This window comes from Chaetodon trifascialis, chromosome 3 (assembly GCF_039877785.1).
Source record: "Chaetodon trifascialis isolate fChaTrf1 chromosome 3, fChaTrf1.hap1, whole genome shotgun sequence".
Classification (NCBI taxonomy): domain Eukaryota; kingdom Metazoa; phylum Chordata; class Actinopteri; order Chaetodontiformes; family Chaetodontidae; genus Chaetodon; species Chaetodon trifascialis.
The window spans coordinates 10,091,436-10,213,331 of NC_092058.1; the positions used below are offsets into that span (position 1 = coordinate 10,091,436).

At 40.8% G+C, this 121,896-nt stretch overlaps 2 protein-coding genes across 2 annotated transcripts; both read left to right on the top strand.

Annotated features, from left to right (window-relative positions):
• The first annotated feature begins 6,366 nt into the window (after nucleotides 1-6,366).
• Nucleotides 6,367-89,917, top strand: LOC139329520 (A-type voltage-gated potassium channel KCND3-like). The gene is made up of 7 exons (XM_070959891.1): nucleotides 6,367-6,774; nucleotides 7,780-8,951; nucleotides 69,809-69,971; nucleotides 78,205-78,306; nucleotides 84,514-84,606; nucleotides 85,296-85,540; nucleotides 87,321-89,917. The coding sequence occupies exons 2-7, from the start codon at nucleotides 7,849-7,851 to the stop codon at nucleotides 87,556-87,558; spliced, it is 1,944 nt and encodes a 647-aa protein (XP_070815992.1). The 5' UTR covers nucleotides 6,367-6,774; nucleotides 7,780-7,848; the 3' UTR covers nucleotides 87,559-89,917.
• A 5,900-nt stretch (nucleotides 89,918-95,817) lies between these two features.
• inka2 (inka box actin regulator 2) lies at nucleotides 95,818-110,309 on the top strand. The gene is made up of 2 exons (XM_070959600.1): nucleotides 95,818-96,218; nucleotides 107,050-110,309. The coding sequence occupies exons 1-2, from the start codon at nucleotides 96,147-96,149 to the stop codon at nucleotides 108,307-108,309; spliced, it is 1,332 nt and encodes a 443-aa protein (XP_070815701.1). The 5' UTR covers nucleotides 95,818-96,146; the 3' UTR covers nucleotides 108,310-110,309.
• The last annotated feature ends 11,587 nt before the right edge of the window (nucleotides 110,310-121,896 follow it).

The window sequence follows — 121,896 nt, forward strand, 5'->3', positions numbered from 1 at the left end:
ATGAAGCCCGGGCTTGGATCTTTTTGTAAGTGAGTCACAAGATGACTGCTCAAACACAATCAATGCTACTGGCTTTCATCTGAACTCATTTATCCACACCCACACTCTCTTTGGGTCTATGCTCTGTCTCAGACTGATGGTCTGGCTTGCTTTTCTCTCCTTAAGATACACTTGTTATTTTTCATGCTCAAAATGATGCAGACACGACCGTCTTTCTATTAGCTCTTCCTTTTGTTATTTTCTTGTAGCCTCTCAGGGCCACTGCTTCTCCAGCTGTTCATGCTCTGTAATTGTTCAGGGGACACCTGTGGCCCATGTCCACCTCATTACCTTTACTTCCGTTTCATGACCACCACGTTTGTTTCTTTCTCTATATTATTTATTTCCCTATCTTTTTATGTAGGTAATTGTTATTAAAGTGGCATGCGTGACATTCTATGATTTAGCCAACAAGTAGCATCTGCCTTCATTCTCTGATGAAACTCCACTGAATCTTGAATTTCAGTGTGTTTTACTGATGAATGGGTAGTGCCTGTAAAATTATTCTTCAGATCAGATAAAGACGGACATCAAACCCTCTATTTACAACATTTCCCATGATAAATATTCAGCAGACTGGGCCTTAGCAGAAAGATTACAGGATACCAAACCATTTGCAATCATCATGGGTCACATGGTGAGTGCTGTTTTTATGTGTAAGTTATGCTGTGTGAGATGATGCAGAGTAATGAGACTATAGCATGTTTTGGGTTTTCATCTTGGCATAAAAAGGCATTTTAAATGATGTGAGGGTTAATTTAGTGGGAAAAAAAGTAGTGGTTCGCTGTCACATTAAAATCTGCCTCACTATACATTTAGGAAAGAATATCCAAGGCTTTAAAAGGGCGTTCCACTGATTCCTACAGCTACATCATTGTCGGAGTCACAATGGAGCGTTCAAAATTGAAATGATCAAAGAGATATTGCCTTTTTCATTCCATGCATTCTTCAAAACATGGCACGCATTTGACCCATTTCAGAGGCCACAGTGTTATCTTTATGAATTTGAGTAGAAAAACAAGTGAACGAATGATTGGGGAAAAACATTTACATCGTTTGTCTAAGGGAGATGGATATGATGTTCAATGTTTTAATTATTGAGAGTCATTTATAAATGATTGAAGAAGCCAAACAACATTCAGTACCTGTAAAAACTGCATTTACTGATTTTTCCCCCTTTTTATTTATTTATTTACTGGCTACATGGAGGCAGTTCAACAAGCTCGAAAAACAACAGTAACACGTTTAAACTTATATATGACAAACATGTTAGCTAACAGTTGCATATTTACACATCCCACAAACAGTGTGTGTGTGTGTGTGTGTGTGTGTGTGTGTGTGTGTGTGTGTGTGTGTGTGTGTGTGTGTGTGTGTGCGTGTCTGTCTGTCTGTCTGTCTGAGTCCAACATTCACTCTCCTTTTAATCCTATTTTGGTCTCTACCAGCTCCTTCTGAGGGACTAACCCATCTGTCTTTTTAGCTGCTAAAAACTCAGCATGTTCACTCGCTTGCTCGTTCACGAACCTTAGCTGTCGGCTGTTTAAGTGCTGAGGCAACACGTTCTCATCCCCGGTTGTCAAATACCGACACCGTATTTGACACCCAGTTTCTTTTGATTCAAACATGGCAGCCTGCTGTGCAGTAACACTGTCTTTCTTTCTTTTTAAACTAAAGTTGAAAGTTGTGAGTGCAATTATTCTCAATTCAAGGTACTCTCTGATTCATTTCATATTTCTACACATAAACCATCACTATATGCTTTTAAGTCTTTTCCCTGTGGACTGAATGCCACAACTGAAATGCAGGGGAAAAAGGCCTTGTGTATATGCTATGAAAACCTTGAAGGATGGACAGGAGGCTGAAAACAGAAGTAACCCTGAATATCAGCTTCTGACATAAAGATGATCAAACATCTACTGTAAATGAAAGATTTTATTGTAGAGAACTAATCTAATGTAAATTTCTCAATCCAAATGAGAAACCGCTCAAATAAATGGCAGTAGAAGAAGCCTGTATCAGGCTCTGTACTCTCATGGAGTTGGGGAGCTATAATTCATAAAATTTGGCTTTCATCCAGTCAGCAGCAGCGGCCCCAGGTGCAGCACACCCAGATGAAAAATACCTTAAACTCTCAGCTGTTGCTTTAGCGCTGGTCAACAGAAATCAGATGATGAATTATTTCAGAAATGATACAATGTTCTAACATTTAAATGTATGATAAACAATGATTGATTATACCTACATTTCTAAATACCAGATTTGTATTATTTCCTTGCCTTTTATCTATGGAAATTGGAGCTGAATAAGTCTCAACAACTACATTTTCTGAAAAGCTATTCACACATGACTTTTGTTGTAAATGAGCACCAACTAATGTCTTACTTTCCTCAAACTTCAAGAAATATAGTTTGAGATAAAGTTGGCAAATTTCTGTGAAAAACCCCTGATGGATTAGCAAGGCTTTAAGAAAATATGCTGCGATAAACAAAGCTGCATTACACTGACAGACAATGCGTTTGAAAAATGGTTGACGTAATTATTTGGTTGCAGTGATATTTACATATCCGTTTCCATTTCTGGAAAGCGTTTTATTCTCTCTTTACTTTTTTTTTTTTTTTTTTTTTTTTTTTTGCAATAATGCTCTTAAAATACCCCTCTTTTTTGAATATTTGAAAGCCTCGACTGTCATCATCTCATGCAAAGTGCTGTGGAAAAATTGCCCATAAGTGTTCTTCACTACTGTAAGTTCAAGTTCAGCAGCCACCCCAGAGGTTTGAATATGTCACAAAAGAGTAAGAATGGGGAAGATCATCCACAAATCACAAATGAAACAATGCTGCTGACAATGATAGCAGTGCCGAAAATTAAGATTTTATTGATCTTATTTTTGTTTCAGCTGTATGCGGTGTTATTTCTTTCAAATGTGTGTACGCAGAAAACACAGTGACGTACCTGAAGACATCAGTATAGTGTAAATTTGTGCCCTCTGATTTCTTTGATGGTATAGTGTCTGAGTGGGTCTATATGTGTGTTCAGTGCTCACTGAAAAAAAGAAGTGGTGACACCACAGAGAAAATACAGTTTTAAAGGAAATAAAGATGAAAAACATACCTAAAAATATTTTCATTCTGAGGCTCCACAGCGCTATAAGACCACAGATGAAACAAAGCGAGCCTCTTTGTGTGAGAATCCCTGCAACTTAAAAAATACTCAATTCATGAATATTTCACAGGATGTGCCAGAACTTCATCTGAACATCTGAATGTACTGGAGTCCATCAATAGCCTATCTGTCTTAACACCCAGGCCACACAGACTCACTCCCTTTCTTTCTCTCACTTTGCCTCCCTCCCTCTCTCCTCTAACGGCCACACACAAGGCCATCCATTCAAAGGCCCCCCCCCCCCCCCCCCCCCCCCATCCAGCCACAGCCATCCCCTGAGGTGCCTATATGTACAGACCATGCTGCCAGGATTGAAGTGTAAGTTGGGAGGGAGAGCCAGTGGGGATCGTTGCTTCTTCATCTCTGATGACGAAGCTCTGCAGGGCTTCCTCTGACACCCACTCTCTGCTTTGCTCAGAGTTTGATGATGAAGGCTTGTTTGAGAAAAATGATGGCGGGGGGAATTTTTAGTACTGCTGCAATACTTAACACTTGTATAAGAGCCTTTGTGGCTAGTTGTTCATGTAAAAGAAAGTCGTGAAATCATCTCTTACTAATTGCAACACTGCAGAATAGCTGGTGTGGATTTTGTTTTCAGATTAGCTGTTTGTTGAAGTAATTAATTAATTTGCTAGAAAATGGCTTAGGGTTAAAACTGATAAAAATCACTGAAATCCTTTGTAGTTTTTAATTTGTGGCTTCCAAAATGAGTGGTGTCATGCAAATTTCAAAAATATAGCCACTTATTATTCAACATTGATAAAATGTTAATTCAATATGTACAGCCCAAGGATGGATCACCACCCAGGCAGAGCAGGAGACTGCCCACAGGCCCTAAAAGCTCCACTGTATGTTAACAAGTTTGTACAGGTTAATTTTTTTTCCGGCTTTTGGGTTAGTTTTTCCTAATCCGACTTCAGAGTCTCAGGATCAAGGTTGTGGTGTGCTTTCCAGATTGTAAAAACCCTTGAGGCAAATTTGTGATATTCGGCTTTGAGTAAAATTGACTTGACTTCTAATTTAACTGAGGTTTTGTTGGGGAGTATGCACCTGAATGTGGGTCTTGCTTTGTTTGAAATAAGACAATAACTATTTCTGTTTTATTCCTGTTGCTTTTTCCTAAATCAGCGTGTTAAATCAAGTCACCACACATCAATCCTGGAGCCAAATAGTGCTATAATGACTGAGTGTGAGGCTATTTTTTTCCCTGGATATTACATTTGAAAAAGTGAGGGTTGTATTATATAATTGAGGACAACACATTTACTTTGTCACAACAGCAGACGTTGTTTTTGAATGGAACGAGTATCGGCCCCCGCATTGCAGAGCAAGCCTGTTATATTAAGCGAGTGTTGCTTTGGACTGTGTCCCACCTTCATCCACTGTAAAACAGCTGAACAGGTTGACAGCTTCAAGTACCATGGACTCATTATATATAATAAATCAGTTCTTGACCAATATGCTGCTACTATCCATAAATGATCTCCTGTTACTCTACAAAAGCATAATCCCGTTGTTCCAATCCCCCTGTTTTTTCACCATGCTGACCATAATTAGCTTCCCTACACCCAACCTCTCAGACCTCAATAACAGAGCCCTCACATGCACATCACACACCATAGTAAATGACCCTGATCACCCACTCAATCCACACTTCACATAACCTTTGTGTGGCAACAGATACAGGGCTTTAAAATGGAGGAGGGTCAGCTTTGGCAGAAGTTTTGTCCCTTCAATCATTGTAGCCTTACATAAAATCCCTCACAGAATTCAACATATGTGGGGATGTGCATGTAGTAAGAGGCATCAATACATGACCATGTAGTATATTCACTGTATTTATTCCGTGTATTTGTGTGTTTTTCTTGTGAAAATGTCCGAATTGTGAAAACAAATTTCTTTCCTGGGACAGTGAAGGTTATCCATCAAGTCCTCTCAACCTTGAAAGAGTCATTTTTCAAAGTGCAAAGGGAGACTGTCTTTTAGTCAGAGTCGTCTTATATTCTGACCAATACAGTATTCTAGCGTTGAAAAATCTAAAAAACAACAACAAAAAACAACTACATGTTGCACACACACAGACCGTATAAAAGAAGTGGATGTAGCGTTTAGATCTGAAAAGAGAAGCCTGGGCAGAAGTGCCTTAAATGTGCATTCTATCTTTTGGCCAGCGCTGGTTGCAAAAAGTGGTCTGATTGTATAGAAGTCTATGAGAAAACCTTATTTCTTGCTTGATTTGTTATCTCAGTTTCCGAATAAGTTTAGGGTCTCAATCACTAGTTTCAAGCCTACTTCAGTACAGTTCATTTTGTAAAATTATGGTCCCATTTAGAGTAAAATAGCTGACAGTGCAGGATGTGCTATGAGGTGTAGCAACCTTGTGATTGACATGTCCCTACCACAGCAACCTGCCAATCAGGATACAGCAATGTGTATCCATGGCACTGTGTACTTTGAAATATCCCTGATCTTGTTTTTGGGTGAACTTTGACCCTTTCACAGTGTGTTTTCAGTTCATGGAAATTGATAATAACATTTTGGTCCACACAAAAGTCTAAATTAGCACCCTAATCAATATCACAGTTAATGTGATTTGGCTGACCAAGCTAGCTGGCTAGTGCTAGCATGTGCTGATGAATGAGCTTGTCCAAATATGGTTCCTCATGGCTCAAAAAAAAAACAAAAAAAAAAACAAAACACGACAATGGCCCAAGTACCAAACTCAAGGCTTGAAAGTGGTCATCCAGAATGAATGGGTGATGTCTTGGTGCTCCTTCACTTCTTTTCAACAGTAGGTGGGGGGGTATTAGGGGCCCAGCAGCTCATTTTGCCCTTGGCCCCTCAAGAAGTTGAATCCGGTCATGTTATACCTTCCTGGAAAATGGGAATAGTGTTGCAAGAGGGATTAATTACACTCAAAATTAGTGTATGAGTTAGGAGAGTTATTCTGCAGCCTTTTAGTACTTAACTCACTATAATATGAGTTCACTATACTGTATTAACAGTTTACAGTCTATTACAGCGGTATTTTCTGATTTAGTAGGCAATACAGCTCCACAGTATTGAATGTAGCCGAAGTGACAGGGTGGGTCTGTCACATATGATGGTAAAGTGAGGCAGAGGGAAGGAGGGCTGATGACACAGGGCTGGCACAGTGAGAGAGACGCACATTGTACTTTGCGCTGGAGAAAAGGAGGCGCGCTGCTCCTCTCCATCACATTTCACTTTCCCAACACTGACGGAGGAAAACGAAACAAAGCCAGGATGTAAAATCCAGTCAGGGGACGTCCACAAATCCCGCAGCAGACCAGTTTCTTCTTAGTCTCTGAGTGGTTCCACAGACTGGTGAATTCTGCTCCATCAGTCGCGGTGTGTGCGCTCTGCTCGGTGCAGGAGTCTGTCGACCGACCGACCGCCGGGGAGGAGAGGTGCCGCTCGCTGCTTCATCCCGCTGGATGGATCCGTGCTCCTCTTCGCTCACTTGTATCTGAGGACTCGGTCTTTGCACAAAGTCTCACTCTGTTTGGAAGAGTTGGGATTTTGCTCCCCTCCCTCCCCCCTCCACTTTTATCGGTGAGTGTGTTTTTGCTTGCTGCCTGATCCATTTCACAGCATTTTTATCTGAGAATGTGTTGAGATGCGTTTCTAAATTAGCATATGTTCAGTGAGCAAATGTATTTCGCGTTCAGCAGCTGCGTGCATGGAAAAAGTCTTCATAGTGTCCAAAACTAATGTTAAGCCACTTTTGGATATATATATGTATGTGTAAACATATGCAATTTAACCTATTTCTAATATATATATATATATATATAAAAATAACTGACCAGGGGACATAGGTTATTTCTTAAACGATTTCAGGTCAGTAATGTTTTTAATTGAAATGAAACCATGGAGAAATTGTGTTATTACATTTCCATGGAGATGAATGTGGAGCAGTTGCCCCCTTGTTCTGATTCAACAGGTTAGTTTGAGTCCTGACAGCCTGCGCTTCTCCCTGTTGGTCACTTAATGATGCTGCTCAGGACAGATGGTTTGCAGTTCTAGTTGTGTCTTGACTAATGCTGCTGATGCTGCTAGTTTAACCAATTAGCCGCACTGTCTGCTGTACATCTAGCTGAACTCGTTTTGTTCCTAAATGCAGACCAACAGATTGCTATTGGTCAAGTGTATGCAAACTGTTGCTGGCTTTATATATTGGTAGACATAATGGGGCATAAATTTCATGTAAACTTTACATTGAGGTAGTTATTTGTTAAAACCTGAAGAGAACTGAGATTACACTTCATCTTAACCTGTGCGCTGGTTGGCTGGCACTTGTGCTTCAGCTGTTGCCATTTATCAGCTTTTTCCTCCAAACTGAATGACATTTTAGGCAGATTCTGCTGGACTTTGACTGAAAACAGGGGTGACTGGAAATCTAATAGAGATGAAAACTCAGAGGGAACTCAAAATGTCACAGTATTTGCGCTGCTTTGTTTTGTGCCATGATGGCAAAAACTGATGTTTTGGTTGATCACCTAGTGTGCTGTTGTTTTCAGCTTTGTTTCTTTGTTTTTGTTGCCATTTATCCCTCAGATGTCAGTTGAATTTGAGGAAAGTCAACTCTGAAGGTGAGGAGGACTACTTCAAAGACTCTGCTTCACAATGGCGACAGGCGTAGCAGCGTGGCTCCCTTTTGCCCGGGCAGCAGCCATTGGCTGGATGCCTGTTGCTAACTGCCCCATGCCTGTTGCACCAAGAGACAACAGTAAGAGACAGGACGAGCTGATCGTCCTCAATGTCAGCGGCCGTCGTTTTCAGACCTGGAGAACAACTCTGGACCGCTACCCTGACACCCTGCTGGGCAGCTCTGAAAAAGACTTCTTTTACAATGAGGAAAGCAAGGAGTACTTCTTTGACCGGGACCCTGATGCCTTTAGGAGCATCCTCAACTTCTACCGGACAGGGAAGCTCCACTACCCCCGCCACGAGTGCATCTCAGCCTACGATGAGGAGTTGACCTTCTTTGGCATCATCCCTGAGATCATCGGTGACTGCTGCTATGAAGAGTACAAGGACAGAAAGAGGGAGAATATAGAACGGCTGCAGGATGATCAGGAGGAGAACAAGGACCAGAAGCTGCCCAACATGAACTTCAGGGAGACCATGTGGCGGGCCTTTGAAAACCCCCACACCTCCACCATGGCCCTGGTCTTCTACTATGTCACAGGTTTCTTCATCGCCATCTCAGTCATCACTAATGTGGTGGAGACAGTGCCCTGTGGTTCCACCGCCAACCAGAAAGACATGCCATGTGGTGAACGCTACACGGTGGCGTTCTTCTGCATGGACACCGCCTGCGTCATGATATTCACAGTGGAGTACCTGATGCGCCTGTTTGCCGCGCCTAGCCGTTACCGTTTCATGCGCTCAGTGATGAGCATCATTGATGTGGTGGCCATCTTGCCGTACTACATTGGCCTGGTGATGACCAACAACGAGGACGTGAGCGGCGCCTTCGTGACGCTGCGCGTGTTTCGAGTGTTTCGTATCTTCAAGTTCTCCCGTCACTCGCAGGGCCTGCGGATCTTGGGTTATACACTCAAGAGCTGTGCTTCAGAGCTGGGCTTCCTCCTCTTCTCACTAACCATGGCCATCATCATCTTCGCCACAGTCATGTTCTACGCAGAGAAGGGATCCAGCTCCAGCAAGTTCACCAGCATCCCGGCTTCCTTCTGGTACACTATTGTCACCATGACGACACTGGGGTGAGTATTAGACATGTGCACACCTATGTAGACATACATACAGGTAAATACATGAATGCACATCGTTAGCATCCTGTAAGTTGTTCACTGCTTTACAGCATTCGTTCGAGAAAGAAAGCAATCATTTATTATGTTAATGGATGCACTAGATGTTTTTTGTGTTCTTTTTAAATAAATTGAATAATTTATGAAAAGTGCTTTGAATTTCAAATGAGCATTAAACAGCCTGCCCCCATATTTCAGTATGCTACAGCTTATTTGAGGCTGCCAGCGTGAATAAGGGTGGGCAGTGTAACATTTGTCTACCAGCACAAACACTCGAGGCATTTTGTTTGCCTCACTTAGATCTCACCAAATAAGGAGGCAGTGAAAACATACACCTGAGTATTGAAACGATGCCCAGATGCTACACAACTTTGTGTGTGCTAAGCACTTGATTGATGTTTTTGCTTTAGAAATAAACATTTCTCTTTTCACTTTTGGCCTCTTTAGAAAATGATGTATAACCTGCAGCCTGACCTGAGATGTACAAGAGGGCTTAACCTTTTTTGATTAAAAGGATACTGATGTTGGAAACTGGCGTGATTAATTGCCCAGTTCATAGCCATTCAATAAACTAACAATATTTGGAATTTGTTACACGACTCCTTGCTACTTTGGATGAACAGTGGCTCAGTTAGATTTTGTTGCAGAGAGAAAAAAAACATTTTCTGTATCGTATTCCTGCACGTCTTTTCCTCTAACTGGGGCCACACGAGAAGCGCCATATTTATGGCCCGAGCGTTCAGTATAAAAATGCCTTGTGAGGAATTAATTTAACTGCATTATAAAGTCAGATCTCTCTGCTGTGTGCCTGGAGGCGAGGTGTCCCATGAGAGATCCTCTGTCACCTTTATTATGATTCCACTCCGCTGTTAATCTTTCACACGAGCTGAGATTCAGTGCCATGAATGGCAGGGTGAACTTGAAAGTGCCCACAAAGTTTGGCGGAGTGCAGTGCTCTATCATGAAGGCACGGTGAAAGAATAGTTATGAGTTCCTAAAAATGTCTTTTTTTCTGGCTTTCTTTGTAGATAATGCTCTATATGCAAAATTGACTTTTAGAATGTAATTAAATTCGGTGGTTTCATTAATTCAGATGAGTAACAGACAGCAGGAGGATAAATGACTGTCAATATGATCAGGCAGGAGAAGCATTAAAGGATAGATTGACATTGTTTAAGTCTGTCTTAAAACCCACATGCTCGTTAAGTACGTACATTACGAAGCATAATTGGTGTGATGTCATTATTTCAATAGAAGTAAAGTGATACTCACAGTTCTCACTTTGAAAAAAGTTCAGTTGAAGCTATTATGAGGCTTCAGAGAAATGTAACGTTTGGAAAGCAGTAGGTTTTTTCTCGTGACTTAAATGCTTAATCGATTATCAAAATAGTCAGTGATTACACTTCTAATCAACTAAGCTTTGGAAGGTATCCACTTGAGTTGTCTAACTCCATTACTTACACTGTAATTGTCCTCACAGCCGCTATGGGTTGGAGGGACAATTGTACCAACCAATAACACCAGGTATGCACAGTCATATTGGTTTGTTTTAAGGGTGTGATATTAAGATTTTTAATGAAATCAAGGCCTTTTTTGATACTTTTCATGGTCATATTTTTTTTGTGCAATAACTATTCAATTCAGTACAATTCATTTACATTCATTACCTCTCTATATATTACTTTACACTGTCAGTGGAAATCATATGAATTCTAACTTTGAAACAGACCCGAAAATGTGAACCTTCACATGAACCATTTTCTATTAATGAGGATCTAGGCACCTTGCCAAAAAACTGTTCAATAAAGTGTAATTTAGGACATTTTTTTTCCCAGATACACCTCTCCAAATAGGACCACAGACTGAGCGCTTTAAAGCCTGCTCACATTGTGTCTAAAGTGCTCTGTTTTCTGCAGTGTTCATTACTGAGAGTGATCCGCTCAGAGACTGAGAATACTGGACAGGAGAACGTGTAGGCTGTCATGCTGCACCTCATATGACCCATAGCAAGATACCTAATGATGTGACCTTGTGGCTTTTTTTCAAACTAAGTATGTTCAGTTTCCCTGTTGAGGAGTGACATGTTTGGCTGGCAGACCTGAAACTTTCTGTCCTTTAAGGTGATATTACAGTTGTTATTTCAGCTGTGGAAAACATTTATGCTTCGGGTTATGGTCAATGTGTCAAAGTTCTGTCTTTTCACAAACATAGAAATAGAAACCAAATTAAGTCAGGCATGGATCTCCAGACATTAGTCTCTATACTGAAAAGGCTGCCTGACCTTACGTGCTCTATAGTGTTTATGTGCGTATGTGTGTGTTTGTGTGTTGTGTGTATATATTGTGTAAGTATTATAAGAGGGTCTTTTGTGCTGGACATGAAAAAGGATAGAAATGCCAAGGTGAAAGCATTATGTAAATTCGAATCCTGAACAATGAGTTTGAGTGTGGAGCCATTATGTCGGACACACAATCGGCAGCAGCACTGAGAGTCTATCTACAGCTCCGACAATAGAGATCCTATTCCCTAACCAAGGACAGTCATTTGCAGTCAGGAAAACTATCACCTGATGCATGTTCAAGGCTCACGTAATCATTTTGTGAGTGTTCAAATGCAGCATGTTTTATCTACCCAGCCATACAGTTGTATGTACTTCATAGAAATGGTAAGATATTGTCTGGCATATTTCTGTGCCAGATCAAATATCTAAAATCCAAAAGCAAATCTAAGAGAATACGAACTGCGTATGCTTGAACTTTCTGTGCTCTTCTCAGATAAAAATCTGTTCATTTTCTGCTTTTCCAAACCGGATCCAACCTCATTTCTTTGAGTCCCAGAGTACAAATGTAGATAAGTAAAAGCAGAGCTTGATTTCTTACTCCATAAATTCAGAATTTTGTAGATTTCAAACAACACAAAAAAGTATATTTTTAACAGCATTTAAAATAAGGTATCATTTTTATTTTGTGATCTAGGCTTTGTTTCTGTACTCTCAAATATAAATCTGAATGATGATCCACGCAGTATTCAGCTGTTTGCAGCACCATGCACTGTAACCTCCTTTAATCAAAACATAGCCCCCCCACAACCCGCAAACTTAGACTAAATATGTAAAAAAAGGAAAAACAAACGCAAACAGGTGCAGTACAGTCTTTGTTCTGTAGAACTGCAACCCGCACAAACAAAACAAAAGCAAGCAGGTGAAAATAAAATATGTTCAGATACTGGTGCTAGTACATGCCCCCCGACCTCCTCCAGATTCGTTAATGTGCAGTAAGAGAGGCTAATCTGTGCATAATTACAACCGCAAGTGAACAGCCAGCCCTTTCACGAGGCTCAGCGTTCCCTCCTGCCTGACGCCTGTCGATCGGTTCACCTGCTGAACGCACATATGCTGAGGTGATGAGGTCACCAATAACCCATCTGTCAATGCACATAACAGGCAGCGGGGGAAAATCTTAGAACTACAGGACATTAAGTGAATGAATCGATAGCAACATTCTTTGTCTACAGTTAATATGGTCACAGGAAATGCAGCGTATTTGTCACCTCAGCCACTTATAAGAAATGCATTTACATGCACATGACATGCTCATTTTGGGCGTTTCTGACGGTGCATCGGGCTTCTGAAGCAGGTAGTAGTGGAACAAGACGGAGCAGCCACAGTGAGCTGGTGAGGCAGAGAGCTGTTGAGGCTCCAGCTCCTCATCAAGGTAGTTTGACAATCTGTCCCCATTGAAATGGTTTGTAGTCCATAATTTATGTTCAAATGGAGCCTCTGGCAGAAACACACAGACGTTAACAAACAAACACGGACGTTAACTCTAGGCAACGGTTTTTGAAGCCTCTAAATGGAGAATCAGTCAATAGGATACGAAACATATAAACACACTTGACATTCTGCAACAGTAGCTTTATTTACATGCACAAAATATGCTGGTTTTCACCCCTTTTCCAATAAATACAATACAAAGAACAAAATACAACAAAATTTTTGATGAAAGTGGAATTCCACTCATTTTGCCTTTACATCCAGCTGCACATGCTCAGCTTCCCTCTTTCATTTGTTCAGCCACCTTCTTGGAAAGGTCAGGGTCGGGATATTTGCACATATTCAAAAACCTGTTGATATCCTTTCATAATGTTTAAAAGCAGTAAGTCTCTGTCCAACCAGAAATGTGGATTTTTCTTTTTGTGCATGCATCTGTACCTCAGCCTTGCAAACTGTTGGCTGGGCCACACACACACAGCTGACCATAAACAGCCAAGAGACCACGAGTCACAAACTGCAGCAAAAACCGCAACTAAGACGTATATTCTGAATGCACTGCGTACATGTCCATGTCTCCTGAAGCCAGAATAATATCGGCATATCCCTTATGTCTTGAAGGAAAGTGCTGTTTGAATGATTTGTGTAACAATTGAAATAAGTGTGCACGTAAATGTAGTCAGGGTGAAATGTTTTGATGTTGACAGCTGACCATCAACATTTTGATCAGATGAATATATATATATTCCCAAGGAGCACATACACACATTCATATTCTGGTTCATTCACACCCACACACACACACACACACACACACACACACACACACACAGTTATTGCCTCTGATCTTGTCTCGCCTTTATGACCTGCCTCACTGTGTCCTCTCCATGTCTGCATGAGCCCAGACAGGGCAGCGCAGCAGTTCTGGGTAATGGGCTGAAGCTGAGGGAGATGAGGGGGAAAAGGGAGTGACTGGCTGTACAATCAGCCGCTTTCACTGTCCAGGAACAGGGGTGTTAAATCAACCTCAGGTGGCTGGTAAAAGGATCTGGATTGAATCTCAGCGACGTTCGCTCCCTGCGGCTGCTGCTAGAGTCGGCCGGATCCACAGTCATTGGTATCAGTGGGGCAGGATCCAAAAGATTGATGAGGCAGGAGAAAGCCCTCTCTCTCCTCCTCTCTTTTTCTCCCTAACTTATCTTTCTCTCTCCCCCTTCCTCCCCTCATCCCCCACAAGTCTCCCAGGGGAACAGCTATTTTGAGAACACAGGCTCTGTGTGTGAAAGGGAGTTATCTGTTTCAACTATAATCTGATACACAATACAGGCACAGTGGATGAGAGCGGCCGTTTTTACCTGCATGACAGGTGCAATGGAAGCAAAGGTTTGCTGGCACGCCACCGGCTCTCCCAAGTCCCCCACGCCTCCAAAAACATTATTAACCCAATAATGAGAGAAATATTAATGAGGTGTGCATTGAAATCTGACTCTGGTGTTATAATTAGAGTGATTCTCCCAGTTGTGGAGTCCTGGTCCTGGACGGAGGCTTGTTCTGTAGCAGAAAGTGAGAGAAAATGTTGTTATGCATGTAGGTCATGTTCCCATCTCTGCCTTAATCAGTGGCTATATATAATCTGCTTCTTTCTTCAGAGAGACTTTTAGCTCGCTCCCCTCTGTGTCCTCTGCTCAACATCTCTATTAGACAATGTGGACTGGGCCTAGGGGCCAAAGGCAGGAAGAGAGAGGTCAGACGAGTCAGGCTTTGGGTCCACGGGATCTCGATGGTGCAGGGTTGGTCGAAACAGAAGGAAGTGACCGAGAAAGGCCAAACAAAACTTTATGTGTTGCCTTTATGTTTTGTTGCAGAGGCAGAGTCCACATTCATAAGCCGCGCTGTCATGCATATGCACATGATGCAACTAATGATTATGGTGATGAATTTTTCAGTGGATGTATGAAACTCAAGTGATATTTTTCATAATCTCTGTAAACAAATATCTGCGTATGAATACAGAATCTGTAGGCAAGGGACAAGATTTTGTTATTGGAGGCATTCTTGTTGCCTGATTGTAGTCCAAGTAGCATTGACCAATCACGTTTGAGCAAGCTTTGGTTGCATGCAGGTAAACGGTCCGTGTGGAGAGCAACAGAGGTGGAATGCATTGGATGAAATGCTGTCTCAAAACCAGCTATTGTCTGACAATGATTTAGCAATTAATTTTGTTTTAATTTATCTGCATTTATGTGCAGACATAATTTATAAAGGTTAGCCAAAATGTCAAGTTTGAAAGTTAAAACCCAAAAGCATTAAGTATGAAACAAGCGCAAGCAGCAAAACTTCACAATCTGGAACCAGCGAATGTTTGGCATTTGGCTTGAAGGATAAATCAATCATCAGAATTATTGTGCTTTTCTGTCAGTGGGCAAACCATATCTGCACAACACCTTTTCTTAAATGCATTCAAATGTCCACACAGACTTCTTTTTTCATCTTGTGTACCAGCATTGCTCTTGTTTTGTTTGATCTTTTGGAAAATGGCATCTTACAACGTCTGATAAGCCGTGGTTGCCTGCTTTGTCTTGAAGTTTGTGCTCCTCATGCATATTTTAAAAGATGTAAATAAGGTTAATTGTCTTAACTTGACCGATGATCTCCATGGCACCGTGAAACCACAGTAAACAAGTCTAGAGCAGTGAGTTGGTGACAATAGAGGAAGCATTAATCTCAGGCCTGGTTGTGATGAAAGGTATTCTTAACTGCGTTCTTAGCTTGGCACTCGGCTCTATGTAAAGGGATTAATTAACACTGGGTAGAACAAAGCCTCTCATGTTGGGAGTTAATCAATAGTCTGAATATTTCAGTTTTTACAGCGTTGATGTAATATCTAAAGTATCCTCTGTCATGTTTGATCTCATTGTGTAAGATTGGAGTGTGGTTTCTTATCTTTTGATTTGCTTGATTTGCAATTAATTCTGTGTTTTCCAAGTACTCAAGAGCTGGAGGTATTATGTTTACAGCAACAGTGGGATAATTATAACAGAAGTGAGGAGTTTGGATGGCCAATTAATTCTGGAATGACATACATTGTTTTGTTAATAATTCAGGATCTTTGCGCCGTGCTGCAGCAGAACAGAACTGGGATGTGGGGCTGCATAGTTTGTAAGTGGGAATGTTCTTTCACACAAATCGTGAGAGGTTACTTATTGTGGTGCTTTTCTATGGCAGCCTGCTTTCAGATACAATTAATGGACTATTTTGCCGCTTTGCAGAACCCCTGGGGTCAAAACGAGTGCAGCTAGTAGGAAATTAGAAATATTCCTGCCTTTATCGGGCCAAGATGCTCTTGGAGCCAATTTCCCAACACAAGGCTCCTTAATAGAAACCTTTCTAATGATAGCTGTGGAATTTAATTTAGCTCCAACATGGGTTCATTTAACACCTAAACTCATTTAAAAAGAATTAAACTTGCAAAGGATAGTGGTGTCTAGGAAGCTAAATGACCTCTGTTCTTTCTCGCCATTTCTCTTTCTCTTACTGGAGTGGTAAAGTGATCAAAGCTTTATCCCCCACACACCCACCCACACACACACACACACCCACACACACACACACACACACACACACACACACACACACACACACACACACACACACTCTCTACCCTTAACATGTTGAATGTGCATGTGTGCATGTTATCATAGCCTTACCTCTAGTTTGATTGCAGTAAAAGAGAGAAAGCAGCTGATGAAACTCTTGTTTCACATAGACGGTAACCTTTGTCAGTTCTGCCATCACTCTCGTTTTCTGGGTCAAGCAGCAGCACAAAAATCGCCAGTGAAGTCAAAAAGTCACAAACCAGTGGCACAAAAGAACTCACAACTAGTGTTGTTTTTGGCGACCTGTTTTAATTTCAGTCCTGGTATAGTCTTTGTGTCAAGCTGTCATTTTAGTTTTTATTAGTTTTAGTCACGTTCATATACTCATTTTAGTCTAGTCAAGTTTCAGTCGACAAAAAGTCTGAGCATTTTAGTCTTATTTTAGTCAGAATTAACCGTGACTATTTTCATCTAGTTTTAGTCGACTAAAAACTGATGACATTTTAGTCTGGTTTTGGTCAATGAAAATTGGATTTTAGTCCATCCATCCATTTCCTATACCCGAGTATCCCTTTTGGGGTTGCGGGGGGCTGGAGCCTATCCCAGCTGTCAACGGGCGAGAGGCGGGGTACACCCTGGACCGGTCGCCAGTTGATCATAGGGCAACATATACACACATACAGAAAGACAAACATTCATGCTCACACTCACACCTAAGGCCAATCTTAGAGTCACCAATTAACCTAATGAGCTGTGGGAGGCCGCAGTGTCCAGAGAGAACCCACGCAAGCTCGGGAAGAACATGCAAACTTCCCACAGAAAGACCCTGCCCGACCGGGGGATTGAACTGGCGACCTTCTTGCTGTGAGGCACGCGCACTACCTGCGGCACCACCGTGCTGCCCTGTATTTTAGTCTCTTTTTAGAAATGCAATTCTATTTAACCCAGTCAATATAGTATAAGTACCTAGTAGTATATAATGAAAGTCTGTCCAAATGTCGTTTCTCCTTTTTCTCCCAAAGACAAACCTCGGCTGGCCGGCCATCGGTCCCGTTCTCTGTGTCAGTTGTCTGTCTTTAATGCTAAGCTACTGCAGCTGCATCTTCTAAATAATGAGTTAATGTTGCACAATGCAACCTGATGACTTCCCCTTTGTGTTTCAGCTCCTCCTGCTGTCCAGGTGTGTCCTCTCCCCTCGCCCACCTGTTCCTGGACACACAAACTTTGTTTAGTTTGGGTCAGTTCAGACTCAGAGTAGCCTCTCGATTCTGGTTTTCAACAACCTCTGTAAAGGGCCTGGTTTTCACGAGAGAACCTCACCTAGACGTGTTTTGAAAAACTTAGTGTGGTATAGTTATAACTGTAGTTAGGTCTCCCTTTTTGAGATTTCCTGCTTAACCTGAGATTCTTTTGTTATCATGCAATGCAGTCCTTGGCCTTTGATGTACCTTGTCAAAGAGGAAGTGATGCCACCACGTTGAGAATAGAAAAAAAATGAATACAAAAAATGTCTACACAAGATACGAAAAGCCAGAACAAATATTTCGTAGTGCAGCTTTAAAACTACTGTAACATTTTGTATGAATAATCCAAATGAAATATGTAATTAAATTAATGCTTTGGCCACTTAAACAGCGCACTTATGGATTTTCACTCTCTAACTCTTAATGTTTCACATCATCAGAGTCATAATTTAATTATTTATTACATTGTTACCAAATTAGTTTTTAATTCCTTTAGTTAACTCTTTTATGTTCACATTGATCTGAAAACAAGATATTCTGGCATCGCTGAACAATCCTTTATCCATCTTCAGAGCATCCAGCTTGAAAAGGCTGAACTGTTTACTCTCGTTTCCTGCTGTCACTGGACTCCAATTTTTATTCTTTCATCTTTTTTCTTTCATGTCTTTTTCTCTTTCTGTCCCTAATTGTTTAGGACTCTCCTTTTGCCAGTAAGGTATTATGATTGTTTTTCATACTTAACTTGCAATAACGCAGCACTGAACACAGAGTGTACAGTAAACACTGGCAGCTTTAAACAGTCCAGCATGTGCAAATGTCATAAGCCTGTTAAAGTATATTTCCTTTTTTACGCAAACAAATTATTGCTGCATTGTAGTTATGTCATGAAGGAGACCAGTGGGAAGAAGAGTGGCAGCCTCTCCATGTTTTGCAGCTGACTCGGGTTTTGTTTCATGTCGGCATCTGTTTGACAGCGGATGCGAACTTTTTTGTGGAGACACAACAGGAAATTTTACTTCAGAGAACCACAAATTGAAACGATTAGCACCTTGTAAACATGTTGCCCTTTAAGTTGTCTTGTTCGGTAGCATAACTGTTTTGTGGTCTGCTTTACAAATATCTGATCGCCCATGACGTTTTTCTCAAGTCTCATGTTTGATCTCACCTTTAGAGAGAGTCAAATGAGTGTCTGTTTGTGTGAGACGTTTGAGACATACATTTTTAAATGTTGTGATATAAAAATATCTTAACAGTGTCATAGTGGGAGGAAATGGGGAGAGAGGAGAGGAGGAATGAATGAGGCAAGGCAAGCAGATTAGTAGGAGGAAGGAGAAAAGGAAAAGGGAGTGAATGTAGGTAGGTGGAAAAAGAAAAGGAAGGAAGCCAGTGAGGAAGAGGAAGGACGTGATTCTATCTAGTACAGTTTCCAACATGCTATCTCGAGATGTTTGTATGAGGGCACAAAAGAGAACCTTGAATGACACGGCATGTTATTTATTTTTAGATATTTCGCCCTTATCTCACCACACAGCTGGCTGAGGGAAAGGTAAAGAAAACGTACTCATAGTAACCTTTAGCGTGCTGTGAAGGAGGAGACAGATGAGGAAACTGTAGTGGAACTGTTAACATTTCTGAGAGGACGGTCAAGGTTAATTGACCGTGCAGTGAAAATGAAGTGAAGTGAGTAAAACATGGAGAGAAACAACGTTTTGTCGAAGCAAATCCAAACTGATAATCAAATGGCAAGTGTATATTTCACCGCCGGTGAGTGAGTGTGTCGTCTACCTTAGCCCGGGGTGCATACCTAACATTATATATAATACCATCATGTTTATTTATTTTTTCCATTACCGTCTCAAATGCAGCTCCAGGATACAGTCTCAATGCCTCCCTTTCCATCCCACGTTTAAATATCAATTTATATGCAGCCAGAGTTCAGCAGATGTTAAAAAAATGTAAAGTGTAGCTTTTCCTTCATGTGTTTGAATCGAGTGTCCTTTCCCTCCTCCCATATCACAGCTGAAAGTGATGATGTGCTTGTGTTTCATTCAAACATTTACGAAGCAAGAGATGTGATCCGGTAACGAAAAATGAGCTTTCTGATTGGCAAAAGCAATCAACAATTCTGAGTTTATTATAATAAAGGCCGACAGTGCTTTCATACTAAAGGCAGGCAGTGTCATCATCAGGGATTGATATACAACAGGTTAACTGACTTCAGCAGCCATTTGTTTAATGATGCATTGGACTAGCATCATAAAACCCCCAAATTTTCTGAAGTTATCATGTGAAAATAAGACTAATAATACTTTTTACCTGTACCTGTTTTTTAGTTTGCTTGTGGTTTGATAAATGGGGGAAATGTTTGGAGTCCAGCTGTGAACCAAAGAGTGGTCCGTGTCCACATTCATCATCAGCCAAGTCGCTTTTTTCATGCGTTTACTGGAAGACACCTCACATTTGGAGCAAATAAAATACAAGTAATTTAGGTGTTTTATACTGCAGAGAGCCATTACCTCTCTCTTCCCAAGACTTGTAAAGAGAGTCATTTAAATATGAAATAGACCTTTGAAAATCAAAAGCAGCTGGATGTACATTTAAAATATTTGTGCAGCCACAACTTTTATGTTTGCAAAGGAAATGATGTCCTCTGTTGTGACAACTGTTGCAAGAGATTTGTGAAAGGTTCAGAACTCCATTATGGTGGTATCAACCCATTTTGGCTGGAGTTTTGACCATTTAAGACTATTTTCCTTTGCCCTGCTTCTTGGAAGGAGGTGAACTGGCAGAAATGCCCACTCTGCCACACTTTCCTCGAAATAATCTGCTGTAAAACTGCTGCAAATTTCATTAACAGAATATCACGGGGAATCACTGGGATATTTCTGCATGCTAAATATTATTGCTATTACAAGATAGTTATGTGTACGACTTACAATATGCAACAATAATTGACAACCATTGTCACTTGCATGCATGAAGACATGCTCTTAATAGTGTAATATCTTGCCATACTTAGTTACTGCAAAATCTTACCGTGTGTAAGGCACCAGATAATGTGAATGTTGGAGAGCAGTGGTGTATGGTTTGCCCTTAGAGCTGAAAAGTCACAGCTCTCGCCCAACAAAACAAAACATATCACTGAACCTCATGGGCCTTCATTTCAGCAAAGCCTTAATAAGTCCAATCATGAAAATAACAACTAGCGCTTTGCTGACGTAACAATTAACTTCAAAAACAAGCTTTTAGATACACAGGCTGCACTCATTTGCAGTTTCCATAAAAGGTATGCAAGATGCCTGACCTGAATTTGATGTTTGATGCTTCCAGCTGCGCTGAGAAAAAAAAAAAGTGTCTGTGAGCCAAAATGAACAATGACGCTGCTTTTTCAACATGAAAAATACTGACAAGTGAGAAGGTACTGAAGAATGAAACAGATGTGTCTCTTGGCTCGCTGCCGAACGTGCTGATCGCAGACACACTCGATGCGGTTTGACGTGACTGTAATATTGAACCAGTGCATGGATAGAATTCCAACTTGTTTCATGAAAAGAGATCATTTTGGAGTAGTGTTAGTTTAGCAATAAGCCGCTTAGTGATTTGTGTAGTTAAGATGAGTGTTGTAGTAGTGGCCTGCACATACTTTACTACTGTAAATCTATTAATCAGGACCACATACAGACAGCAGCTTTGGAGTCCCACGTTGCTTTCAGTCTCTCAAGAAGAATGTGTTTCTTCTGTTGTAGAAATGTTCATTGATTTTTTTTTTAATTTATTTTTTTCAATGAGTGTTTCATCTTGAGTTGCAGGGAACCTTCACTTTTTTTATATACTACATTGTTTTCAGACAGGCACAAGAGAGGAACACAATGGAGAACCTAAAACAGACAAAAACATTTTTTAATGCCATTTTTTCAAATGTAATCCTTATGAGTGTTTTCAGTAATATGAAAATAGGCAAGAATTTAAATGACAAAAATCTGGATGCAGATTTGAAAAAAGGTTTGCTTTGTGCAATTTTTTTTAACTAATGAAATTTATCTATATAGTGTGGACATTAATGTCTGAAGGCACAGTGTCAGTGATGAAACGCTCCATCATTACATTACTTTGGGCTGCCGTCATTTACTGGCGAAGTTCTGGTTCACTGTTGCAGAGTTTTTGTCTGTAACGCAAAAACTCTGCAGCAATAATACAATCCAAAGCAAAAATAAACAAGCATTTCATTATTCTAACAGATTCAAGGCCTCCATGAAAGGCTCCATTCAGAATCATTATCCTCCATCAAACAGGCATGCGGCTCCATTCTCGACTACGTCAACATGACACATTCCTCTTGAAGTGAATCTGGATGCCAATTACGCTGACATCTTGAGGCTACGATGACCTCTCTGTGTCCTCGCAGAATAAGAAAAGCCTCTCCCAGGCTTGTTATCTTCACATGAGCACAGTCACTTTCTTCACAACTGCTTTAGTGTTTCGAGTTCAGGTGCTGGTGAAGCCAAGTTCACAAGCAGACCTAAAATTTATATTCCTCTTTACATTTTATTCACCATCTAGATGCAGACCTCTCAAGGATATAGTCTGTCAAATGATAAGAAATAGTATTATTCATAATCAGTCACTTAAGTCATCTTAGTTGGGGTTAGGATTTGATTCACAGGTTAATGTTTAATTTTGCTGTTTGTATTTATGTAAAATGTGAGATTTTTGTCCTTTGTTTTCCCTGATAAATTTAATTTTAGTCACTTTATTGTTTGAGTAATGTTTAGTCCAGTGTTGTGCAAGTCCACGTTTCACAAGAATCTGCTCAGAGTTCAGTTCACACAGATTATTTCACAATTTTGAATTTTAAACTACATTCACAGTCCCAAAAATGCATTAGTTCACTTATCATAGAAATTTTTTTATATATTTTTTGGTTTAATGAGCTCTCGCCGGTTGAGAGCTGGGATAGGCTCCAGCCCCCCTGTGACCCCGAAAGGGGTGGATGGATGGATGGATGGATGGATGGATGGATGGATGGATGGATGGTTTAATGAGCTGCAAAGGCTGCAGATCTCTTACAGTGTAGTCCAGTATAAGTCTGTCCACGTGTTGTTGGGAAACATCAGCTAGACAGGTAGAAAAGTAACCAATCCTTCACAAAATGCCCTGAGTTTGACTGACTGATGTTCAGACTTGTCTTTTCAGACCAGGTAGGCAGAGTTTGCATAAAAATATGAGATTTTTTTGTCGGAATCTGCACCGATTTGTTCATAAAGCTCCTTCAGATATTCACGGCTCCACCTGAATTGCCAGCTGCACAGTCATGTCGGCATTCTGGGTGAGTAGCGCTCACGTTCATTAGTTGCAAATGGATCCGTTCAGTTCAACGCTCACTAAAAACATGAGCGCGTTTAATGAATTCAGGTGGTTTAGTCAGTGTTTCTGCATCATAAAATACTGTGAAGTTGCTATCACAGAATGTGTTTATTATTATGCAAAGAAAAATATTATTTAGATTATTATTCCTTCCAGCAATATTCAAACACCCATACTCCCTGATACTCAGCATCTGGAAGTCCTTTTACTGGAGTTTTATGTAAATTGCTCACGTCCAGTGTCTTTATGGATTTGTGCTGCTGTTGATGCAGATTTTTGATGGCTGTATTAATGAGATGTTTTCATTTTAGCTGGACAACCTGATCACAAAACATATAATCTATAGACAAAACTGGAAAATGGTAATCACAGCTCCTGTCATGAAAGTTATCGATGAAAACCTCCTGTCGCAGACACTCAGTTCACCAGGTGACCACATGTCGATTTAGAAGATGGTGGCTCACACATTATAATGCCAGAACTCACACATCCATAATTTTCATTGCATTTTTCATTACCCTCTGCTCATACTGTGTGAATGTTGATTATATGGGAGCCATTAATCTCTTTCAAGGGTGTTTTAGGCATTGATTTTATTCAAATGTAGTGTCAGTTACTTGTTGACAAAGATGCTTATGACCAGGATCTGTGAGATGGTGTGAGATTATATCTAAACATACCATCTTTAAGGTGAGGTTTCGTTCATCCCAAATCGGATTCAACATAATCCACGTAAATCCACATTTATATTGCAATGAATGCATTTTTTAGCAATGATTCCTTTATGTTTTATCTTCTTCATATAATAACAATGGGACTGTCAAGCCTTAAGGTGCTTGTTGCTGGTGTGTTGCCGCCAACCAAACGTTCTCCCTTATGCAGTCACTTGTTATAAAATCTAATGTATTGATAAAGGATGTGTTAGAAGGACTGTGAGCTGAAGAAGCATACTGGCCGCTTCAGAGCGAGAGCCGCTCTGGTGAGGACTGTCACGGTCCGTATCTTTCAGGATATTAATTCTCCTCAGCACGGACCACAGGTGAAACTAAATGGCAGATCCTTCTAACTCTGAGCGTTACACATCAGGAAGCTGAGCCACCTTCATACCTTGTGCTGAATTCCCACACGTGGTTAAACTTTCTTATGAATGACGGCACCCAGGTGTCAAACAGGACAGAGCTGCGAGAGGTGAAATGGGAAGCGCAGATAGGGAGCGTTTCCAGCAATGTCTGTGTGTTTGAACAACACTGTTCGCAGTACCATTGAACTGTCAGGCCTGTCAATAAGATTCAGCTCCAGATTCAGTGGAAATCTAAAAATAATGTCCCATGACAGCTGTTCTCTTCCACGATCTCACACGTTTTGGCTTTTCTACTGTCACTTCTGCTGCCTTTATAACCACAGGAAAGGTTTTTTTTTTTTTGTTTTTGTTTTTTTTTACCAAACCTTTTCCTTTTTGGTGTAAAAGAAACATTTTTGCGTTGGTTAGACCTTCACCATCACCTGGAAATGCAGGAAGATTAATTAAATTAAGACAAACCTTTCAAAGCCATTCAAATGGAATTGAGCCGTCAGCAGGACATAATGAGAAACCAAAGGAGGAGTAAATTGAAGTGAGCATCAACTTGTAGTTTTAAGGAGCTCCTTACATTTCTGAACAGTTCATAATAAACAGCAGCTTGGGCCGACAGATTGGTTCTCCTATGAGCAACAGAATAATCATGTGCCGTAACTGTCCAGTGCTTTAATCTGAATATCAGAAGGCAACAATAAAACACAACAGGTTTTCACACATCACATGACCATGATGGAGCTGCTGGAGCTGGATCATGACAACAGCACGTCAGTAAAAGCAACATCTGACATATTTATTTTATTATTATTTTTTCACTTCTTTGCTGTCAGCAGCTCCTTGATATTCTATCATTTTGTTCTCAGCATTGGAGCCATCTCTTAATTGTACATTAACATTTAACTCAGTGTAGATACAAGAAATGAATTCATTTTAAGAGCATGTTTTGTAATTCTTTCGTCATTTAAGTTAAGCTGTTTTTGATTTTGTTTACCGTTTAAAGTGATTATTAATAGTGATGAATCATAGCAACAAATAAAAGTGGTTTCCAAATGATTTAACACAGAGGCATGACAACCAATTCTAAATTTTCCAATAATTAGTGATGTTGAACTCAGATTATAGTCACCTCACCAATATTTTCATCTATACTTATACAGACTGTGACCGTGGTTGTTCAGAGGGCAGAAACAGTGATTCGGTTGAAAGAATTTCCTGAACCTTCAGGTCCTTTCAAAGTTAAAACAAAACTTATCACAGAAAAGAAAACACTGTTCAGACACTCCAGTAGGCAAAGCAAGTAGAGAAGTTATATTAAAAGCCGTTAATAAAGCGCTGACTGGTTTCGACCAGGGTATTAGATATTATTGCATCACATAATGAAATAACCAACAGACAGAGAAACCTGCCATCACTATGATATCAAAATATTGATATCGCCCCCCCAAAAAATTACCATACAAATCATATCAGTTTGATGCAGTCCCATCAATACTGGAGGTACAAACCCACATACACCAAGCCATCAATCACATTGTCTCTTTGCAGAACTTTTATGGACAGTCACCTTTTTCTGATGAACCGTGTTCTTTCGATCAGTTCTTTACATGAGAAAACATTTGTTCAGAAATTCCTATTTTGTGAGATTTTTTTGGATATGTTCTGCTGTTCTACTTCTGTTTGGGCTGTTTTTGATGGCCAGCTCATCTTCAGAGGCTTGAAATGACAATATATTCCCTATCTTTTATGATATCCTTCAAATAGCTACTTTTCTCATGAAGTAACTTTAGGTTTCTTTTCAACCCTTTGTAGTCACATAACACTAAAAACATATATTGATTCTTTGCTGTGCCATTGATTTACAGCTGTATTCACCCATAAAATCCAACAATAAAAGTCAACTATTGAGGTCACAACAAAATCAATGTGTCATTATATGCACATATTTAACTATAGCCCTTTTGACACATGCAGTGCATCCCTGCATGGGGTCACGTGTTCATGTGAGCATCACACCAGGAGGTGTAGGTGTGCGTTGTGTGTAACAGCTGCACAGTTTAATGAGAGTGTGGAAGTTCAGCCCTGAACTGGAATTTAGACGAGAAACGATATGACTGGCATGTTAGTCTCAGGCTTTTGCTTTCAGGTCCATTAAACCTATTATTGGTCTCATTACAGTACTGTGTAGTCCTGATTTGCTTGTTTGGACACCTCTGTGGCTTCTGAAATTTTCTAAGTGGGCCATAACGAGGCACCAATGTCAGTTGCACTTTTGGCTTAATTTAATGGTATTTCTTAGTGGCAAAAGGTCAAATATAAAGAGCGCACAGAGTGCCCTGCCATTGCTCATGACAGTGTGTGTGTGCAGGCTCATTTTACTTCTATCTATTCTTCACATGTGCATTTCTGTTTGTCAATTCATCGTAAAAGTTTTCAGGAGATTGCATAGATTTGTTTTCCACACAGCTGTCACCTCTCATCTAACAGTGATTGCCACCATTGATTTCTTGTATTTCCAGCCTTGGGAGAGCTCATCTCTGCTTGTTGTATCTGAACTTTTTGTTTTAATAATTTAAGACGAGAGTTAGAAAACAGAGCTGAGGTTTCCAGAGAAGTAATAATCGTGGTCTCTGCCAGCTCACTCAGCCGTATAAAACAGTATCAAACAAGTTTTGAGTTTAAAAAGTTCACATCGAACAAAAGTAGAAGGGATTCTCTTACTGTCCTTCAATTTTCTCGATAGCGAGTCATCCAATTGACTTCAGTTTGCAGGTGTACTGCTGAAGACTCAAGGAAGTGCAGTGTCGAGTTTGCATGAGTGGTTCTCAAGAAACATGACAAACATCACCCTCCGTGACTACGTTATACCCAGACCCACGTCAGCAGCAGGGGTAACCCTCTCTCTCAATGCTGCTGGTTATACCTAATGATGTTTCTGCTTATTTGAGTTTTAACATTAGTTTAACATAACATTTAGGAAATTCACACAATACACACGGAGCTGCTGGAAGGGCTGCCACTTGCGACGGCGCCGCAAACGGAAATTGACGGCGCCAGAAACAGAAGTTGATAACCCTATGAAGCGAATAACGTAATGTAATTAAGCTAACATTAGCTAGTTATGGTTCAATAATGTCAGCCTGACCTTTGCAACGCCTTGGGCTAGCTGGCCGGTTTCAGCATGAATTCATGAATTTTATCCGTTTTCATTATCAATAAATGGTATAGCTGTAAGGATTTCAGTTCATTCTCTGTTGGAAGAAAAACTTCTTTTAATTGCAGAGCTTTTCTTTTGGCATCTTCCACAACTGGCTTTTTCAGTAAGGTTAGAAGACCTTTGTTGTCACAGCTACAGTAGTCAACTGTAAGTTTGATGGTTTGTTGTCCAATCCATCCACTCAAACCTCTTTCCTATGTGTGGCTGCAGCTGTTCTTCTTGGGAGGACAGTCTTCCTTCAGTCCTCTTTGCGAGTTGCACGCTGTTAACAAGGGAGCAGTAGAATGAAGAAATGTTTGGTTTTGTATTAGCATAAGTTAATAAAGCTACCATACAACAAGGTGAGCAATCCAAAAAAAGCAAAGCTTCTGTCAGTCAGATAAAACTGAGCAATAACATTGAAGTACATTCACGCATTGTGTCCTGTGAATCCTCATCTAATTTATTTGAATAGCAGGCTACACCACGAACAATGAAAACCACTATATAGTCGTAATTACTGAATGCACTGAAGGGCTCTTGCAGTTGCAGTCATTCTGTGACACAAGGGTTCATTAACGCCACATGTTAGTCCATGTTACTCATTGTGGTCAGACCTCAGACTCAGCCCAGCACGCCTGTAACATGAAAGAGTTTCTCAGCACTTGCAGCCGCCCACGAAGAGATTTCAGACACGCACCAATTACTCACTCATGAGGTGATGTAAATAATATGCTAATAACAGTGGACCTAGTCAGGGAGACATGTTCAAAACACGCAAAAGTTAAGTTCATCTTCCATACAGATTTGTTTCTCCACATATCCAAGATGCTTTTGTGGATTTTTCCACCTTCCTGCAGTCATTTAATGCACCAGGGAATTGCTAGTTTTTAGTTATGCTGGCAGCATGGCTCTAGGAAGGACACTGGTCAGTGAGTCCACCACTTTGGTTGAGACTAAAATATCTCAATATCTTTCAAATAGACTGCCATGACATTTTGCAGACAGTCATGATGCCCAGAGGATGAATCCTACTGACTTAGGTGATCCCCTGACTTTTCCTCTAGTCCCACCAAGGAGCTTGACATTTTTTTTTGTTCTTGTAATACCTTGACAACTGTGACATGGATTTGATACAAGATGCTTTGAGGATGAATCTGGTGACATTGGTTATCCCCTGACTTTCCTGACATACTGACACCAGGGGAGATTTTTGATTGTTTCATTGTGTTTACCGCTACTTAGCAAATGTTAGCATGCTAACATATAATCGAAGATGTTGAACATAGTAACATTTTACATGCTTGGCATCAGCATACCTGCATTGTCATTGTGAATACGTTACCACGCTGATATTAGCATTTAGCTCAAACTACTGCTTCAGTGCTGCTACCATGGCTGTGGACTATTTGCTAGACTGTTACCTCCCCTCAACTGCATAACTATGAAACAATAACATAACAATTAATACAATTTTTTCTGTAAAAAAAAAAAAAACACATTATACTATGTTTTACATAATTCAGTGCGACTCCATCTTTTCTGCTGACACTGGAATTTCTACAGAGTACAGATTGAATTAATGTCTCTTTTCCACAACATGCTTCATTTGACATTGGTTCACAAACCTGTGCTTGTTTTTCACAGCTGGAGAATTTTTCACACAGAGCTGAACTCTGGAAATTTTATGAACATTAGTGAGTCTAGTCGAACGTGGACTTAACTGCACTTGTGATATCCCCTCCTGGTATTTGTACAGCCTTCTCTTAAATACATAAAGGAGATCTGTGCACCTCGCTGATAGCAGATGACAAGCCAACTGTGCTTCCAAGCTGGTGTGTCTGATAAATAACACACACAGAAGGGGCAGAGCAGATTTAAATCAAGACTTTACTTGACATTTATTGGCTAAAGGTTAAAGGGTAAGACTACACCTTCAGTGAGTGTAGGATGCCACACCCTTTGAGAAAGGATTATCATTTTGAGGTGCAATGATGATGATCTAATCAACCACTAAACATTGCTCAGATATGTCATTATGCATTCTGTCAACCAATCTGTGATGTTTTAAGTTTAGTGTAAAAATAACAGCATAATTTGCCCAGTTAATGCAGCTTATGGTCCTCTAATAAAGCACTTCATAAGTCCCCAGAAACTGGAGGTGGGTAGGGTCTCAATAATCAAACACAATTAGTAGCCAACAGTCTCACGATATTCTTAAACATGGATAGGCAAATGTATAACACGCAATCTGCTAACATTCACAATCTGTTCACATATACAGTAGCAGAACGTCTGGCTGATATGCGTCATTTAAAAGGCCCACCTGTTGAAAGAGTGACCCGTGAAGATTTCTCTTTCTCGTTTCTGGAAATATCCCTCTCCTCCTCATCCTGTTCTCCTCAGTGGCTTTGCTCCTTCATCCTGGAAATCCTTGACATCCTTTTTATGAGGTTACATGAGAGCTTCACTCACTTCTATATTTAGCTGATTCTATAATGACGAATCTGTCAGGCTGACGGAATTCAATTACATAAACATAACATTTTCAGCAGCACCTTAATCTCAAGAGTGATTTCTCCAGCTGTGTGGACATACATCTCTTACCTTAGTATTTTAAGTTTGTTGTGGCTTCACAGCCTATTTTAAGGATCATAATGGTCCTCACCAACTAGTTTATCCTTTCCTTCACACATCCCAACTTGTGCATCCATTGTCCTCTCAGAAACATTAACTTTAAAACTACTCCCTACATTTGTTGCTGCATTCAAACCTCTCTCCAGAATCAGTTGAAGAGTGTGCTCACAAATCATGCAAGTTTTAAAAACTGTCAAACATTAAAACAAAATGTTCTCTTCTGACAGAAGTTGTTTTTCTCTCATTTACAGGTGTTATAGTGTTGATTGTGTTATGAAAAATGAGTCTTGTTACAATGTAATGAGAGCTCACGCTCAGGCTGCACCTGCAGAAGAGGCAGTGGGTTGGTGGTGGGGCTGGAGAGGAAGTTTGGTTGTAGTTTTGGTATCTGTTTCAGAACTGTAATACCAGATTTGCAGAAACAGATTTTGTGGCAATCCATAGCTGTCGAGACATTTCACTGAAAACCAAAAATGGACCAAAGGGGGTCAATTGTCACACTGCTGACGTGGCTTTAAAAAAAGTTTATTTCTGTTTTTCTAGACTCTGCAGCCTACCTTAATATTAAGGACAGGAGATACTTCTTTAAGGACAGGACTGTGCACCTTTTCAACATGATGGCCTGTAGGATTTTAGGAAGTTAGATGAAATGAGCAATAGACTAGAATAGAAAAACTAAATAATAAACATAAACATGGAGACAAACCATCCCTGTAGGCTACAGCTGGTTCTCTTTGGCCTTCATATAATGTCAGTGAACCATTCCTTTTACTGTGCAATGACTCTCCTGGGACCACAGTAACAAGGTAACCAAATGTCTTATTTCTTCCCAAGGCCATTTCATTCAAGGTTTCGTACACGTGGCAAAAACACCTGCTGCTCCAGGACATTAGTGTCACTGTGAGAGAAGTTGCATAGTGTGCTCTTAAAGAGAAGAATGCTCATATCTAATAGTGATAATGTATTCCTCCTATTCCCACGCATCTTTGTCCACAATCCTACTATAAAGTCTGTTGCCAGTGCCCTGCTGTCGAATCATGAAAAGAGTGCAATTAAAGTTGAGCATTTTTTATTTCTGTCATCTTCTGCTGCTACGTTAAACTGTACGGCAGCTGATGGTATTGTTTGGTTTGTCAAAGCTGCCATAATTATAGAGAAAATGACTTGTAAATGCATTCCTCACAGTAATTTCTCACGTTTCTATTTTTTGAGTTGAGGTGAAGTCAAATAGCTATGCAACTTGACTGCAGATGCACACACCTGCTGTGTACAGTATGTTACCATCGTCACTTGCCATTGATCTCTTTGGATACTGTTTCCACAGCTATATTGTCAAGACTGACAGCAAATACAGCGTCTGTGTTGCTATTTTTGCAAACAGTAAGTAAAGCATCTGAATAGAAACACACTGTCACACAGAGGCAGTACCTTCCATGTCACTTAGTATAATGTTAGAAGCCATAAACTGGATATCTGATCATTTGCGACAATGAATTTCCACACAGATACAAAAAGTGTTTTCTTCAATTTCTAGTAATCAGTCCTGGATGAGCCCCCATTTACATTATGACCCTGTTTGCTCAGGGAAAGGAGAAGCAATGTAAAACCAGATGGATTTAGTAAAGTAATGTATTTGCGAGGAACTTGTCGTTAACAATAATTGACACGAACAGATGTGCTTACAGTACACATGCTAATAAAGAAATATAACCAAGAGGACTCTTAAGAACTACAGCTAACTGCACCTGAAAGAAACCAAAACTGGGAAACAAAAAAAAAAACAAAAAACACTTCCAGTCCTTACCTGATGAAAAACCAAAAAGAGTCAAAACAGCACCATCTTTATTTAGGTCAGAGTCCAAAAACTAAAACAAGATTTCTGTCTTGGATTGTAAATTTTAGTGTCAGGGATTCAAGTTGAGCACTGACTTTTAATCTTTCTTGTTTAGGGCCAATAACAATTACTTTAGGATTTTTTTTAGGAGGTTCTGACACATCCACCCAATGATTTGTTCAATGCACTTATTAAGCAAATGTAAGGGACTGTAATCATGTGGTGCCACTGTTAGGTGGAGTTGTGTGTCATCTGCAGAAGTGTGGCAGGGGATGTTAGAGTGTTTCATAATCTGAGCAAGATTGCGACAATGTAACTAGCCGTTGTTAGCATGCCTGGCTATGAGGTTATCTATAGTAACTTAGCGTATTAATGTAAGGCCAAGTCAAGTCATTAGCAAAGCACTTCAAATCATTTTCTCATATAAAAGTGAGACATATAATTTAAAAATACAATCGAAGCATGAATCTGACCTTTGTGTTGATAGTCCTAGTTAGCTCTGAACAGCACTGTGTTAGAAAGAAATGTCACTCTGATAGAACATGTTGATTAGCTAGCTAGCTTTAATAAAGTCTGCCAGCAACAGTTTTCATTTCAGCCACCAAAATCAGTGGTTTAAGATTAAAAATGAATGAAAAAATGAAGATGCTTTTCTCTACTTTCGTCTCAGAGTATCTGTTGTTTCAACAATCTTTCTGAATTTTTAGAGGAGTAATTCTGTCACTGTTATTATTGTAACTGTATAAACATCAAGACTTAGAGAGTGGTCAATTATCTGAGGATACCAAACTGTCTAGAATAACATAAATTGACAAAATTAGGGAGATGTCAGTCAAGCAGCAGATGTAAATGCCCATTACAACCTGAGAAGAAGTCTCCTCAGCTCTATTTTGGATGTGCAAGTGCTTTCAGTGCAATTACCCAAAATCAGTGGTTTTAAAGTTCCAATAACTCCTGGTGATCCCAATAACACCTCATCATTGTGAGTTGTTGTCTATGTTTAGACTTTGCTGGAAATATCTTGTTAGCGCCAAGTCAGACTGGAAGAACCAGGGCAGCTCTTCAAAGTGAGGAGTCACTATGGAGACGGACCGACTCCGTCTAAATTGTCTCCTGTGGCCTTTTCTCTTCTGTCATTGTCTCTTCAGACGAAGCGCCAGCACAATGCTTCATTCCCTCGAGCTGTCAGCAGTGTGTTCCTCTACTGTCCTCAACACAATAGACAGGCTGCCTTGTTTGGTGCTCGTCCTGGAAAACCTTGTGGCTGTGGGAGCTTTGGCACAGATACAGCATCACCGTAGCCATTAAAAAATGCTCTTGTAGACATTCATTTTTAATAAAAATCTGTTAAATCTGACATTAAGTAATTGATCCAAACGTGTTGAGTCTATATTTTATGATATGAATATGGTCAGCTTCAGGGCTGGCAATATAATCACTTGTTGTGAGCTCTGGCTTGATTCTGTTGATGTACGTAGCAAATAATTTTGGCTGTACCTCACCAGGAGTGATCAGCAAAATGAGGCTTCTTTTCCCAGTACGCCATTCCACCATTAATTACACCAGGAGGATGCATACAGTAAAAGGCTCCACTTTGTGCAGTTTTCTTGTGCTGATAGCCACCCATGAGACTCTCAGGGATATTTAGTAAGCCTGACGCAAAATTACCCTCATGGGTGCAAAGTTTTAGCCAATACAATTTTTCAATTTAGCTACTGATATGAATAAACCCAACGGCAGTCCATCTGGAGTGTAAAATGACGTGTTTTCTGGACTGGAGTATTGTTTTTATAGCTGAATAAAATCCTCATGTCAGAGATCAAAGATCAGATATCAGTATGGGAGTTTTTTTGTAAAACTTTGAAACTCCTCTGATTAGAAGACTGTGTAACACACCTGGTCAAAAAAGTATTTCTGTCTGTTTCAATCATATTGCACTAGACTGAGCCTGCTGTAAGCCATTAAAGTCAGGGAAAATACCAGCAGGAGGCCAATGAAAGAGACAGAAAGCTGCTCAAGCTGCTCTTTTGTTTTGTGGTGCTAAACGAAGAGCTGCTGTAAAGTAACTCCATGATACATCTTTTAATTTGCTGAAACGTGCTTTTCTGCCGTCAAGAACGTCTTTTCATTGTTTGCCCTTATCTCACGATTCCTCTCTTCGTCCGTCGCTCGTGTTTTCCACCTAAGATTTCAGACACAACTTACAGCTACATTATCAACACGAGTACAAATTTAAATTGTATCAACAAATAAAACCATTATCTCACTTCCTGTCCTGATGACCTTGAATCATAATCTGTGATTCATTGCAAAGCAGAAATCTGTGTTCTTCAGTTGGGGAATGCAGAAAAAACAATTTTCACTGTGTATTTACTTTATCCTTTACACTCTGAATTCTCATAAGTTAACACCATAAAAGATAAAATTGGAATCCATTTGTAAGTTGAGAATTTCTAACAAGTGCAACAATACAGGCTAAGTTACTTAAACTACTCAGAGAAGTAAAAGCTCTGAGTTGTGACAATGTAAAATCATTTATTCAAACTTGGAGGAAGTTAATAGAAGCAAAAAACAGACTTTAACAGAAGTTTATTGCCTTGAAATGTTGAGTTTTCTCAACATGTTCTATTTTACAATGAGTGGTCTTTGGCCAGCGTTGATAAATGAGATGCAGTAGCTATTTGTTTAATTCTCATTTCCCTGTATTTCCCACCTTAGAGTAAAACACAAGCCACAACATTCTACCTGCAGAAATCTTGTTGCAGCAAATCATTTGACTATTTAGCACCTAAAGTATCCACATCCTGACTGAAGAAACCTTTAGCTCAACCACTATAATTCTTTAGAGTCCGTATTTAGAGCACTTGGTGGTTGTGGTTTGCAGCATCCAACCACTTCAGCAGGGCCACATAGGTTGCCTGTTAACAGAGTAACACTTTCATATGCTTTATGTCCCTCATTGTGCTGTCCCATTTGGTACAGTGCGACTCACCCACAGTATCTGGTGCCTAAGTGACCAAAACAAACCCTGTAGTGTTGTTGATCAGGCCATCTTTTATCTATATTTCTAAACACCCCTTATTCACACACTACAAAGTGTCAGCAACCAGAGATGGGAAACAGGGGACAGTATTGTGTTAATGGTTGAGTGTTTGATGATGATGGTTCAGGCCTTTTTATAAGTGAGTCACAAGATGACCACTCGAGCACAATGAATGTTCCAGGCTTTCAAATGAACTCATTGAGCTCACCAACTCATACTCCCCGCACACCTCAGCCTGTCTTTCTGTCTGTCCTTCCCACTCACTCCACTGCTAATTCTGCAATTAAACCCAATTTACTCTCTCAAATTATGTATCATCTCTTAGAAAATACTCATAACATGATGGCGAAAACAGGTGAAGAGATAAAGCAGCTGGTGTTCAGGAAGACATTAGAGCTGAGCCTTTAGTGAAACTACAGATGACCAGTTTCAAACAGCAGGCAAAGAGAAGTGATGCTAACTGTCAAACTCTGAGGACTTCTGTTGTCACAGCTGTAGACCAAAGTATTTGCAGTATTTGGTACCACACCAGACCGTTTAGTATGTGGTGCAGGGATCAGGCAGAGAGCCAGTACTGCCTTGAGCCTGAGTATGTACTGTATGTCATGGAATGCTAATGTGCTTCTACTTCAGGGAAGAGCTCAATACCTGATGTGAGTACATTAAAAGAGTTAACCGAGGAGTGAGAGGAAGACTTTAATGATAATGATTCTGTGTCAACATCTGTGATGGATGTCCACCCACGTCTAAACAGGTGGCATCCTACAGGCACAGCTATCACAACCTCATCAATAACACTGACATGCTCCCTAATATTCTGCCTGCATTTCAGGGTGTCTGCAGTGTGGTTTGAAAAAGGCTTTCCTATAAAATTAGATGGATGGCTGTACACTTTCTCAGTTTATCTGTGATCAGCCTTCCCTCATTGATTTAAATTGGGACATAGAAACACCTGGCAGCATAACACAATACAATTAAACAGAACCACAAACTACATCCTCAAAAATTATCATAAAGATTAGCCAAAATCTCTCTACATCCACATTAATAAGTTTTTGCTTTAAAACACATATGTGCTATGTTTGCACCCACCATCCATAATGCTCTGGAGTGTTAGAACCCCTAAAACTGAGACTTTGAAAATGCTGCTGACCCCATTTTTGTTGAAAACTCTTTGACTGTGTTTTAGGCTGGATGGACAGAAATGGAGACCTCAACATGGATTAGAAATTACAGGTGTAATCACTCCTGCCACGAAAAACAGGGATCCTAAAGAGCATCCAAGGTCCTTAATGAAGAAGAGGAAATTAATTCTGTGACCATTTTGCAGTTCTGTTGTGTTTCTTTCGAAAATTTATGTTGGTGTGCTGAGACATCAGGGCTAAGCAACATTTGTGTGAACTGCTCAATTGTTTCATTTCATTTTTGAAGTGAATATGCTTTGATTAATTGAAGGTTTAAGGTAGAAACAAATTATTTATTAGAGTAGATAGCCTCAGGATTCACATTTCTCTGTAGTCATCAAGGGCCAAATATAGGCAAACTTAACATCCACTCAATTTTATTTCACAAAAAAGCAGTGCAATTGGGGCTTAAAACCTAATGAAATGAAACAAGAAATAAAGAGCAATCAGGGCTTAAAACGAAAGAAAGTAAAAGCGCTGCAACAGCAATTTAAACTAGTTTAGTGTGACGCGGGGTTCCAAAACACACACAAGTTAATAGGCCGAATAATAACAATAACAGAGCAAAGAGAGCGTTTACTTTGCTGGAAAGGATAGTTGGAAAGCTTGTTTTCAAGCAAGGCTGGATTTTATCCTCCAGGTTTCACTTAGTTGTGGAAGTTGTGAAGTTTGCTAGCCTTCTCTCAGTCTCTGCTAACAGGCACACCTGCACGTCAGAGCACAGCCAGGCTCCTCACTACTTTTCATAGATCAAGAATGGGAGGTGGAGGGTCTACCTAGCTGTCTGGTTCCCCCATATAACTGCTTTTTATGCTCTGACAATCCATCCAGAAGGCCTTCTCTGCTTATAATCAACCCAAGTGGACCACTGGTATATACGGTCGTATACAATATGCACAACCAGTGAAATGACCCGGAAATCAGTTAAGATGGGTATTTAACAGCAGTCAAATTGAGCAATTTGAGCAACTGCATCTGTTTTTTGTGTGTGGTGGAATGGATACTAATTTAATTGAAAGAGCTAAAAATACAGTAGGCCAAATGGCAACTGTATTTTTAGTGTTTGTGTGATTGCAGGGGACGGATGAACTTGATGTGTTTTTACTGTTTTCCCTCTGCACAGAGAGAGTCAGACATTCAGTATTTCAGCAGTATCACCACATGAAGTGGGCCCTTGAGATTGGAAAGACTTTATCAGTTTGACTATTTGATATGCAGCTTAAGGATATCTGCAGAAATGCTGCATATCTAATGCTTTGAACAGAAAATTGAATATCAGTGAGTGGATGAAAAATGTGGACAAATCTGCTGACAGGAAAATACTACTACTTCATTACAAATGTTTCAATGATCTAAAATATAAAGCCATTATGGAGTTTAAGACTTTTCCATGTATGAACAGATGAAATAACTTTGCCTTTTTAAAATTTGTGTAGTTTGCAAAAGGTAGACTTAAATTAATGCGCTCATATAATCATATTTGGATATGTTTACATTTCTACTGCACAACAGGAGAGTTATCACTCAGCAGGTACCAGACTCCATGTTGAAGTTGACCTGCGGATAGACAACACACCACAAATATACACAGTCATGCCACAATCTGGCTTGTGAGATGCAGCTCTGCCATGTTATGCCATGTGTTATGACTGGTTCAAGTAGAAGAAAATGTCAGACCTGCTTTTGGATGTTTTAATAAAGGAAGTGGTTAAACTAAGCAATAAAATAGGGATAATACAACATAATACAACAGGGAATAACATTTCACAGTAGAAAAATTGCTTTACAAAATTGTATATTGTGTATACGGATAAAACTCTCAGGTAATTGGCTAAAAGGGGAGGGCCCATCTGACTATGACATCTATTATGTGTGAGGTTATATGAGGCTGTAGTAAACCTCATAGCACTTCTTATTAAATTAAATTATAGATGTACACAAATGCATGAAATTTCATTCTACTCCAGAGCAGTCTATTTAAACTGTTGGTGAGGTCGGTGTCACACATAAACAGTTGTAGAAGTGCAAATTACTATGGCAACTCTCTAAGTGTTTTGAAAAACTTGAACAAATTAAATGCACAGCAATGCATTATCTAGATTTCTACACGAGTTCAAAAATAATTCAAGTGAGTGAAATGGCATGTTGCCAACTGCTTCATAAGGCTTTCAAAATGAATATTTGAAACAAAACAGCAAGAAATGTGTAGAGAAATAAATCAAATAAATTAACTATGAGTGGACGCTGGCATCTGGATCACTATGTGGAAAACTGGAAATACTTTTGAATGCATGCCGTATATTTCTGGATTTCCCCATTCTTTTTAAAACAAAAGATATTTGTGTGTGCATCAGAAATACCCTTGCAAACCTTATTGTTATGTGCATTTTTTTACATTGATATACAACCATTAATACTCTGTGTGCATTGAAGAATATTTATGTGGAGAGTCATTTATATATGAATCCCGAAATACATCTGTGAATCCTTCTGTGTGCATTCATGAATGTTGAGACCGATCTGACTCAAAACATATGCTTTTGGCTATGAAATTGTTCCTCTGCCCTGTTTCCAATGGTAAAAAATGAGTTGATAATACAAAATACCATATGTGCCCTGGCTATAACATGACTGGGCAGTTGCAGCCAATCAAAAACTCATATTCAGCCATAAGTGCCCGCAAAACAAACTTCCATATGACAACAAAAGGCACAGAAATGGAGTTCATGGAGTGATGATAGAACATAAAACTCATTTGAAACTTAAAGCCTCGTTGGTATTAATTAAAGTGCTGCAGCCAAACAGGCCATCTGTTAATGTGAATTTAACTCTGCGGTGGTGGAGTGTACATGCGCTATCGTGGCGCTAACACAAGGCTTCGGTCCCCTGGGCTGCAGGCAGAGGCTGAGCCAGATGAGTGCCTGATCACACCGCTCAGTGGTCCTCCAGGGACCTCGATGAACACTGAGTTCAATGTGGTCTGAGTTTCAATGTGCAGTAGTCCGTGACTGCTTAGACTGAGTGCCTCGACTCCTCACAAACTCAACCTGATTCCATAATAGTTGCACCAAACATAATGTTGCTTTTAAAAGAAATTGGGTTTAAAATCCTGTGTTCTCAGTGTTGTAGTTGAAATCACATGGCAGCTGCACAGGATTCAGACAATAAAGACAAACGTGGCCAATCCTGTGAAATATGTGAACAAGGCCTCTGACTGAAAATGAAAGGCATACTATAACAGCCTCAAATATGCTGTGTAATCTGAGACAGAATATACTGTATGCTGCAGGCTAGTGGAAGTTATGCCCAGCTTTTGAATAATGAATATCTCAGGCTGTACTCCAAAACTTAAAATCAGTGTTTTTCCTCCATGTGTGAGCAGACAGCAGGCTGCTCGGTAACATGCCCATCTACTTAAGTATTAAAATATAATATTCTGCTTGACCCCAGTCAACTTGGTCAACTACCACATGTATTTATTTATTTATTGCAAACGGACAAAGGTCAGGGTAGAAATACAGTAGCTGTACATTAGGTATGAGCTGAGATAGTATTGGAAATGACCAGTGAGGGCATAGCTATCATTCAGACTTTTCACATGAGAATATGTGAATAGGTGCCAGAAAATAAGAGATCTGAAGTTGTTTGCAGTAGTGTAGTGCCAGTCTGTACTTGAAGAAGACTTACAAATACTGGAGACTACCGTGATTCTTGTTAGCTGTTATAGAACTAAATTAACATGTCTTTCTTCTGTCTATGAGTTGTTAAAATAAGATTAAGATTAAAATTTACTTTATTGATCACTGCACACACATGCTACAGGGAGGAGACTGCACACACGCCATGCTTCGTGAAATTATTTTCTCCGCATTTGACCCATCTTGGTCCATAGTTCCCCTGCGGCAGACCAGGAGCGGTGGGCTGCCAGCCGACGCCGGTGCCCAGGGACCCATCCTTTCTCGTCACCATTGGTCAGGTGGTGATCTTCTTGCATGTTTTTAGTGGGGGTTATTAAGGAGGAAACCCCGGGTGAACACGGGGAGAACATGCAAACTCCACACAGAAAGGCCCCTTTTTCCTCGAGCAGCAGGCACCGAAGACATGATGGAGGACACGCCACCAGAGCCCACAACGGGATTCGAACCGGGGACCTTCTAGCTGTGACAATGTTACCACTTGTGCCACTGTGCTACCAAATACATATAGTACAAATACTGCAACACTGCTGCGATCGGCTGGCGACCAGTCCAGGGTGTATCCCGCCTCTCGCCCGTTGACAGCCGAGATAGGCTCCGGCCCCCCCGTGACCCCGAAAGGGATAAGCGGCATAGAAAGTGGATGGATGGATGGACTGCAACACTGTCCCCTGATTCTGGACCAAGGTGTCAAGTAGGCATGTTTTTAATTTAATGTTTCCTGAACATTAATGTGGAGGTCTATGATCATAAACTACTGTCTTTTCAAAGCCTTGGCATCATGGCTTCCTCTTATGGAAAGCGCCTAGTCTGTTTTAAACATAAGTGGGTGTTCAGGCAGTAAACAACTTTAAAACAGTACAGGGGGCTGATCTGGTGAGGCGTATTATTTCAGGTACTGGTGCAACATGAAATGGCATCCGGGCAAACCCAGTTTGAGTAACAGAGCAATGAGTTTGAAGGCTTATCACAAAACACTGCAAAGCTCTGAGACAGGATGTTACAACTCTGGAAAAATATCATGGTGCCAAATATTTTCTCTTTCCTGCAGAAATACAATGTTCATGTCACATTGCAGTGTGAGCCAGGTTCAGTCTGAATATGGACAAATTAAACTCAGGCTGAAGGTCACTCTTGCTTGCTTGCCCTTCTTACATGCTCCATCTACACACACTTCACACTACACTGTCGTGCAAGGCTACATCGCCAATTGTGACAACGGCCGTTGCCCAATGTCCAACAGACGTGATACTCTCTACCCATGTAGGGAAGTGCTACAGTACATCTCTTTCACACAGTTTATTGTCAGTTGCTTTTTATAAAGACAAATAAACAGAGTGTCATCTCTTGGCCTTGCGTTCCATTATTTTATAATAGAGCTGTTTGCATTTTGTAGTATGTAGAATGTAGCAGTGTCTGGACCTTGTGCACAGGAAACACTGGAAAATAGAGATATTGCCGAAAGAACAGTTTCAGAAAGTTAATCATTTTACCACTAAATTCCACAGAGGCATGTCTTGTATTAAAAAAAAAGAATGAATTGGATTGTGAGAAGAGACAGGCAGGTGAAAAAAGATTATTTCCCCAATGACTTCTGCTTCCCTTGTACAGTGTGTCCTGAGATTAATTTCTGTTTCCCTCTGTTTACAACAAAAACAATAAGTTATTCACTTCTCACCCTCTGCATCCACTAGAGCCTTGATCTCAGTGTGGTGCGTCGCAGTGTTTTTCACCTGCCCAGTGGAGAGAGGTGCAGCTAAGTGGCTGGATGTAATTTGTGGAATCTGCAGTGCTTCTGCTCACTCTGTTTGATTGCGGTAAACAAACATCTCTTTCAGTCACTGACAGCTGGACACCAAAGTTGCCCCCAGACGGCAAAACAAAGGTGATTTGTAAATTACAGGGCCTTGTTCTAGGTGAATAGCACTCAGTACCTGTGAGTGGTGGCAAAGGTTGAGTTATTCGATTTTGGTGGTAGCTGCTTGCTTCTAAGTAGAGCACAAGAGAACAAACTTTAAGTTCAAATGCTTTTATTGGATGTCATTGCCTGTGTTGCAGCAATGTTAAGCCTTTTGTAGTGTGTCACCTCAAATTCACCAGTTGCTCAACCTGTACTCACAATTGGGTTCCAGGTAGTAGTTGCATTTTTAGCCACTTGGCTCAGTGAGTGATGGTAGATCCAGACTGAAATATCTCAATTTCATCAGATTGTTGTGAAATTTTGTACAGGCAGTCGTGGTCCCAAACAAGGAATCCGACTGACTTTGATGATTCCTTGAATTTATCCTAAGTGCCATCATGAGGTTGTAATTTTTGGTTGGATTGCCATGGAATTTGTTAGAAGTACCAATGGTGCAGAAAGACTGAATCTTAATGACTTGAGAAGTTATCCCATGATTTTCATCTAACGCCCCCAACACGTCAAAGTTTGTGTTTAATTTTGAAAAATCTCAACATCTACTCAATTGGTACCAACATCCAAGGTTCTCAGACGATGAATCCTAATGACTTTAGTGAGTTCCTGACTTTTCAACCAATGAAACGACCCAGTTGGAAGAGAGGAGTATTCACCAGCGGCCAAATTGAGCATCCCATAGCACCTGATTTCTACAGCATGTGGTGGAAAATGTATGCAGATTTAATTGTAAGATGCATTATGCTGATAGCAGGAGACTGATGAACCTGGTGCCACTGGTTTTTGGGAAATGTCTCAACAATTATTGGATGGATTGCCATGCTGGGTACAAATTCATGATCCCCTCAGGATGAACTGTAATAACTTTGGTCACCCCCCCCCCCCCCACCCCCCCCCACCCCACATCATCAGGTCAACATTACTGTTTGTCACATTTTGGCTGATTATCTGTGTTACAGTCGTGTGTGAGTGTCCATGTGTGTGTCTGCAGCTAATCAGGACCAATCACCGTAATATTTTTGTGCACATTTATGATTGCATGATCAAAGACCTCTCGCGGTTGTGGTGATTAACAGTTATTTTATTGAGTGCTACATTTTCTACCACCATTTCAGCAGTAGTCTCCATTGTACGATATGTGTTTGTGAGACAGTTACAAATAGTTAAAGGCATTTCCAGCAATCGGCTAGGCTATCCCTGATTTTATCATTGCTGCCATCTTGACTGGGAGGGAGGCAGGAGGGACAATTGAGTGAGATTCCACTCTCCTTTTTTTGTGAGGCCTTGGTGCAACTGGCCTACTTGCAGCATGATAACATTCAAAACTAAGATGTCCAACATGGCAAGCATTATATCCACTAATTTTCAGTGTGTTAACCATTAACCTTTTTAGCGTGAGCATTTTGCCATGCTGACATTAACATTTAGTGCACAGCACCACTGTGCTTCAGAACAGTCTAACAGTGCTGCTAGCATGGACATACATGTAGACTCTTCTTTGTTTAACATGCCATTGCAGTCCAAATGAAAAGCACATTCTGACAATGGGACTGACCCCTTGCTTCCACTGACTGAAAAATGATCGAGTGATAGGGGCTTTGATGAAAATGCAGAGAAACAGAGAGCCGGTCTCCTCTACTTTTCTGCTGACTGAAAAAGGCTGAGGTCAGTTGGAAAGGGCATGAGGTGAAGCCTCAAAGTCTGAGTGGGACTGGGGGTAAGTTAGGCTGTAGACTCCCCTGCTGAGGACCACAGCGGGTGGAGAGCTCTGAATAGCACGAACATGTTCTGTTCTCTCCCACCAACACCAGCCTCTATGAGATGAAAGCGGGGTGATGACGGAAGAGATGTGGGGTGTGGGGGAGTATGGAGCTTCACAAGGATCGATAACAGTATTTTTGTGACTCTTTTGCCAAAATGTGTGTGATTGTGTTTCCTTTTGTTTTTGGCAGTCAGGCAGGCTAATACATTCACACGTGCAACCTTTTCCCTTTTTATCTTACACATTGAAATGCATAGACGTTCCACTTGTGTTTTTCCTGGCAGTCATATTGTATTGCTTGGCATTTCTGTCATCTTATCTCTTCATGCCTCCAGCAATTGTGAAAGTGATCTTATCAAATCCAGTGTTATGCTCGCTTTTTATGTAGCCCACCATCTTCATAAAGAATCATCTGCATTGCCTTCCAGTTCCCTTACTTGTCAGAGAGTTAGGACTGATATCAGGTGACAAGAACGGACACCTTGTTCCCTGTCACACTTCAAAACGGGAGCTTGGCAGGATGCCACCTGAAAAAGCTTTTTTTTAATCCCTCCTCACATGTACCTTAGAACTATAGAGTTAGCCTTCAGGAGTCTTCAAGAGGTTCACCCTATCCATAATTGAATGACTTGATGCAAGCTATGAAGCATGTGGATTTTCAACCCAGGGACCATCATTATCTGACCATTGCTCTGTGAGCACAGCATACTTTGAATGAACATTTCTTTAGGTGAATAAATACAGTTGTTTAATGTCAGTAGCTCATGTTCAAAACATGCCTGTTCAGAACGGGCTGATTGCTTGGTCTCCAGTATTGCTGCTTGCAGCTTTCTCATTATCATCCACCTGCAGAGCCAGACAGCCCCGCAGTTCTAGACCCTCTGTTTTAAATGTATGTATGCACCATTAGTTTTTCTTTTTCCTTGATTAACTTGATTAACAACACCATAATATTACAATGTGCCGCCAGTTTTAGACAACTTATTGATGTGTTCCTTAAACATGAGCCTTACACCTAAATTATAGATATTGGTAATCATTATTGTAATTTTTGCTTTTTCATTAATCACATTTAATTGACTGGATGTATGCCAAAAAATATTTTATGTATTAAAAATATCAAATTCTGCAATTAAAAAAATCTGATTAGAGACTAACGTTATCAGCATCTGCGGGAGATATTGAAAGAAAGCCCTACCACTGAAATCTAACTCTGAGAAGTTTTTCACCCAGGTGTAGCAGTGAATGAATGAAATCTTAATGGTTTTATCCTTGCTATTGATAAAATGCATGAATTCATGCTGAAGCTAGCCAACTACCACAAGTATAGCTCAAGGGTATTCATTGAAAATTCAAGGAGGTCACGTCAGTGAAGCTTTCCTCAAGCAAACGTTATGAAATTTAACTTGCTGTATATATATTGAAGTAGCCTAGTGGCTTTATCAAAGTCTGCATGTATTCAACTGACTGTCAACTCCATCAACAAAAGTACTATTCACTAATAATATTTGAACAATATTTATTGTGAGTTTTCAATTGGAATTACAAACAATAAATACTTGCATAATAAATAAATGTTCTTTCTCATTTGTCAAAGTCAAATGAGAACCACATTTCTATAAATAAAATACATAACAGCTTTGAAAAATGTGAATCTTAAAGCACTCAATTTTAGATAAATGAAATTGAAAGTGTAGCTTGAGTTTCCCTTTTTCTTCTTCTTTGTTAAAGGGATAGTTCATAGTTTTTGAATATGAGGTAGGCCGACTGATCCTTACTCCTTTGACAAAAACAGTCATTATAACCACACAGAACACAAGACACAACAATGATTCTCTCGTGCATCTAAGATTCACTGGCTTTTTCATTTTTGTGCGTAATTGAAGTACTTTTGCACAGTGCAAGTCTAAATGAGCATATATCTCATTTCATAACATCCCGACTAGAAGTGTCAGACAGGTCTTTTCCATCCTCATGCCCCTCATTGTTTGAGGCTCTCACTGTGATTTTTACCCTTCATCCTGTTTATATCCACCACACCTTACCTGCAGTCCTCCAGGTGTCCAGACCTTAACAGCAGCCTGTAAACATATCATGATGTGTGACCTCTACATGATGACATTATTGGATATAACCAGTGTGAGGCTGCGCAACCATGACTCACACTTGCATAGGTACAAATATTCAGATGTGCATGCACACACAGTATATCAGTGTTGTATGATAGCGCTCATTTATCATGTTGAGAGGCATCTGCTGACATGCTCAGTAATGCTGTTTGTTTGTCACACCAAGTAAATATATTTAGGTGTTTTGTCTCAACTGGAACTGGAATTCAGGAAAAACACTGAAACTGTTGATTAGTTTGTCCCTTAAAGAGCACACATGTGGTAATGTGGTCCGGTCAAATTTTCTGTCTTCTCGATCAAAAGGGGTCAAGGATGATCTGAACTTAAATTTCTTAATGTTCCCTCTCAGTTTTGGATTAAAGATCACTCAGACATGAATCAACACTGGCTTCATGGGGTACCCAAAAGTAATCTGCCACCCTTTTGCCTGGTGGAATTTTCAAGCTCTTAAGATAAACACGACATGATCGGCTTTAAAACAACTGTCTACAGCGAAAACCATGTAGTGATAATGACTAAAATGTCTGCACACACTCATCAGCTGGGCTAACCTAGCATGGTAGTGTGCCTAAAAGCAGCATGGTAACATGCATGTGAACAACGTTTGCAATGCTTGCAGACTGACTACTTTTTATTTGATGGAGCAGGTAAAAATTGTTTCAGGTGGCTCATGAAAATGTGGCTTACTTTTTGTACCATTTGGACGATTACTCCTGGGTTTCCCCTTACTAAAAGCAACAAATACAGGAATGAGGGTTTGCTTCTCTTCTTCAGATTTTATGATGACACTCAGCTCAGTACATGCGGGGACAGGCTGATGATGGACAGAACCAAATGTCATTTCAGATTATTAGCATACAATGGTGCTGAAACTTCTTTCCTGTCTATTAATTGGTCACAAAGTCACAGCCCTGTGATAAAAACCTCGCAAAAAAAAATTCTTGATGACAACGAGCCAGTTCCTTCCTGGCACCATAAGACAAATCTAATAATGATGTAGATGGTTGCAGTTGTTTTTGTGACCAAACTCTCTGAAAATCTTCGCACAAACCCTCTACAGACTTTAAAATATAGTATTTGCAGTACATATTAATGCTATGACAATTGGGCAGGTTTGAAGCTGTAATCAGGCTGCTTGGCATCACTCAAATGTGGAAACACTGAACACTACGCATGCTTTATTCCTAAACACTTTCAGCTGTTTTGCCTTCATTAGTTAGCTAATTAACTTGTTAGCCTCTCAGTCTGCTAACATGCTAACTGCGGAGTTAACATGGTATTTATTTTTATTTTTTATTTCACCTTTATTTAACCAGGGATAAAAAGCACATTGAGATAGACATCTCTTTTGCAAGTGAGCCCTGGCCGAGGTAGCAGCACACAATTAACATAATTAGGACAGACAAGTTAATAAATATAAACATAAAATAAGATCAGGAATTAAAAACAGGAGCAGACAATTTGAAATGCATGTTTGAGATATGATTTGGGTAGCAGCACATGTTAACATGCAACTTAGCAGGTAACATTTATTTTGTTGGCATACACGGTGACATGTGGACAGATATTTAGCACATTAGCAATAAAAGCATATTAGCAAATTATAAAATCTACTAAAGTATGTACATGAATGGAAAGACAGACACATGAAGTAAATCCAGAGAGGCAACAAGCCATCTTTATTCTCCACGTGTACAGGATCAAATGTAAATCTTCTGTCCTTGTTGGGTAGCTCACATTTCCATGCTATTACACACTACTCACACTTCTGCTTGCACTTGGAGGAGCTCATATGAAGAGAGTGAAATGAAATGCAAGGTGAGAGACAAAGTCAAGGGATGTGGTGAAAATCACAGGAACGCCAACAGGAAAACCCACAAGACTGTATTTACATTTTGTGTTCATTCACAATTGAGTTGTAAGACGCATAAATCACATATAGCTGAGCAAAACAAGGGAATCAACCAGTATGTAAATATGAAACAAGAAAGTAAAAAGTGTTTTCCATTGCCATAGAATCCCTGAATTATCACCCCCATGGAAAATGTCAGATATAATTTATTCTGTCTGCCAGGTAGCTTGGGGAAGCTTTGCTGCCTAATATTTAAAACCTATCGCAGCTGAGCAGATGTTTGCCCAGGGAAACTACAGAGTAAATATTGTTTGTTTAAAGGCCTAATACATGGAGAGACAAGCACAAACAGATGGTAATAGTCTTGGTATTACCCAAACATACACCTAAAACTGACATCATGACAAAATCCTTGTCTGGGGTGCAGCCGTTCTGCCTCACATTCAGGCGGCTAATTCCTTTGTTACTGATTTGAAATGTCTGCTGTTGCTATCACTGCCAACTGACCTCATCTAACAGTGCAGGTTCAGCTGAGTTCTTTCATCTGCGCTATTCATGTGTGACATGTAATCCAGGTTTAGACTTCCATCCCTCTGTCTCTGACCAACCCACTGTTTCAGAAATGTATTTTAGCCTTGATAGAGTAACACCATGTCTGCCTTTTTCTAAATGACAAAAATGTTGCAGTAATATTTTAACTACTATCGTGAAATCTGCTTTCTTAATGTTAAATTAGAGTTATTGAAGTCTAATCTGATTAATTATTTCATTACAGCTAAAGTCACCTGAGAATAAACTACTGGAAATTCCAGTTTTTCTTAGATCCAGTATTTATGACGTCCATTATATTTTTTGCAAGTTACCAGATGAGTACCATAATTAACCTACACTGTCTGCATGAGTTGCTGTGATTAATATGTAAGTTTATGTACATACTTAGACTGTGTTTTTACAATAGAAGAAGAACAGAAAAGTGGACTTTAATCACCAATATAAATATCTAGATTAGTTCTAAAATTATATTGCATAGAAGGAATGGAAGTCAATATCATAACATCATGTGATATATTTGAACCAGTATAACATAACACAACCAAACCATTAAATGAACACATTTCTAAAACCATTTCAACAGAAACTGAACATTATGACCTTCATTGAGGAAGAATTTATTTCAGTGTTGTATGATACAATTGGCAATTCAGTGTTTGTGCAGATCTAAAGTGGGAGCAAACTGGTACTTATAGTTTTCTGCCTGACTGCAACATGGCCCCCTTTGGCAGATCTCAGCCAGACCACCCATCATCACAGTCACCCTCACACCCAAAGCATGAGAGGAAATTAGCCACCTAAGGCCTGGTATACAGTACAGACCCTCCTTTAAGCTAAAGGGTTGTCAACTGTAGGTTTCATAGCCAACACCAGTTCAGGGAGAGCTTCTCACACACTGACGAGGACAGATGGTCCAGGCATCTACAGCATCTACTGCTCTCTTTTATCCTCACACACAAACAACAAACATAAGAATCAGTTAACACTATAGCCCTCATGATGATGTGTCTGGGTGACGTCAAGACTGGTGTGAGTTGCTGATCCTTTTTGACACTTAAAATCAGTTGAAAACAGTACAAACACAGTAAATTTAATGTTTTACCTCATCAGCTTCATTGATTTTTGTAAATATATGTTTATTCTGCATTTGATGTCAACAACACATTTCAAACAAGTTGGGACAGGAGCAACTAAAGACTGGGAAAGATGTGGAATGCTCCAAAAACACCTGTTTGGAACGCTCCACAGGTAAACAGGCTCATTGGTAACAGGTGATAGCATCATGACTGGGTATGAAAGGGGCATCCTCGAAAGGCTCAGTCATTCACAAGCGAGGATGCAGCAAAGTTCACCACTTTGTGAACACATGATCAGATAAAGAATATTAATACATTGCCTCGGAAGCCATTATTGGTAACCACTGTTTCTATCTATCTATCTATCTATCTATCTATCTATCTATCTATCTATCTATCTATCTATCTATCTATCTATCTATCTATCTATATAGATATAGATATGAAACACAATACATTCATTTTCTTGTTTGCTGGTACTGAATCTATCACTTTTTTCTTGTGTTGTTTTTTTTTTTCCCCCCCATCTTGGTATGAATTCAATCAGCCCAGGGGCACGGTTTACTGAACCAACAAGGGAAAACAAAGATGCCTTAATTAGGAACATCAGAGGAAGTCATTGCTGTTGTGATTGAGCTTTATGGATGCCTGTGGGTGGCGTATACGTCTTTATTAAGCCACAGTGATGAAAAAAAAAAAGAATTTGTTCCACACTCATCAGACAAGATTGTGTTCATATCCTGGCTAATTGCAGTCATGCATTGCCCAAATACCTCACTCTGATTAAACAGTATAAAATGTAAATAACTGAACATCATTGAACTCTTTTTTATGTTTTTGATATTACATTCATGACAGTGTTTATGACTCATTCTGTGGAAAATTGACAGTTGTTTTTTGTGGTGTTTGAAGTCAATCACTTTTCTAATGTAAAATGAAAGCTCACTGAAATGCTGCATATCTTTGAAAGCACTGTACGCTCATGGTTGACTTTATGATGAAATTTTCAGCAACATTTTTCTTTCTGCATTTTTGACTACTATGAAAGAAACTCGTGATATGTTGCAGTCATGCCCAATAAAATGATAGTTCCTTTAGTGGACTCAAAGGCCAGCTGCTTTTCATTTTTTGAACAAATCAAGCAAGCTAGTTTGTTGTCCGTTTAGTTTGTATTAAATTCCAGCAGAGCAGTGCGTAAATAAGAATTTCAAGATGTAGGAATGATTCTTTTTTTGGTAAAGCCACCATCGTGTTGCTTAGGCATGATGTTCCCATGTCTTTGTGTATACACACTTCTGTTTTCTCATTAGTTTTGTCACTGATGGAAGAAGAAAAAAAAACAGTGAAGCAACTTGTGCTGTTATCATTTAATTAGATTCTATCTTTGTTTCCAGACTTAATTAAGATATCTTATTAAAGGACCTCTTCTCTGTTTTGCTGAATTTTGTTTGGCTGCTTAGTAAAGTGAAATAGAGGCACCCTAAACAGTCCTGTTGATAAGTATAGGCTATTAGCTCTCATGTCTTATCTGGATTAATAGCCCCATAAGCTCTTCTATCTTATTGACACTTATACTAAGGCTTAATTTATGTTTGGTCACTGTACACGAGAAAAGATGGTTTGTCATACCTCGGCCCACATTTAGAGACAGACAGTAGAGAGTCTGAACAGTGATGAAACGCAGTCAGAACCTGTCCCGCTGAGCCGCTTCTGGCAAAACTAATGTTAATTGCCTGAATTTATATTTATTTTGGTGAGTCATAGACTTTAGCACTTCCACCAGCATTGTTTTTTGGAAGTAATGAGTGTCACCATGCCAATGTCCATTTACCCAAGCTCTTACCAAATTCATTATGTACACAGCAACAACAACAGCCTGTTTTTCTCTTAAAAATGCTGAATTTCTGTTTTACTGTTTTTAACAAACCTGAAGACTTTATTTACAAAACCGAAGTTACTGTTACCGTAATACTTCTGTAACATAGTTGGTAATGGAATATACATTTGGGCAAGTTACTGCATCAGAATGCAGTCTTTATTTACCGATTTAAAGTATGTTTCACGGAGTGTACTGTGGCCTGTAGTTCAATCGAACCCCTGCTGGTTTGACTCTGGCAGCGAACCTTTGTCCTCCAAATGAAAGAACAAAATACAATCAGTTCCTAAAATTGGTTGGGATGCTGTGTAAATCATAAATAAAGAAGAATGGGACAATTTTCTAATCCTTTTCGAGATATGCTCAACTGCAAACTGCACAAAAACCATGTTTCTTCATCAGCTTCATTGATTTTTGCAAATATCTGCTTACTTTGAATTAGGTGAAGCAACAAGTTTCAAGTTGGTTCAGGAGCAACTAAAGACTGGGAAAGTTGTGGAATGCTCCAAAAACACCTGATTTGGAACATTCCACAGGTAAACAGGTTCACTGGCAACAGGTGATAGTATCATGATTTGGTATGAAAGGGGCATCCTCGAAAGGCTCAGTCATTCACAAGCGAGGATGCAGCAAAGTTCACCACTTTGTGAACACATGATCAGATAAAGACTATTAATACATCGCCTCAGAAGCCATTATTGGTAACCACAGTTTCTATCTATCTATCTATCTATCTATCTATCTATCTATCTATCTATCTATCTATCTATCTATCTATCTATCTATCTATCTATCTATCTATCTATCTCACCAAACGTGCAGTAACACAGCAGTACAACAACTGTAAAAGTGCAGTAACACGGCTGGTTAAAAAACATAACCAGCCAACCAGCCATAGCCTGTTAGCCTATCAGAAAACACAATCAAACTAGCGTCTTCCTCGGTGCATTATTTCTTCTACTCATCTGTCTTGCTCTTGCGTTTCCTGCCAGAGCGCCCCCTGGAGGCCGTTAGCCCGTAAAAATCTATAGATTAGCCACTTTGTTGTTTAGGCCGCAGGGTTCAAAGCGTGTGAAAAAAGTAGCAGCTTGTAGTCCGGAAATTGAGGTAATTCACCTCTGCTTTCCAGAGCCATTACAAATCACTGTTGAGAATTTCATCTGTTTTCATATGACAGTGGGTTTGGTTAGATTGAGGCACAAAAATGTCTTTTAGATTCAGAGAAAGATTAGGGTTTAGATTGAAATACGCACTTTGTTAAGGTTGGTGAAACATCATTACCACTTTAAGATGAGGGGAGCTTCATGGTGACAGTAACCATGTGGGTAAGGTTAAGAACAATCGTTGTTTCATTTTCAGAAAAGACATAGTTTGCTTTGATAAAGTCCAGTGCATCCACTCAGACCTCGACCATACATCATTTCTACAACCCCTGAAGGTCTTTGCCACCTGGATGTCTGAGTGTTGTTTTGGTTCTTCTTGGGAGGACAGTGCCTTTGTTGTACGTCTTACCCATTCATCTCTCTTCACAAATTTCCTTCGTTTAGTGTCACCATCAAAATCAAAGCCAGCAAAATGCATCTGCTCACAGAATAAAGAGGCCGAGCATGTATATGCATATATGAATTTTCTTTGTTCTTCAGAGCTAAGATTTCCAAAAGCAGGTGGATGTCACTGTAATATCACAAGGAATATAAGTTTGTAGTGATACAGAACACGTTTGGCTTCTTTAAAATCCCCCTTTTTACATCATGGATGGATGCTTATCAAGTAATGACACGTCTGTAAGGCTATGGGTTACTGATGGTGGGTAAAATTACATCTTTCATGCAATCCTGCTACATAATAGCATGCGTCATCTGCCCCACATAGATATATAATAATCTATAACAAATTTCATGCTTAATAATGATTTAATTAGTGAGGACTACATCTTCTTACATAACGAGGAAATGAAATTGGTTAAATTAGCCACAGTAGAAATCAAATGCTATAAATTTAAAGGTGTCTGAGAGGTTTTTCTTCCTGTTTTTAAGATATCCAAATTAAGGATTCAAGAAATTTATAAGCAATAGCTTCTCCTAATTGTTGGAAGAGACTTTTAGCTATTAAGGCTGGCAAAGATAGTGCCAAAAATAGTTTGTTTTGGGGTTTTGCTCTAAAATTGCACATCAGAACAATTATATTTTCATCTTTGACAAGTGGTATGTACCGCTATATCATACCATATATATGTGTGTGTGTGTGTGTGTGTGTGTGTGTGTGTGTGCAAATGATCTGCAGATACATTTGAGGCCAGTAACGCTCTACCTGCTGCATCACAAACACCAAATTTGTATCCATCTCTTCATGTGGACTCCTGAAGTGGGATGGCACTCCTCTCGAGTGATTCAACAGTACCTCCTTGGGTCTCCTGAGCCTTTCTCACAGCCTACTTTCTCCTGTAACCTACTTAGGAGGCTTTTTAAAAAGATCCCAAAGAAAGCATTTTCATTTCTGTTCTCGTCTCACACTCTCTAAAGGAGCCAGATGGAGAGACAGCTGATTGGAGGTTAGAAGTGAGGAGGGATACACCATAAGTGAAGTTTGACACGTGGGAAGGTGGTTTGTGGAAGCATGTGATTGGACAGTAGAAGTGTAAATGCTAACAGCAGTAATTCTCCACTAGGAATCCTGTCAGCCAACTACTGTAGAGGTCAGATGAGGTGTGAAGTGAACAGCGTTTGTCATATTATGTCTCACTAATTATTGAGTGAAAATGTATTTTGTGAAGCAAAAGCATTGTGCAGATGCTGCCTCATTTTACTAATGGTGATCAATAATAGCAACGCTAATTTAGACGTCTGCAATAAGCCTTCAACAAACACTTCTTGCTCATCAAACCAGAAGTCTCCTCTTCTGTAAAGCCACTTTCTGTCACAGCTTTCAGCCAAGATTCTTGATCTCATCTCACAGTGATTCTTCTGCTTCTTTGTCGCCCGTCACCTTACAACTGCACTGTGTTTTAGCTTTCATGTTTTTTTAATCCCCTGCTTTGGTTCGTTGAAACTGTCCCTCACTGTCCTCGTTTGTATTCAGAATCCTGTATTTTTAAGATGAAATGTACTAGAGCAGCTGTTTGGAGGGTCTTGTCCAGAAGGGTGGCATTAAGCCAGTAAACCACTCAGCACGCTTCTTACTCGCTAGTGATCAGCTGCGCCTGGTTGACCATCTGTGGTGGATAACAGGTCCCTGCTCTCCGACTCATATCATCTCATTTTTCAGCATTTTCTGCCAAAACGTCTCTACCCTCTGATTCGTCCGTGTTGTGTCTATCTTGTATTAATGCCGCTGCAGTGGTCGTCTGGTAGAGTGTTTTGAGAGAAAACCTCGAGAAATTAAAATTGGGGATATGTCAAAACAAAGTTATACCCCAAGACCCAAAGACAGCAGATAATAGGATTTCTTTTGAAGAGTATCATTGCAGCCTGTCTCAGAGAGTAATGGGTGGTTGTTGGTTCAAATCTTAAAATTGGCTCAGAAAAGAGTGAATTGAATGAGTAACCCACTTCCCTTTCATGAGAGGCACAACTGAATGGAACAAAGCCCTGAGCCCAGAACTGTTCTCCCGGAGTTAATCATGGCCAACAGTGCCTGCACCTTCCCTCCAGACATCCCCAACACTTGTGCGCAAGACAAACATAAAGTGCAACCACTTGCTGCTCTCCACCATAACAAGGCAGGGCATGTCCAGGACATGGCCTGGGGGGCACTGACCCCTTAAATCTGATTGGCCACCTCAAGTGCCACCCATTTAATGGAAAATGTGACTGGTGTTCTGCCCAGTGAGAGGCGGAACTTTAGTTTATACAGTACAGATGTGTTATTATTTTATACAGTGCCACTCTGTTATGTTGTCATTATTGGTTTTATTTGTATGTGTGTGTGTGTGTGTGTGTGTGTGTGTGTGTGTGTTCATGCCACACTTGCATAAGTAAGTGCTCCACTTGAGGATGCTAATAGATGCCTCGGTTGTTTCAGCTGTTTCTGGAGCTGTAATTATATTATTGTTTGTTTGTTTGTTTTTTCCAAAAACAATCAACCAATCAACTGACATTTCCATTCCAAGAGACACACTGTTAGTCATTCCATCACTTTGGTCCAGACAGAAATGTCTCAATCGCTGGTGGATGGATCATTATGAAATGTGGTGCAATTATTGATGGTAATCACAGGATGAATCATAATGGTTTTGGTGATCTGACTTGTTATCTGGCGTCACCGTATGATTGACATTGTTTGTTTTTAGTGACATGTTCTAGCAACTGTTGGATAGTTTGACATTGAGATTTGGTGCTGCTTATATGATTTCTGCTGGAGTCTGTGTCAAACAAACATGTTTTCTTGTGTCTGGAGAATTGGTTGGGGCATCTCTGTAGCACCATGGTGCTTCATTCATGATGTTGTGACACATTTTACCTTTATCAAAAAAATGCAGCAGTCTGTGCTTTGCAATTGTTCACACTGATAATATTTCAATTAATTGTTCAGCCTTAATTATATACATCATAGCTGCTAAATGTCAGCCTGTCAGCTTGTCATTATGAGCATATTAACATGTTATTAGCACTTTATTCAAAGTGCATGGCTGTAGACTCTCTTTAATTGACCGATGCATACATTAACTAGGCCTGTTTTGGTTGGTTTTATTGTCCACTCCCACTACACACTAGCAGGTTTGTCATTACCCTTAATATGACAAATGCTCTCCACAAATACACAAAGAAACTAACTGAACCTACACAAATGCAAACTTGTTCAGAGTAAACGTTTGTGGCTTGCATTAGGATTCCTTCAAACACAGTCACTAATTTAAAATACTTGCATATCAAAGTAATTTGTCGAAGCGTGGGATGGCACGTCATACCCTATAGTTCTCTAATCTTATGTCAGTTCAGTCTGGTTCCTGCACAGTCGGTGCAGAGTTTGTTATTGGTCTGGAGATGGAGCTCAATCACAGAATTACAAGATTGGCCCATTAACGAGGGAATGACAGGCTCAGGACTACTTGCTTATTAATTGCCACATTTTCATTTCCTTGCCCCTGATATGACATAGGAGGCAAGTTCCCCCAGATCCATCGCTAATTGGCTGGCATTCCATCACATCATGGTGGAGGAAATTCAAGTACCATTGATCAAGAGCTACAGCTCCTTCCACTGGATACACCCCTGATGACAGAGATTAAGGCCAGGAGGAAGAGAAGCAACTCAAGCAGAGATGAGAAACTAATTGGATGTGGGTTAAATCACTGGCTGCAAATATGGCCCCTCTTGTCCAACATTACACTCACCAGATGTTACGTATTCAAGTGTTGGAAAGTTCACAGTGAATGTCAATTAGAAGGTAGAGTTCACAATAACTTAACAGTAGGAATATTCCTGACTGTAGGGACATATGTAGGTGAGAAGGTCGCTTATGTTTATGCGCTGTGTGCGAGAGTGATCATTGGGATCCAGATTTCTATGAGAAATTTCATGAAGAAAAACATGTCAGACCATAAAACACGACAGTTTGTTTCAGAGTGACTCAAAGACACTGAAACCAAAGTATAGCCTTTACACTAATAATACTCAGGGTTTCACAGATATGCGTGCTTTGGGCTATTGAGCCAAATAAGCTGGGTAATTCTTATGAGGTGGATGCTGCAGTGTGTCTTTGTGTGGAAGGACTTAGTACAAAGGAGATCAGTAACAATGGGTCTGATTCAACAAGCAAGATGAAGACGGATTTAAGTATTTTCATTCAAATACTCCAGTTCCTGATTAAAACATTTACTGAAACTGTGCAAACATTTGGTCAGTTTTTACTCAGCATTTCATCACTTTGAAACACTCTAAACACATAGAAGTGTTAATTATTCAGCCCAGATAAGTCTGTCTGCCACTCATTGCAGTCATGTAGTTCAACACTGTAAATCCTCAGTTCACAGAGAAGAAGAATGTGATTAAGACCAGAGCTTATTGAACGATGCTGTGTTTTATAGCTGTGTTTATAATAGACTCTGGCAGTGATCTCTTATTGTCTGCGTCCATTGGAATGCAAGGTTTATCAGGCTTAATGTTTCATTGTAGTCTTTTTATCACAGTAAAAGAAAAGTCAATACCAATCCTGTTGCCTTGCTCAGCACTCAGACACAATTGTTCCTGAATGTTCTGCTGGCCCAGCACTTCTCTGAGCTGCAGACGCTGCTGCATCTCTGCAGGAGAGTGAAACACAAAAGACAAATATGAATTTCCTGTCACATCCTGAGGACACTATGCTTCATTACTTCGGATGATTGTGTAGCTGAAATTGTCAATGAAACCTGTCTGACAGCACAGAGAGAAGCTCCATGAAGAAACCCATGCAGCCTTGACAAACGGAAGCCAAGAACAGAGACAGCACTGATTCAGAGTAGTAATCCACGAGGATGGTGGGGAAATGGAAATGCATGCAGCTTTACACTTGTTTCAAATTGTAGAACTTACTTTGTGATCATCTGATTAACAGACATTATCCCTGACGCAAGATAATTTTTGTATTTTATCCTAAAATCTCATACTTTTTCTGCACAGATTTGCTTTTTATGTTTATTCATTTATTTTAATATTTAAAATATTAAATATTTATATTCATTTTATAGTTACTAGTGAGTTTGCAGAGTAAGATTTTGCATAAAAAAAACATAAGTTTATGAAATAACACTTATCCGAAGTGACGTACATATGATTTCACACACTGATGTCGCAGCATCAGGGGCAGTTTTGGGGTACAGTATCTTGCCCAAGGATACGTCAGCACGTGGACTGCCAAGGCCTGGATCGAACCACCGACCTCCTGATTGGCAGATGACTGCTCTGCCGCCTGAGCCACCCCACAGTATCTTGGAGCCCCTTGTCACGAATCAGATGTCTGCAGTAGTTTTCCCTTCTTTTCTACATATTAATCATCTCACAATCCAAATTAATTGAACAGCTTTTTGGAAGGGTAACACTGGGTTGTGCCCTATTGGCAGATAAGACCCACAGTGAGATTACGTCCATGAGAAGACGTTCAGAGGCAGCTGGGACATGCCTGCTTCGGTGTAATCAAGAGTGAATCAGTATCTGTGAAGAAGGAAAAGATTGTGCTGTGTGTGAGGACCACAGAAAGCAGAGACACCAGATGAGGAGTTCTTTTAGAGCTTCATCTTAATAGACTTCTTCAGATTTTTCTCTTTCTTCTGCTCTATTTTTCCCAAGATCTTATTGTGTGGTTTTATGCATTGTCTTTATTTTTGTTTTCATATTTAACATTCATTTTTTTAATCTGTTCTTATGTCCATTCTGCTTTTTCTATGCAAAGCACTCACTTGGTGCGTGGGATTTCTTTCTTGTAAAGCACTTTGAGCTGCAGTTCCTATATGAAAGATGCTATACAAATCTAGTTTATTATTATTACTTTACACATAAAGACTATATGTGCAAAGTAATAATAATAAACTCACTCACTTTACTTCACAGACAGGTGACTGGCACAGTTTGACATTAAGATAAGTAATGATCAACGTTAACCTCGCATGCCTGTAACTGCAAATCAGATTGTGTCTGCATAATGAGTACTTTTGCTTTTGGTAAATCAAGTATATATCGACATACTTTAGCACTTAGTACCTTAATAAGAATGCAGTATTTTTACACTGTGTTTGTTGTTTATTTTTACATAAATAGAGCTCGGCACTTCTTCCACCACTGATTGTTTTAAAGAAGGACAGTTTGTTTGAACTCTTCAGACTCTTCAGAGAAAAGCCTAATGGGAAAAATGTCAGTAATGCAGAAAAGGACAGTGGTTAGACTGGACGTGTGAGCACACTGTAGCTGCATGAATATGAAACAGGGAGTGGAAAAGGACAATGCATGATTGCATTGCGGCCTGGGTTAATAAAGGTTAAAAAAAATTGCCTTTAGTCGCTGTTTTTATTTTCTGCTATTGTGCAGCTGTTGGTGTCTCATACATCATCCTTTGACCAATAATGAACCTCAGCTGAACCTGCTTTATTCATGCCTTTAAATAAACTCGCTATTGTTCCGGTCATTTTCCAACATGCCTTCTGTGGCAGCATGTTTGCCCTTGATGTTAACTCTCCCCATTGAGATAGACCAGCCTCTAATTTAAACAGGAGCTCACATAGGTCATGATGGATGGTGCTTTCTTTTCAGTGGCAGCAGGTCACACAGACTAATATCCCACATCCCTCACATGTTTTTGTGTGTAATAACAGACATCAGGTTGTTTCTTTTCCCTCTGTTTAATCCCATCCCACTCCCTTCCCTCCTTCTCCCCTCTTGTTTCTCTTGTTATCACCCCCTCTCCTGAAAAGGTGAGATTGTGTGTAAATACCATTACAGCAGGTTGTGTACCCTTGCATTCCCTCTAGACAGATGGTCAGACTAGCCATTGCTCATGTTCAGGTTCTTGAGGTGTAGTAGAGCAGATTTATTTCTGTGTTGGCTCTGTGCTCATGAGAGGAAAAGAGAGGGTCATAAATGTGTCCTAAAGTGTGAAAGAGAGCAACAAACAAGACCACAGCAGTGCTGCAGGGAGGTGTTAGACCTGTGAACACGGCTTTACCTGCAAGGAAAGTGAAATGTATAATGTCAAGTTACTCTGATTCAAAACAAGGCAGCAGCTGTCAACAGGACTTTGCACTGATAAGAAGAATAAAAATAAAAAGTTTAAATGTGTGGTTCTTATACCATCTTAACAGCAGTACTTTATCCACCAAATATACTGCAAGTATGTTTGTGTTCTTGTGTGCCTCATGATTGTATAGTAGTTTGTAGTATTATAGCATAGTTTCAATGTATTAGTTTGGGTAATTAGCACTGTACTCACACTAATTGCTTAAATCTGGTAATGAGGTGACATTGCTAAAAAGAAAACCTTTTTTTTTTAAGCTGTCAATCAATATTTTCATGGGAACAATGGGTGAAATGACTATGTGTAATTTAAAAGGGGTTGTAGTAATAGACCCACAGATAATAATCACCCAACTCTGCAGTTCCTCTCAGCTCTACAGAGCATGGAAAACATGGTTCAGCTTGTTATTTGATTGTGTGACCCGCAATTTTCCTGTTTGATTGACTGTCACAGCTCTCATCAACCTCATTTCCAGACGCAGCGGGCAGCTGTTTTCTGTGAAAAAGCTCTACCTGTCCAGCACTAGACAACATTAGCAACTAGCTGGTGAACATAATGGAGCGTCTTATAAAGACAGATATTTCTCTCAGGAGTTGGTGGAGACCAAAACGGAGCTAAAGGGAGAGTGAATATTGGAATATGTGCCAGGTGGCCAGAAGGAGGCCAACAAATGAATGTTAGTGTTGCTCTGTTTCTGCTGAATGTGCAAGTAGGCAACTGTTGGTTAAAGAGTTAAAGAGTTGTTGTGTTTTCATTACCTTAGGATGAGCTCTTTATATCAACAGAGTGAGCGTACTCAGTTGGTTGCAGTCTGCAACCTCACCACTAGATGCCACTAAATAATACACATTGGTCCTTTAAGACATTCAGCATATCAACTTCAAAAGGTGGCAATATGTCATTTTTATGTTAACTGATTGTTCTGCTTCTTCCAATTGGTCAAAAGTCAATGAATAATGCTTTACACAAATCGTCAGATCGTCAGTGTTACGGTTCATATCACTTTCAGTTTTGCCCTCAAATTAAGTGGTTTAGATAATCAGGCAGAACTGTTGGCTTGTTTATGTCCGATAATAAACCAAAATTGTCAACTCTGAATTGCATTTTGAGAAAAAAAAAAGAAAAAGATACAGACAGTAAGAAGAGTGAAAAGGACACAATCAACATTAATGACAGTTTTGTTTGTTACCTGTTTTCCGCACTCCCAAATGTCCGCTCATTACCTCTTTGTTTGGCTGATTGTTTGAGTGCCTGGCAGAGTGGACTGACATTCTCCAAACTCTGCACTTGCATCTACAATGGGATTATCCAACACCAATTCTATCAGCATACTATTAGAGCCATTGAGATTCAAGGCAGATTATGTAAAAATCATGCAGAGAGATCTGCTATTAACCTGCAGTGTCACACAGCAAGTGTGCATCTGTCAGAAGAAGCAATCAGGATTCATCAGCTTACCACATATTCAAGAGATTTATAGAAATGTGTTGTTAATCCTTTAAAGACATGGAAGGATCATTCATCATGTAGCAAATGGAACTTCAAATCATTCACCTTAATATATCATTGTTTCTTTGTCTAAGATGTTGTCACTTTGATGAATAATAACCAGTTAGATTAGCTTTTCTTCTTTTTTTGATCAATTTAACCTCATTACAGCAAATATATCTTTATCCAAATCCCTTTCTCTTCATTCAACAAAAGCCCCCTAAAACACAACCCATGAATTGGTAGAATCATTGGTGACTTAAAGCGGTAAATTAATCATTTTGTTTGTCAGCTTCAAATCAATTGCACTAGATGGGCACCAGAGGCATTTGGCTTCTTAGAAAGTGTAATGGTGTAATGTTGAAGAGCAATGAACTCAAAGTTCCTCGCATTCTTTCTTTTGAAGCCTTGCCTTGTGCTGCAGCCAATGACAGATTTTTGGGGGAATCCAAGAGAAGTTGAAGCTCCTCAGTCTTTCCCTGTTTTCTTTCAAAATGCTCAGTTTTCAGCATCAGTGTGTAATTTATTCATCTGTTACGATCTCCAAATGCTTCAAAAGAATGTTTGCAATTGTCCATTGAATCAGTTCTTCAGCTGTAGCATTAGCATCCATCAGCATCATCTTGAAGGTAGCATCAGTACCCGGCAGTGACCCTCCGTCTTCAATCAGAGCACCTGCTGTGCCGCTTTCTCCACTGCGTCATTATCTGCTGATGTCATCCAGAGCAAAACAGTCGCTCATTTTTGTGTGTTTTCTGGATTCATCCACAATTAACACAACAGAGCTGTTAGTTACAGTCGAACCAGCCCAAGGGAATCCCTCAATGACCCTATGTATCATTTACAGCGACAGCAATTCCTGATTCGGATTTGGTTGTTGCACCAGCTGGTAAAGCAAATGAAAACATGTTTACACGGAGTAGAGTAAAACACTGCATGACTGTGCAAAAAAAACAACATTTACTGAGGTAAATTTATGCACAACAATATGATGTGAAATATTTCAGAGGAGGTTTAAACCTGAAATCCATAAATGCAGCTGGGGATCTTTAGTGGGGAAGAAACATGACTGACAATCATTTCTGAAATAATATAAATATATTAAAAACTTCCAGTATGTAGATATTTTAACTTAATGGAGGCATTTTGATCCTTTTTTGGGTTTCTGAAAATCTGATATGTAATTGGAGAGGACATCTTAAGTGTAGGTAGAACAAAATCCTGCCAGCAGATTTGTGTGTGTGTGTGTGTGTGTGTGTGTGTGTGTGTGTGTGTGTGTGTGTGTGTGTGTGTGTGTGTGTGTGTGTGTGTGTGTTGATTGATGGCTTACATGTCCAGTAACTCTGGTCATTTATGGGTTTTCTGAGCATTTTCAGGTACTCTCACACAGGTGATCAATCTTCAAGAAATAAATGAAAATGACAAATTGCAGTGTAAGCCCTTAACATCTGTCAAAGGGAGAATAACACATGTCCCTTATGATTAAAAAAGCTGTTTTTTGTCTTTTAGCTGCTCTTGTGATAACAGTTTTTAATGTTCCTCATCACAACTGTAACGAAGTCTGACTCGGTTTGACTCTGCTGCTTTCAATTCTGCCTCCCATAAGCAGAAATCATTCAGCCAGATTGATTGCTTTGGTTTCATATTGCCTTTTTGATGCAGTACTTCCAATTCAATTCTGTTTTATTTGATGCCCATCACAGATCTATCAGGAGCACGCTGCTCCTTCCACATGTTGTAGAAGCCACAACAGAGCTTCTATTAATGAAGAGCAAAACAAGCGAGAGATTGGAAAGGATAAAACACATGACTGAATAAATTCCCTCGCAATTGATTTTTCCACCCGCTTAGGCCTCTGTTTTGAACTGTGGCGGATGGAAAAAGCAACATAATGAATGCTGTTTACTGGAGAAATAGCCCCACTGCTGTGTTTCATACCTTGTTGCATCGTTTAACTACTCCGTCAGGCTTTTCCTGAACAATTCATTGTTTACTCAATCTTAATTTACTCCATATATCGGCCTGTTTCTCAGGGTATCAGCATATTGATTTGAAAAGGTTAGTCCTCTCATCAAGGCAACAAGCTGTTTGCTTATCGGGGAGACAAGGGCCTTCCTGACCTGCAGTGTTTAGCATTATTTATACGCAAATATTTATATTTATAACTCCAACTGTCAGTGACTCAGTGACTTCATAATTAATCAGAATTATTTGAATGAGAGGAAGATTCTAACTCTTGACATTTCATACTGCAACAATCCAGCAGTCCAAACTGATGTGCAACTTATGCAAACGTACATGTCTGTTTATTCAAATACAGCCATGGGATTAGGCAATATGCCTCACAAAAGACTATAGAGTGCTAATAAATGCAAATAAATAGAAACTAATAAAATAAATAAGACATATTGGTGCTATAACTGGCAAAACTTGCCATGTAATTATATTACATACAACATAGCCGTAAATGGTATGACACATCAGTTAAAAAAAAAAAAAAGGTGAGTCATGTATATTTTAGACACCAGAGAGTCCACATGGACGCTATTAGTCATCAGCTGTTGCTGCTTTTAGGAAACCCTTGATCATCCAGCACCTTTCCCTGAGCGATGATCCACCTAATACACAGAACAAATGAACAATTTACAATTTAATTTTATTACATTGCTGAACTGTCCCTGCTTTGAAGGTGGCAGGACGCCATAATTTTAAGGTTTCAGGTGACCTTCATTCTGCCGTGTATTGCACCTGGATAATTTTGAATTAATTTAATCGTGCAATATAAATACTACAGGTTCATGTCCACATTCATCCTTTCATCCTACCAACAGTCTGTGCTAGCATGCACACTGGGTTCTTATCTCATTCTTCTGTATATAATTGTTGTTTTTAATTTCCATGCACTTGTTTGACTACTCTACCTGCTTTATTGATGCTGCTGTAAATTGGAATTTCCCCTCGCGGGACTAATAAAGGACTATTGAATTGAATAAAAGCTACCTATTCTTTGGAATTTGCATATTTACTTTTTCTCATTTCTCATACATTATTTTTTGTCCAATTATATTTATTTTTCTAATTTAACAGTATTTAGTAGCTGCCTGATTATGAAGCAGTTTCTACTCTTAACTTTTTGACAAATGTGCCGTATTGTATTATTAATGTTATTAGTATGAGTAGTACCAAGCGGGCTGTGCTGGTGGTGGCATGTTGCTTCAGGCACCGATCAATGAAATGAAGCCCAGATCCGTGAGTTGAAAGTTTATGAAATGGTAAAACACCACATGGTGGTTTATAACGCTGTGAGGTGTGATTTGACAAGAGCTACCATGGTGGCAACTATTTAATGTTTCATCCCGGTGATCACAGGTAAACAGTGGAAATACTAGAATCCCAAGAATGTGCGTTGCTTGACTGGCCAGCATTCCCCCTGTGTCAACAGAGTGGCTTCATTCAAATGAATAAGGGGACTGTGTTTTTGACCCCTAACGCGTGGAGCAAAGGTTAAGGAAGTGGTAGACTATTTTTTTTTACCATCAGAATAATAAAATCAAATCATCAGCAATTATCTGAAAACACAAAAAGGGCCGCTAATAATTAAAATATTTTTAAAGAGCTGGAAAAAAGACCGTCTGCTCTGTGTTAGAGGACCTTTTGATTACAAGGTACATTTAAATATTATAATGAGAGAAAGTGGTCGGTCACAGCAGGTGATCAGCACTGAGAGTGATGGCATGGCTCCAGAATGAAAGAGAGGTCAACCTCTTTTTGTGCCTCCGTAAAAGCAGTTGTAACAATAACTATTCATCATTTAAGTGCTGTGGGGTTGATCTCCTTTAGACACAACACTCCGTTGTGGCCAAACTCACTGCAAAGAGCAAAGTTTTGAATACTCCACCGTATCGCAGTTGTAATGATGTTTGACACATCATAGTGGGTATGAATTGTCAAACATTAGTACAGCAAAGCAGTGAGAGACGCAGCCAGGAGAATGTCATCTCTCATCAGCCGACAGAAGGTGAGCAGAGCGCATTGTGAAATCATTTGTCTGATCGCCTGGCAGCCAGAAGCAGAAACAATAACAACAAGCCCTGTGGTCAAATCTCGTTAATCTTGTTAATAATCCGCCATATTTCTGACTCTGCTGCCTGTGCTCACAGTACAAATCAGCCTTTTTCTGTGAGTTTCCCAACAACATGAGAAAAAGTTTTACTCAGAAAAAGAAAAAGGAGTTTGAGTTTGGTGTGTGAAGAGAAACTATTACCTCCCCTGCTAACATGATTAATAACTCAGAGATCGATCGTAACGTGCACCCCCAGCTTTGGTCACTGTAGCTATCAGTCTTGCACAGCACATACCGAGTGCAGTTCAGTCATAACGGTGGAAGATTTACCAGTTGAAATGTTTTAAACAATGTGTCCCTGATTTCAGTCAGATGTAAACAAAAGCAGGCTGCTCTTTCTCAATCTTCATGGTAGCTGTCGCAAGCATGTCTTATCTTATATTGTGAATTTCCCTTGGGGATGAATAAAGTATCTATCTATCTATCTATCTATCTATCTATCTATCTATCTATCTATCTATCTATCTATCTATCTATCTATCTATCTATCTATCTATCTATCATTTGCTCTGAGTCATTTTAAAACTGTGAGACGAGAAGCCTGTGAAAGGATCTTGATTGTGCACTTGATGGCTGCACACATGAAATCGTGTGAAAAGACCAACAGTAAAACTGTGTTTCTTGTTATTTAGAAGACCTAGAAATAACAGAGCAGCATAGTTTTTGTACTGCAAAACTGGGGTAGCACTAGCTACTATCTAGTGTCTTCAGCTTTTAGGGAAAGTTTTGTTCTGACATGACCCTGTTTGGATGTCTAGCCAACAAAAAACAGAGTTAAGTAATACAGAGACTGTGATGGTTTGTGCTTCATTGTTCAGATTTTCAAACTGTTTCAGCACTTTTAGCGTTCCAAAAGAAAAAACCTTTAAAAGGTTAATAAAACACATTGGATGTCCCAGTCCTGAAGGGGGCATTTTCCAACATAACATGACATAAAGCCCATAAAAAAGGTAGGTAATGATGTGTTGCACAGCTTTGGAAGTCACACATTGTAAGTAGCCGACTAAGCTAGTTAGCCAGACATGCTAATGCATGCGGGTTACGTTAGAGCAGGCAAACACACTGTTTAATCCCTTACACTTTTGCTTTTGTGTTTTGGATTTTGGAAAGGCTTGTACAAAAGAGCTGTACAATTATTGTTATTATACGATACACCAACTTGCACATTTATGGGTAACTGTTTCTGGACTTTGACCAGATTATTTCACTGCAGGATCATTTAATGCAAATCAATCTCAAGAGAAGTCGAAACAGCATGTCACTTTTAGGGATGCACCGATCCAACATTGGTTTCGGTGTCGGCCCCGATATTGAAGAAAATTATAGATCGGGTATCGCTGACAATGGGCCTGATACATAGGGGCTGACCTATTCAGCCTAAGGCTATGCTATAGGTGCCATGAGTGCCGTCATGCGCAAGCAACACGCAGTGCTGAAGCGTACATATTGTGGACCACATTGTTTTCAAAATAGAGCGAGCGAAAGGATTGGCTATCTGGAACTTTTTCAAACAATCTCAGCCTACAAACTTGACGGCTACTTGCAATACCTGTGCAGTAAATGTTCTGAGGGGCGGTGGTAAAAGGTCAAGTTATAACACAGCCAACTTAATCAAGCACCTACAGAGATTTCACGTCAGGGAGCACGCTGAGATCATTGAACTGAATAAACAAAAAGAGGCGGTAGGATGCAGCTAGCTTTTAAGAAGATGAAGGAAAGAGGTGAAAAATTTTCACCTAATAGTGTGCAGGCAACAAAAATCAAGGAGAGGATGTCCCGTGTCACTTTTAAGTTTAACTGCACACTGGCTGGATGAGAGTTACGTGCCACACAGTGCAATGCTAAATGCTACAAACTTCTGTGGGTCACACCAGCGATGCGATCGCTGCTACCCTGAAGGAAATTGTTGAGTAAAGTCCATGTGATTCTGAGGGACAACGCCAGCAACATGCGAAAGGCGATGGACAGCATGAGAGTGCGTAGTTTAGGCTGCGTTACACGTACAATGCAGCTGGTTGTCAATGAGTGATGCCGTTGCAAGTGGGAGACAGATTGTTGCACACTTTATATTCCTTTTATATTCCTAATTGCACTGACTGAACCAGTTATACTTGTTATATTTTTTTTACATGTTGTTTGACCAAGCCAGAGACACTATTGGTTTAAGATTATTTTACTGGTACATAGTTATTAAATAAATTAGTAACTCAGTACATTTATATCTGTTTGTTTTAAAAAAAAAAAAAATAGGAAAGAAATGTTTAAGTCAAGCGTGATGCACAAAAGAATGATCCCAGTCTTTTCCACTAAATGAGACACACCATTTGTTAGGTAATTCAGTGCTGTTTTTCTGTATCAGTATTGGATCAATATCGTCCATTTCTAAACTTCAGATATTGGTATCAGTATCAGAGGTGAAAGAAGCTGATTGGTGCATCCCTAGTCAGTTTATAGTCTGCTCAACTCATTTTTGTCATTATCATCATCTGTTCTCGCCTCTGCTCTGTAAAAAGAAATGTGAAAAAGTAATTTTCAAAGAGGATTTGAGCAACATCACGTCCTTGCCTCTCGCTCGTATTTGTTCAGGCAGAGCAGAAGGCTGGGTTTGTGATAATCCCCCAGCTCTTCAGTTTGTGGGTAGTAAGCAGGAGGTAAGTCTAGCGATTACAGTGCTTTTCAGCATGGAGAGTGGGAGCTTTGGGCCAAAAAAACAATAGTCAGAAAAGTGGAAAGCCAGCACCCACCCACGTCTGGGCAGAGAGCGGCCCTCAAGAGGCACAGTGGTCAACAGTGCATGGGGCTTACCTGTCAAGAGTCTCATTGTGTCGAGAAGGCAGTGGAGAGGAAACTCAGAAGCCAAAGAGGCCAAACAGGCAGAGAGCAAGAGAAAAAATGGCTTTTTGACAAGTTTTTTAGTGAGAATTTTACGATCAAAATGAGACCTCCATGCTTGATCAGTTTCTTAAAGTGGCTCTTGAGGAAATCAGTTGGCAAAGCACTGTGGTCACCAGAATAGACCCTTATGCAGAAAATGCACTCATCTCTCCTCCCTCTTATTATCTTTCTTGTTTTCTAATTATTCTTGAAAGGGTGCCCATCGTGCACCAGAAAACATGGTTTCCCATCGTTTCACATCACACACATGCTTAAACTTTATGTGAGCAGGCTCTCCAGCAGACTATTTCAGTGTCTTTTCCCGACCACTTACAAGCTCGTCCTAGAAGTGTTTTTAAATCAATTTGTTCCACTACACGCCGTCATGGCCCACAGCTTTGGCCAGCAAGTCAACCTTGGATTCTTCCTGGCCCTGGATCCCACTGGCTTGGTTTTGTTATACCCAGTCTGAGCTGCACAGATAGCAGTGGTCCAATCTCACTACCTCTGCCCACCTTTTACAGAAGCCATTCACCTGTGTAATCGAATTATCGGAAGCCTGGAGGAAGCTGAGAACAACAGCAGTTAAAATGGGAAACAAAGGAAAAGGAAAACAGGAAGACTGACGCTATCTGAAATCACTCCTTTATTCACTCATTCACTATCACCTTTAGAACCGAGACTTAACAGTTTAAGCTGCTCAAGGTCATATTAGCAATGGATTAAATTACCATGTGTATATAAGAAGGGTCATGTGTTATGAAGAACCCACAGAGAATTAACACAGTAGTTCCCCTCAGTTTTACAGAGCATTTCATTGTCTTTCAGCTCATTGTTTTGGTTTTGGAAAATTTTGGTTTGAAATGGACTTTTCTGCATTTGCCCAGAGATGTGTGGTAAATCGCTGTTGTAACTTTTGCACTTATCAAATACAGTGAGTGGAGTGGCCGCTTGAGTCTGGAAGAGTTATGTATGATTATGGGCATGTCCACATTGAGTGAAAGCAAGGTGCTAGCTTAGCAAAAGGGCTTCATTCAGCCTGCCTCAGCTCTACCCACGCTCCACCTCTATGCCCATTGTTGCATTAGCTAGGAGTTTGGTGGGGTCCAGCGCTAAGATGGCAACAGAGCTACCATCACTGAGCTTCACAATGTCTCTTCAGAAACCTGGAAAGCGTCATGGAGACTACATCCATGTTTTATACAGTCCATGGGAGGCATTGTAGGCAAAAGATAAATATAGCACAATGAAACAGGAAGTGCTTTTGGATCCAGTCAGGACAGGGAACTGCTTCTGAAAGTTGGAGAAATTCAACTGTTGTGGTTGTGTATGGCAGTGTACTGTTAATGTCTCCATTAAAATTCCATAAGTTTAAGTGAATTTCTGAAATTTCTGCAAAGTTTTATCTTTGCACTTTTCTTTTAACTACCTTTAAAGAGCGGCAATTGCTTTGATGCCTTGATGCATGATGGCAATTAATTGCCTCTTCTGATCCACGTGGACTCTGTGGTGTTTTATCAGCCACCATTTGAAATCGGGGCCCCCATTGTTACTGCCATTCTTTTTATTCTTTATTTTTGGACCTTTCTGATGAGTGGTAGGCAGCATAAAATTAAAGCTTTGTCTGCAGAAGCAGTAGCAGACCCCACAGTATCCTCTCTCTTTTGATATGCCAGCTTTTCTTCATCATCAAAAGTGGAAAGGCTTTTTTTTTAAAACACTTAATTTGAACATTTTAACTCAGGTTTCATGCCAGGTGTATCCTAAGCCATGTATCGACCCCCACCATGTGTGGATTTCAACACTTTGTCTCATGTCTTCTTATTTCTAGGTATGGAGATATGGTGCCGAAGACGATTGCCGGGAAGATCTTCGGCTCCATCTGCTCCCTGAGCGGTGTGCTTGTGATCGCTCTGCCCGTCCCTGTTATTGTCTCCAACTTCAGTCGCATCTACCACCAGAACCAGAGAGCAGACAAACGTCGCGCTCAGAAGGTAATAGACAGTGCCTTTAGCCATCCCATCTGCTCCAACAGGGAGAGTCCAGGTCTGTGTGTGGTTTAGGTCATTTTCACACCTGACCAAGCGGACTCGGTTCAATTGGGGAGCTGAAAGTCGCAACATTGTTGCATTTATCACTTGTTTCGGTTCTGCTTTCACACTGTGATTTCTAAAGCGCACCGAACTCTCTGAGCAGCATCACGTGGTTGAAAGGGGTGCTCGTCAATTGGACAAAATAGGAGGGGAAATCCCTCCCTCCCAGCCCAGAAGAACAACAGTGAACGCAACTGTTCCTATAATGCTATCGTAGCTTGTCAGGGATTGGTTCTGTTATTTTTCTAACTTTGACGATCTAACGTGACAACATATGAGCTCAGAGTTTAAGGACTGTGACTGTTGGTAGTTGTGATTTGATTTTGTTTAAATATGCCAAATTGTGAATTTATGGGTTATTGTTGTTTGAGCTAAGCTAGCTAGCTAGTAACTGCTAATGTCAGCGGTCACTTGTTGCTATAGCAACAGTAAACATTCATGTAAGGACTAAGGAGCTGTAAATAGAGATGCAGAATCAAGCTATATTATAAATACAGATGAGATACGTTGTATTTTAGCATGCGTATGCACTGCGTATAGCGTCACATTTGGTCCTGTGTCTGGTCTGGTGAGCTGTCACACTGCATACAAACTGAACCAGGGTTCACTTGCAAGCAAACCGAGACCCACGTTTTCAGGCAGACCAGAGTTTGCTTGTTTGGTCCGCACCAGAGTTCGGATGAGCTTTCACACCTGCCCAAACGAAGCGGACTATCCGAGGAAACAAACTCTGGTCCGTTTAAAGCAGACCAATCAGCTCTGGTGTGAAAGCGACCTTAGATGTGTGTTTGTGTCTCAGTGTGTACGCATACATATCACCTCACCGTTAGGAGTGTACGCTCTTGGTTTTCAAGAGTACAACAGGATCGTTAAGTTCATGAGAATGAATGGACGGTTCAAGTGCTGAAAAACACAGAGCAGGTGAATATGAATGGTTATGCCTGAAAAACCTTTTGAAGGTCTTTTTTTATATTCAGATGATTTAAAATGCTGACCCTAGGTTAAAAGATCTGGAGGACAGATTGGTTTCTCTTTTTTAAAAAAAGGAGAGAGGACACATTTTACAATCTTGGAAAAAGGTGAAGGATTGACCCCAATTATGTGTCTGCATTGAAAATCGCTGTCCTTCAAACTACATAATCTTTCCAACACCATCACACACATATGCACGTGCACACACACGCGCACAGGAAATTTGTTACCCATCAGACCCACATTATTCATCATCCTTCCATACATGCACACACACCACTCCCTATCTCTCTCTGTCTCACACACACTTAAAGTACAAGTACCAAATGTTAGCTATCCGCTCACCACACTCACCCAGTGGGCTCGACCTTTCTGCAGGTTTAGATAAGAGTGCTATTAAGTTAGAGAGCAGGGCTGATAGCTAATTGAGGAGGGAAAAGTCTGGTTTGAATCCATAGTGATATAAGAATCCTGGGGGGTGGTTTTCTCATTAATATATTGCTTTGAATCAGCAAAAGTAAAATGGGTTTTTTCCCAGTTCAAACACAAAAAGTGAACGCCTTTACACCTTCACATGCTCCAGTTTGGCTCTTGTCAGGTTAGATAATGAGAAAAATCCCTTTTAGCTATGAGAAATGACATATTTTACTTATCAAGTCGTTTCATTAGCATTTTATGGAACTGCTATGCTGATCCAGAGGAAATAAAATAAATCAAAGTGAGTTTAGATATCATCAAAAAAAAGCATATTAATGGTGGTATTTTTTTAGAAATGGTTTGACAATATACATGATAGGTTACACAGCCGTATGCGATTAATGGGAACTGATAATTAACTGATAAAGCATTTAAATTCTGTAACTATTGAAACTAGTCATTCTTTCTTTTTTGAGGTCACGAGTACTGTGAAAATGTTATAACTCATTTTCAAATTTCTATAAAAAATGGTCCATAATGCTTTGAAAGTTTTATTTTGTAACCTATTCACTGACTTTTGAACATTATTTTGGATTGTTGCCTAGCAACAGCTACTCTGACAACAGCTACTCTTTCAGCTAGACTGAAAGTGTTGGCTGAACAGACAGACTTAAATAGTGGATTAAGAGCGGCAGTGCAGACTAGGTGCTCTTTAAAGATATTTTGATATTATGGATTTTATGTTATATGCAGTAAGTTTATTCAATAATGTCACTGTAAATTCTGTCCAACAAAACAGCATGTATTGTTAAAACAGTTCCTTTTGTGTTTGAATGCACTTATTTTAAGTGCATCGGGCAAAAAAAGAGTATTGTGTGTCCATCTATGGTTTTTCATGGTTAGCCCAGATTTGTATGGGTATTTCAAAAAGTAAAGTAATTAGTTGTGCAATTACTTTAAACTTCAAATTAAGTAGGCTAAGCCCAATGCAGTATTGAGGAAGCCAAATGAAAAGTAGGAGTAATCAGTACATTAGAAGTAACTATGCAGGTCAAGTGATTCTGATTTAGCAAACCAAGCGCAGTTCAAGCCAGTCATGTGAGTCTGCCTGAGTAAGATCTCAGCAAGCTGATGATTTTTCTTACTCATCCTCTGCAAAACATTACTACACAACAAGGACATTCTTAAACTGCTGACTGAGTGCAGGAGTCTCACACACACACACACACACACACACACACACACACACACACACACACACACACATATGCTTTATATATGTGTAACACGTAACACAGCAATAACCTTGTCCAACACATGTTTTGTTTTCACTCTAGCAGCATTTCTGTTATGTTCTACAGATACTCGGCATTGCCCCTGAAGGAAACACTTAATTTCCCTCATTCTTGGCAGTCGTTGTAAAGTATGTGTTAGGCCACAACAGGACGGTAAAACTCATGCTAATGAAGTTCTTTTAGAGTTAGCGGCTCCTGTGGCTTATCCATCCCATTAAATTAGTGAGAGGAAAAACTCTGGGACACATAACCTATTTAAAATGAGGAATTCATTTATAAAAGCATCATTGAGTTATTAAATGAAAATTAAGAAGAAATTACATTTTATTGCAGCTTTTTTGCTGCAGTCACGGAGGCACAGTATCAACATTTTGACGACCAACACTGACCTGATATGTTTGATACATAGGGGCCGTGTCCACTTAAGCATATTTTTTTAAATTGTTTGCAATGGAAGTACTCAGCATTTATTGTTTTTATGGTCACCAAGAGTTCAAAAATGTTCAACATTGGGCAAAACACACACTCGTCACTGTCACTTTATAAACGTTACAGTGGAGGAGGGCCAGGACAAATAGAGCAGCACTTCAAAATACAAACATACAAAATAAGGCTACTCCTTGAACCAGGGTCCATCAAACTTCAGCTCTTGAACTAAATGATGGTGCTCAGCAAGAGCAAAACCTCACAAACCCACATTGACCAGCCGATCTGTTCTTTGTGCTTCAGCCTTCCCTTCATCCAGAGCAATGGCCACAGCAAGTATGCTGCAGTTTAGTATTTGTTGACAATACAAACTATGAAATTATGTACTTAAAACATGCAACGGTGTACCTCCAAAGTCCTTTTAGTCCAGCTGGGCATTTTCAGAAGAGTGCCTGGTGTTTTCAGCTGGGAAAAAATGCTTTGGTGGACAGGGCCACTTACATGGACTGTAGTCCCCTAGTATTGTTCTTTGAGTTCAAGTAAGTACAGTAGTTGGAGCAATGAATGGGTCAAACTAAGGCATGTACTTGAACAGAATAGTGTTATTAGCCAAATGTGCACTGAGTAGTTGTTGTGGAGCTTTCTATGGATTTGTATTTCTGTCCACCTTATAACTCTAAGTCCAATATTCGCTTACTTCTCAGCCCATGTTTTGGTCTCCACCAACTCGTGAGGGAAATATCTGGCTCTTTAGCTGCTCCACTATGTTCACCTGCTAGTCTCTAAGTTTGTCTGTCTGAAGTTTGGTCCATGGGCGGATGGTGCACGGTGGGTTTTCCAGAGCCTTTTGCTGAAATCTAATGCCTGTTTATGGTGAAAGCAACACTTGAGAGCAAACCAAAACAATAAAGTTAAATCAGAAATTCTAAGCAGCTTTTAACATGGCCAAGAGGTCAGAAAGGCAATGAATTTTTTAACTGTTCAACATTTTAACATCTATTGTTCAAAGCCACAGAGCAGTTATGAGTGGACTTAACTTCATAATTATATTTTCTAAGTATTCACAGCATTAAGATCGATAACAATAGATATTTTTTGGAAAACTATACATAATATATGACTTTATTGATCCAAGCATAGAAATATATAGAGATTTAAACCAAGTTGCAGCTCTAAATTCTTTATAATCTTCTTGTTCTTACACACTGTGAGTCCTTTGCTAAGCCAGGAAAGTGAAATGCATGTTGTACAGCTAAGTGGTTTGATGGACTGGTCTGTGTAATTTTTTTGTTCTTACCGTCTGTTTATCTGGTAAATGTCCACAACTATAAAGGGTTACCAAGACATTTACTGTGCATCTGTGAGCTGCTTTTCACCAGTGTGCAGAAATAGCCACACATGCTCTTTGTTTTACCCTGTGGTATGAGTTTGAGAACAGAAGGAGAAGGAAACAAAGGAGGAAAAGAGGGAAACGAGGCGATCTGTTTTATATTAACCCTGTTCATCCGCTATCCCTCCTTTTATTACTCCGTCTCTCCCGGCCTTCCCTTCCTCCGTAGGTCTCATTCGTCTTCATTCTTATCTAACAACAGGCTGCTCCAGGCTCCCATTACAATTATGTAGTCATCTGGGGATTTGACTTTACAAAAAGGTCCTCTCATGTACTCATTGTAGCTTCACAGTCAGAAAATAGAAATGGAGAATCTAAATTGGATTTAATGATAGTCGTTCCCTAGTAACTACAGTCGTATGTGGGGGGGGGGAGTACAATGTCTCCTCTTCATGTTCAGTCACCCACAGAGGGCACAGAAAACAACTCCTAATACTAATGTGCCTAATTCCCTGATAGGTTGAAAAGGAAACTTCCCCAAGAGAAGAAAACAGGTTTCTTTCTTTATTCCTGCACAACTCAGCGGTGTAGCATCAGCGGAGTGTCTGTGAGTGTCGAGGCAGTAAATGGACTGAGGTCAGACCGGTAATGGCACAGCAAAGTCAAGTGGAGCCACACTAAGATGGCAGGTTGTCGAGGATTAAAAAAAGACCCAAGACCAGAGACGTGAGGGCAAAAACAAGACGACAGCAAGAGCAAGAGAGGAAAGAGAGGAGGAGGTCGGACAAGAACACAAAGGAGACGGTCAGCCAAAGGAGAAAGTCTGAAGGAGAGAGGTTGATTGGGAAAAGAAAAATAAAAGAGGAAACGGTCTGCGTATGCAGCAGTTTCAAGGCTCACTTGTCTTAGAGCGAACATTTCATTCCCTTTTCCCTGGACTGCTGCAGTCTGGCTGTCTGACTGTCCGACTGTGGGTGGTAATGTTGGAGCATATAGGCTTGATTTGCTCGGTCAACCAAGACCACTGACGGGGGAAAAAAGTAAAATCATAAGAATCCATCATCACCGGGCGACAGAGTGCTCTGGAGGCCCAGTTGGACTGTCTCTGAACAGGCTGTAATTTTAGCATAATTTACCTCAAAGACGTTCTCCAGCCATGAAATGCTTCCTCACCACCCTCAACCAATGTCCAAAAACCTCAAAAGTGACACAGACAGTTGCACTTGACATGTTTTTCATTACTGTAAACATGTAGTTTATTATCTGCTGTCTGACTGCTGCTGTGAATACTTGCTAGTGCACCAAATGTAAATTCAACATATATTAATCCACAGCTAACAATAGTCCCCAAGTAAAGCAGTGCTCAGCTGTTTTTACCCTTTTCATAACCTGTTTTTAAAGGGGAACTCTTAGGAGACGTTGACACAGCGCGTGTCATGCATCATAACATACACCCGACTGCTCCGTGATGAAATCTGTTTTTATAAACGATTTAATTGTTTAGGTGTTCCAGCACTTGTGATCTTAAACTTCTGTCTGAAAACTTGACCAGACTTGAGTGGTGCACACGTCCAAAACGTCAGAATTTCATCACCTCAGCCTTAAAGGTTCCTCAGACAACCATTTGGGCTCGGAGAAGACTAAATACTCAAAACTACATCAGTGCAACCAGTTGCAGTGCTCTTGCACTCGCAGTTATTCTTTAATATTTTGTTCTTTCTTTGTGTCAAGTAGAGCTTTTGATCAATAAGAAAAGCAGCCAGCACACGACAGCGCTTTCTCTTTCAAATTCATTCACTCTTTAACCGAAGCAGTCAAAGATTGTCCCCTCCACACACACACACACACACACACACACACTTTCTCTTCATTTCACATACTGTACACGTACATACACAATCATCGTTATTACATCTCCGTCTCCAGCATTCCTCACACCTTCACAGGAATCTACAGTCTGACGGACAAATTCGGAAGCATCCAAACTAATTCCATTACTTTTGATTCGCGTCCGGGAGGCAGATATTGCTCTGCCTCGTCCCCATTTCTGAAATGCATTTATCGGGGAGAGAGAGCAGCTAGACAAGGTTAAAGAAATCCCTAACCTTACGTGTCCAGGAGCACTTGAGGCAGCTTTATATTGTATAGAGTCATCCTACAGTAATATCCTCTTCATTTTAAGAAATTCCCTACAGGATTTCTCTCTCATTTCCTGTCTGTCTCTCTGTCTCCTTCGCTGTGTTCAGTTATCACATCTCTCTTTTGGAAGCTTTATCACATTTATCTGTCCACTACACCTAATGGTAGACAGGGAGGAGGATGTAAGTGTAAAACGTTAAACACAAGACTGACTTTTCATTCATCATTATAATAGCGACAGTGGAATAAACATTCTTCATTGTTTATTTGAATCCTCATTAGCTTCAACAAAGTGGTTTCTGCTTTTACTGGAGTCGGCATAAATCTGTGCTAGAAGTACACGGCAATTTAGAATAATACAGGATCAATGGAACAAGAAAAGGCAGAACAAGTCAAATACAAACATCAGATAATATGAGGATTGATTTTCCAGATGAAAAATCGTCTGAGAAGTCAACGAAAATAATATTGAATCACATCTAATGACATTGTGGGATTCATCTATTTTAAGAGTTTTTGAATGAAAATCTTCTTTTGATCCCTTTTATGGCCAAAAGTATTTGAACACTGATGTCCTCATTAGGCTTACAAATAGCAGTTATTTTCATGCTCAGCTCTCTTGACCATTATTTGCTTTGATGATTAGACAGTTGTTGTTTTTTTTGTTTGTTTGTTTGTTTTTTGTCTAATAAAAGTCAGAAAATAGTGAAAAAAGTCTCCCAAGAATCCCAAGATGACGTCTTCAGACCTCGTTTTGTGCAGCACAAAACTCAAAGATATTCATTTTCCTAAAACATACATATAAAGAGTAGCAGCTCATCCTCACATTGCAAGAGCTAGAACCAGAGAAGCTATGTGTATGCATATATATATATATATGTACATGTAATGATATGGATTTTTGCTTGATAATTACTGAAATAACATGTATTTGCCAATGAATTTTCAGTTGATCAGCTAACTGATTAACGGACTAGCTGTTTCAGCTGCATGTTTTTCATGCCTTGGCTTTGCCCTTAGTTACAAAGTAAGCAAACTCTTATGTTTTTCCCAGTGGTGTGCTTCCACCTCCCTGGCAACAATATGTGACACTATGACAATACTGCTGCTTACAAACAGGGTCCAGTTGAATTGTTTTTTTCCCAGTGTCATGTGGAATAACTTGACGGGTTTGCACAGAGCCCTGACTTCAACCCCACACAACACCACTGAATGGCAGCAGAAGAACAGTGGAGGCTGTTACAGCAGCATGCCAGTGGCCTGGCCTGAAATGGACTGAAATGTTGAAAGGTTACATATAGGTTTAATATTTGGGTGTCCACATACTTGTGGCCAGATAATTCAGATGGAATAAGTTCCATCGAGTTCTGTGGTCATGCATGTAAACATCTGAAATTAAGGGGGTATAAGCAGTACAGCTGAAGCTGTGAAAATTACTACAGAGCTTGAGTGATGAGTTGCCAGATTCTCACCATTAAACAAAGCATTAGTCATCTTCTGTTACCTCCCACCCACCCTGTCTGATGCTGTGACCTCTTCTTCTTCCCACGCCCAGAAAGCCAGACTGGCCAGGATAAGAATATCCAAGTCCGGCAGCGCCAACGCCTTCATCCAAAGCAAGCGCAACGGACTGCTCAACGAACTGCTGGAGCTGACGGTGAGAAAGACCTCTGACCTTCTGAACACTGAAGTGGGCGTGATGATTACTGCGAAGTCTTCTCAAATGTGTTCATTAAAAATGACATGAAATATCAGCAGACTGTAATTCAGTATGAGAGATTAATCATATTGTTCCTTGTCAAACATCCTGCTACTAATTATTTCAGTTCAGTGCAACTCAATAGCTTGGAAGCAGCAACTTCACATCAGCAGTATACACGGAGCTACACACACACACACACACACACACACACACACACACACACACACACACACACACACACACAGCACACATCTACACACACAGAAAATGACAAACAATTACTGCCATAATTAACCAAAGGACAATTTAGAAGTCATTTAGAGGCTATAAAGGAGCAGCAGAAGTTGGAGTCATTACATTCTTGTTGCTATACAGGGCAGGGGTGATAGCAGAGGAGTTATGCCTATAATCCTCCATGCGGGAGTAATCAGTGTAATCACACAAAGTACTTTTCTTAGTTGTCTTTCAGTCCTAAACTTGATTTAATCCGTGACTGTAAAGCTGGCAGAAAACAGAGGTTGTTTTTACTTTATTTGCTTGTTTTGTTGCTGTTGGTGATAATTAGACGGTTAGTGCATTGAAAGAGGCTGCAGCAAACTTCAAAACTGCACCGGTGAGCAATGAGACAATGGACAACACTTCAATCTTACACTTACCCCAGCTCCTCTTCATGCAAAGGTACACAATGTTTCTATCTTTCCTCCTCTTTTGAAGCAATAAGCCCCGAGAGGCTGTGGTTTGCAGTGATTTTAGAACAGCTGAGGGTTGTTGTTCATCTGTTCTAAAATCACTACAAACCACAGTGTCTCAGGCTTATTGCTTTTATAAAACAGTTACTGCATACACCACACATAATTTAGCTATAACAATCATCCGTCCAACATGCAGTGTAGCTTTACAGGGACATTTAGAAAGCAGAACCATTAGGCAACACACAGGCGCACTGGAAAGCATGCTTAAAGATGGAGGCTGTGGCTCGGGAGGTAGAGCGGTCGTTCACTTATCAGAAGGTCGGTGGTCAGGTGCGTTTCAATGGCATGGTTCCAGAAGTAAAGATATTGCTCCAGCATCTTCTGTCATAGTTTGGGCACCAGAGAGTAAACCAAAGGGCCATTTTTCACAGTTATATAAATCTGACTGACAGCCTCATTTAGCTGTTTTGGTAATTGTCTTAAAATGAGTAGGCAGATTTTTGAACAGCGAACAGACCACATAGCCTGTTTAATGGTCCCGACTTTGTTCCATGACCTTTTCAGCTCTTTGATTTCTCTCTTAATAATCTCAGCATGTCTCATTTCTTTTTTGTATTACTCCTCTATCCTGTCCATCTCTTTCCACCACTCATCTCTAGGGGTGGGTATTGCCAAGGACCTCACGATACGATATGCATCACGATACTTGAGTCACGATGCGATATGATATTGTGATATCCCAATTTTGCGATATATTGCGATATTCTACATAGTTCACTGAAAAACGTAAAAGGCATTATGCATCTTAAAATCTGAGTTGTATGTACATCAGATAATAGTGATAATTCATGGGACAAACTGAGTCAAAACAATGTAATTCAAATTATCCATGCCATTTTATTGTAACTATATTGTAACTAAGTGCAAGTTACAACATATTTGCATGAACAACATGAGCTGCGCTAATATGTCAGGGTGGTGTCGTGCTAAATGAGTTCGCAAGTTTGTTGTTACCCGAATATCTAATGGGAGCGAAACAGTGTTTGCAAAGAGCGTACTCTTTGTCCAGCTCACTGTGTGTTTCTCCTTTCCTTTGGAATCCAAATACCTCCAAACATCTGCCTTAAAGTTCGAGGGCGTCTCTAGTTTAACGTTACCAGCCATGCTTGCTTGTTTTTTTCTGGCTCCACCTCCTCACTGCAACCGCCAGGGGAAAAAAAGAGAAGAAGAAGAAGAGGAAGAGTGCCTTGCAGTGAGGTAGCGGTACAGCAACACCCGCGGAAGTCGTACTGGACTTACAATCCGTCTGAAATATGATATATTAATTGAAAAAATATCGATATTCAAATTTTGAATATTGATATTGAATCGGAAGACAAAGTATCAGGATATATTGCCATATCGATATTTTTGCCCACCCCTACTCATCTCTGGAAACCAGACTTCACAACAAAATATTTGAAACAATTTGTTTGCAGCAGTAATAATGATATAATGCACCGTGTTTATAGATATTTTACGATGGCTTTGAACACCTTCATCATTACACGGAAACTATCTGAACAGAAAACGTAAAAGTGACGTTGCGTTCTCACTTTTTATTCTGCATTTAGACAAGCGTTTTTTAGGGGGAAATCTGCATGCATATGGTGACGCAAAAGTAGGTGGAATCAGAGAATGTAAGGGACGGGCTCTGGCAGATCGGAGCACTTTCGCATTTTTACCCTTTAGACGGGAATGCGACTGTGGAGCGTTAAGATTTCCACTCTGGAGGGGGGTTTCACTTTTTTGCGTTTTTAAGCCCCAAAAACGCTGTCGCTGTCTAAACAAAAGGCACATCCGATAAAATATTTTGTCGTTTTCACCCGCAAGTGTTGTTGTGTAAACGGGGCCTATGGGTAATTTTCTCATAAGCAAACATATAATTTAACTTATTTCTAAAACCACTTGTCCCTCCTGCTGGCCTTTAGAAAGAATGCAGTTGCTTACGTATTCAGATCCAGAAGCTCTGTCCACTTAATATACTGAAAATATAAAACATATAGATCCACCATACTTCTTGTTGCTATAGTCTACTCCGTCACTGCTCTACAGTGGTTCCCCCCCCTTCAGCACTGGTAAACCAATCATTGCTGGCTGACATAAAATGAATCACGTCCAGTGCACCTGCACCAGATTTTAAAACTTCGGTAAAACTGCAAAATACAGAGAGATTTACCTGCCAGTGATGGGCTTAATTGCCTATTGTTCCTTGTTTGGCAAGAGCTTGAATGTAATGGACTTCATTTATATGCAAAAGTCTCACAGTCCACATCAAGATTGCATGTCCTTCTCTTTATGACCACTTGTAGACATCAGCCAACTTTCTACTTTTTAAAGTGAGCGTCCACCACCATCTTTACCTCCACTTTTTACTCCCCCTTTTTTTATCTCGTCACCACCATGGAAAAATGTGTTTGGTAATGCGTGAGCAAATTGCCTATATCCCTCCCATGCAGTCCATCACTCTTGCTTTCACTGACACACTCCCCTTCTTGCAGATGGTTACGAAAATCCATTTGGATCTAATCGAGTCCAGTGTGAAAGCTCATGGGTGTCTGGAAGTGGTTAGAATTATCATATAAATGCCATCTGTGAGTGCTGAGCGACCCCCATCCCTCTGCATGTGTGTGATGAGGCTGCCAGAGTCCTGGCGCATCAAATTACAGTGGTGTCACTGCTGTCAGTCAGTCGCTGCGTGAGGCTGGGGTGGGAGTGAGTGGGGATATATGACAAAATGACTGGTTCGCTCATAGCCTATAGTTAGATTAGAGGTTCTGGTCTGCTGGTCTTTTCAGTTTTCCCTGAAGGCTTTTTAATCTTTTGACGGACATTTATTTGTTTGCCAGATCACAGGCCCATTATCATAGAGGGTGATTTATTGATAATCCTGTAAAGTTTTATGAGAACTTTGCATACAAAGACCTGACAGCTTTATTGCTTTGGGTGTCATTTACTTAATTTTCCACTTTTGAGCGACAAGATTGTTTTTGATTTCAATCAAACACGTCTGGTGTAGCGCTCATTGACAACAGACAGCTGGACCAATCAAGTTTGTCGAGAAGGAGCAAGGGAGTCATAATCCTGTTCCCGTGCCAATAATCCAAAAAAAATGGAAACAAATGCAGATGAGCTCAACTTAGCTACATGTGTTTTAGGAATGGGCAATATAAATAAAATCCTCTATCATGGTTTATGTCATCATATATCAACATATAAAAGGAGTGAATATTGTGCTGATGGATAAAGTAACCAGATGGCCAGTTATCTGCTTTTAACAAACACAGCAAATTAAATGTTTGACAAATAAAAGTTATCACATTAATGCAGAACTCATATAAAAATCCAATACAACCACAAAGCAGCTCTGCTCATTGAATTGCAGCATTGCCAGAATCGTCTAATACACCCACAGAGAATTTCTGACTGTTGACAAATGTACATGATCTCATATATATCGTAACATCAGCCACCCAGAATGGATGATTGTAAGCTGACTTGCAGAAATAACAGATCTTGAATTGAATGAAGGAACCAACCAGTCAGTCTAATTATCGGGCATTTTCTTGGGCACTTTTCCACAGCAGCTAGTGTTGGACGCCATGATATACATTTATATGTATATATATTTATATATATGTGTGTGTGTGTGTGTGTGTGTGTGTGTGTGTGTGTGTGTGTGTGTGTGTGTGTGTCATGAGACAATAGAAATATGTTGACCTCAAGAGATTTGGTCTGGACTGCTGCAAATCAGTGAGTAGGACTGATTTATGCCGATATTGGAGTTTACAGAGCACATTTACATCAACAACATCCACCTGATGACACTGATCCAGGACCGTTTGCTACACATCACTGTGTTGTTTGAATACCTCCAGGAAGCTGGACATTTAAATCACAAGTCTGCTTATAAAATTTGCTCTTAGAAAGGATGTTGCAAACTCACAAATGGTCTTTAAGGTGAAAAAAAAAATGACGCCAGGCTATAAAGTTAATATGAGTAAAGTAACATAAAATGTATTAATCACAGTAAAGACACATCTCCTCCATTTAGGTCAAAATCAAATACGGGCATCTGTGACTGAAATGTCCAAGCTCTGCGTGATCGTCATTCAGGATGGTGACATGGTCCTGAATATAGGCTATTTGATGAAATACCTTGATTTATCAGGTATTTAATTCCCTGGGTGAGCCAAAAATAGACAGCCCCATCTGGTAATTTGGCACTAATATAAAAAAAGAATAGAAAGAGAAATTTCAGAAATGTGTCTGTCACGATTCACATCTATAATACAGTATACTGTATATTACACATACCATGATGGGTTTTATCTGTATCACCTGCTCCCTTACTCCTTGAGTAAACTGATTTCCTTTCTTTACATATTAAGATAATGCGAAAAGAAAAACTTCCTCAGAGGCACTATCTGAGTCATATTTCTGACAGACTTCATCAAAATCAACGTCTTTCTTTACATGAAAAGAACTCTTGACACGGGTCTCAGTGTGTTGCTCTGCGGTGTCTAGTAGGACCTTTTCCATAGGGAAAATCCACACATTGAGACGTGAGAAGGCGTATTCTCGTGCCCACGTCGCTCTATTGTTCATGTGTCTGGAATCTGAATGAGAGTCCTTGGGCTGGATCGCCACCCACCCAAATCCTTTGAGTAACAATGTGCGCTGTGGGGGGAGAATTAATTTGTTTTCAGTTTTCATGTTTTTTGGCAATTGTGATTACTTTGAGACTAAGCTATATTGGAGCCCGAGCTTTGAAACCAAGTCCCGCTTGGAGAAACACCAGAAAACGGTTCCATAAGTTTCTTTTTCTGTTTTTCTTATTTTTCCTCTTTCTGAAGCTTCATACATCAATAACTGTTCAGCTGCCTGGAACATCACATAACACCCAGTGGTACCTACTTATTTAGTTAAGCAATAGAGCTGGCAGCAACACGGTTTTAGAATTTATATTTTATTAGTTCAATAAGCTGCGGGGGGCGGGGGTCTTTCTGCAATCTGCTTACACAAGGAACCAAACCAAAGGCAATCATGGTATTAATGGCTCAAAAGATGCACAATAGAGAAAATTAATCAGAAACAAATCACTTGCCAAGGCTGAGGGATCAATCCACAGCGAGCAGAACTGTGGTCCATAATGCAACTCAATGGCTAGCCAGTTATTTGAAAGCAAGCAGCAGGAGTTTGTTGGCTACCTGCTCATAAGGAGAACGAAACAAACAAGCATGAACCGAAATAGTTCAGTTTATAATGGGAGACACGAAGCAGAACACGTCACTGATGACAAAGTGTATCAAAGAGTCCTTTCAGCACCAGAGCCGCTAATGAGTGACAAGGATACACCAACAATGTAATTTGTCAACATTCATCAAGTGTGTGTATGTGTGTGTGTGTCTTTTGTGTGTTGCTTATTAAGGATACAGAAGAGGATGAGCAGAAGCTGGCTAAGTCCATCTCTCTGTTAGAGATCCAACACCACCACCTACTGCACTGTCTGGAGAAAACCACTGTGGGTACACTTCTCTGTGATTCCATCTCTTTAAACATCCACCACTTACTGTACATTAGTGAGGCTGCAAAGGTTGAACACGTATTGTCTTATGATAACGACACTTTAAACCAGTCTAATAAAGGGGAAAAAAGGCAAGATAAACACATAATTAGAAGAAGTCTCAACCTGCAAAAAATGTGTATTTCATTTCCTTTTTTTCCTTCATTGCTTACATTATTTCCTATGTATCTTGCTCTCTGGTATTTAGCATATATTCCTATGACATTTGAACCTGAATATTGATTGTCTGAGGTGGCCAGGCTTGTGTTACACACCTGTATGCCATCGTGAATCGTTACACAAACAGCGTGGGCAGATATGTAAACCTCCAGGGAGTTAATCCCGAGTCTGCACGCACTGATCTGGATGTTCTGTGAGTCGGTGTAATCTTTTAAAGTGTTGAATTTGATTTGCAGAAAGCTTTGATGTCAAAAAAACCATAGATCCGTGTACAACAGTGACACTGAATCTGCTCTCCAGTCAGCAGATACACTAACTGGGCCATGTGTGAATGATAGTTTTACTGTTAGTTTGTCATTTATAATCATCTTTCTTTGGTTTATTTGTTTATATATTTCTATACTAACTCCCTCTCTGCACCCACTCCCCCTGTCTATTCAAACCATCGTCCTGTCTCTTCTCTGCAGGCTCATGAGTTTGTGGACGAGCAGATGTACGAGCAGAACTGTTTGGAAACGGCGCTCCAGACGTACCCATCACGCAGCCCCTCTGTATCCAGCCACGACAGCTCTGTGGGGACCTGCTGTGGCCGCAGGGTAAAGAGAAACACTCCTCTGCCCAACGCCAGCCTGCCCTCCACCCACCAGGGCCCCCTGCAGGAGCTCAGTGCCATCCACATACAGTGTGGTGACCCTCCATCACACACCGCCAGGTAAGCAGAGGAGACAGCAGAAACATGGGGGGGTGCCTGAATTCTGCCAACTTTGGGACTTTTCTCACTTGTGCATGTTGAATGGTTCACTTTTATTTGCCAAAATTTCTCCTCTGAGTGTATTCAGTGGACGTCATCAGCTTGTCTACCTTCCTCTGAATGAGGAAAAGATGTCTATATGAATGTGATGATGAATATATCCAATAAAGAAGAATAAGGATGAGAATAAAACTAAGAGAAAAGAATGTTCTTAAAATATAACTAAGTATATAGACATAGAACAATGCAATTGTTAAAAATATAACTAAGCATATAGTTACATAATATGTATTATAATATACAGTATAATACATATATAATATATATTATGATAATATATTACAAATAAGTGTATAAGCAAAGAATAACAGCAATAGCCGGCACTATAAACGATATACCAGAAAAACATACGTGCAAGGCAGACGTCAGCACACCTCTTAAAACTAAACTTAATACATAAAGTTGAATTGGATATAATTACCCCGGGTACACAGTGACGTTACCTTGACTTCCTGTATTGAAATTAAATACTTTCATCCACTTTTCTATACCCGACTATCCCTTTCGGGGTTGCGGGGGGCTGGAGCCTATCCCAGCTGTCAACGGGGCGAGAGGCGGGGTACACCCTGAACCGGTCGCCAGCCGATCGCAGGGCAACATACAGAGACATACAACCATTCACGCTCACGCTCACACCTAAGGACAATTTTAGAGTCACAGATTAACCTAATGAGCATGTTTTTAGTCTGTGGGAGGAAGCCGGAGTGCCCAGAGAGAACCCAGAACATGCAAACTTCACACAGAAAGGCCTCGCCCTGGGGATCGAACCGGCAACCTTCTTGCTGTGAGACAAGTGCACTACCTGCTGCCCCACCGTGCCGCGCTAAATACTTTCATTTTTTTAATTAAATTTGATTCATTGGATAATCATATGTTGGCTGAACTTGCATCAATAATAAACATGCATCAATAAAGAACTTATTAAAATGATATTTACTTGATTAATAACAGGTAATAATAAGTTCATAACTACAACAAACAGGGATCACATAGGGACATCTAAGGTTCATGATATGCAGGAACAGGAAATGTCTGGAAAATGTGTTTATGGGATCCTGCAAAGTTTTTTATTGTTAATGGCTCAGTTTGATTTGTTCATGTAATAGTCTGAGTCCTGTTATGTACTTCATCTTATAGACAGCATTATCTCCCACATTACTCTATGCAGAGATTATAGTGGTCACTTTTTTAACAGCTTTTTTTTACTGCATGAAGAAAGCTGTTAAAGTCACCGTGGTGTGTTCACTACTCCTATGGTTTGGGTAGATGTACATTATACATGCAGCTGTATAAACCTGATTTCAAAAAGGTTTGGATGCTGTCAAACAAATAAAACAATAAATTACTAACCCCTTTATACATACACTCAAAAGAAAACAAAGACAGTATTTAATATTCGACACCTGTTTGGATCATTCCACAGGTAAACAGGTTCATTGGTAACAGGTGATAGTGTCATGATTGGGTATGAAAGGGCCATCATGGAAAGGCTCAGTCGTTCACAAGCGAGGATGGAGCGAGGTTCACCACTATGTGAACACGTGATTGGATAAAGGATATTACTACATGAGTTCAGGAACAATTCGGTAAACGCAGTTTGTTTACCAATGATTGCATCCTGTTTTTCTTTACGTTTTGGGTTCAAAGTTGTACATATTCTCTCTTTCTTTTCTCTCTCCAGTCGTTCGAACCTCAACCTGAAAACCGACAACAGCGGCAGGATCAACTGCAAAGGCGGCCGGATCACAACAGCCATCATCAGCCTCCCGACGCCCCCGGCTTTGACCCCTGATGGCGATGGCCTCCACGGGCCCCCGCAGAGGAGGCCGCCCCCTCCCCCGGGACATCCTGCAACTCCCAGCATCCAGACCACAACAAGCTCAGCTGGCACCAACATCGTGAAAGTCTCTGCTCTGTGACTGTCTGGCTGATGGATGCAAGTCAACCCAACAAGAGGAAAGAAAGGAGGAAGAGGAAGAAGAGGAGGAGGAGGAGGCAAAGCAGGTCACACTACCTTTAAGGACGCACCATGTCCCGTCCCACAGGGTCCATAGGAAGAGCACTGTTCTACGGAGGAGTCACCAGTTGGTGTTTTAGAGAAGACAGATGATGTGGAGACATTTCAGAGGTAGAGGATTGTAGATATGTGAACCGAGAGTCACGCACTCGTCACGTCGTGTATTCACTGTAGATACGGACAGAATCGCTGCATTTCTAATAGTTTCTAACAGCAGTACAGGTGTTTTACAGCAGGTACTGTGGAAAAAAGATTGTGCAATTAGCATATCACATCCTACAAATTGACCGTACATTTAAAGTGAGTTCACAGTGAAATAATGAAAGGGATATTCTGTTGACTTTAAATTAAAAGAAGAAGAAAAGTGTTGACTGTGTTTACTTGAATTTGACTGGTCTTGTTTGTGTTATGTGTCGTTTGTCTTGAGTATTTTGAGAAAAGAAAAAACAGTTGAAAACAGTTTTAGTTTTCTTTACAGCATCATTTGAAAAATCACTGCACCCGATGCTCCATAATATCGCACCGCTGAAACTTGAGTGAGACTGAAAAGAGTGTTCTGGTTTGTTTTTTAGTTGCTTCATGTTTAGATTTCTGACTGGAGGTTGACACTCTCTTCATAACATCATAGCTCATACTGAGGAGACATAAAGTGATTCATCATAACCCTCGAGCTGACCTCTCAGGGGCCATTAGTTCCCACTGAAGACACTCGTTTTAAAAAGGCTTTACAAAACATTTTTCATTTCTAAAAGCTGAGTAATTCCCTTGAACACAGACGCACTGCAAACATCACTCCAACAGGAGTTAAAAGTATATTTGCTTGGGACTATTTCCAGCAGCACAAGGATAAAATATGCAAACGCACTAATGGTTTTGGGTTCTTGTATCGACTAGAAATCTTATTTTCTCATCTTCTCTCTCGTTTTCCCTCTTGACAGATGAACAAATTCCCAAACTGGTTGCCTTCAGTTGTACCATTTTGTGTCTTGAGTTCAAATGTCCACGACTAAATATATTTCACAGCTGACTAAACTGTTCAGGGAGTGACATTGTGAGTAAATGTGTTTTCCTGACAGTTTCTAACAGCTAAATGTGAGTTTTAAATGAGTGTGCACATGCAACATTAATGAGAACACAAAGCAATGCGCCCGTGTGACAGAATAATCCCAACTCAAGGTCCCCTTACTCGCTTTTCCAGAGTTTTCAACCATACGAGTTGTCATGGAGAGGGATCTGCGACATGCAGAAAGTTTGCTTGAATTTGAAGTCAACTTGGATCAAAAAAAAAAAAAAAAAAAAGCAGCTGCTGATGTCAACAGATCCATCTCCAGGACAGCCAAGCTGATGAAGAACATGTGATGTGGTTGAAAGCTTTAGCAACAGGCGTCAGAACAGGTGGACTTTGAGTTGGGATTGTTTTGTTGAACTGCTTCCAAAGTCAATGAAGAGCTTTGAATCTAAGAATATTCATGAAGCGGCTCATGATAATCTCACCTGATGGTCTCAAAGATGGTCACAAGATGGCAGCAAAGACGCTTTCCGACCCTGAAAGTGAAAATGAATCAAACTGACTGGTTTACGGCCTTACTCCTGCATCGATACGTTATTTATATCCCTGCCGGCTGCTCATTGTTGCTCATTTAAAGCTGATAGACGCCTGGTGTTTGAAATACTTTGTGACTACTCACGTGTTATTGGTTTATCTGTATGAAATAAACATTGTGTTTATTTGTTTGTTTTGCTAAAGTGGAAACTTCAGTTCGACTTCATGTGTTTTTCCATCATGAAGTACCACGTGAAGCTGTTTTTGCTGTATTGGTAGACTTTGTGTTGCATTTCTGTATTTTGTCATGTTCTTTATGCTGCTATATAAAAAAATACAAGCCCTTTAGATAACTTTTCTTCTCACTGTTAGTGCTGAAAATAACGAGCGGCCGCTCTGTCGTGGTGTTCATAAGTTGGATCTCGGTTTCCGCTGATGCCGTATGGACACATTAGGGCTTTTTTGCAGTACCATAGATCACCATCATGCTTCAACAGAAAGCACTTCTCACACCAGTGTGACGACTGTCTGATGGACTTCAAAAGGCATTGTGGGGGTCACTTTTTTAAAAGTCTTGGCATTGCTGTTTGTGTTGTTTCTTATCTTTTTATCCTTTTGAACGGAGCTTTTCTGTCTGTTTGCTGTGTTTACAGTACTCTGTCAGTTTATTTGTTATAACAATGATGACGTGTCAGATGAAAATTAAAATCTGCCACAACAACCGAGTGTCGAGTTTCTTCTTGCTCCTGTCACCAACGTAGCTTTTTGTTTTTACTATCCGACAGCTCAATCCTGAGTTTCCAGGGATTGAGCTAATGCTAAATGTCAGTTTTGATCATTGTGTACTGTCTTCTGTACTTAAACAAACCAAACAAACCAAACAAGCCACTAATGTGTGTATGTGCATGTGTGTACATGTGTCACTAGATGGCAGCATAGTACACAATTCATCTTTTGTTAAAGGATTACTTTATTCAGTGATTACCTACAACACTAATGTGTCTGAACTGTAATAGGCTTTTTCAATACAAACACTTGATACTAACATGTTAACGCATCACCTATCATCATACTGTGATTGAACATCATGTCAAGAGTTAAAGCTTTAACAGAGTTTATGATTGGAAAATATGAATTCTGAGTGACATTTAAAAAAAGTATGTTTCAGGACCTACTGTCTTTAACTTTTGAAACATAAGTAATTTTTTGATATTGGAAACACAGTTTTGAGACATTTCTCACTTCATACAACACAAAGTATCATACTCCAGTAATTAATGACAGATGTATGGTGTGCTCATAATACATCTTAACTAAATATGGTCAAGTAACTCAGAACACAATTATTATCTTCAGTAAGAAAAATCCAAACTGGAGCCACAAAATGAGCAGGGGGCCACCACTGAAATCTGATTGGCCACACGAACTGCCGCACCATAATCCTAAAGTATGATTGGCTATCTGCCAAGTGAGAGGCGGGACTTATGTTCAATCAGCTGTATGAATAGTTTTTGAATGTGCCTCGTTTTCTTTTCTACTTCTAGTAGTTAAACTATTTATATTTTTAAATTTTAAATACAGGAATATATGAAACTGTAAGGTACTGTAATGTCAGTCATTAAAGTAGATAAGAGAAAAGGTAAATTAATGCTATTACATACCACACTGTGGGGACTCATCTTATTTAGGTAGACAAAACACAAGCCCACAAGATGTTAATGATTAAATGTTAGAGTGAAGACTCGGGTTCACGTTGGATTTAGGCAAGCAGTGGTTACACTTATGGTTAGAGTCAGTCTCCAGGAAATTAATTAATTAAGTCTGTGTAATGTCTTCAAAAGTGATGGAAACACGATTGTGTGTGTGTGTGTGTGTGTGTGTGTGTGTGTGTGTGTGTGTGTGTGTGTGTGTGTGTGTGTGTGTGTGTGTGTGTGTGTGTGTGTGTGTGTGTAAGCGTACCTCATGCCACCCCTGCATCAGCCAGTGCTTGAGCCTCCCCAGTCCAAAACGTCTGGACACGGCACTGGAAATGAAGAAATATTACATGACTGCTTCTGCAGCTCAGCAAAAAACGAAGACGCAGAACTCAACAAAAAACCAAGCAAAAACAACATCTAAAGGCTGCATCGTGATTCACAAAGTCAAAGGGAAGTTACGCTTCTGACACACCTCTTAAACACCAGTTGCATGCATTTAACCAGGTGTTTCACTGCCGGCTCACTGCCGGCCACATGAGTTACTCTGATCTTTCGCAGCTTATCAGAGCCGTCATTAGTGGTTGTCTGTCAGATGTCATCACACAGAAGGACTGGATGACTCAAACAGGCATGACTAACTCAGTTTGGACATAAAAACCCACACATCCAACTGCTTCACATATCAGCTTCTCTGTGGGAGACATGATTCAAGCACAGCATCAAATATAAGTATATAAAAGAAGATGCTATTTCAGTTTTATGCAGTACTCTTGGATATTGTGCTGCTGCACAATAAAATGCCTAAAAGCAACTTTTTATGGGGTAATCTGAGACCTGACACAAAGGTGTGCCAGGAAATGAATGGGGAGAGAGATTTGGACTGACATGCAGTACATGGTCAGCACCTTAAACCTGTAGGCAGTGGTAGAGGAAGCGTTCAGACCCCATGATTAAATAAAAGTACTAATACCACACTAGAAAAATACTTTGTTACATGTAAAAGTTCTGTATTGAACATGTTACTGAAGTAAAAGTGTATAAGTATCATACATTCTGCAAGCAATCAGAAAAATATATTTTAAGTATTAATAGCAAAAGTATTCAGTACAGAAAAATGTCCTCTGTAATTGTTATGTAATAAATAATTAGATTATATTACCCATGGATCAATGTAAAAGCTGCCCACAGGTCACCATGTTGCTCCAAAAAAACAGCTTTTATCACTTATTACTGTAAGTCTTGTAGTAACAGCTCCCAACCTTTAGGTGGCAGTGTATTAATACCTTTGGTACACAAACACTATTAAAGTCAGTTTTTAAGAAGACAAACTGGCACCAAAGGTTAATAAACATTGGCCATATTCTCATTTCACACCAGATTAGAGCCACACATGTTGTTTACTGTGAGTCCAGTACAGATCATGTAGGTACTGTTCATTTCTCACACTTTCTTTACTACATCAATGATCATGACTGTTTGCATAACCCCCACTTCATCATGTTTAAACTGATGTGTTTGACATAGTGTGAACTCTAATTACTGAGAGAAAATATAAGAGAAGAAGAAGAAAAGAGAAATACGGAAAGTCTGTCCTCCAACATTCAAAAATTACTTAAACATTTAACTGATGACCAAAATTAACTTGAGATTGACTTTCTGCTGTTTGACTAATTGACTGACGAAGTCTACCAACGAATATACTTATATAGTTCTAGTTAGTTATACTATAGTTATAGTACAACTATAGTTTTTACTTATACCTACTTATTATGTAACTTATTATACGTACTTTATCCCTAACCAATCGCCACCTCATAAGAAATCTAATATATTTGACTGATGAACAAGTGGTGAGTAATGACTCAGGTTATTGGATTCCTCGTATTCTTTTTTATCATCATGTATTTCATCAGTTCTCTTATGTTAAGTAACAGTTGCTGCTTTATGTAACAGGATGATATAAAGGCATTACCTGACACTGACGTGGTTTTGTAACACATTTCACTGTTTAGGAATGACAGTCATTAACTGGCAGACGCTGCATCATCACAGCATAAATCTACAACATGAAAGCAAGTCGTCTCATCCAATTATTCTCACCACCGCAGCACAGAGAAGTGACGTAACTCAAAGAGATAAATAATGTACAGAAGCATTAATGGACCAGATGCATCATTTAGATGAACTTGAAATAGGGCTGACTGGTCCTGAAGTCACGATCACCTCTCAGAGCTCTGATTGACTCGCAGTCATGAAGTCACATCACTGAGACGCTCTGCTTGCACACAGGTCGCAGATGGTGGCAGCATCACGTTTCTCAAATGATTGTGCTTACAAATTGACGATAAATTGAGGGTCCAGCAGGACTCTGGTGTGCTCATGCATGGAAGAACTTTTTTGATTTTATTAGTGAAACTCGATGCCAGCTAGTGGTGCGAGTACAACCTTGCTCTAGTTTTCCAGCCCAGTGTGAGTTTGAGATGATCAGCTGCTGTCAAAGCAACCAAACTGATGTATAGCAGAGGATTCTTCTCTCTATACATGGACTCAAAATGAGCACTTTTTACTGTTTCCCAAACCTCATGAAAGGGATGACATTACTGTCAGAGAGGAACAAACCAAAATCAGGCCTCTGCACACGCCAAAACGCCGGCGCTGCACGTGTTGGAGCGGTTCCATTGCATGTTATTTCTCTTTGGTTTCATTCATTTTTGAAGCGAACTCAGAAACACAGATGCAGCCAAACGAGTCATAACACTGAGTGAGTCACATAAATGATGATAATGCCGTGTGTCTGCAGTGATGTAGACACAGTTGCTGCGGTTGCTGCATGTGTTTCAGCACTGAGTGATCTGGGGAGACACTTCCTCCCAGCTGTCAGCATGAACACACGCTGCTTTAGGAAGTGGACACATGCAGGACAAGCAGCTGCAGGTCGGGGTCACGATCGGGACAAAATTGTTACAAATCCTGACCTGCACGCCATCATCATCATCATCATCATCATCATCATCATCATCATCATCATCATCATCATCATCATCATCATCATCATCATCAGAGTGCTGCATCTTCACAGTGAAAAGTGCAAACCTCGACAAACAATGCATGTGATCTCTGTCTGTTTTTGTCTGTTCTGAGAGAAACTGCATGAATTTGGGATTCTGCCCCCCATGAAGTTTGTCTCAAAATAGAGGATTCACTGCTTTACTTCTCATAGTTCATTGATTATCTTTGGGGTATTTTAATAAAACAAGCAATTTGAAGTCATGGTGGGCTCTGAAAGTTATGATGGCCATTTTTTTCAACACTTTCTGACTGATTTTGTTGACCAAAAAAAAAAATGAATCAAACAACCAATAAATCAATAGATAGTGATTTTTTTAAATTACTTAATGAGTCATTTATTGACTAGATTAGTGACTTAAGCCTTTTAAGCCTTTAAAAACCTGAGGGGAACTGATGTAAAGAGGTTATTCTGAGGTTCTAAAGGGTAGGAAGGATCACTTCCTGGATCTGAAAAGCTCTTCTCTTCATTATTAATATCAATACACAGTATTTTTATAGCGGCTTTAGGAAGAAGACATTTTTGCTCTCTAATGTACTCAGAGGGAGTTTTTTTTTAACTGCCTTTGCACAAATAATACTACATAAACATGCTAATCGTTAACGTACCCCAGACTGTAACAATCAAAATAAACCCCCCCCCCCAACGTTGAGTATATGCAAAACAGTTCATTGAGAGGCACAGGGGTTAATGCTACAATTATCCTTGGAAGACGTTCTTAAGCTGCAGTCGACAAACAGAAACAGCCATAAATCAGCTGTATGAACACATTTACCACACAAGCACTTTGAGCGTTTTTAACAGGTAACAGAATAAAACACAAGGCAGTCAAAGCTCTTCCTCTAAGTCATGCTGAGTCATTCATTTTGCCTGTTTCATTGCTTTTTGGATCTACTTCCTTCTCATTCTGTCTTAACATCCGTCCATCTGGGACGCATCAGGCCTGATATTAAAACCTCCAGAGGAGAGACAGAAGCAGGTCAGAGGACACCAGGCTTCCTGACAGTCAGATAAAGGTCTTTGCTGGAGAGGGAGGAACCAGGTGAAGTGGCTTTAAACGTTTGATATTGATTTGATGATGTATGTGCCGCATTATATGTGTAAATGTAGGCTGTTTGACTGCACACCACTCTCACCAGTTCATGCACTGCAGAGCAGGGAGAGAAGAAACTGCATTTCCCTTAATGTCAATATCTCAACACAAGAACTTCAAGCTGAAACAGACTTCATTTAGTTTCTGTGACATCTTCAGATCAGGAGTGAATGTTTTATATTCTGCACGTGCGGGGGGCGGGGGGGTAAACAACTTCCAGATTGTGTCTCCCGTATGTGCAGCTCTTCCTTCCCTTGCTAATACCATATTATATCCGGGTCACACAACAAATGCTCGTGGCTCAGGTGTTTCCTCTGTGCGCGCGGTGAAGGTGGTCAGGAAACTGTCCCTATAGCTCCTCTCGTGACACACATGGTTTCTTTTAGACACATCCTCCCTAAAACTTCCTCCTTCAGCCCAACAGTGGCTGCAGAATCTCTTCTACCAGTCTGTCAGAGTTATGGAATATTTCCTTGTATTTTTCATGCTCCATCTATCTGATCCCTCAGCTTTGACTCAAATATCTCCAGATGTTGGAGCCTCCGTCTTCGTATGACTGTGAAATGATTACAAGCTGCTCTGTGCGTTCATAATAAATGTCGGATACCCGTTTGATCCTGGTTTGAATGAGATTCAGTACGTCCGGAGACGCTCACTCATTGGAGGAAATTGAACGGGCAACGTAAGCGCTCCTCTTGAATGGGAAAATAGCAGAGTGAAAAAACGGCCCAAGCAGCACACACACACACACACACACACACACATACAGCAGGCTGACAGCAGCCAAGCAGCGATCACTCACACACTCACACGGACCGAGTCTCCCGATGCAGCCACAAGAAGGACCTCATTATCATTTTTTGGAGTAAACGCATTTTCGTCATCAGGAGTTGTTGTTTTTTTTTTAATTCCAGGAGTCGCGTCATTACGCATTCCTCAGCAGGATCTGCGCATCTCCGACTGCACATTGTTTTCTGCTCTCAGCGAGAGCGATGTTTTAATTGCTCCTGGCCGACAGAAAGCTCTCACAGTCATGCCCGAGCGGCGGCTGGCGAAGCGTTTCATCTGAAATTCCCTCATTTCAAAGAAAATGGACCAGCGGCTCTCCAAACCAGAATGCAAAAACATGGATGCGTGTCTGAGGCGACTGAAGCAAGAGCTGGTATGTTCTGTTGTACCTCCAGTACTTCTACTACTGCAATCTGCACAATCTACTTTATCAATGCACATTTTCAAACATGTAGCATGAACATTTCTCACCAAACAAACACGCATGTAAACATTTCTTTGCGTATTCCCTTTGCCTGTCCTGCCGGGTCTCTTATTCCAGTTTCTAGCTTCGGTTGGGGGTACATGTGTATTTTTTAAATCGCATTAATCTGTGTGGGCTTAAAGCTTTGAGCACACCAGAGGCATGTGAGCGTGTCCTCCTCCTCCTCTCTGTCCATCCATCTGGGACAGATGTTTTAAGCGTAATAAGCTCAAGACAGTTTTTCCTCTTCTCCTACACTTTTAAGATTCGCAGTGTTTTGATCAGTGATATGATTAGTTGATTGACTATTTTGATAGTTGACGAATCATTTGATTCACTTTTTAAGCAGACATGCAAAGAATTTGCTCTCTGCTGCGTCTTAAACGTGATGATTTGCTGCTTTCCTGTTTTAAATATCAATGTGAAGTGAATATTTTTGACTTCTGGACTGTTAATCAAGCAAAACAAGACATTTGAAGACATCATCTTGAGCATCTTGAGACAGACATTTTATAGACAAAATTGATTGATGGAGAAAATCGTCAGAGTAATCGATAAAGGAAATCATGGTAAGTTGCAGCCCTGCAGTCGGCTGCTGTGAGGTCTTGCTTTCAAAGGGGAGAGAGTGAAATTGGCAGTCACAGTGAGTTTCATCACATCAGTATGCTCTAAATGAATTCATCAGTCTTCCTTATTAAATACGTCCACGTCTCCTCTTCTCTCATAAACACATTTGTTTGATGGTGGCAAATTCAGAGCGCCATCCCTCACCCCCGCTCTTTGAAACATAGAAACAAAATGAGTAAGCTGCACCCTCACTCCCAAATCATTTGGCAGTGACACACTGTGGACCCGTTTTCAAAAGGAGCCTTAACTGGCACAGACTTCATTTGGAATCATCTTCAAAGCAGACACAGATTTCTTTTTTCTTTCTATCCAGCCACTGGCCCACAGAAAAGCCTCGCATGGCTGCGTGTTTTGCAACATGATCTGCTCTGTGACTCCTCGGTCCGCTTCTCCAGATTAGCCACACGTCTGTGGAGTGGCACTTGAGATTTCAGGGGAGCGGCCGCCGACGCCAGGAGGACATGTTGTGTTATTGCTGCCATATCACAGTTTGGTAACATAATAGAAAAAGTGTCGTGCCATGCCGGGGATCAAACAGGAGAACAGAGAGCAGATGCCGGTTAAAAAGCCGAGGCTCTCTCCCCCTGCACGGGACCATGTGGGATGCAATCTGTTGTTCAGAAAACAAGGGGCGTCTATGCCAAGGTTGTCACTTTTCTTTCCACTGTGACGGCTTTTCATCCAGTGCTCAGTGGAGAGTGGTAAACCAGCTCCATCTGCAAAACACAGATCACACACACCTAACAACCGACTCACACCTGCTGCCATGCAGAGTCGAGCAGTTCTTCGCTGTCACTGTGAAGCCCAGAAGTTCTTCAGAGGGGCGACCAGATGGGTCGGGAATCGCACTGCGCTGTGAATAGAGCAGTTTGAAGCCGTGTCACTGTGAGAGTTAAATCAAATACTGATGTGCTTTGGCTTCTTATTTTGCATCGACTCACATCAGTACAGTTAAAATTTTGAGTTTCAGGACCGTCCTGTTTAATGTGTGTTTGGCGATTCATTGGTCTTCAAACAGTCTTGTTGTCCTTTTCCTTAAAAAGACGTTCATGCAGCATTAATTTGAAGGCAGTCACTGATGGAGGCCTCCAGATGTTTCAGATGATGATTATCGCCTGGTTCGGTTGTGTTCAACCAATCATATGGGACTCGTGAGGGTGGGCCAGTGATTGTGGCCCCCCTGCCGACCCCATTGGTGCCAATGTGTCAAAGACTACGATACATGGTTTTTAAAGGACCATGCCAGTTGTTTCATATGTAACTAGTCTCAGAAAGCTGTTGGTTTCTTTCATCTTTGTATTGAATGTGAATCAGTTCGCAGACTGTTGAAACTTCTTCAGTCGTGGAAGTTACGTTATCGTGATAATGCAGCTCATTGACTGATTTGACTGCATTACATCACAAAAAAAGGTAACTTTGACAAAGATCCAAGCAGACTGTGCACAATTTGAGTGCAAAGGAGTCTGATAATGTTTCTTTGGCCTAACCTTGACTTAATCAGTCATGAGCGTCTTTGTCGATGTTTTTCACAGCATCAAAGAAATATTTAATGTTAAATATCCGTAACTTGACTTATTAAACACAGGTACAGCTGCCTTGATCTCACCTGCACTTGTCATTCATTTACTGACATTTTTTGCTCTATTTTTCCTGCTGTTTGCAAAAACATGATGTCCTCATTCTCACACCCACTTACAAGGAAGGGAGCCATCAAGACCTCTTTGAAACAGTCATTCAAAGGTCTGGGGGTTCAAGCGTCTGCTAATTGACTGTACTGTACAGAACTGGCTGGAAAAATACATCCAAAGGAAAAAGCAACTTTAAAGCGAACATGATGTTTAAATAAAGAGCTGAAACTTCTGCATGTATGGCCCTTTAAATGTTCATCTTGATACAGTGAAGCGCTGACAGTTTTCTCAGAGGAGGCAAATCTCTGTAGTTTTCAGTGTCGGCAGCATCACAGAAATGTGAGCGAGGCATTCAGCGCTCGTGTAAAAGTCACATAAATTACAGCTGTGAACTCAGTGCTTCGCAGTAGAAACCCTGTCAGCTCTAAAAGAAGACCAGTGTCATATGAAAGTGTGAACACTGTGTCAGGGGTCGGGGGGGGTCAGTCTGTGTGGGGTAGTGTCAGGTCACGCTTGAACATTTGACCCTTAACCTGACGAGAGCCTGGGGCTAACTGCTGACCACATCCAACGCAGCAGTGACGCTTAAACTCGGCTCTCAAAAGTTTGTCAACAGGCTGTTCGTATCCTTAAAAAAGCTCTGCCAGACTCCATAGAAATCCTGAGGATATACTGGTAACAATGACATATTTTTAAGTACCGGTACATGCGTGACTCATTATTCACACAACAGACAAAGAGTCATGACAAAAAAAACAACATAAGCCCTTCCTGCCTACGGAGAGTCGAAGATACAAACGCTGACGTGTCTTTGAGTCACCTCGTCTGAGGCTCACACCTGCTTAACTCTGCCATTTCAGACACTAAAGCGCAAGTCGAACCTTTTGATGCCATCACTGCTGACGCTGATTTCATATGCATCATGCTCCTTCATCCCGTCCACACCTGAGGCACGTTTTCAAACATGGCAGTCACTCTGGAATTCAACACCAAAGCCAGAAAGCGTGAGATCATGAAATCTGAGAGAAACTCACACGAGTGCCAAACTTCTCGTGTATTCTGGAAAGACTGTGCGCCTCACAGTCGCATGTTCTTTGTTACCTTTAGGGTGTGGGATCACTAAGCCGTACACAACACAAAGCAGTGTAGTGTTTGACTTTAAGCCCATTTGTTTGGTGCCTCCCTCACGGCTGCTGTTCTCCAACCTGCCCTTCCTTCCCCTCGGCTAAAATTGGCCCAGCTCTCGGGGGCGGCTGTGGGGTTTAGCATGGGTGATCATTGTGTTTGAGATGGAGCTGCTAACCTTTTAGAAAGCCTGTTGATGTTGGGGCCGTGCACATAACCTGCTTTATCATATATCACAGAATGGAAATGAAGACGTTTGGAACCACAGGTGACCCCGCTGGGCTGAGATGGAGCTGTGTCTCTCCTCCGTTGGCCTTCACTTGAAGAAAAATGTGTGGATTATTTCTCATGGCCGCTGCTTTAGGTCAATAGGTTTGGTTGAGGTTTAGGTCAATATTGTGCTCTCTCATGTTGTTGCTGCTAAAATGGAAGATGTGTTGTATAATGAATGAAAGCTGCAATAATTGATTTTTTTTGGCTGCTAGGGGGCAGCGGAACAAGCAGTAAACGGAAAATTGACAAATTACCACCAGTGTGGTGATAATGAGGTTGCATCCAGCAGACAAAACAACATTAGCTTTTATTTGGAGTCACGTGTCAGGACATCTGACAGCTACTTTTAGCTCTGAGTTTGGCCTCCACTAAATCCTGAGAAAAAATATGAGGCTCTTTAGCTGCTAAATGCTCCACTGTGTCCACCAGCCAATCACGAACTTTGCCTGTCTGCTGTTTGAGGAGCAGGAAGTGGACAGTGAGTTTAGCAAACCCTTGAGAGTGAACCAAAAGCATGATATTGCAGGTGGTGAAATCAAAACAATGAGCTGAAAGACGCTAAAAAGGTCTGTAGAGATGATTGAAACTGCAGCTTTTCAAATACAAGCAGCCCGTTTCAAATGACATTTGATCCTCTGCTAATACAAAAATATTGCTGAATGCAGCGTTAAAGTCTCCAGAGGCTCAATTACTCCCGTTAAATCACTGAAGTTAATAAGCTTCCAAATGTATGATAATAATAAAAATAATGCTGCACATAAATCCTGCCGCTCGTCTTGAGAGCTCACTGCAGTCACATGCATTTTCATCAGGAAGTGCTGCTCCACATTTACATTGCTTTTGAAGTTAGACGGGGGCAGAATCTGGAGTCTCTGCAAAATTAACATCGCGCTTGACGTTACAACTGTGGGCTGAAGAACTGGCCGAGCACTTTCACTGCCCACACACACAAAGTGCTGACGTCAACTGTATCTATTTAACCATCATTGTACGCAGTGAAGATTTTCAGCCCGGGAGACAGCAGATTGCGTCCCAGACTGTCTCCAAACATCATTTGCCAAAAGACGATCATCCTCCGTCTCCCACAGCAGCATCGCGGTTGTGATTTGTGTGTTTTTGTTATCTTAAATGAGCTCCAGCAGGAAACGAGCTATTAAACCACCTCCCATGTCTGAAAAGGCCATCAGGGAATCTTCGCTGGGTGGCAGGTCAGAGGAGAAGTGATAGATTTGGTCTAAGCAGACTTTGTTTTAAAGCGATAGTCCACCCGCTCCTCCACTTCCTCCTACCTTGCTGATAGTTGAGCTTTTATAGGCCAGGCTTTTGGGATAACCGAGTTCTGCTGTTACCACAAAGCACTGGAGGTGAATGCAGTGTCCTTTGTGTTGCTCACAGCACTGCAGTTGAAGTTACATTTTTAAAAATGCATGAGCATCTTTTTTTTCTTTTTTTTTTTTTTTTCCAGAAAGACTTCTAAGAACCCATTGCTCTGGATAACCCACAGAACTCACTGTCAGGATTTTCACAGGAACTATTTTTTTGGAAGAAAGTAGTTCCAATGAAAAGTGAACAGCCTGCTGCTCCAAACGTTAAAATCCTTCTCAGGGAGCTACTTGGTTTACAGATCTATTAGCTTCAACTCTACTAGATGGTCATTTGATCTAACGCCTATCCTAATTGTGTCTTTGTTACTGTCTTCCACTGAAAATTACTCACATTGATGTCTATAGATTATCTATCAAGTCCTCTTTTAATAATAACAAAATATGTCACCACTCAAGGTTTGGTTAGATTTAGACGCTGATAGTGAATCAATCCACTCAACTCAGCGTGTTCAGGAAAGAAATAATGAGTTAAGAGTTGGAAAACATCATGGTTTTGGTTAAAGAGCTGCTCGGCTCTGTGAAAAGGTGCTACACTAAATGAACTTTACCTACTGACATTAACACAGACGAGACAGGTGCTGCAGAAATCTGAGGAATATCTCAAAATCTGGGCAAACAAAAGCAAAACTACCAGGTTAGATACCACTGAGAGGAGGTGAGAAGTTTAATTTTTATTATTTATTTTGGTAATTTCGGTGAACCAACCCTTCAAAAAGTCCTACCTTATGTGAGGACGCGTCATATAGTGAGACGCCCAAGAGAAGCATGTCCACACATTGAATATTAAGCAGAAAATTCAGGTTAAAAATGTGTCTGCGCACAAAGACCAGTGTGTGGTGACATCACAGATGAGGGATTTGTGTCCCAAACTCTTTTGTTGAACATTATTCACACGGCTTGTTCTCCTGAACGTGACCCCGAGGACATTCGGACCAAACAGAGTCACCGTGTAACCTTTTCGTCAAAGAGGCATTCATGGCCGTGCGCACAGTAATTTATTTCTTTCAGCTGACGCTCCACAGCTTTATTGCCCTGTTGATCGCGACCTCTGGGCTGTACGCAGCGGTCTGTGGCGTGTCCAGCAGTTCAGGCACAGAGACCCTCCCTATGTCCCCCGGACAGAGTCCCCATTCCTGTCCTTGACCCACACAGCCCACCATTCATTTTTAATTGGGGGTGGAGGTGGAGGGAGGGTGGAGTACACTAGCTGTTGCTGGCTGGCTCCTTCTAAACAGGAAGACCTTTTGGGTCTGATAACCTTGGCCTCACTGTTTCCTCCCCCTGCAGCCAATAACAAATAAACAACAACAGTGAATAGCCTGCGTTTCACAGCCAGAACAGAGCGCCGGTTTGTTTTTGATTTCTCCTTCGTCTGTTTATTTCTCACCTAATGATCCAGTGAACGTATATCAGTGATCACAACGTGCATACATGCCTTAGAAAACTGGGACACTGACTTCATTGAAGCGAGGCGTGTCCAGACATGTGTGGATTTGTGCAGCTCAGCGTGTTTGCACAGTGAATTTATTTTTCCCTCCATAACTGAAGGAGGTGATATCGAGGCTGCGATGAAGGCGGAGAGCTCGATCTCAGCAGAAAGCACAGGAGGAGCATTGATTTATTTATACTTTGTGGTATTTAATTCACTTGCATGCATTTTGAATGGTTTCTTGACGCACAGTAGAGGGATCTTGATGTGAGAATATAAAATAAAGAAGGGATTTTTTTTTTAATTAATTAAACTAGCCAAAACTTTTTAATAAGCCTCCATTCAACATTAATTCAAGACTGCCAGCCATTGTTCTTAAACTTTGAAGCATTCAGCCTTTAATTGGCAATTATGTCTGGTTGGCTGGCATCACTGCAGCATAGAAGAAGTAGTGGGGGATGAAGGGGGAGAATCTGGACAGCCCCTGTTTGTCCTTCTTTCATTCATTCAGCAGATTTTCACTTGGCTTGCTTTTTTATAGTGATCTTTTTATAGGAATGCACGCTTGATGGACTAAATGGCTGAAATAGTTTGGAGGCTTTAGTTCAAAAAGAAGATTTCATTAAACTTCACAAGACTGGGTTAATGATGCCAGTGTTTCTGGGCAGTACAGCAATTCCCCGCAGCCCCAATTTCATCCCAGTTCTCTTATTAAATTTGATTAGACAGACATTTTTTTCCTCATCTTCATTTTTGTGGGTAAAGTCCTGAAGGTGCTCGTGTAGGCTCTGTCGGGTCCTCCGTGTCTTTGTCCTAACGAGGCCCCTGAGCTGATTCACACGTTGTAAAAGTGAGACATCTCAGGATGAACAACATCTGTGTTTAAACTAGAAACTGCCGCGGGACATTATTGTAAAGTCACTTTTAGCATCCTGGGCAGACGCCAGAATGAAGGTTGAGGAGTCTGACATATTTGGGCCACAGAGTTCAGCCTTGAAATGGCAGAGGTGGAGTGCCTGGAGTTAGCTGGCGTGGTAAAGGTGGAATAATGGGGTTTAGTTTACTACTGTTCCTCTGTTTGTTCCCCAGGGCACAATATGAATTATTAATGCTGCCTTAGAATAGAAATGCCAGTAAACAACTCAGTGTGTTTTAAATAACCAATAGGAATGCCTGCGTTTTGGGGATAATGGAAAAGTTGCATGTGAGTGTTAAATTAGGGTGTTTTTGGTTAGCATGTGCGAACAGGTGCGGCCCGTTTAGACTGCATGAGAATGGACTGCTGAGGAGATAATATTTCAAAAACAGATTTAATACAGCAAAGTGGTCCAGATTTCTCCAGCAGCTCAGAGTGCCGTAATCCCTCAACTGATCCCTGAATAAACTTCACTGAAGCCACATGTCTGCCTCTGAGGATGTAACAACAATACATAAATCTGCACGTCATCTTGTCTTCAGACTTGTTGACTTTTGATGTGGAGGAAAGTAAACCGTAATTATGTACTCTTTCCCAGCCTCTCCCGGGACACAGGGAATTACAGCTAATGAAGTCAGCCATATGTGGAAGGCACAAAGACAAGAGACAACCTGATTGTGCTAATTACACGTACCTTCGCTGCTTAATTTAGCGAGCCAACGGGAAGCTCAGAGGCTTTTGTTCCCAGCATGTGCATTGATAGGCTTATTATCTGATCTTAGGGGCCATTCACGCCCCGGTGCACCTACTCAACCATATGTTAGTGATAAAGTGATTTAACCCAGAGGTTTAATGTTAATGGTGCAGGATATCGGATAAGTGTCAAGATACAGAAGATGTGAAATGGCCAACTAGTCAGTAAACAGAAAATGAACAACAACTCTGATGATCAATTAAGTAATTTATCAAAGAGGAATGCCAAACATTCTCTGGTCATCTCAAAATTAAATATTTCCTGCTCTTCCCTGTTTTATGTGATTAGAAATAGGATATCTTCGGTTTTAGTCTGATGGTTAGACAAAAATTTGTAGACATCAAACTGTGAGGGGGACTGCAATTTTCTTTTAAATTGAATGATTAATCAAGAAAATAACGGGGAGGATAACCTGATGACTTATAAAACAAATCTTTAGTTGCAGTGTCAGAGCTTTGCGAAGTCAAATATTAATTTCTTTTAGAATAATCAAAAGAGTCTACAGTCATGGGGCTCTGTGGGGCTGCTAATAAGCACAGAGATAATTTGAGCTAAATGCTAACATGCAGATCTTTAGCAGCTACAATGTTTATCATGTTCCCCGTATTAGTTTAGTGTATTAGCCAACATTTCACTGAAGTTAATCATACTGGGGGGCTAACAATCACAAGGTGCATATACATTGTTGCTTCTTCTGAGTTTTTGCCTGTTTTCTCATAATTTAATTTCATTTAAATGTAGCCCAAGACTTTCCGTCATCTCTGACATTTGTCTGTTTTCCCAGTAAACCCCTCATTCTGCAACAGTTGCGCCTCTCACGGTGCTTATCGGTGGCTTTGTTTATGCTGCTGTACTGTCAGTTGTTCTGCACAGCTACTTTTCCCACCCGGGGGTTCAACACAATCACTGCTCCCTCAAGATTAAGTATCACAGCCTGATGTTATTACACCTACAACCACCCCCCCCCCCCCCCCCCCCCCCATCTATCCCCCCCTCATGTGTTCTTATGGTGTCATCCATAATTAAATCCATCAACAGTTTTCTCTTCGACATCTAAACATATGGCGAGGGATCCCTCCCCATCGCATGCAACCCTTCTCCTCCCCTTTCTCCACCTCCCCTCTTTCCATCCCCACTCATCCGGCTGACTCTCACCATCCCTCCTGTTCACCATCTCCCGTCTCGCTTCTCTCATTGTCAGTCAGTTTCCGCCTGAGTGACCCTACCCCCCCCGCCATTTTGGGGTTATAGTCTAGACGGGCAGCGCTGATTGGCTGTCACGCTCAGCGGTGTCCCCCCATTGGAGGGAGATACATATAGGGGCTGTCATGCTGATCTGTTTGAAAGGTGAGAGACAGTGACAGGCTGGCAGAGGTGCAGGCGAGCAGAGAGGCAGACAGGGATATCCACACCTCCTGCTTTGTGAAAGTTTGCAGAAGGTAAGCTGTGGGTTTCGACTCCTAAACACTCATAGTATTTGTTTTATAGACTGAGATGTGAGTCCTGTTTTTAATTTTCTGCAGATATTTAATTTTGAAGTGCTGTTGCTGCTGGCTCTCATGATGGAGGCCTGCTTTCTGTGCAATAAACCGCTTTAATGTTTAGATGACAGTTAACCGACAGATCCTGACAGGCAGCTTCGTTCACAGGGAAATATTGTTTATCAGTCTTATCTGCTGTACGGTAGGTGTGCTTTAGACGTTTCTAACCAACCCACACACACTCTGGCACGTTTTTCTAAATTCCTTGCATGCTTTCTTTCGTCTTCCCACAGATGTTTTTCTTTCCTCAAATAAAAGGGAGGGCTCTCTGCAGGTTTACTCATCAATCAATTGCTGCCAATTTGAGCACGTTCTTAGACAAAGATAAACCTGAGAATGATTCAAAGTCTGGGTCAAGGTGTGAAATGATTCAGGCCTGCAAGTCAAGACACAGGTCACGTTGCTGCCTCCGGGCCTTCATCTGCCTTCACGAGGAGACGGTTCGTCCAGGTCACATGACACAGGCTCTCAAACAGATGAGAGCAGAAAGAGAGGAGGAGGGTAAAAGACGAGTGTATGATTACTGCTGCACAGAGGGAAGTAAGAGTGAAGACAAAGAGCTCGGAGGAGGGAGCAAATATAAAGTAAATGGATGGATGCGAAAGGAAAAAGCCAGATAAAAAGAGGAGGAGAGAAAGAAATGGCAAGTTTGTCTGTTTTACAGCTGTCATTGGTTGGATCCTGTCTCGTACGCAGGCCATATGGGACCCTGGCCTGTCATCCAAAACTAGGTCACATGACCCATAATTAAACAAGGTACACAGCCTGACACACAAGAGAGGAGTCTAACAGACACAGAGGCAAAAAGCAGGATGATTCTTGTGATTTTTATTCATGAATACTTGTATTTAATGTCCTTGATACTGTCAGTTGATGGCGTGTAATTGGATTTGTGCTGAGATAAATCATGAAGACAGGAGGCAGTGAGGAGATCAGTCTTTGATGGATGAGATGTGTCTTACAGGAGGCTGAGGAGTTAAATGATTGAATTGATGACCTCTACAAGGTCTTCCGACATCTTAGATTTTTGTCTCTGATCATCATCTCTTTATTGCTCCTGCAGGTGTCCATGAAAGAAGCTGGAGATGGCCTTCACGCTCAGATGAATTCAATGATGGGAGCCCTACAGGAACTCAAGCTCCTTCAGGTTCAGACAGTGCTAGAAAACCTTGACATATCAGGTCGACCCATTAACCGAGGACTCCCACATCCTCCTCCGCCAGCTCCTCCCGAAGCATCAGCTACAGCGGCGTTGACCACAGGCAGCCAAACTATGCCAGAAGAGCCCAGCCAGAGTCCCATGTCAAGCCCGAGGCCGTCTCTGGAGAGCAGATACACCTTCAGCCAAGATGACAGGAGCCCATCTCGAAACAGAAGCAGCCTGGGAACCTCATCTTCCTCGGCATCCAGCCTTGAGAGTGAGAGTGAGAGCGAGAGAAGTGAAAGAAGTGAAAGAAGCAAGAGAAGTGCACGAAGCGCGAGAAGCGAGAATGACCTCGAGTCTATACCCAAGAGGTGGTCAGGATACGCTGCCCCGCAGGTGGATTTCTATGGACCAATGGTGGGAAACCCTCCACCAGGGCCCTACCTTCATCCACAGGCTCCCCATCGTGCTCAGGTGGTGGACCTGCCTGGGATCCTGTACAGCCTCTCCAGGGAAGGCCCCTCATTGGACAGCGACTACTCCCAGGACAGCACAGACGACGGCAGCGACTGGACTTCTTCGCTCATGAGCCGCAGCCGCAACCGTCAGCCCTTAGTGCTGGGCGACAACGTCTTCGCCGACCTCGTGGGCAACTGGCTGGACCTGCCCGAGGTGGAGAAGGAAGAGGGGGAGGAGGAGGAGAGGAGGAAGAGGAGAGAGGAGAGGATACCAGACGGAGGGGCGGAGAGACCAGACACTCCAGCTCACCCTCTCCGGCTCAGCCGCTCACAGGAGATCTGCAGGAAGTTCTCCTTAACCACAAACATCTTCAAGAAGTTCCTGCGCAGCGTCCGGCCCGACAGGGACAAGCTGCTCAAGGAGAGACCCGGCTGGGTGGCTCCTGAGCTGCCAGAAGGCGACCTCTTCAAAAGGCCGAAGAAAGTGGTTCCTAAAAGCTCAAAAGGCAGCTTCTACTTGCCATTTTGGGCAAACGGACAGCAGGGCAAAGGCAGGCTGTGCCCGCATCTAGCTGAAGCAGAGAGGAACCACCAACACCACCACTTCCCCCAGGTCCACCAGCAGCCATTTTCTGGGATTTATTTAGACAGGAGACAGCCAGAGCCTGGTCTGGAGAAAATGCAGCCCTTGTTTGACTACAACACAGCTGTGTGGGTCTGACAGAGAGGCCAACAGACTGCCAGTGATGCCAGGCCGAGTGAGTGACAGGTGCTGGGGGATTTTTGGCTGCGCTGGAGGGGAATGAATGAATGATTGAACAAGAGGCTCAGATACAGTTATCTTCCAAAAATGAACCGTTGAACTTCACACCCACAACGAGATTATCAGGGCAGCATTTTGTCTGACAATCCTAAAACCTAAACCTCGTTTGCTGTGTGTGTCTGGGTGTGCGAGTGTGTGCTGGTGAGTGAGACAGAGCTGGAGAGAAACATTATGCTGCAAGTTTTGTATTATTGGAGTTGCTTCTTATGCGTGTGTGCATGTACGACTGGGTTTTCTGGATGTCTCTAAAGACGGTACTTTGAAATGGACATCTTTCTCAGAATGTCACCATCACCACAGACTCTTTCACCTCTATGCTACAGCACATGCTCTCATATAACTCACATCTTTGCATCTATGAATAGAAACACCAACTGTTGGATTGCATGGTTACTGTTTTTATAAGCGACGCTACAAAACAGCTGTTACTGAACGCACTGCCACTGAAACACAGTCATAAGCTCCTTTTTGTTTCCAACAGGCCTTGACGCCTCGGAAACTCAGGTTTAACTGAACCCTTCGGTCTCATTCACCTTGCTCAGGGAATGAATGGTACACAGGAGTAAACGATGAGACACTGCCGCATTTCAATGGGTTTCAAATACAGTTTAGGGAAATCTTGCCTCAAAAGACGTAGCAGCAATACAGTGCATGACTAGTTCAAAGACTGCACATTAAACTTTGAGATTTGTCCCTCATAATCAGTAGTGTTGTGCTTGCTGTCATGTTAGAAATACTCATTTTTCTTCTCTGCCATGTTGACATGGCACATATTGAGTCAACTGTCAGTCCTCCTGGGTTGTTACGCAGAGAGAGGAGGGGGTAAAGATGGCACAGCCAGTACTGACTGCCATCTGGTACCCGGCCGTTATGTAAAGCTCATTCGCGACAGGCAGGAGATGCAGAACGGGCTCGTTTAATCCCAAAGCTTTGTGGATGAAGTGAATTATGACGATGGTGTTTCATACTGTATATACACACAAACACACACACACACACACATACACACAGGTGAATACATTACAGGGCTGTAACAGTGATGCGACAGCCAAGAGTGGAGGTAAAGCCCCATAATCTCTACCAGACAGGATCAAGTTCAATGTACAGAACATTGTACATATTTGCCATCAACCAAACTGCAGCAATAACGAACATTTATTCTAATATCCCATCGCATGGTTTTCATTATTCTGCACAAATATGTCACAGTAATATTACAGTTCTTACCATAAACATGTGTATTTAAAGCGCAGACTGATGAGTTCATCTTTGACCTGCAGTATCTCTTCTCTTGTATCATAATAAACTGCTTCAGTGTTTTTCATTTCAAGCAGAATCATAAACGTCAAAAACAAAACGACAGCTTCCTTCACAAATTCACATGAATATCAGGATTCCCTCAGGAGTACACCCGATTCTGCCCGCTCTGACTTAAAATACTGTGTTTTTATAGAGGACCACTGTTATGCAAGGACAATCTGATACTCTAACTTCTTATTGTTATGAAAAACAGTTAATTTCACTCACTTTTAAAAAGGGATCCCAGACCAATCAACTTAGCCAGCAGGGATTAGGCCTTAGGTCTTTTGAGTGTCTTGGCCAGTCGATCCATATGGTGTTGTCTCAGTATTCAGGTCAATACATACAGCACATTCAGAGGGTCCAACACACACACGGTTTCTGCTACGAGGCACGGTCTGAGATGTCATGCCACACAGTATGTGTATGTAAATGTGACATTTATTTCCTCCTACTTACAGGTGTCTAAGTGTAATTTTCAGCACTGTTGTTGATATTTTTCATCAGGGTTCTGCGAACCTTCAGTGGTGATTCTGTGTCATGTGCACTGTAAAACTGTCACCGACTCTTTGTAAATTAAATCTGTTTTCAGAAAGAAAGTCCTGACTTGAGTTTTTGATTTGTCTGTTACTTTGTTGTTGTGGTTTGAGTTGTTGCTCTTTTAGAAAAACACTGTCCTGAAAAATGTGGTTGAAATCAATATCACCATATATTAGTAATTAGAAATCAATAATAGTTGGTGAATGTGATGCGATTCATTCTCAGAGTTAGGCGAGGGGTAGGATTCGGCATCTCAACAGCATTTATTTGGCAGAAAACACAAAGTGTATTATGTAAGTACAACAGTCAGTGCACCACAGGGCACGTCTATGAAGAACATTTACATACGGCAACAGTGACGCAGCAGAGCGAGCTTTCATGTAACAGCAAAACCAGCTGATCTTGTGTTGCACTATGAAGTGTGCAGATGAGGTTAGGTCTGACTGCGTGAGACCACATAGACAGATGATTAGTACACTCAAATATCCTAAGAGTTTTCCAGTTGTTGTTGTTGTTGTTGTTGTTGTGGGAACATTTCCCTCAGGTTCATCCACTGGATCTTCATTTCTTAGGATGGTAAGACCAGATGGATGTAACTGTGTAGCCTCTACCTGCGTGTTATCACAGACCACCCACCCCTGATATAATCACAACACTTCTGTTAGTTGTCAGCCAGCTCTACTTGCTGCATAACCCATAGCAGCACTATTTTTTTTATAAATATTATATTAAAGGAATAGTTTGACATTTTGGGAAATACACTTATTTGTTTCATTTAAGTGAAGCTGGATACCTCTCGTGTTAGCTTAGCTGTTAGCTTAGTGTAAAGACAGAGAAGGTGAAAATATTAGGTGCAGGATATTATAACATGACGTTTTTGCCTCAAAATGATCGTAGGGTCAGAATTCTTTAGATTTATTTATTTAATCTCTCTGACTGGATCACTTTAGCCAACACATTATCACCATATTTACTCATATATGTAGAATCTTTAGAGTATATTATATAGAATATTTACACATTGAAAATACATTAAAATGTTTTGCAGGACAAAGAGAAAAAAACACTCTTTATTAACCAGCTTTTGCTTTCTGCTGCAGCTCTCAGTCTGATTTGTTTCTGCTCTGCTCTGCAGCCTCACTACAGTTAAGTGCTGCTGCATGACGAACAGGTTCATCGAGGGCAAAGCCAGCAAGTCACTCACTGCCTGTGCATCAACTGTGCGCTAAATTGATTCTAAATCTGTACAACAACTCCATCAGTGTCTTCAATAAATAAACAAAAGCAAGATGAACTCTGCAGGCCTGCAGTTCATCACAGGCTCCTCATGACACTCAATGCCTGAGATGCTTTTTATGAGATGCACATCAAACCACATCAATCTGTTCATCTGTCTGTCCTCGAGCACTTTGTTCAAGAAAAGCAAGTAATACCTACTGCAAAGATCCTCTGCTCTGCAGTGGAGAAGTGACTCCATAACATGATATGCTGGCTCTTCCAGAGCTGAAACAATTAATATATTCATTGATTACTACTATTTTTTTTTTTTATAACAAATTAATGGTTTGTCATTTTTCCAGCAAAAATGTCATACATGATTTGGTTTCAGTTTCTCTGTTGTGCATGTACATTTTGCTTTTTTCTGTTTAATGTATTTTCAACTGGATATCTCTGCAGTTTGATAACATTATTTTCAGATAAAATAATCAGTTTATCAAGAAAATAATCAATTATTTATTTATTTATGAGGAAAACAAATGAGTCAAAGCTGAGTTTGTGTTTCGTGTTGGTGCATACTGCATTATGCCATTATATCTTGATGTTGTTAGTTAGACAAACACAAACTTTTCTTTCTGTGTGAAGTCATTTGAGACAAACTCCAACAAAGAGACACATAAATAAATGAATTTGAGCTTGAAAAAAGGAGGCTGAAAACAAAGATCCTTTGAATACAAAGCTTTTGTTGTTGTAGCGCGGACGCTTTGTAGAAACTGTAACATCACTCACCTTAACGCAGACTGTCTTTCATCATTAGTCAGTTTATCAACATTGTGAAATTATAGAAAAGACAGACAATTCATCAGTTGCTCAAAAAGAAAAAAGTGTATTAATCAATACTGAAAACTTTAGTTGCAGCCCAGTATCAAGAAGGAAAAGTCATAACTTGCCCCTTACAGTACGTTACTGTCGTATTCTGAAACCCAGAAAAGTGAAGCAGTGAAATATTATTTATCTGCTGTGATCAGTACTCGTATACTTGTATTCATCTCGCAGTAAGATATTATAATTTTACATAAAACTCAACGAACAGGTCTGTGAGCACTTTAGATTAAAAAAGACACCAGGGTTCACTTAGAAATAGGCTATGAATAGTGTGTGTGTGTGTGTGTGTGTGTGTGTGTGTGTGTGTGTGTGTGTGTGTGTGTGTGTGTGTGTGTGTGTGTGTGTGTGTGTGTGTGTGTGTGTGTGTGTGTGAGCAACAACAGCTGCAAATGTAGTCCCTTCTCTTGTGGCTCAGTTTCCCTTGGGATACCAGGGGTTGTCGCTGACTGTCTGACCACCACCACCACCACCTCCTCCCTTTCCTCCCTCCCCTCCTCCCTCCTCTCTGGTCCCAGCTAGTCAGCTGTCGCTCTCTCACAGCCTCACAATACTACTCCCACCCCAAATCTGGGGCAGGCGATGCCTGAGTGCAGCACAGTTCTACAACTTTGCCAGGCAGAGTCTGCAGAGCTCAGAGTCACTCGAGGACTGAACATAAAGACCGGATCATGTTACCGCAGTCAACCGTGACTTATTGCCCGAGTAAAATGATGGGATGCATTTGATGATCGTATAAAGAAGGGATCATCATCAATGGGGGGAGGTGAATAAGGAATGCAGTGCATGAGTGTGCGTTTATGTGTGTGCGGGCATGTTTCTGTGACCCCTCTGGATCCCACTGTAGGCTAATTTCCTGCTAAGCGCTCCTCTTTCAATAAGCCCTCAGCTGTGCAGCCACACAGCTCTACCTTGGCCCTCAGGAATGCGCTCACGTTTCACTTTTTATAATCGTCAGCAGCTAAAAGTCCAGAATCGTCGCCCAGTGCGGCTTTCTGCAAGAAGTTCCCACAAGAAACATGAGACACACTCACACATGCTAAAGCTAGCAAAACCATAGGTCATTTGTAGTAGCACATAAACACCCCCACCTCTGGAAATGAAAGACTACATCTTAAAGCCACAAAGCAGAGCCAGATTTGGCAGAGAGATAAATGCAAGAGTTAAATCTAGGGCGAATTATTTGGGATTTAACATCTGGCCGCTTTGCGGTGCAGCGCTTATCGTACAAGATAAGTCTCACACTCTTGCTCTGCTAATGCATGCAAAGTGGAACTTCACAGACATGAAACGATGTTGCATTAAACATTATTAACCCAGGCTTGTAATGTGGAGAAAAGGGCACAGCTTTACACCAAAAACTGCATTAACGAAGCTGCAGAAGGTTCACCGCATGAACATATGCGAACATTTAGTTTTTTGCATGTGGAGTTAAACATGGTCAGTGAACACACCTGCAAAATTCACATGTTCAACCCTGATTCCAAAGAAGACAGGACACTGTATGAAACAGAAATTAAACATAATGTGATAACTTGCTGATCCTTTTTGGCATAAACTCAAATGAAAACAGTACAAAGACCATGTATTTAATCTTTTTCCTCATCAACTACATTGATTTTTATATGCTTATTCTGAATTTGAAGCAGCAACACTTTTCAATCAAGTTGATTCAGGAGCAACAAAAGACTTATGAAATGCTCCAAAAACACCTGTTTGGAACATTCCACAGGTAAACAGGTTGATTGGTAACAGGTGATAGCATCATGATTGGGTATGAAAGGGGCATCCTGGAAAGGCTCAGTCGTTCACAAGCAAGGATGGAGCGAGGTTCACCACTTTGTGAACACATGATTGGATAAAGGGTATTCATGAGCTCCTGTTGTCAGTAAACACATTTCTTTGTAAATGACTGCATTCTGTTTTTAATTACAATTTACACAGAGTCCTGACTGTTCTGGAATCAGGGTTGTAAGACGTTTGGCTGTATGTATGAGATAAACAATGTATGTGAACTCGTAGACTAACATATGCAGCAGAAAACAGCAGTTTGCTCAGATGCTGACGTTGAACGTCCTCTTGCTAAATACACCATATAAACCAGACAATGTGTTAATGGCATGTTACTGTAACTAGGTCAACATAAGCTTGAAACAACAGCTGCATACAGGCTCGTGTCAACGCTGGCTTCCAGCAGCATAAACCACATAAGAAGTGAGCACTGTTCATGATAAGTCGGCAGTATGTGAACCATATCGACACCGAAGCTGGAAAATCTGACTGAAGTCAATACCACAGTCGAAATAAGACCATTATCCAAGTACGGATATGGCAAATGTATGCAAACATGCAAATCTATGCATATTTATGTAAGATTATAAATAAAATAAACTGATGTTCAGTGAACCGTGTTCCACTGTTCTACATTGCGTAGTCGACCGTGAGAAAACTGATTTATCTTGCCAGTAATCATACAGACAAAAACATCAAACATTTGCTGGTTCCAGTAGATCTACAGGATGTTATGCTGGACCGCCGTTTCTGAGCAAAATGCACACGCTGGCCTTCAGACCTGGAGGTTGAAGCTGGATCCCAGCAGTGCTGAATATTTCAACCTGACAAAACACAGCACCGCTTTTTTCTGGTCAGACTGCAACATGAAGCTCCCTGCAGACCACCCTCCTCTGAAGCCATGACTGATGTCTTTAGGTGCTCTGACAGGTGAGCCTAACACACAGGAATGCTTCCACGCTTTGATCTCCTTCCTGCCTGCCAGTGTTTTGTGAATCCGAGGAATTCAATGTGTATTTGTACAAATGCAGTCTGACTTTGCTGTAACTCCGCCACGGACGAGCAGAAGTGCTGTCGGAGTTGTTGTTTCAGGGCTGTCGGCTCCCTGACTCCCGCTGAGTCCCGCCTGCGAGCTCTTCCTGGGAGGTGAAATCAGGTTTGATGCTGTTGAGTTTGCACTTGGGATTTATTTCAGTGCTAAGACAGCGAGATGATTAATCCCTTTAGGAGATAAACATTAAATTAACTGACTCAGTTTTGAAGATCTACTAATTAAGAAGTAAGAAACAATGACAGCCAATCAAATGTGAGGATTTTTTGGCAAAATGCAGGGACAGCTTCTTCAGTCCAACTTGACCACAACAAGTGTCACTCCGCCGGGCTACGCTGTTACACACAGACAATGTGAGGAATTTTAGTTTTCTGTTCACATGAGCTCAAGATTAAGGACATTTTAACTGTGGAGAGTGGGGCTGAAACAATTTTACAGACCAAACATTAACTGATTAATCAAATTATTGCCACATTATGAATAGTGATTAGTAATCAAACCTAAGCAGTGTATATGGTAACCATTCCTTCAGTGATATCAACCATCACAATTAACATTGGTGAAGGAAGTTAAACCACAAAGTAAATCTCATTTTATATCAATTATCACTCTCTGTGAGGTATAAGTGTGAATTTTACATTTTGATAGCTTCTCTAATGTAAGGATTTGCTTTGTCTTCCATTACAGTAAATGAAATATCTTTGGGTTGGTAAGACTCCACGAGCAATTTGAATAAAGCAACTTAATGATGGTCATTGTTCACTGTCGTAAACCGCATGATTAATCCAAGAAATAATCACCAGATTAATAAATAATGAAACAATCTTTAGCTGCAGCTCTATAAGATTAAAACGAACATCAAACTTCCTGTAAGATGTGGGGAAAGACTAGTTTGTTTCTGTTTATTCTATTTCTGTCAACACAAGCAGCATGAAGCCTGCTGCCTCCCACACTGACAACATCACAACATATCATTAAGTGCTGCTTCTCAGCGATAATTTAGGAGATCATCTCATCGCGCCGGCTTCAGATCCGAGTGCCTGCAGAGCCGCAGCATGCAGCTCCCCCCTCCACGACTCCCCACTGCCCCGCCTCCGCCTTCAAGGGCGTCGGATCATTCGTCATGATTAAACAGGAGCTGGTTCCCTCCTGGTTCCAGTCAGATCGGAAGACTCCTCCAGCACCAGCAGGACCAACAGACACTCAGATCAGAGGTGACCCCCGCTAATGGCCCAGCAGCCACCGTTTAAACTTCGCCACCGCCTCAACAACAAAGCATCAATTTTCATGAAGCCCCTCCAATTCTCTTAAAACCCTCAAACAGTAAGTAATTGAGCCTTGTTCTCAGCTGGTCTCTCCTCTGCAGGCTGTCGCTCTCATGAAGTGGCTGTTTGCACACACACACACACACACACACACACACACACACACACACACACACACACACACACACACGCACACACGCACACACGCACGCACGCACGCACACACGCACACACGCACGCACACAAACTCCCTCCTTCCTCCACCCCTCGTTCTATTAATTTCTCCCTCTATTTCTATCATTCCTGCACACACACGCACACACACACAGATAACACACTCACACAGATCGCTCCAGGGGGTCTGCCTCTTCCCTGCTTTCATTAAATCATAAACTGCGGGCCAATGGGGGCTCTTCGTCATCATTAATCCAGATTAAACACAAATCTCCACTTCTGACTCACACCCACAGACAGTTATTTAACGCCGCTTCCTGTTACTCAACATAAGTCACCATTGACGCCCATTTTGTGCGTCTGTTATTGGAACATCTTCTATAAAAACGTTTTTTTCCACAGCTCGGGGGTTTTCAGAGTCTGTTCTCGAGTTGATCTCTGCTCTCTGACATTTGAAAAGGTCTCTCCAAAACCAGCTAACCACACTGTCCAGGCTGTCTCCAGGCATTTTCCTCCACGTCTGTCTCAATGCCAGAGGAGATTTTTTTTTAAATAGAGGAGTGTTTGGTGTGGGAGAGCGCTCTTCAAGTTAATGCGTTTCCAGGCTGAAGCAGAGAGCTGCAAGAGGAAGAGGCAGCGCCGTCTCATCCGCTGCATCGATAACAACAGTCTGCCCCATGGATTCTTCATTAGGTCACAGAGTTGGAGTTTACTTTCACCGGAAACTTGGACATTTGATAATGGACGGACAGAGACCTCATCACTCTCCTGTGTTCTCAACTAAGCACTTCCAATCACTGCCAGGAATAAACTACAGATAAATCTAACCTCTGAACTCTTCCTGGTTTACAGCAGCAGGTACAACACTCAAGTTGGGCAGCAGACAATTATTAACTTAAGGTCAACGTAGAATTTCTTATCATTGTCTCCATTTACAGTTTCTATATGTTGTCAATGTGGCATATTAGTAATTTTAAAGACCTCCTCCAACGAAAATCAAGTTTGTAACCCGGTCAGCACGTCAATGTGGGGTTTTCTATGTGCTGCAAGACACATCATGAATGAAATAAGCAGTCATGCTCAAACATTTGGACCTCAGAACGGCAGAGGACCAAAGACAGTCTCACAAACAGATTCAGACAGTCTGGGTCTCATAAGTCACACACCGGCCAACGTGCAGGGTGGGAAAACGATGAAGCGAGGGGTCAGAGGAGAAGCCAGGTGTAGCTACATATCAGTTCTGGTTTCAGTTGCAAAAGGAGAAATGTTGAGTCTTCATGTTTTACCAAAGGATGTGAAAATCCGAGAGCCAAACTGCAGCCTGCAGGAGCCTTTTTCCAGAGACGTGTTTCATCACACAAACCCTGATGCTGTTAGGCCTGTTAGGCCCACAGCTCACTGCTGGGCCACAACTACAGCACTCATGATATAAATCGTGATCATTTAGTGCTACAGAACATGCAACAAACGCAGTTCTGAAAAAATGAGGACAAAGGACAGGAAGAGTATAAAATGAAATAAATACTGATGGTAGAATTCATTGTATCTCACTGAGCCATAAACAAAAACACAGAAGAAAGAAAGAGCTCAGCCGCGACCAACAAGTGATCCATAATTAATACTGACACACACCGTACACAAGCTACAGAAGAGCAGCAGTTAGCAGCCAACAGAAACCAACACATCAGCTTTGGCAGCCTCAAACAGTAGCTGCGAACTCATGAAATGCATGTTAGCACCAGCAGCTGGTTCTTACCTTTGCCATGTGATCCACAGCTGGCAGGAAAACTCCACTTCCTGATTGAAATGGCAACAAACAAGCAGCTAAACAGCAGCAGTGCAAACACAGTTATTCCTGCTCAATGGTACCATGACTCAGCATGTTACCTTATTTAGCAGCTAGTGTTTTCAGGTGTGCTACAGCAGTTAGCAGGCCGGCCATTCAAACAGCCCGCCCTGAAAGGGTGCGTTAGATTTATGCTGCAGCAGGTAGAGGTGTGTCATGTGTCGGTGCAGCTGCACAGTTTAACTGGTCTGCCAGTTTTTGGTTCAGGAGTGGTGAAAGAAGCATTGAACTCATCCACTTAGGCATGAGTAATAAAAATACTCCTGCACAAGTAAACAAATGTATAACACGCAACAAAACGTACTTAAAGTTTCAAAAGTAAAAGTATTTTTCTTATCATTGATGTGTTGATATGTAAGTAGTACTTTAATGTTGTTGGTCAGGGTGGCGCTGATTTTAAGTACTTCATATACTGCTGATAGTTTCATCTCTAACAAAGGATGATATTTTATAAACTGATGTTTTTGCAAATAAGCTCTTAAATCTGAAATTAACCAGTAACAATAGCTCTTAAATAAATGTGGTGAAGCAGAATGACGAAGTCGTATTAAATAGAAATAAATAAGTACAAGCTGCTCAGTGCCTAGCCAGTGGTGGAAAGTATGTAAGTACATTTACTCAAGTACTGTATTTGAAGTAACTGTACATTATACTTTATACTCTACTTTATATTTCTGCTCCACTACAGTTTAGAGGCACAAACTTTAACATTAACATGAACATTATTCTGAAATGCAGAATGAGTACTTACACTTCTGGCGCATTAAGTACATTTTGATCATACTTTTGTGCTTTTACTTTAAGACTGGTTATACTGGGCAGCTCGTACTGGTCATCTCCTCATCGTCTCCTTGCTGCTGTACTTTGCTGTGAAAGTGAGAACATTTCCTGCTTCTTCACGTCATCTTACTACAATACTTATTGCATCTAAAACATGATTAAACTTAAATACAGTTCAGATGAGGCAGCTTCTGGTGTGAGACAGGAAGTGAAAGTGGTCCTCTGGTGCTGTAAGAAAGTAGCAGCGTCTTGTGCCGATACAAGATATTTATCAATCGATTAGTCAACTGACATAAAAGCAAAAAAGACATTTGATGGTTCCAGCTTCTTAAATTTGAAGTTTTTCTTCTTTTCTCTGTTTTCTATGAATGTACATTTAATCAAATCAATTAATTGAGCAGAGTTGAATTTGGAAAACATTCTTCGTACTGCTTTGCTTTTTCTCTCGTCCTCATCCAACATGTGGACTCACTAATCATGGCCCCAATTCTGTCTGGTGTCACAGCCGCGTCCTACTCCCTGAGATGTGTGGTTCCTCATCATACATGCTGGAGCATTGGTTCTGCATCACTGAGTCTCCTCAAACAGAAGGAAGAGGAAAGGAGGAGGAAGGGTGTGAGAGGAAGCTTTGGATGGACTCCTTGGAGATCCCAATCATCTCGGTGAAAACATTATGAAAGCTACTGGATGAATCAAAGTATTTGTTCAGTAATTATTCTCCTTATTCTCCTTTACTTTCTACCGACTGAAGCCGAGAAGGGCCACGCTTGCAATTATTCTTTTAACGTTGTCATCTCAAGATCACAAGTTAATCATTTCATTATCTCGAGATAACAACGCTTGTTTTCTCAAGGCTGATTTCTTGAGATTATGAGAAAACCACTTGTGTTGTCTCAAGATTATATGACACTTAAGAAGAGCTTGAAAAAGAGTCTCTGGTTCACACTTCAAGATCACTATCATGCCTGTTCGGGGAGGATTCATAACTGCACAGTGGCGTTCGCAATGATCAGCAGGATCAGTGGAGTGCACTCGCCTGTGAAGCTGCAGCCGTGCCAAGTCCTGTCCTGCAGTCACGAGGACTGATCTGAATGTTATCTCGGACACAATGCAGCTTCTGATGTGTTGGAGCTTGATTCAAGTACAGTCTGATGTGTTGATCAGTAGTGGGTACTTGATATGATATTTGCAGCTAAAATCAGCTGCTGCAGTTGTTAAGACACTGTCTATACATGCTGCCACTGCACTCCTGATCGTTGATAAATATCATAAGTGATTAGAGGAAACAACCTTTCGTTTTCTCACGATAACCGGTTGATTATCCAGTCACCTCGAGATAATGAAGCTCATTTTCTCGAGATATTGAAATAATTAACTCCTGATCTCGAGATAATTGCATTAAGAATAATGCCACTAGCCACGGCTGTTCGCAGCTTCTGGCTCCACCATTGTTGTGACTCAGCGGTTTGATTGCCAGTGACCCAGATCCTAACCTTTTGAATCAGGCTAATTCACTCTCTCTGGCCTGTAGTTCAAGACCAGCGTTAATTATTCATAGAGGACTGAATCAGAGTTTTAAAGTTTCAAGTCTTACCTCGGCTAAATAATGAACGGGTGGCCCAATTTCTAAAGCTCCCGCAGACAAAATAGTCCATTTTTATCTTTATTCACCTTTTCCTCCTCTGAAGCTCTGCAGCTGACCCCACCCCCCACCCCCACCCCTACAATATGCACACCCCATTTCTGTCTTTCATCTTTTACCTCCTCTTGCCCCCCCTTTTCAATTCCTCTCTTCCTTTATTTCCACCCCCTTCAATTTCCTCCCACAGTTACTTCCCTCCCGTCTGCTCCTCCTTCCTGTTTCTCCTTTCCTCCACTATCTCCTCCACTCTTTATCTTAGTGACAGACCATTGTGCTTGGCAACACAGTTGCCTCGAGTCACAGCAACACAAAAACGTCTCTGCTGCAGATGAACACTGATAGTCACAGTTGAAATGTCACGGGTTGCCTGCTGCTGCTAACTCTCAGCTCATCTATTCCTCCACACGCTGAAGAGTAAAGAAAATTGAGCTTAGGGTATCAAACCTCTTCAGCACTCGCCGTGTCAAGTTCTGGCTCTGTTACATCCAAGCATTTTCATGCAAATGATGATGTACTAAATTAGCACGGCTTAACGGAAACTGCAGATTTTCCGGGGGGGAAAAAAGTCTTTTATGTTCCTGAGAAGTATTTTCACATATGTGCTGAAGCAGATATCTTTGTCTGTGAATGGTGATAAATACAAATTCCATCCATCCATCCATTTTCTATGCCGCTTATCCCTTTCGGGGTCGCGGGGGGCCGGAGCCTATCTCGCCTGTCAACGGGCGAGAGGCGGGGTACACCCTGGACCGGTCGCCAGTCGATCGCAGGGCACATACACACACCATTCACACTCACACCTAGGGGCAATTTAGAGTCACCAGTCAACCTAATGAGCATGTTTTTGGTCTGTGGGAGGAAGCCGGAGTACCCGGAGAGAACCCACGCATGCACGGGAAGAACATGCAAACTTCACACAGAAAGGCCCGACCCGGGAATCGAACCTGCGACCTTCTCACTGTGAGGCACACACACTCCCTGCTGCGCCACCGTGCAG

Bases quoted from the DNA above. Each gene is read 5' to 3' on its own strand.
- LOC139329520 (XM_070959891.1), top strand. From the start codon at position 7,849: ATGGCGACAGGCGTAGCAGCGTGGCTCCCTTTTGCCCGGGCAGCAGCC. The intron at 78,307-84,513 runs GTGAGAAAGACC...TTGCTTATTAAG, and splicing joins ACGAACTGCTGGAGCTGACG to GATACAGAAGAGGATGAGCA. The intron at 85,541-87,320 runs GTAAGCAGAGGA...TTCTCTCTCCAG, and splicing joins CCTCCATCACACACCGCCAG to TCGTTCGAACCTCAACCTGA.
- inka2 (XM_070959600.1), top strand. From the start codon at position 96,147: ATGGACCAGCGGCTCTCCAAACCAGAATGCAAAAACATGGATGCGTGT. The intron at 96,219-107,049 runs GTATGTTCTGTT...TTGCTCCTGCAG, and splicing joins GGCGACTGAAGCAAGAGCTG to GTGTCCATGAAAGAAGCTGG.